The sequence below is a fragment of the Rattus norvegicus genome, chromosome 3 (assembly GCF_021556685.1).
Source record: "Rattus norvegicus strain SHRSP/BbbUtx chromosome 3, alternate assembly SHRSP_T2T, whole genome shotgun sequence".
Lineage (NCBI taxonomy): Eukaryota > Metazoa > Chordata > Mammalia > Rodentia > Muridae > Rattus > Rattus norvegicus.
The window spans coordinates 7,200,318-7,336,144 of NC_141536.1; the positions used below are offsets into that span (position 1 = coordinate 7,200,318).

Genomic DNA, 135,827 nt, shown 5'->3' on the forward strand with positions numbered 1-135,827 from the left:
TGCCGACTATTCAGGGGATACAGTGCCCCAGTACTTAGGCTTTCCAAGGCTGATCCTGGTCACTGATCCTGATCCTGGCTATGGGATGATGTCACAGGTGAGGCAGGTACAAGATAGAATGAGGCCTGTCTTTGGACGAGAAGGAAGGATGGGCGGGAGAAAAGTTTGAGGGAAGAGGAGGAGACTGGTGCCGGACCTAGATTGGGTTTTAGACTCTTTTATTGTTATAATTTTACAACAACAGATGGTGAACCAGCGTGATGGGCGAGAATCCACTAGTAATCCTAAGAGTTGAGAGAAAGTTTTCTTTTCTTTTTTTTTTTTTGGTTCTTTTTTCCGGAGCTGGGGACCGAACCCAGGGCCTTGCGCTTCCTAGGCAAGCGCTCTGCCACTGAGCTAAATCCCCAGCCCCGAAAGTTTTATTTTCTAAGTAAGACATCATGATGTCTCAAGTGCGGGAACGTTAAACACAGAAACACGAAGCAGCCTGGGCCGGCACGCTGTAGGTCCCCTGCTGTGTGAAAAAGCAATGGCAGCAGAGAGTTAGAGATAAAGCTGCTTTAGAAGTCCTTCAGGACACTCATATTCCTTCTAACGTGGGCTCCACGGGAATTTTGGGTTTAGATCCTAGTTAGACATGCTACTTCTTAATGACAGGTATTATTAAAAGGTGATTAAGTTTGTTTTTAGAAAGAAAAGAGTAAAGAGATTACCTGAATCAGGTGGGGATTTTCATCCATGGTTCGGAACTTAGGGAAAAATTAGTCACTAACTCCAAGTAGAGTATTGTGATATTTACAAGTTATTAAGTTTAAATAAATATCTGTGACTCCGGGTAGGGAGCTTAACAGATGGATATAGTGGGCTAAAGTCCTGGTTTGATATGTTGCTTATTGATATTGGAATTGATGGAAGGTATTTGGTTTGTTTTACGAATTACCCCCCTAAGGGCCATATGGCTCATTGATGCCGGCAAGTGAGGGTTTGTGGTTATTTTTGATATTTACCATAACAGGAAGCTCAGATTCTCTTAACATAGGCTCCACGGGAATTTCAGATTTATTTCCTGATATCACAGAGTACAAAAGCCTATCAGGCTTATTGTTTAATTGTTTAGCTTACTTCCTTTTTAAAAAATTGTTTAATCTTCAGAATGGGTGTGACTTTGAGTTTTATGGTTATATTATTCCTCTGGGAGAGAGAGCAAGATACAAGTTTTTCTGGTTACAGACTAAGGAACACAGTATTTTAAGAGAAAAATTTTGTCTTTGTATATTTAAAAAGTGTGATTAGGCTCTGGAAACCTCACAGAGTTGTACTGATCAGATTTGATAAAGGTAGACCGCCTGAAAAACTAGATTCAGGAGAATCAGACAAAAAGATATCTAGATTCTAAACTTTTGTCTTGAGAGTTGTATTTTGCAGAGTGTGCCTACTTGGATTCCTGGTCTCAAGGACTTTCAGCTGGGTCCAGTCAGGACACATCGGCTACAGCATTTGCTTCATTCTTCCTACCCCCTACCCCCAAGGATATCTCAACGCCCATGTACAGCTTGAAGAAGTTATGGAGGAGTCGTCGCCCCAATTCCCTGGACTTTGGGGGGGGGCTGAAAGTGGTTATTCTAAAGTTGTTTTTATGAGGAATTTAGAAATGGTTGTAATTTGACAGGGAAGAATTAGCTAGATTGAGTTATACAGTCATAATCTCATTTGGTAGATAGGCTGGGATCTTATCTTTGCTTTGGTATAGAATTTATTTGTCAAAAAAGTTTAAGTAAAAAAGTACAAAGTTTAGAGCCAGTCCTTCTATGGATGTCATAACAGACTTTCTGAGTTGATTACACATGTGAGTTAAGGGCCAAATAGCAAATTCAGGGCTCTGACTTTGTGAGGGAACTTTCAAGATAATATTAAGGTATAAAGACAACAGTCCAGATTACTTTATATAGATGGTTTTCAAAAACGTCAGAAATAAAATTTGAGATTTAAAGTTATTTATCTTTTGTTGAGACATATCTGCTCCTAACAGTTACCTTTGGTGGATTTAATGAAGAATTTGAACATCTCTACCTCCAGATGAGGCAATACTTTGTGGCTAGGCAGCCACTGGACAAAACTGCCTGTTTCATCTGCAGACTAATATGTCCAGAAAAGGACAAATTATGCAGAATAGTTGACTGATGAGCTCTGCCAAGACAGGGTGATCAGCCCTTCAAAATCTGCATTTCAAGAGTCTGTCAGTTGATTTTGGGCCAGAAGGCTGAAGACTTGTGCTCACATGTTGCTAACAGGGGACTGTGCTAGTGGAGATTTGTCTCTACAACCTCTCAGTTCTGGAAGCCATGTTAGGCTTCCTATGTGTATAGATATTTGGTCATTCAAAGATTTCTGATGGAGTTCAAGACAGATTATAATCTCATAGCCCATCAGGCTGTTTAACTCTGAAAATACATATTTTATTAGTTATCAGATAGTATACAAGCTAGCCAGGATATAATATAGATTTTAAGCCTTTCTTAAGCTGGAATGGATAACTAAATGTTCTGTTCAACTGATAGAGTGTTGGACTGGGTGTTAGATATATTTTATGCTCTTAATTACAAAATGATAATAGTTGTGCTCAGCTTATATTTGAGAAAAAAAGTTTCTTTTTAATTAGACTAAAAGGGCAAAATGTGGGATGATGTCACAGGTGAGGCAGGTACAAGATAGAATGAGGCCTGTCATTGGAGGAGGAGGAAGGATGGGCGGGAGAAAAGTTTGAGGGAAGGGAAGGAGACTGGGACTGAAAGGAGGGCAGAGGGAAGGCAGAGAAGCCGCCTCTGAGAGAGAACATGGAGGCTGACGTTAAGACTCCATGCTGTACTGTTTTTATGTACTTACAGGCTGTTATGAATGTTCCTAAGGGATGGATGGTACCGGGCTTTGTATGTTTAGGTGGGCAATTATATCTTATCAATTGGATCAAAGGTTACTGTGTTGAGTGTTCTTTCATGTGCAAATTTAAGGGGCGGCTGGGCTGGGCTGCCAGGGAGTTGGGATGTGTGTTTCTGGCACGGACACCTGCCTTGGTAACTAGATAGGTAGAGAGATTGCTGTCAGACTCAGAGAGTAGCCATCGGCAGTGTGATATGGGATGGAGCAAAGCGGGTGAGACGCTTTGCTGACTGAGATGAAGACATCTACCAGATATCTTGGGGCACTGAGGTGCCAGACCTAGTGGGGGGGGACAAAAGACAGCTTTTATTTTTTATATTGTTACAACAACAACAACTGGCTATCCACTTCACTCTCCCATTCATGGGCACCGTGTTTGCGTCCTCTCGCCAACTGGCAAATTCTGCCATCCCACCCCACCCCTAACTTCCAGCAGTATGCTCACTGATGGCCTGGTTCATTCTGACCAATGCAGGGATCTGTGGTACCAGGCTCAAGTTTGCCTCCCTAGCCCTTTACTCCGTCCCACAGAGCTTCCCTGACCCCAAAACTGTCACTTGCACAAAACAGAAAACAAATCCCAAGCAGCTACCATCACCAATACAAAATAAAGACAGAGAGGGAAGGCCCCGGGTGTTAGCTTCTGGTCTCCACATGCACAGGCACTGCATGTGCCTATACACACTTAAAACAAAACCCTCCCACTAACAAGTACATAAGAACACACAGTAGACCTCCATATCTCTAGCAGGCCTGAATGCCAGCAGCGCTGTGCTCAGGTGCTCACTAGGTAAAACAAGGTCACAGTAGAAGGCCTCTGCACACGTCCTCTGGTCCCTGAGATGGGCAAGAGGCCAAGCATGCAGGAGACCAAGTGGAAATGCTGGAAAGAATAGGTCAGGAGGGAAGCCGATGCCAGGACGGTATGAGATTTCATCAACACCAAGAACTTACAACTTATCAATCGCAGAGTTTAAAACTTACGAATTGCTTAGCTTTGGAAAACTTTCCATTTACTTACTTCAGGATCTCAGTTAAAGCAGGACACTGAAATGTAGAATTAATCCAAACCCTACACCTTGTGCAAACAAATAAGGAGCAACGTACCCAACTGTCACATGAGAAACACTGTAATGACTAGAGATCACAACAGAAAACTGTCATATTTGATGTTGGCAAAGAATTTTAGAGGCTTAGGGAGACAGTTCCACTGGTAAAGCATTTACAAGGCAAGCATGAGGACCTGAACTCAATCTCCAGAAGTTTTACACACACACACACACACACACACACACACACACACACACACACACACAGCTGGGAGTGACCTGGGTGGCAGTAGTGGTGCACACTCCGGAGGCAGGGGCAGTCAGATCTCGAAGTTCAAGGCCAGCCTGGTCTACAGAGTGAGTTCTAGGATAGCCAGGGCTACACAGAGAAACCCTGTCTTGATAAATAAAACAAAACAAAAGGAAACAAAACAAGTTGGGAGTGGTAGTGTGTGCTTATAATTAATTCTACCACCAGGGACACAGAGATGTGGTCCCTGGTGCTTAATGGCCAACCTAGTATTCCAGGCCAGCAAAAGGCTCGGGTCTCCGAAAAAGGTGACTGGTCCCTGAGGAATACCTGAGCACACCTCTCTCCAGAAGTGCACGTGCCATGCATGCTTGTGTGGCACATGGTATGTGGGCTCTTCCTTCCAGCATCTCCACTCTGCCTCCTGCACACGTGGCCTCCTGCCCATCTCAGGGAGCAGAGGACGCCTTCTACTGTGACCTTGTTGTACCTAGTGAGCACCCGAGCACACAATAGGCCTCCAGTGTCTCTTCGGCAGGCCTGAATGCCAACAGCGCTGTGCTTGTGTGACACATAAGTCTCAGACAGGATACTGAAAGCATAACCCACACCAAGCACTGCTCAACAGCTCATCAAAACCACACGCTTTCCTACAGAGCAGACACAAGATGAAAAGATGAAGCTAAAAAAAAATTCCAAATGTTATATATTCAACCAGGCTTGCGTCTAGAACAGGTCTCAAGCTCAACCCTAAGAAAATATGCAACTTAAAAGCAGGTAAAGCACATGGGAATTTAAACCATGGCGAGATGCGACGTGTTGGTTAGCGACTGCTCTGAAAGCAGTGTGAGGCCCAAGTGCTGCTGCGGCTGCAGAGCGACAAGAAGGCAGCTCGCATGGCACTTCACCGAGAACACAGCCACACCAGGGGTGGGTAACCTGTAGCCCCAGCTATTCTGGAGGTCGAGGGAGAGGAGCCGCTGAGTCTGAGATCGGACTGGGCAGCACAGGACGCCTATCTCAGTAAGGAAAAGAATGGGATGAAATGCATTTTCTATGGGGCATGGTACTCTAATCCCAGCACCTCGGAGTCTAAGGCAGGAGGATTATGAGCATGAGACCAACATGGACTAGACAGTAAGACCCTGCAGCAAAAAATGTATTTAGAGCTTGGAGATGCACATCAGCGAAGTGCTTGCCTCACAGGCCAGTGCTCTTATTCAGAATCCCAGCACTCTGCGGGACCTCTGTGAGCGTCGCCAGCCTGGTCTAGAGGGAGTTCCAGGACAGCCAACGGTACAAGGTGAGACCCTGTCCCCCAAATAGATGATTGATAGATAGATGGATGGATGGATGGATAGATAGATAGGCAGGTAGATGACAGATAGCAGACATAGACAGATGACAGACTGCATAGACCTACCTGGTCTGGTGCTGTGCCTATAACCCTGGCATTTGAGAGGTGTCTCAAAAATAAAACAAGCCTCACGAACTTAACACATGACCCAGCAGCTCCACTCTTCGGGTAAACAGCATGCAGCTTGCTTCATGACAATCCCAAAATACAGCCGTCACCCTGCAAAAACCTGAAAACCACCCCAGTAAGTTCCCACAGGTGAGCAAACAGACACATTCACACAGCGGGACACTAGCCTGGGAAGGAAACATTGGACAGATGGTTTTGGTTTTTTTTTTTCTTCATGTCTCATTATATAGCCCTGACTGGCCTGAACTTGCTATGCAAAGCAGCCTAGACTTGAACTCACAGAAATCCAGCCGTGTCTCTGCCTCCAAGTGCTAGGATTAACGGTGTGCGCCATCACACCGTTACATACAATGCTCTTTAAAAAGACAGCCTGAGTGTGCTTAATGGTTTTGTCAATGTGACACAAACTAAAGTCACCAGGAAGCAATACCCCTCATGGCTTCTGTATCAGCTCCTGCCTCCAGTTCTTGGCCTGACTTGCTTTGGTCATGGTGTTTCAGCACAGCAATGGGAACCCTAAGACAGGAGGTCAGACAAGTCCTTGCAGTGGTTGCCAAGCAGGAGGTCTGGGTGGATGGAGACTCATCTACACCACGTTTACCATGGGCTTACACCTCACCATGAAGAAAATCTGATTGTGTTAATGACGTTTACTCTACTGGCTATTTAAGCTATAAAAGGTGACAGACCAAGTGGTGGTGTTTCGACAGGTGACAGGACGCGCGGTCTGAAGTGCTAGAAAAGACTAATAAAAAGAAAAAAGAAAAGAAAAACCATCGGGTAGGAGGCTAGCCACATGCCTGCAATCTCGGCACTCAGGGGAGCTCCGTCAGTCTGAAGTCGTCCTGCTCTACTCTACAGCTTCAGGCCAGCCACGGTCACGGCTGAGACTGTTTCAAAGTGGGGGTGTGGGGGACAAGCAAGCAAAGGAAGAAAATGAAGGCAGGAGGCAGGGGTTGTAAAGCGCCCTCTTTGAATATTTAAAATGACTAAGTATTATAAAAACATGAGTGAACACAAGGGGCAAACAGGGCCCACATTGTTTTCCCTGGGGCTGGAGAGATGGCTCAGCTTTTAAGAGCACTTCTTGGGGGCTGGGGATTTAGCTCAGTGGTAGAGCGCTTGCCTAGCAAGCGCAAGGCCCTGGGTTCGGTCCCCAGCTCTGAAAAAAAAAAAAAAAAGAGCACTTCTTGGGGCTGGGGATTTAGCTCAGTGGTAGAGCACTTACCTAGGAAGCGCAAGGCCCTGGGTTCGGTCCCCAGCTCCGAAAAAAAGAACCAAAAAAAAAAAAAAGAAAAAAAAAAGCACTTCTTGCCATTGCAAAGGACAGACCCTGGTCCCCAGCACCCAAATTAGGTGGGTCATAATGGCCTGACTCCATCCTCCAGGAGTCCCATGCCCTCTTCTGGCCTTTCTAGGCACCTGCATACAGATGTGCACACATGTACACAGAAAAATAAAAGCTTTAGAGGCTGCACATAGTACACATACACACATACCAGGCATGTACATAGTACACATACATACACACCAGACATGCACAGAGTACATGTACATACATGAATGCAAGCACATAGTACACATACATTCCAGGCATGCACAGGGTACATGTACATACATGAATGCATGCACATAGTACACATCATACATACCAGACATGCACAGAGTACATGTACATACATGAATGCAAGCACATAGTACACATACATACATACCAGGCATGCACAGAGTACATGTACATACATGAATGCAAGCACATAGTACACATACATACATACCAGGCATGCACAGAGTACATGTACATACATGAATGCATGCATGCACTCACACACACACCTGGGTGTGTTGGTGCTCAGGAGGCAGAGGCAGGTGGATCTCTGAGTTGAAGGCCAACCTGGTCTACACAGTGAGTTATAGGATTACCAGAGCTCCACAGAGTGATCCTGCCACAGAAAAAAAAAGTCAAAAACAATTTCTTGGCAGATTATACAATGGTATAACCAGTGCTGGGCACTTTCGTTTTTCATTGTTCTGGGGTTTGTTTGCATGTTTGTTTAAGGCAGGGTTTTAAATGTAGCCAACACTGGCCTTGAACTTTCAATCCTTCTAGCTCTGTGCTGAGATTACAGAAATATAACACCATAACAGGTTATTTGACAGTTTCTAAAGAGCTGAACATACAACCTAGTAGTTTCACTAGACTTGCACACAAACACAAAAGCAAACCTTCCCCGCAGCATTTTATAGCAGTCAGGAAGTAAACAGCTCAAATGTCTAACTGAAATCAACCACAAGTGTATTCTGGGTACACAAGAAAACATCTGGCATCAAATGTCCTAACGGGCTGGGGAGATGGCTCGCAAGTATGCAGAGCAGAGTTCTGGCCCCCAGCAGCCGTGTATTTGTCAGACAAGTATGGTGGTGCCTGCAATGTCAGCACGCGGAAGGCAGAAGGGAGAGTGACGGCAGACGCTAGCCAACTGCAGGATTTCACACAGGTACCCACGTAGGTGTACACATGCACACCACAGAAAAATGACCTACACAAGTGGGGCAGTGGTGGCTCACACCTTTGGCACTCAGGAGGCAGAGGCAGGTAGTAGATCTGACCAGACTGGTCTAGAGTGAGTTCCAGGACAGTCAGGGCTACACAGAGAAACCCTGCCTCACAAACCAGAAAGATTCCTAGCATGTTCTAACATGGATGAACCTTGAAACATCATGCCAGAAGGCACTGATTCTATTAACATTATCCCAAATGTGGCACACGAGGACAGGAGGCAGTGGTGTGGTTAGAGGGCAATGACAGTGACTGTAAAATCTGTGGGCCTGTGAGGTGCAGGTAGCCGGTCCCCTCCTTGGGAGGGGATGCACAGCAGAGCACATCTGCTCGGGAGCTGTGTCCAGAGAGCTGGTTTGGCTGAATCCCCTTCCCTGTTGCTTACTAAGGCAGAGGGCAATTCCACATCGGCCTCATTCGACAGCAATCTGACTTACGAGGCTCTGCTCAGAAGCTCCCTACCCACAGGGAACTGATAGGCAGGAGGGCTGACCACCCTCTGACAGGTTCCGATTCTTTGTCACGACTCCTTTCCTCACACTGACCTATGGATTCTGTTCTTTTTGTTCTCGTGTGAAAGGATCTCACCCTGTAGTACTACTGGCCTTCAACACATTTCCACCTGCCTCTGTCTATTCGGTCCCAGGACTAAGGATGTGTGCCGCCATGCCGGGCCCTTTGTCGTTCCCTTCTCTTCCCAGTCCACCTCCAGCTCCTGTGTGCTGGATGCAACTCAGGGCCGTGAGCGTGGGATGCCCTCGGCCCCTTTCCTTCAGTGTGACTGTCAGTCCACCACTTTGGGACTGGACATACAGCTGAGTTGGGAGGGAGCTTGTAGGAGGCCTGGAGCCTGACAACCCCAGTACCAAATCACCCAGGCACTGGGGTCGGGGTGGGGGATACGCTTTTTATTTTGTTTTTCAAGACAGGGTTTTTCTCTGTGTAGCCCCGGCTGTCCTGGAACTCACTCTGCAGCCCAGGCTGGCCTCGGAAGTTAGAGACCTACCTGCCTTCTGGGATTAAAGACACGCACCACCACTGCCCCACTAGCTTTGAGTTTTTCCACATCAAAAAGTTCAAACACAACCAAGGATCAGTGTTAGAAAGATCAGAAACTTATACAAAGCAGGAAGAAACTAAGTAGAAAAAATAGACAGATATGGGCGATTTCTACGGAGAAATCCTAGAGCAATAATCCTGGTAAAATGTCCACCAGAGTCCTCAGAGAAGTGCCAGTTACTCCAGAACCCATGTAAAATGCTGGGGTACTGCCCAATGCTCTAAGGCCCTAGATGCAGAGCAGAGTGGAGCAGAGCAGGGCAACATGTCTAAGAGATAACCCTGTAATCAAGCCAGCTCTTCTGGGGTCACAAGGTGACAGGCAGGCCTAGAACTTACAGGACAGAGGAGAGAAAGAAACAAGATACATCCTCTACCAGCAAGTTACAGGACACAGCCAGAGCAAGGTCAGGGAGCCAGAGCAGGAGGCAGATGAACAGCACTCAGCAGACTGAGTGCTGCTTCTGTCCCCTTGAAAACCAGTGCATCCAGTGTGAAGTCAGTCCTCAGGGTCATGACGGCAGTGAACCCTCCCCTCTCCATCACGCCATGCTGCTCTTCACATTGGAGACTTGAAAACCGATTGAGGGAGACTGGCTATTCCCTCTGACTCTAATAAACATGCCCAGTGTCCAGGCCATGACGTCTCCACCCCAACCTCGACTAAAGAGCAAACCAGGCCAGGACCCCAAGACAAAGGCCCATACAGGGGCCAGGTCAAGGTCAGCCCTCCATCCCTACCCAGCAGACACACAAGGGAGTGAGTGGTCACTGAGCTCCACGGAGCTAAGGAACAGGTTGGCCGGTATGAGGAAGGCATTGGTGATGACACAGCAGGAGGCAGATGAACACCACTCAGCAGACATCTGAATAGTTTAATCACTTCTCCTCCATACAGGCCACCTGGCAGGGCTGTGCAGCCCAGGCAGGCCCTGCTCCAGTGCGTGCCTATGTCCCAGAGCGCTTCTCTCCTGGGCTGCACTCTGCAGGCGCATGCCTTTCCTGGGCAGCCCCTGCCTCTTTCCCAAAGGCTGGGCTGGGGAAGGCCAATCACTCTTGCTCCTGGTGCAGCTCTTGAGGCTCTCTCTTGAGAGGCCCTTTCTGAGTACCCCACCAAAGGGTGTCTCCCTTCCCCAGACAGAAAATACAGCAAGAGAAGATCCCCAGCTGGTTCCCCCAGGACCCTGAGCTCAGCTGACCCTCCAACTCAGTTTACCAGTTGAGGACCAACTGGAGGCTCCTTCCTGCCTGTCTGTGTGATGGTGATTGGCTTTAGGCTGAGGTCCTCCCCGGCATTCGGCATTCACACCAAACCTGCCCACCCTCGTGTGGGAAGGCCCTGGCTGGCCTAATGTGACAGCTCGTCACTGAGCTGCTGCTCTTAGTAGGGTGGCTAGAGTCCTGTCAGGTCCACAATAGCTTTGATGAAGATGGCGTCATCCCGCACGTAGGAATTCTTGGCCTCTATCTTGGACACCGGGCAGAAGAGGGGGCAGCCACTGGCGATATTCATGTCACTGACAGGCCTCTGGAAGGAGGACGAAGTTACATCAGGCCTGAATGCGTCGATCACATGCTCTCGGTTGTTATGGTCCAGCAACATCAAAGTCACCTGAGAGAAGTCAATCCAGGGAGGGAACAATGTATTCATGAGTCACCTGAAAACCCCACAGTAATCCTATCCTGCCTCTCCCAGCAGTGTGCCTCGATACACTGGCCAGTTTATCCAGCTTCTCATCCAGAAACAACACAGTCCACGCTGGCTCTGCATACTCACAGCACCTGGGAGCTTAGTGGTATACACGGCACTCCCATGTGCTATATCTCTGTAGTGGCCATCTACTGATGGGTTTTTCCTTTTCCTTTTGCTTTTTTTCTGAGATCTTGAAGCTTGCCCCAGAACGGGAGTCTGATCAGAGACTAGCCAGGATTTTGGGGCCTGCTAGTCTTCCTCACTTGCTCTGCTTCCTGTACTGGCTTCTGAGGAAAGAGCTGGGCCCTGACTGGTGAAGGGAAGAGAGCATGCTCAGTGTACTCGGTCTCTGGAGTTTCAATTCCTTACTTAAGGAAGGCCCTGGTTTTGAATACTGACAGAGGGGCTCTGGCTGTGGCCTTCCCTTAAGCATACTTCCCCCGGAGACTTTCAAACACACGCAAGTCATGAAGTCAATCGGGTGTCCTACTCAGCACTGAGAAGCCACTGCAGGACCACAGCCCAATATGCACGGGCACATACACTGTCTTGGAGAACCTGGCCACTTGAAAACTGTACCCAGTGCCACCCACAGAGACCCCCAGAATGCTGGGGCTGCCTTTTGTACCTTCTGATTAAAAGGCCACTGTAAGAGAGCATCATTGGGACCTTTCATCACCACGAAGAAGAGAGACAGATGAGTTCCCCGCCCAGTGCCGTCGCCATTCAAGTAGACCCGGAGACACATCTTGTAGCCATATCTGCTTGTGAAGAAGGCTGGAGGTGTGGAGATGCTCCAGTGAGGACAGGGCAGGACATAGTTGCTCCCCATACCCCCCCCCCCCCCCACCTCAGAAAGACGAAAGCATACACCATCACTCAGCTCTTGGGAAGTATCAAGAAAAGGTTTCTCCCAACCCCCTCCACCCCCCGGAGTTCTTGCCAATGAAGCTCAGGATGGCTCCAACCTCAGTCCTTCGGGCAAGTGGTTAGCATGTGCACTCAGGTGGACACTGCCAGGGTGTGTATGGGAGCCAAAGGGGAGACGACTCTGTAAGCTGCTTCTCTCCTCCCAGTTCTCTGTCCTGGTTTTGAGACAGGTGTCTATATAGTTCTGGAGCTCACTCTAGGCCAGGCTGGTTTCTGCCTTCTTTGTGCACCGCTGCCTGGTCTCTTCTACCATCTTCAATGTGGCTTCCAGAGACTGAGCTTATAAATCCAGTCAGGCATCTTGCTGCCCCTCCTTTAAACTAATAGCTAACCGGTAATTTCAATAACCTCACAGTGACAAAGTGTAAAACTATAAAACTATGGCGGCAAAAACCTAGTAGTTGGGGTCCTCATCAAAGCTATGGAAACCAGGCCACAGGAACCCTGCCTCAGCAGAAGCATCTGAGGGGCAGAAACTCAGAGCAGCACAGTCAACCTTCCTATAGCAGTGGCTCTCAACTTGTGAGACCTTGTGGCCCCTTAGGAAAGTGCATGTCAGATATGGACAGTAAGACTCACAACTGTAGTAAAGTTACAGTTACGAAGTAGCAACAAAATAACCGTATGGTTGGGGGTCAGCGTAACATGAGACACCGTAATGAAGAGTTGCAGCATTGGGAAGGTTGAAAGCCACTGTTTTACAGGTAACAGACAACAGCCAGGACACGATTAACACTGCATAAGACAAGAACTGGATGTGTTAACACAAGCTTCCCAACATGAGTTCAAGTTCAGCCTGGGCTTCATAATGAATCTGAGTCCACCTTGGGCTGCAATGAAACCCTGTTTCAAAAACTAACAAACAATACGATACGATACCTACTATTAAGTACAAACAAAGCGTAAATAGTTGGTTGTGAAGCTGTCTGGGTCAGGGAATACCGAAGGCTGGGGCGCACTATCCCTAAGCACCTTGAGGGCATGCTCTGAGCCACTGTGGATGGGTGGTAACCTCATGGGAGCAGCACCCTTGGTCAGGTACATCTAATGAAACTCAGGACACAAATACCAAAGAAAATCAAACTGCTCTCCTTGCCCTGGGGTAGGACCTGTCTCTAAAGTTAGACAGCAAGTTTTTCAGTATTTGGATTCCAAAATGTATACCAGCATCTCCACATAAAATTGGTCTATTGTCAGCCTCAGTAATCACATGTGTCAACCCCCAACATCCCTAGGTACCTGCCATTGCACACTCTGTAGTACTCGTCTGCAATGCCCACCCCATGCCCACTTGTTAAACATCTGATGCGGCTGGCAGGCAGTACAACTTTCTAGTGTGGGGCCTAAGAGGTGCCTGCATCATGGAAGGTGTGGCTTGAAGAAGGCAGTGATTCTCCACTCATCGCACCCCTCTTTCTCGCTTCCTAGTTGAGAAGTGGACAGCTCTGCACCACAGGCTGTGGGCCACGATGCGCAGCAGTAAGTGAAAAGCAGAGCAGTCAGTCTTGGACAGAACCTAAGCTGGGACAAGTGTGTCTGTCCTCTCAGTGGAAGCCAACAGTACAGCAGTCGGCTGGTTTTCCCAGCGGCTCTCAGCCATGCAGCAGGACTAACCCATGCTCCCACTCATGTTCCAGAGCTCTAAGCCTCTGCAGCAAGGCTGCAAACACAGTGTTAAAACCTGCCTTCCTGTTCCTCTACCTTTGCCTACCACAGAACCTGACTCACCAACAATATTAAAGCAGACCAGCTTTTGCCTGGCTATGGCCCCAGGAGACTGCTGCAAGGGACCTGGGCTCCTGATGCTGGACCCTTACCAGACTCACTGTGGAACTCAGTTAACTTGGGCCTGCACACCCCACAGGTTAACATCTACCAAATCACCTGTGGGGGTGGGGGTAGTGCCACATGGACTACCGAACTCTAGAAATGGTATCCGGCACCCAGGCCGCCCAAGAGTTCCCACCTAAGACACTGGTTCTCCTAGTCTCCAGGTTTGTTTACTGCTAGCCCTTGTTGAAGCCACTGTGAAGATACGCTACAGAGATGAGTGGAGTGCTCAGACTTCCCATACAAGGGCAGGGACCACCAGTGTCAAGGCAAGTGCAGTAGGAGAGGGTCTCCCAAGGGCTCAGGCTTGATCCAAGAAGCTCTACTATAGACACAGTTTTATAAAATAAGCCTAGAAATAAGTGATGTGCAGGTCACCTTCTGACACAAGATGTCTATGCTTATGAAGTTAAATACTGAGCAGGAAGAAGAGACTAACAAGGGACAAGGCCTGGGCCCTCACGTGATCTGTGGGCACCCCAGGGGAAAGAAAGGAAGCCAAAGTGGTGCAGTAAGAAGTGCAAAGCAGGCAGTACAAGAGAAGCAGTCGTTCCCGGCAACGGCACACACAACCTCTAGCACACAGCAGTCCCTCTTAGAGGAGCTCAAGGGACCCTGTAGGTAGACATTGAGGAGCATGAGGAGCATTCTCAGGACTCCTGCTTACAGTAAACACCAATGCTCAATCCAGTCGGCGGGAGTCAGACAAGCCCAAAGCTGTGGCCCTGTTTGCAAAGGTCTGTTTTCCAGTATCACTCCAAAGCACCGTGCTCTTCTGCAGGCAACGAGGAGCGGACACTGCACATCTAACCTGTACCCGTAGGTTAGTTAGCCTCCTGCCTAACTCCCCCTGGTGCCAGCTGAGCACATGCCCTGCCCCAGTTAGGGAGCTCCATGCCCTCCCTGCCCCAGCTAGGGCTCTGGAACAAATGGGAGGACCACAGACAGCACCTGGGGAGAAGATAGCAGGTGTCCGGCCAGCGATGGCTTCCTGACGTTTTCTGGCGAAGTCGGAGATCTTCCAGATGAAGACCCCATCATAGGTGGACACCTCCAACTCTGAGACCTTCTGCTCCAGGTCAGCCATGGCCAGGTCCTTGAGGCCGATGCTCCTCTCCAGCTGCTGCACCTGCAGAGCATAGACCACTTAACTCTGACGTCATATGCTGTGGGCCCTGAGCTCCCCTCCCCCACTGCTAGCCTCTGGAGTCTTTTCTGTCCCGTGTTAGGAAAATGTTCCAAGTACACATGGAAGGCTCTGGACATACATGTACCCGGGAGCTTCACAGCTCCAGCCTAGTGCCGTGACTGATGCTGTGCCCTCCTAGGCCAAAAAGAGCTTTCAGTTGCTAGCCCATCCAACGCTCTAACTGAACCTCACAGAGTAAAGTAGGAGAATCAGAAAACAGACGGCCAGAGCCCAAGACATCAGTGTAAGGGTTCGACATTGCCCAGACTCCAAAGACCTAGCTAAGTACAAACCTTGTTGCTTAGGGCCTCAATCTTGTCCTGGTCCAGACGGTGCTGCCGGCTACAAGCCTCTGCAGTCACTGCTACCCTCTCTACCTCCCGGTTCAAAACGCAGACAATGTTCTCAAAGGTGGCTATCTTCTGCTCCAAAATCTGGCACCGCTGTAACAGCTCTGGCCCCACCTGGTTCTGTGAGGCTTGGGACTCCAGGAACGAGCTCAGCAGTAGGGCCAGATGTTCCCGTAGACGCTGCAGCTCGTGGTCCTGCAGGTCCTCAGTCTCCACCTGTGGGGCAGGACAGGCAGCTGTTGGAATGGCGTTTGCACAGACCCAGCCTGGACAGCGCAGCACCGTGGGCCACACTGTGCTGAATGAAGGACAAAGGTCCAGTGGGACATGTGGTTGTCACCTCAGGATATGAGCTCTCAGCTACTGCTCCAGCACTACCTGCCTGCTGCCATGCTGTCCACCATGATGGTCACAGATTCTAACCTTCTAAAACCGTTAAATCCCAAGTAACTTCTGTCTTATAGAAGTTCTCTTGGTCATGGTGTCTTTACACAGCAACAGAAAGTAATTAAGACGCAGCTAAGTACTTTCAACCTTGCTTTTGTTTGTTTTGCTTTTTTTAAAAAATTTATTTATTTTATGTATATGAGTCCACTGTAGCTGTCTTCAGACACCAGAAGAGGGCGTCAGATCCCATTACAGATGGTTGTGAGCCACCATGTGGTTGCTGGAAATTGAACTCAGGACCTCTGGAAGAGCAGTCAGTGCTCTCAACCTCAGAGCCATCTCTCCAGCCCTGTTCTGCTTTTTAAGACAGGGTTTCTCTGTGAGGCCAGACTGTCCTAGACCAGGCTGACCTTGAACTAAGAAAATCAGCCTGCCTCTACCTGCCAAGTGAGTCACCACACGAGCATTTTAAGATATTATATTTCGGGGTTGGGGATTTAGCTCAGTGGTAAAGCGATTGCCTTGCAAGCACAAGGCCCTGGGTTCGGTCCTCAGCTCCAGAAAAAAAAAAAAAAAAAGAAAAGAAAAGAAATTAAAAAAAGAGATATTATATTTCAAAATTACTCTACCACCATTAGACTATATGCTAATTAAGAAAGATGGTACAATGGCAAATGCTTCTAATCCCAGCACTCAGAAGGCAGACAGATGAGTTTCTAGGAGTACAAGGGCAGCCTGGGCTACATAGTGAGAATCTGTCAATTACAAACCAAATCCAACCTAAAACAAAACTAGGGCTGGTGAGAAGGCTTGGCGTGTGAATGTGCTGCCTCCAGGTCTGATGGCTGAGTTTAGTCCCGGGGACCCGTAAGCTGGAAGGACAGAACCAACTCTCAAAGCTGTCTTCTGGTTTCATGTGCACGCTGCCATGGCTTACATATACAAACACCCAAAAATGTAATTAGAAAATTAAAAATCATAACAAAATAAACTAATTTTACAAAAACACACTCAAAATGTAAGTAACAAGAAAGCGTGGCATCTGTGTTCCCAGTGGGAGGCATAGTCGCCTGGGGGACGCCTGGGGCATGGGGAGGCATAAGCAGGCACCTGCACCTCCATGGGCAGGCCCTAGTTGGCTTAGTGGCTTCCCCAGCAAGGTTCCTACAAACGATGTCAGAGATGACCTGGAACTCCCCTGAGCTGACACAGATCCCAGGATCAAGGGGACAGCAGCCCAGTCCCTGGTAGCTTCTAAACTGCCTTCTGCAGGGAGCTCAGCTGCCCTGGAATGGAGGTTGTCACTATCCCCACCACGCGATACAAGGGAGCAGAGGCACCGCAGACAGCGCATCCTCAATCTGCCTCCTCCTCTTACCCTGAATGCTCACATCCTATAGGCCCTCTGTGGACCAGCACATGTTCACGTGTCATGAAGGGACATGGGGACTCCCACTGTACAAAGAAAGAGGGACAACAAACAAAGAAATAGCCTGTGACAGGGTGAAAATGAAGGGGCAAGACAGGCTAATACATAAAGCCTGTGTCCAGGCAGGAGATGATGAGGTGACAAGACAACAGTTGGAGGGACAGGATCCATCTGCCAACAGCTAAGGATTTGTCAGTATGCATGTGAAATAAGAGACAAGAGGGAGCTGCCAGACCTCTGGGTCTTTAGTTAGGGCAGCTGAGCAATCAGTGTGTTCCTTCCATGGGAAAGATGGGAGGAGGTAAACAGTAAGGAAAGAGAAGACCGAGGGACACTCCACTAGGTATCCCGGGAGGAAAGAGGTGCCAGGAGCACAGATATTTGCATGTTTTTAGCTTACAAGAGGGCACCTGGGCAGGCACCTGAGGGTAGGAAGAAGGGGTGCTAAGAGACAGCCAGGAGGGATAACAGAGAGGGAGAAGAACCTAGGAGGAGCCAGAGCCAGAGCCTATCACAAGGGAAAGACCCACAGCCGCCCAGTCCCCAAGAGCAGAGCCGTGCTTACCAGCTCCGAGCAGCCGATGGCGTGGAACCTGCAGAGGACCCGGCACTTACTGCACGTTCTGACATGGTCCTGAAGCTGGAGGGCAAGGAGGACGAGGTTACCAAGGGCTGCCATGCACCATGCGCGTGTGCACGAGCGCGCGCGCGCACACACGCGCACACAGAGAAACTCAGCTAATTTATTTTATTTGGGGCAACTAAATCTATGTCCTTGGGCCATGGTCATTTGTACTCAACTCAAAAGTAAACCCCCTTATTTCTTTGTGGTGAGAGATGTATTTCTGTCACTGTCTAGCTCAATGGGAGAAAGCTTTGAAGCCCTGAATTCCAACCCCACACTACACCTCCCCAAAAAGGAACTTGCCCAACAGTAGCAATATAAACCAGGATTATGGGTGTGCCTATAATCCTAGCACTCCGCAATTGGAGGCAGAAGGATCAGGAGTTCAAGGTTATCTATCCTTAGCTATACGTTGTTAAGTTCCAGGCCAGCCTGGTCTACATAGCAGGTTCTAGGCACTCAGGGCTTTTAAAAGTAGGACCCCATCTCAAAACAATTGAACAACAAAAAAATTCAAATGAATATTGGTGGATAAGCCACCGTGCCCAAGAACATGCCCATCCTAGCAATAGCACATAAACCTCACTTTGCTGCTTCTGGTCATAAACCAGTCCACCCAATGGAAGGAAAGGCTTTACCTTCTCCTGAGAGATCTTCTTGCCACAGCCATCACAGGTTAAGGGAAACTTGGGGCAGACCTCGTAGTGTAGCTTAAAGAGAAATGGGAGCATTAGCTGGGGATGCCAACACCAGGGCAGGGTAGTAGAGGAGGAGGGGAGACAGGAAATACTGAAGATAGCAGCCCGCACCTAGGAGAAGCCCCATGTGCTCATGGTTCCTCTAACTCTCTCTGAAAGTTGTGTTTAACCCCGAGTGAGAGCCTATAGGCACCCTACAAATTCAGACTTAGGAACTCCTTTCTCTGTAGCCTCCAGGAAACATGAAAAAGATAGGGAAAAGGGAACACCATCATCTTACACCAATGACTAGAACAAAGGGTTCATGTAGAGATCAAAATGGCTGTACAGGACTTTGTTAGCACTAGACTATCCTGTCTTACTCTGCCCTGCGGCACAGCCAAGCTTCCTTGAGGAGAGCCCTGATAAGCCACTACAGAGCATCCAACATCCAATATCATACAAGAGAAAAACACAGTGCCAATACCCAGGATGTGGAGAGCAAATTCAGTAGGCAGCTGAGAAAGAGATACTGATGTCCCCGACTCCAACAGTGAGCAAAGGCTACCTACCTCCTCACAGGGGGACTGTGGGCAAGCCAGAACATCAACACAATCAACAGTACATTTTAGATACGCTCTGGCTTGTGAGCATCCCCCAACGATCTACATGTTGAAGGCTTGGTCCCTAACACAGGACTATGGGTGGGCATGTGACATAATCTAAGGGGTGGGGTCAAATGACAATTCTTTAGGCCACTGGGCACATGCCCTCACAGGGGACAGAGAGCTCAGTCCCATCCTCTGTTGCTCCAAAGCCACAGTACGCCTTTCTTCGGGGGGAAGGTGACCATCTCAGGCCCCTGTTCAAGTGATGGCTGCTACTAATAATGCACCCTGAACTCCGTGGACGAAATGAGACCCTGTCTCACAATATCCAATCAGATCTGCTCATCAACAGTCTGGAGGAGCGACCCACAGCTACTCAACCACAACGCTGTTTTCTCTGCTTCTGTGCTCTTTTCTAAAAGAAGACATAGTTTTCTTGTCATTTGGAGAGAAGTGGAGACATGACAGGGTCTTACATAGTCCAGGCTGGCCGCAGTCTCTTGAGAACTGGGATTACGGGCACCAAGTCACCACATGCAGGTCTAAAACACCTGAAAATTCTTTTAGCCCTTTATGGTGGCACAAGCCATTAATCCCAGCATTTCTGAAGCAGAGCCACAGGATCTCTAAGTTTAAGGCCAGCCTGGTCTACATATCAAGTTCCAGTAAGAACCTGTCTCAAAATATACATGTATATACTTCTAGATGTATTTATCTTGTGTGTGTCAGAGTGTTTTGCCTGGTACACACAGAAGAGAGAAAAGGGCACTGGATCTCCTAGAACTGGTGCTATGGACTATTGTGAGCCGCCTTGTGGGTGCTATGACCTGAACCCAGGTCCTCTGAAAGAACAACAAGTATTCTCAACTGCTAGCCATTTGTACAGCTTCTTTAAAAACTCTTTTCCTGAATTTTTTGTATTTTATAAATCACTAAAGTCAGTACTAATCACCTACTGAAACCCAGTTCCACCAAGAACCTTCTAACCTCCATGGCATCATGGGGACAAATATGAAGTTAAGCAAACGCCAACCATGGCAGCAAATGCTAGCTGAATGCCTGTGTTGTAGACAATGCCCTGCCTCCTGGGCTGCCCCACACAGCGCACCTCCAGGTCTGCATGGCTACAGGGTGCCCTGCAGTGCTGGCAGCTCAGGCTCCTTTTGGGGCATTCCTGCTCAGTGTGGTGCTTCTTCTCGCTGAGGCGAACCAGGCCTTTACACGCAGGGCACTCAGTCAGCAGGAATGGGCACAGTCCTTCGTGGCAGCTCTGGCAACAAAGGGAAGTACATGAAGATACCCTGCAGGCTTGCTGTACCATGCGCCCAGCCCACCCACCAAGGAGATAGCCCTCCTCAAAGCCACTGTAGACACGCAGGTCACTGCATTCTCTCTCCATTTTCAGAAACCAAGACACTCAACTCTTACTGAGGTGCTCCATTTATAGCTGGCCTCTAGGTGAGCGATGCCCCCACCCCCAGGACACTCAACTCTTCAACTGTACACCCAGTGCACCCCAGCCAAACGCTTAGCCAGTAGGGAGGGGCACTATTGTGAGGTGTGGCCTTGTTGGAGGAAGGGTGTTACTTTGGGGGCAGGCTTTGAAGTCCCCTATGCTTAAGCTACGCCCAGGGTAACAGACTGTTCCCTTCTGCTACCTGTGAATCAAGATACAGATGTCTGCCTGCATGCTACAACGTTTCCCACAATGACAGCACCCAATTAAGAGCAAGCTCCCAAGTAGATGTTTTCCTTTCTAAGAGTTGCCTGGGTCGTGGTGTCTCTTCACAGCAATAGAGCACTAACACACAGGTCACCAGAGGAACATGGCATTAGCAATTTGTTGGCTATCTTTTTGTTTTCCTCCCTGTACTTTTTTTTTGGGGGGGGGTGTGGAAGGTGACAGGGTTTCTCTATGTAGCTCTGGCTGTTCTAGAACTCTCTATAGACCAGGCTGGCCTTGAACTCCGTGATCTGCCCACTGCCTCCTGAGTGCTAGGACTAAAGATGTGTACGGTGCACGCCTGGATGCCCTACAGTAGGCACAGGTCAGTACAGGAAGTGCACTTGGTGCTGTGCAGCCTCCACTCTGCATATCCGTCTCCTAAATGTCAACTCCATCTCCATGGAGAGACTCCTTAGCCCCCGGGAACCTTCCCCACTGTCTGTTTCTTGCTATGGACTCATGGGTATGAGAGAGAGAGAGCGAGAGAGAGCGAGCGCGCGCGCGTGCAAGCGTGTGTGCAGCACAGCACTAGTCCCTCTATACCCGGCTCATCTCACTGAGTTCACAGAGAGGCTCAGAAGCAGAAGACACAGATCGAGCTACAGAAGAGGAGAAACGTCTAGGAGGAGGTTAATAGGCGGGGCAAGCTCCTGAGGCTGAGACACAGTCTAGAGTAGTCCAGAGAAGACCCAACAGCAAGCCATAAAGATCAAAGTTTGCTGCTCAGAGTTTCCAAACAGCTCTGGAGGAAGGTTGTTCTGAGAAGACAGAGGGTGAGGAACCCTTCAGTCAGATCCTTAGGAGGAGGTGGGATTGCGGACAGGAAAAAGAGAAGCAGTACATGCAGCCTAAGTGCTTGGCAGCCCCTAAGCTAGGACGCCCAAGGACACAGACAGCCACACTAACACTCGAGCCAAGTGGCTCTGTGTGCCATGGGCCCATACCTCTCTGAGTGTGCAACAACTCGTTACTCACGAGCACAGAGGGGTTTCAAGCTACTATGCTGTAACAGTTTACAGACGCTAAGACTTGTGCACAAAAATAGTCACTACAATTTAATTAAAAGGCTGCTTATGACTTGGGGCTGAGAAGTGGCTCAGTTGACAACTGACACACAAACGTTCTGACCTGAGTTCTGACCCCAAACCTCATATTTTAAAAAGCCACATACAGCAGTGTACTCCTGTGATTCCAATCCTGGGAAAACAAAGATAGGAGGGGACCCCTCATGTAAGATAGCCAGGCGTCCTAGACTAACTGCTGGACTCTAGGCCAATAAGAAACTATCTTAATAAAGTAGATGGCTCCTGAGAAACGACACCCAAGGTTAACCTCCAGTCTCCAAATGCAGACACACATGTGCAGAAACACACACACACACACACACACACACACACACACACACACACTACACAAAGGTGTTAATACGGTAGAAGAAAGCCTAGAATGCACAAAACCCTGGATTTAATCCTCTATACTAAAAGTATAAATAAAACAAACAACAAAGCAGCTTCAGTTTGCTTTGAAGTATCCATAAGGCCAACATGGGCCCAGAGAAAGAAGTCTCGTAGGCACCAGGAGCCTGCACTGACTTCACTCGCGGTCCACTGCTCAAAGTTGCTGTGTATTTCTCATACTGTTTTTGAGACCAGATCTTATGCAACCCATCCTAAGAACGTGGATTCTGACAAATTTCAATAAAATGTCTCTATCCGGGGATAGGTGCGGCTCAGTGAGAGAGTATGTGCTTTGTGTGTTCATGGCCCTGGGTTCAATGATCTGCACTGCTGCTTCAAATTTCCAGCTAAGCTCAGAACCTGCAAAGGACTTGAGCCAGAGGTCACTGAATAGTCCATGTTGGAGGGCTACCAAATCCCAGAGATACCCATCTCTGCTTCTCCAACTTGGAGATTAGAGGAATATCTGGCTTTTTTAGATGGGTCCTGGGGGAAACCAGGGGATAGATGCTGGTCCCCGGGTCCTGACCATGAAGGGCTACAGAAGATACACTTGTAACAACACACTCAGGCAGCAAGGACAAAGCTCAAACTCCTCTAGCAGACACGATCCAAATATATCAGCATTTATTCAAGCAGAATTCAAATTTAACATCTTAAGAAATAGTTATCAAGGGGTTGGGGATTTAGCTCAGTGGTAGAGCACTTGCCTAGCAAGTGCAAGGCCCTGGGTTCGGTCCCCAGCTCCGGAAAAAAAAAAAAAAATCAAAAGAAATAGTTATCAAAACTGAAATTTGGGGAGTGGGAGATGGCTGGGTGAGGTTGAGAAAGGGTCTCACTATATAACTTTGGCTGGTCTAGAATTCACTCTGTAGACTAGACTGGCCTCAAACTCATAGAGTTGAGCCTACTTCTGCCTCCTAAGTCCTGGGATACAAGAGATCTGCTCAGATTTATTTATTTTTATTTTATTTTATATGTACAGTGTTTTGCCTACATTTGACTGTGTACCATGTGTGCACAGTGCCCAGGGAGGCAAGAAGATCCTTTGGAACTGAGCTGCAGACAGTTCTGAGTGCCACACCACTGATGGGAATTGAACTCAGATCCTCTGCAAGAGCAGTCAGTGCTCTTAACCACACAGCCAACTGTCTAGCACCATAACTGAATTTCTTACAAACACATAATGATGGGCTGGAGAGACAGCTCAGTGGTTAGAAGCACTTGTTGCTCTTGCAGCAGACTCAGGTTCAATCCCCAGCACCCACTTGACGGCTCACAGCCAACTCCAGTGCCCTCTTCTGGTTCCTCTTTGGGCACCAGGTATGCATGTGAAGCACAGATAAAACCCTAATACACATAAATAAATACAGTTAAAAAGCAAATCCACGGTGAGGCCATGCAGACTGGCACACCTGCCTTCCCCAGTGTCAGCTGCCTCCCAGAATTTGTAGCTAGGCTGGTCTCAAACTCACAGAGACCTGCCAGCCTTTGCTTTCCCTAATGCAGCCCCAGGCCTTGCCTTCAGGACAACAGACTTTAATACGGCTTTCAATCCATCTTCAGAATGAAAGACAGCATCATAAAGGAAAACAGCCAAAGGTTAAGCAGGGTTTCCCCTATCTTTCCAAACATTTTAAATAATTCAAACCGTAAAAAGGAATGTTTTAGTTACAATCTTAGTTTCCAGTTAAAGCTAAGAAATAGAGAGATGTGTTACAGGCAGGAGAGAGGATTATCTGTGGCAATGACTGCACACACAGGGAGTGATTTCTGCCCTGGCTTGTGACATTTGCCACCAGTGACAAGTTTTTATCAATAAAATCAGCTAAGGCTGAGCTGTGCCTACCCTCCCACGTGACCAAGCCCAACTCATCTCAGGGACTTTCCAGAGCTCTCAAAGGGCGCAGCCAGGGACTTTCCGCCCTGCATGCCTACAAAGCCACATGGCACCAAGCCCATGGCCTGGCTGCAGTCCCTGGCCATCAGTCAGAGGCCCACACAGTCACTGACTCCAGTACCACAGGACCGGAGGCACCAGAAATCTCAGAGGAATCTAAGCCTAACAAAGGCCTGGGAAGAATTATTCGCCTGCCCCAGGGGTCTCTCAAAACACCTTCAAGAGCAGACAGGTTATATAGGCCCCCATGCTCTACACCCACATTTCCTGCATCCACCCAATACCCTGAGCAGTTCACTTCCCTAGGAGCCATCTCTCTCACAGACAGCACTAAGCGTTTCACTTTAAAGACACAGTATGGCCTACAACTCTCGATCAGGTCCTAGAAAAACCCGAGTTTCTTGTTCACTCAAGTGAAGTCCAAACTGCTCAGCTAAAAAATGAAACCCAAGGCCTGAGATCACAAAGTATGACCAGTCACCACGTCATGGGACAGACATGTAGCTGGACACGAGTGGCAGGGCATAGGAAAGACAAGGCCTCATTAGCAGTCTGGGCCACCTTTGAACTCATGGTCCCCCTGTCTCAGCCTTCTAGGAATAGGGATTATAGGTGTGCATCACCATGTCCAACAGAAACAAAAACTTTGAAGGTTGTTGACTGGAGCAACAAGAGGAATGAGAAACTTGGTGGTCTGACATGGCGTCGCCTAACCATGTGGCCTCTGTAATGCAGGTTTAACTGAAGATGCCCAAAGGTGACATGAGGCTCACACTAATGACTGACATCACTAATGACAATGACGTCACCCACATACCATCTGTCTACTGGCCTTTTAGATGTCTTTCTGTGACCAAACAAACTTCCAGAGTCAACACAATTCACAAGAGAACTCTGTGAGGAAGGGTGGTGCATGCCTTTAATCCCAGAACTCAGGAGGCAGAGGCAGGCGGATCTCTGAATTCCAGGACAACCAGGGCTATAGAAAGAATGACTCAAAAGAAATAGAAAATAACAATAAAGAAATAACAATAAAGAAAGCCCTGGGGCTGGAGAGAAGGCTCAGCGGTTAGGAGCACCGACTGCTCTTCCAGAGGTCCTGAGTTCAAATCCCAGCAACCACATGGTGGCTCACAACCATCTGTAATGGGATCTGATGCCTTCTTCTGGTGTGTCTGAAGACAGCTACAGTGTATTCATCATATAAAAAAATAAATAGGGGGTTGGGGATTTAGCTCAGCGGTAGAGCACTTGCCTAGCAAGCGCAAGGCCCTGGGTTCGATCCCCAGCTCTGAAAAAAAGAAAAAAGGAAAAAAAAGAAAAAAAGAAATAAAATCTTTTTAAAAAAATTTTAAAAACCAGATAGCCCTGGTGGATATGATATACACCACAGAACCCTACTAAGCTTAAAAGCTGCAGTTTCTGGCAAAAAATTAAAAATCTGCAGAAGCAACATGTGTTCCCAAGGCCACCGTGGCACTAGCTTCTTACATAACGTACTCCAGTTTTACTGTGCCTCTGGGGCAGGGCAGGAAACTAAGACATGGAAAGAAGTGACAGGCCTATCTGCACTATTTAGGTTTCTGACAGAATACTCTTTAAACAAATAAAACAGAACAAAACAAAACCTAAACCAAGTTCCCTGGACTCCGCCTTCTCTGGTCTCACCTTCCCAAGTGTGGGGACCACAGGTATACTCAGATAGAGGGAAAGTTACTGTTTTCCTTTCTTTTCAAGACAGGGTTTCTCCGTGTAGCCCTGGCTGTCCTGGAACTCACTCTGTAGACCAGGCTGGCCCCAAACTCAGAGATTCACCTGCCTCTGGCTCCCAAGTGCTGGGGTTAAAGGCACACGCCACTATGCCCAGCTCTAAGGAGGAACTTTTCCCACATACATTAGCCAGGCCAGTTCTAGGAAGAGTGGAACATGGCGTCTATGAGAACTGTTTTGTAGGGTTGGAGAGATCATTCCAGAGGACCCAGCTCAATCCCCAGTAGGCAGCTCATAGCTGTAATTCGAGTTCCAGGGGTTCAACACCCTTGCACAGACATACATGCAAGCAAAACACGAATGCATATAAATAAACATAAAGAAATCATTTCTTAAGGCTGGTGACTCGGCCAAAACACAATGTCTACCTCGTATTCTTTCAAGGTCCCCTTCCAGGTGCATCCATCATTGGGACAGACGGCTGGCAGGCTCTCCACCTCTCTGCGGGCAGCGTTATCTGGAAAGGCCTGGAACAGGAACGCCCTCAGGTTACACCTGCTCCCAGTACCCTACTGTCTATGAAGCATCACCTAGACCAGAGATCCTACCCAAAACAACCTGGTCACCCTTCCCCGCCAGCAAGCACATGGGGCAGATGGGTCAACCCATGCCTCTCCACCTCTCCAACCGTAAAGAGTCATCAAGAGCCACTTTCAGCTCCCAATTCTCACTGTTACCAGGGTTACAGAACAAAACTGCCAAACATGTTCTATTCGTTTTGACATGTTTAGCTCAATACAGTGTACTCACCGAACTGCTCTCTAAAATAGAAATGCCTTCTTCATACAGGCCTTCGTGAACACAGGCAGCACAGTTCTGAGGCCCAGAGCTGATGGGAAGAGAGGAAACACAGAGTCCCTCTAAAATGCCTGTTCAGGGAACCCAAGCCCTGTCTACTCAGCCCACAGCCTGGTTCCACACTGCTCTTTCTTCCTTTGTCTCATCTTTGATCAAACAGTATGTAACTTCACAAATCATAAACATTCACAAATGAGAAGACTCAATGTGGAAAAGGGTGTCAGGGCCTAGACTTGCAAGGCCAACCATCTCCTCCTTTCTTGTTGAATTTGTGATGTCAGGGATCAAGCTAAGGTTTCATGAATGACAGGTAAGTGCTTTGTCACTGAACCTTGGCTGTAGGCCCCAGCCTCCAAAATACATGGCAGAAAAATGTGGATGTGTTTGCTTCTCCACACGCACTGCTGCTGCCCTTTCACACTGCGGCAGTGAAACGTTCAATCTACCCACCCAGAACAGCCTAAGGGAGCCATAATCCTCACACTAACACACTAGTGCCTATGAAACCAACAATGCTATATGTATCTCATATGTCCAAAAACAGTATTCCAATAGATAACCTCTGTGTGTGTGTGTGTGTGTGTGTGTGTGTGTGTGTGTGTGTGTGTGTGTGTGTCTAAGAGAGAAGGGGGTGGGGGAGAGAATATACAGGTACATATACCATGTATATGTGGGCGCTAGAGGCCACATGTAGGTATTCCTCCTCAGGTGCCATCCGCCTTTTGCAGATAGAACTCTTACCAGGACCTAGAATGTGCAGATTGGGCTAAACAATGAGCCCCAGGAACCCTTCTGCCTCTGTCTCTAGGCATATGATGTGATTCCAATTACACATTACCATGCCCAAGTTCCCAAGTTTTTACATGGCTGGAAAGGACCAAACTCAAGTCTTTTTTTTTTTTTTTTTTTTCTTTTCTTTTTTTCGGAGCTGGGGACCGAACCCAGGGCCTTGCGCTTGCTAGGCAAGCGCTCTACCACTGAGCTAATTCCCCAACCCCCAAACTCAAGTCTTGATTTCACAGGAAGCACTTTTATCTACCCTGCCCGTGTTTTGTTTTTAATTTTTTAGTTACATTTTAAAATTTTACTGTGTGTATAAATATGTATGAAGGTATGTTGGTGGAGATCAGAGGACAAGTCAGCTCTCTCCTTCACTAAGTGCGGAGCTCAGGGTTCAAACTCAGCCTGTGAGGCTTGCAGTGAGTGCCTTCACACAGAGTCAACTCTCTGATGGCTGTTGTTATTTTTTGAGACAGATCTGAGGTTGGCAAGGACAACTCTGAACTTCTGATCTTCCTGTCTCTATTTCACAAGAATTTGGGCGGGGGGGGGGGGGGGAACAGGGGAGAGGAGGAGAGGGAAAGGGGGAGAGGCAGAGACTACCATACCTTGCTATGATCAATTCTCCATTCTTTCTTTTTTAGTTAGCCCTAGAACTCAGTTGTAGACCAGGATGACCTTGAACTCAGAGTTCTCCTGCTTCTGCCTCCTAAGTGCTGAAATTAAAGGATGTCCACCTCACCCAGAAACAATCATTGTTTTTTAAACAATAAATTCTACATTTTTGATTTGGGCTACGCCTCCAGAATCCATGGAGAATTTATACTGGCAACCATTCTACTGCAACCTGACTTCAGAGCCCCACCTGTCCCTGCCCAGCTCAGTAGAGTGGCATGCACACCTGAGGATGCTGGTCAGGCAGAAGGAGCAGTAGCGGTGCCCACACTGGGCCTGGAATGGCCTCCGCAGGATGTTTCTGCAGGCTGAACACAGGTACTTGGCTTCTAACCTTGTCCCCAGAAGGGTCTTGGAGAAGCCAGGCTGCAGCAGTTCTAGGGAGCCAGGGGAAGTCACACTGGCTGCAGCCATGTGAGTTATAACCCACGCACCACAAAGCCCTAAAAAACAAAACAAAACAAAAAGACCACGTCACACAATCAGACCAGTCCTCTAGAGCAGTACACTCAACCTTCTTAACCTTTCCCTTTCATACAGTTCCTCATGTTATGGTGACCCCATACAATTCTTTCATTGCTATGTCACAACTGTAACTTTGCTGCTGCTGCTGTGTAACATCTATTTTCTGATGGTCTTAGGCAACCCCTGTGGAAGTGTTGTCTCACCCCCAAGGGTCTTGACCCACAGGCTGAGAACCAACCACTGCTCTGTAGGAAGAAGGCAGGCACCTGATGAGGTGCCTGGGTCGTTACACTACACTGATCTCGAAAGAGCATCTCAAGACAGGATTTTAGAGTTCTGGGACCCTTCAGAGATCAGATGTGGGGAGAGATGTCCACGAGGGTGACAGACCTGGTGGCATCTACAATAACTAATTCATGAGCTTCCTTCCTGCTGGTGCCAATCCTGGCTGGGGCACTTGCTGCTGACACCAACAGTTGGCGTCTTCCAGCCTACACTTGGTCTCCACAGTAAACATGGTTTAAGATGGTGGATGGTTTCTGAAGCATACTGTAGGCTAGCAGGGCAGGTCCTAGACAGCACCCTGGGGTGGCCTCGCCTGGGCATGAGACTCAACCAGTAGGGCACTGGTCACTGTGCTCCCTCTCTGGTACCCTCTCCACACACTACAGCCCACAGCCTGCGAGCCTCTCTGTCATCTAGATCCTGCACCTGCCATCCTCTCCAAGATGCTTCACTCAAAGCCAACTGGAGCCCACTCGTCCTGCATCCTCTCAACCTAACCTGCAAGCCAGAAGAGCCACCTCTGCCTGGTCCATCCTCTTTTCCTTTTCTACCAACTTAGGCTCTTCAATGCCAAGCTCCTCCTTCGTCCGCTAGCACAGAAACCTCTACTGGGCTCCCTCTCAACTCCCAGAGTAATTACACAGCAAGCGGGCTTTCCCCTTACCAATTTTCTCAAGTAGCTCTCAGGGAGCCCTCACACTCAGGACCCAGGAAGAGTCTATTTGAGCTGAGTCAGGTGTGGAGAGGCCTGGAGTACCTAAGGCAGCAGCATGGTACCTCTAGGCCTTCCAATGGCCGCTCCCATCTGGAGAATACCATTTCCCGGTGACAACCTTTTTGTACTTCCACCTCCAAGGCAGCCTAAAGGTGCTAACCGTACTTTCTGCCAACCAGGGTTCCTCAGAGCCTTTGAGGGCTGTGGGGATACAGCTGGTTCTCACAAAAGAGCAGGCTAGTCCCTGTGAGACAAGGAGGCATCTGGGGATGTGGGTTGGGGGATGGACATGACCTCCCAGGGTCGTAGCTGTGAAGCAGAGGTTCAGTCTCAGCCGAGCTTGAGGAAGAAGCGGGCTATGTGTCCTGAGCTTTACAGAATGTGAAGTATCTGGCATTTGACATGTGCTGAGGGCAAGGAAGCCATAAGCAGCAACATCCCCAGAGTCCTCTTCCCAGCAAAACACCAGTCACATTTCACTCAGTTAACAAATCACCTACCAGAACCCTAAGTTCCAGAGCAATTCCCTGGCTCCAGGAACATGCCTGCACAACTGCTGGACAGGGCCCTGCTGCCTCCTTTAAACCTCGTTGGCCCCACTGACCTGCCTGCTCTGCTGTCTTGATGTCCCTCAAAGCCTTAGGGCATTCACACCCTAGCAGAACAAGGCCCGGTCCAGCAAATCACTGGTGGAAAGCTAAGGTGTAGAAAAAGGCTGTGGGTCTGCTGCCAGTGAATCACTTGGCTCTAGGTACTGGCCTGCAAAAATGAGTGACTGGCCAGTCTGCCAAGGCTGGACCTCCCTCCTCCCTGCCCTAAGGACTCATCAAGCCCATAGGTTCTGAGTCCACTCTACACCCAACCCTTGGCCAACCCTGCCAATCCTGCTTCCTCTGACGGACACCCTGCCCTCTGTTGTGCACACCTAAACACCACTGCCCACAGTGTAGAGCCACACTCAGAAGAACAACACAACTCCTACACTGACTATGCCCTGACTCCTGCCCCTTGACCCGCGCCTTCCTTGTGCTCCCAAACACTGCAGCCCTACGTCTTCCATCATCTTGCCACACTCAGAAGAACAACACAACTCCTACACTGACTATGCCCTGACTCCTGCCCCTTGACCCGCGCCTTCCTTGTGCTCCCAAACACTGCAGCCCTACGTCTTCCATCATCTTAATCAGGTGCTCAGAGCCCCAAGAGATCAGAGCCCCAAGCACCAACAGCACATGACTGAATAAACAGCAATGTGGCCTTTCAGAGCAGCGTTTGGTTACCAAGACAACTGTTACTGACAAGCAGCTTACTTCCTTCAGGGCACTCTGACTCTGATTACACGTTAAACCAATCCCACACCGTTCATGATGTGCTGGGAACAGCTGTCACCTGCCACCTTCTTTTCATTTAACAAATGTTTTGCAGATGCTTGGAACTAGCGTCTGGTTTCTGCTGTTTGTGCTGGTTTCTGTGAACCACCCTTGGCCGAGGGTGTTGAATGTAAAAGCGAGAGTCAGTCCTACCTGGACGGAGCCCAGCAGCCTGCAGAGCTCACACGGAACTGCTGTGTGTCTCAAAGAAAAACTTCACCTGTTCCCTAAAATGGGGTAATCTACTGGAGAGCACAGCAGAAAGCATTTTAACTCCATACTCTTGAGAGCTAAGACAAGTACACATAACTTCTGCACCACAAACAGCATGGCCTCTCCTCCTGTTCACCCCTGGGAACCACTAAACAGCAGCACAGTGACCCCATACACTCATGGAGGTACCCTTTGCAGAAGGGGCTCATCCTTGTCTAAGGCTGACTCCTGAAAGGGGACCTGCACAGTGATGAAAGCACCAAGACAAGGCTGTGCTGGGTGTCTCACCTGCAGGACACGGGGGCACATCCCCACAGTCAGTCACTGTCCTCATATATAATTACATGGCCCTGCGTCCAAGCTCATGGAGCACATATATAGCTTGCATCTGCTCTAAGCGCCCAACAGGGTGAGTAGCCCTGGTCAGGAGGGCAGGCTCTGTCCTCATCTCTGGGGTGGATGGATGGATCCCCTGGCATCACATTTATGCTTTGTGGGGAGAGGGGGGTAATTCACCAGAGCCAAGGCGCTTATGGGCAGCCTGAGCAACTCAGTGAGGCGCCATGTCGAACCCCAGACGGCAAGAAACAACTCCAAGGAGACATGAATGCAGGCCAGGTCTTCTCAGGAATACTGACCTGCATAGGGGCACCAGTAATCAGAAGGCACTTATACACACAACTGCCAAAGAGCAAAGTAATCTAAGTAACAGAAAATGTAGGGCTGGAGAGATGGCGCAGCAGCCAGCACACACAATGGTGGTCAACAATCCAGCTGTAACTAGTTTCAGGGGATCCAATGTCCTCATGTAGCCTCTGCAGACACTGCACTCACATGGTGTACAGACATCATACAGACAAGCACAAAATATAAAAAATAACTGTAAGTAAACCTTTCATTTAAAAAGGGTCACACCCACAGCAGGACTTTAAACGCCACATCTATCCTCCCAGATATGTCCCTTAGCAATCTCTTCTGCTTCAATCTCACATGCCTGACAGGCTGGAATTTAAATCTCTCCTCTTCTTTTCTGTCCGTCCGTCCATCTGTCTGCCCGTTCCCCCCTCCCACGCCAGGGCTCTGTTAGAACCTCTACACTCCAGCACAGCCCTGACTGCATAGCTTCCTTGCTGTCACCGTGGCCTCCTGGGAGTCAGAAGGACCTACCACGGCATGAAGTCTGGGCCTACTCAGCAGCTCTAGTCATGGAAGCTAAAACTGCCCAGCTCCACCTGTCTTCCCTGTCCCTGCTCCCAGCCGTTCTTTACAGGTCTGTACGGTGCCCATCCTGCTAATGCCTTACTCCCAGGAACCGGCCATCAGAAGGCAAGGAGTACAGAGCTAGAAAGCGGAAGGAGGAATGTCAACTTCTGTAGCTCTCCACCCTGGGCCCTTCACTGGCGTCTGTGGCTACATCAATGACCAGCTGGCATGGGTGCACAGTAGTAAACAGCACAAAATTCCTTTGTGTAACACAACTGTCCAGCCTGTCACAAACTCACCTCTAAACCAAGCACCCCAACCCCGACACATGCCCAGGTCCCATCCTTTATTGCTCAAGTTTACCGTCCCCATGCGCTGAAATTACAACCTGCCGAAATACCGATCCTACCGCCCACCTGGGTCCCAGGTCCCGGGTGCAGCAGCCACTGGGTCTCCTCCTCCACGCACATGAACAGGGCAAGCACACCACAATTATGGGATGGATACCCAGTGTGGCATCCGGGTGGCCTCCACCCACTGTGTAAAGGGAGCAGCGCCAGTGCACAGGGAGGACAGATGCCCAGCATAAGCCTTGAGGTTGCATGGGGTCATCTTTGGCGTAATCTGAGAATCTATGGACAATTTTCTTTTCTTTTTCCAGGTCATCTTGTCCAAGCCTGTAAAAGCTCCCACCCCATGGAACCCACCTGCCAAGCTACACTGACAATTCATGTAGCAACCACATGGGAAGTGGGGGCCTGACATCCCACTGTCAAGAAGGAAACCCCAAACCAATGCTCAGAACAGTAGTGAGATGACAGGCAGGAAGCACTTCCTTCTTGGAAGTTTTCTCCAAGTTGACTGCTGCCATTTCCACTGTGCAGTCCAGTCTGCTGCTACTTCATGGGTGCTGGAGGAACCACAGCCCAGAGATTACCAGCAAGCTCTGACTGAAAGCGCTCAATGTGCTGCAGCCCAGTAAGACTAGGCTATGAAGGCACACGGCCCTCGCTCAGGTGTGTGGAGGTAGTGTAGATACTCCTAAGGACCCTGAGGACAAAGCCCTGCCCCATGGTGACTAGCAAATGGGAGAAGAGTAGCAGAGTTCCAGAGAGCCTGTATTGTCAGAGGATAGTCAGTCCAGGTAGACTAGGGGGTCCCAGGCAAAGAGCCAATAGATAAACACCTCACAGACCTGTTGGGTAGGGAAGGAGCCACCAGTTCAGACCAGAGACACTACTGCAGACAGCACTCAGACTTGTACACACAAGGCTTGATAAAGAACCCCCCTTCAGTTTTTGTTTAAAATTCAAGTACTTATAAATCTGTAAGTACGCAGTAATAAAGTAAATTTTAAAAAGTCTTAAACATCAATTTGGGATTGCTTGGGGCCTCCACCTGATAACAGTAACTTTGGGTCACTAAATACCACCTTTCTCTGTCAGTCACACAGGCAGTTGGCAAGCCAACTGTGACTTCTCCCGGGGAATGGTAGCCAGGACTTCCAAGATAAGTGAGTTGCAGGCAAGATAATAATGACCTTGCACTGTGTCCAAGGAGCTGAAAGTTTGTTTCTCCAGTTTTAGGGAGTATGCCTGTGAGTTCTAATCAATCTCATGTCCTTACCACCTACTTGGAGCTTCATATCAATCCCGAGAAATATACACTAGGTCCAACCTCCACTAGGCAGGCATCAAGAAGGAAAGGACCCGGGGATCAGACTCCACACCCAGACACAAGCCAATCAAGATAGCTTCCAGGGTGGTGGTGGCGCAGGCCTTTAATCCCAGCACTCGATAGGCAGGGGCAGGCAGATCTGTGTGAGTTTGGGCCCAGGCTGCTTTACAAAAACAAGATAGTTTCCCGAGAAACAGAGATTCTGAGGGGCAGAAAGATGAGATCTGAAAGAATAAATCAGGACAGGGAAGGTAAGCCCCCAACAGGGAAGATGCCTTATCGGGGAGGTGGTGTCCGTGGTTTGCGTAGCCAGGTGTCAGAATCAGAAAAGGCGACGCCTGAGTACTGGGGGGTGTCAGACCAAATTTAACTGCACAATCCAAAAAGCCTAAGTGAGTTATAAAAGTGGCCTGGGAGATCAGGTGTTCGCTCAAGACCAGAAAAGCACAAGTGGGGATCGTGCGCTCCACAGCCGCTATCCCGGACCGAGATCCGGGCATAGACCGTAATGCCGTGACCCCGAGCCACAGCGGTAGGCGCGCTGCCACGCACCGCTGCGGACGTCGCGAACTTTTCCGGCCCCCCCCCCTCCCGCGACTTTCAGTTTCCGGCTCCGCCGCTCCGAAAAGTCTACCCACCCACCTCACCCAGACGGCGGCGGCCCCGCATCTAACCCCAATCGCCACTCCCACCCGGTGCCTGACCCGGGCCCGGCCGCCGCTGAGAATCGACCCCCTCTTAGATCCGCGCCGCCTCACCCAACGGTCTTCGCGCGCCCGGAACTCAGTGCCGGCTGGGACCACCCCCGCTGTCGCGGCCCGCCCCGTCTGACGGACAGACGCCGGAGCCTACCAGGAGCTCACAGGGAGCAGCAGCGGGCGTCGATTTGTCAAATAGGCCGCCTTGAATCTTGCCCGCTGACAGACTGAAGCAGGAACCTATCAGAAGTGAGCAGAGAACCGCAGAGAGCGGTGATTGGTCAACGTGGCGCCGGCTTTCTAGCCTAGCTAGCTTGAGCCACTCCTGATTTGTATAGGCCCTCCTGGGACAGTTGCGGTCGCTCTGTTACTTGGTGCTCGTGGACGTCAGTGAGTATTTTTTGCCAACAAATGTAACTCGAGTTCGATCTCTGGGTCCACACAGTGGAAGGAAAGCAGTGACTTATACATTGTTTAATAACACACACAAATAGACGAATAAATGTAATTTTAAAACTTAAACAGAGGGCTGGAGAGATGGCTCAGAGGTTAAGAGCACTGGCTGCTCTTCCAGAGGTCCTGAGTTCAAATCCCAGCAACCACATGGTGGCTCACAACCATCTGTGGTGGGATCCGATGCCCTCTTCTGGTGTGTCTGAGGACAGCTACAGTGTACTCATTAAATAAATCTTTAAAAAAAAAAAAAAACTTAAACAGAAAAAAAAAACAAACAGTTGGGGTTGGGGATTTTAACTCAGTGGTAGAGTGCTTGCCTAGCAAGTGCAAGGCCCCGGGTTCGGTCCTCAGCTCCGAAAAAAAAAAAAAACTTTAAAGAATTAACATTGCTATGAATGTTTGCAAGCAAAGAAGTGTGGACAAAAGGGTATATATGGGACACACTGTGACATGACATACTACAGCTTCCGCGATGAGATTTTTTTCCCCTCTGTTGTGGGAGAGGTTGCAAGGATGAAAGGCAGGTACAAAGGGAGGGGGAGATTAGTGGGATTGGGGTGCATGATGTAAATGAAATGCACAAACAACCAATAGAAAGGGGTTTTTTTGGTTTGGTATTTTGAAGCAGGGTTTCTCTGTGTATCCCTGGCTATTCTGGATTCCCTTCATAGACCAGGCTGGCCTCAAACTCACAGAGGTCTACCTGCCTCTGGCTCCAGAGTTCTAGGCATGTGCTAGGCATAGTTAAAGGCATGTGCTACCACTGCCTGGCTAATAAAAAGGTTTTTAAACTAGCACCTTCAACCACTTGGACAGGCAAATGTCCTCCAGAAAAGCGTATGTTTGGAGACTTAAGTCTACCTAACCATGTAGATTGGCACACTTCTGACAATTGTCTAGTCTCATCCCTGCAGTCCTTTTAAAAATTATTTTTAAAAATATTTTATTGATGAGTAGGTATGTCTGTGCACGTGAGTAAAGTGTCCAGGGATTCCATACAAAGAGGCTATTGTATCTCTTAGAGCAAGAGTTATAGGCTCTTGTGAGCTGGGAACCAAACTTCAGATCTCTGCAAGAGCTCTTAACTCCTGGGCCATCTCTCCCTGCAAAAAGAAGCAGTGTGTGTGAGCATGTGTGTGTGTGTGTGTGTGTGTGTGTGTGTGTGTGTGTGTGTGTGTATGTGTGTGTGTAAAACTGCTGACATATTTCTAGACATCACATACACTACACACATGCCACAGTATTCACAACACCACACACACACACACACACACACACACACACACACAAAGTATTTTGACCTCATCATCTTCTGCATCAGGTGTATCCAACCCCAGCATGCAACTCAGGATAGCATCCCAATGTTTGTAGCTGTTAAGTTAGTGTCTAAGGATGAACACCTCTGCACTCTACCCACTGTGTCTTGCCTGCATTCATTCTGCACCTGACTTTAAGAGATACTTATGTTCTTCTCTGTGGCAAACAGACTCTTGAAACAATGTACCCCAGGAAACTGAATTATTCTCCAGGAGTCTCAGGAGAAAGAAGGCTGAAACCTTGGGCCAACCAAGGGAGAAACTTGTCTCCTGGGAAGAGATGTGTAACTTGGGGCCATCTTGCAGGCTAGTGTTGCTGAGACAATGATAGGTCAGTGATGGGCTGGACCACACCTTGACCCAACCTACTTAGTGATGCATTCCTTTGGCCTGTACTTGAAGTTAATGACATCATCCAGGACCCTGAAGGTAGATGTGGTGCAGGCTGTGTCATGGAATCTCCTTATTTTTCTTTTTAACGTGGACACATTGACTAGATCTTTTCTGCTTTACACTGGTAAATTTCCCCTCTAATTGGCTTATTGAGAACAAATGACGGAGTATGGCTTGTTAGGGACACCAAAACAGGCTCTGACCCTAATAACTCCGGTAGCAGTTTAATGAAGAATGCAAGGATTCAGGAGCTGAGGGAGTCCAAGCGAGATCCTGCAGCTATGAAAACTGTTCAGGGGACAAAAGCTGCTTACAGCAGGCGCTGCTGATCCAACTGCACTGACTGTGCCCCTGCTGCGGAAGGAGTTGGAATTCCCCTAACTGAATCAGGAATTCCACAGTGCGACAGCAAAGTTGTCCTCTTCTGCCAAAGCTCAGGCAGCTGCTGGGTCACGGCTTCCTGGAGCCTTTGCCTCCGAGCAGCGGTGGGGCTTATTCACACCAGTGCGTCCATAGCTGCACAGTCTTCTCTACCAGTGGGAGGAGGGATTTCCTGAGGGGCCTGAGGAGCTGGCAGCCTAGCCTGAAAGTAAGCTCTCTCATTCGCAGCAGAGCACTGTGCTCCATCCTCCAGACCTCCCCTCTCCCACAGCCACCAAAGATTTCATCAGCAACTCGGTCTCCACAGTCCTTAAAGGCAACAGAACCAGACACTGGCATTACCATAGCAACCTTAACCATAGCCTACCAGTGCAGTACCTGCTGCCACAAAAGTGTCACTTTAGACTTTTCTACTTGGAGACTTTATGTATACTCTCTGGAAGAGGGGAAGGGAGGGGACTGGTCTGCAGGATTACACCAGGTCGAGAGATGGGGGGTTGGGAGCAGTGTGCTCTCCCTGCCCCACCCACCAGTACAGAATTGGGTGACATCCTGGGGACTCACCTCACTCACTGGCTGGGAAATGGGTGAGTCACTGTGATTGTTGGACAACTCAGGGGATCCCCATGTGGGTTTCTTCCTGCTAAAAAGAAAGCAAAAGTTACTCAGCAAGACAGCCACTGAGGGCCAGGCAGAGGTTGGGGTGTCCCTTGGGCAGACTCAGGAGGACAGACACAGCACCTGCTCACTCCCTGAGAACTGGGATCAGCCAAGAACCACTGACAGCAGGACCTGGAGGCCTGTGGCTGTACCCAGGTGCCAGGATACTGAAGAGAAAGCTGCTGCTATGGGTCACAGCTGAGGGAACCATGGACTTGACACCAGCTGCCCTGACTTAGCCGAGTCTAGGACACTAGGTGACCTCCCACTCCAGTGCCCCAACTCTGCCTGAAGGCTTCTTAGAGCAAACAGTGGCCCAAGCAGTGTGAGTCCCTGCTATCTTTTGCTGTTCTTGCCTCTTGGGTGTGGCTCATGCATGGGTACCTGGTTCTGATCACTCACTCAGAACTCCAGGATGGGCTGCTCCTTGGGAATCCCTCACCTCATGTCAGATAGTCTGCCTCTTGGGACAGAGCCCAGTTTGTGCAAGGGACCAGGAGACAGAAAGACTGAGTTGTTTCCCTCACAGTATCCTGAAGAGTATGTTTCTCTGGTGTTGATGGTGGTCCCAGAGGTGTCATGTCTGCTCACCTCAAGAGTTTACTCCTGTGTTCCTTTTCCTTGGGCATCTAAAGGCCAGCCTTGTGCTTGCTTCTGAAAGAAGGCAGTTTCCACACTCTGCAGTCAGCCGACTATAGCTTTTCCAGAAAGGCCCATGCTAGTATTAAGCCACAAGTCACCTGCATCAATGCAGCTGCCCAGGGGATACAAGAGACTTGAGGACCTTCCTGGATAGTTCCTGGGGTCATTCTAGGGGTGCATGAGGCAGTGATTTTCACTTCACAGTGAGTATTTTAGACCAGTGTAGACTGCCTCCTGACAGCAGGAATGGGGTAGTAGTCTTTGGGGGCATCGAAATGCAGGGTAAATGATGAGTCCAGTATGGCTTAGTGAGTAAGATGTTTGCTGTACATGTGGGAGGACCTGAGTTCAGATACCCGGGACCCATGCAATGCCAGCTGTAATAGCTCACCTCTGTAGTCCCAGCATGCAGATAGGAGGTAGAGATGAGAAGTACTAGACGCTTACAAACCAGCTAGCCCAGCCTCAGCTAGCAGCGTCAAACACGAGACCCTGTCTCAAGGTGTAAGGTGAGGGAAGACACACAAGGTTGTGCTCTGACCTCCACGCGCATGTTCTGGCCCGTACTTGTCCTGTCCAATCACCACACCCACCCCAGCAAGTGAGGTTCCAACCTACTTCAGTGTGTCATCTCAACCCTCTTCAGCACACATGCCACCAACTCCAGGCAGAGATAAAGGCCCAGCCTGGCCTCAAACCTTTGCATCAAACACTACCACCCTCACTGTGTTTGCCGTGGCCCTTCTTCAGGGCTTAGAGCCTCAGGCTGAAGCTGCTGTCTTTTCTGGTGATCCTGAGTTCTCACGATCTGTACATGATGTAATGGAAGCATTTCTGACTGTGGCCCACGTGGTCCAGGGCCCGGTTCCATCCTTCAACCTGTCAGATGAAAGCATCAATCTTCCTACCTTCCCAGAAGACAGCAAGTATGCCACCTGCTGGCTGGAGAGGGAAGTGGAGTGGGAGCACTGAATGGGCTGTGGGCAGGATCTTGGCATCAGGTGACCGGGATGCCACAGGGCTTCGCTGTGACCCACCCATCTGCACCAGTTCTCCTCACACTCAGACCTAGCTACTGGAGTCGCCTGCCCAAGGCCAGACAGCCACAAGTCTGGAATGCTGCTGTGTCGTGATGCACAGCAGTAATCTCAACGCGTAAGAGGTCCCAGGGTCTCCTGTCTGCCTGTGGCTGGGTGTCCCTGCCCTCCATACCACATTCTCCACAGGAACTCCTATTACTGTGAGATGCTGTCCTCCAAGCATTTACCGCCAGCATCAGAAGTAGCCGTGACTATTCACAGTGCTCCTCAGAGAAGAAAGGGCCTGCGATCTCAGCCCCTCCTTCCTTCACCCCCTGCCAGATGTGTGCAGTTCTGTCCCAGATAGTCATAGTCTTTGTTCTCAGGAAGTGCTAGAGTATACAACTCGGAAGGCTCACTGAAAGGGAGACTCCATTTATACAGCCATAAGGAAGTCCACATCTGTGCGGGGGTGAGACTCTTACAGATGCTTTGGGATTTGTTCCTCTAAGTAACCACTCACCCGTGCTTTGTAAATACCCAATAAACTCATTGGTTTGCCAAGCTGGATTTTAGTAGCATTGTACTTCCAGCCATTGTTGGTGCCTTATTTGGGGAGAGTAGGCACCTCTATATGTCTCCCAGAAAAAGTTCACAGAGCACTAGCATCCACTCAGTCCTTATGCCCTGGGACAAACAACAGGCCAAAATGGAGCCTCTGGCTCTGGCCCTGAAACTTGAACAGTCTTCTGCTTCCTCAGATGTTAGGCCACCCTGACAAACTCTTTGAGCTAGCACAACGCTTACTGTGGCCATTCCTTCCCGTGAGCCTGCCTCTCCTTCTCACAGCACGTCCCGCAGCTGGCAGCGGTTCACAGGGTGTAGTGGAGAAGCACAGTAGCACTCGGCCAGCTCCACCCCCATCCTGGAACTTCATCTGCACCTTCATAAACTTTATGGTGGGTTAAACATTCATCCTGCCAGGCACGGCAGTGCATGCCATGTAGCCCAGAACTCAGGAGGAGGCAAGCTCGCCCAGGAGCGTCAGCTATACAGGAAGCAAGATAAGAGTGGAATTTAAACCAAACAGACCGGTACTTTGTTTTGTTTAGGTTTTTCCAAGGGGGTTTCTTTTCGTAGCTTTGCTGGTCCTGAAACTCATTCTGTAGACCAGGCTGGCTTCAAACTCACAAGAGATCCACCTCTTTCACTTCTTGGATGCTGGGATTAAAGGCTTATGCCACCACTGCCTGGCCCTTAACCGATTTTTGAAATAACAGTTTAGTCTGGTTTCTCTTTTCAGGTTTTGGGTGTTTTGTTTTGTTTTGTTTTGGTGGGTTGGTTTTGTCCCTTTGGTATGGTTTGAATAGGTATGGCCCCCATAGACTCATATGTTTGAAGGCTCGGCCCATAGGGAGTGGCACTATTAGGAGTGCACACCTTGGTGTGCAGGAAAACTTGCGAGTGTAAGGTTTTGTGGCTGGGTCGGCGATCCCATCCCTTCATCTGAAGTCTTGCCATTAGAAAAGATGGCCATTTCAGATCCATACCCCCTATTGCTAGGGGTCTTTGCTAGGCTCACCCTCATAGATTTCGGGGAGTCTCCACTGCCCTGGGCTTTTATCTTGTCCCAGAGAGGCTCCTTCTACTGACTACAGCTCTGTCATCCAGTTTTCTTTCCCTCGTCCTCCTCACACTTGATCCCTCCAGTTAGAAGGAGTCATTGAGGTGGAGGACACAAGAAAACCTACAGGATCAACTGACCCGAGCTCCTTTCTCGTTTCACTTCATGGGGTGAAGCCATTTGGAGTAACCGTTGTATATATGGTCCACAACTAATAGGGAATGGTTAAGGTGGTTTACAGTCAGGGATATTTTCTAAGGATGCCTCACGCTGCTTGGATTCTCGAGTTACCTGGAAGTGAAGGAGAAGAGTTGGCAGAGTTGAGTCTTTTTCTTTGTTGTTTTGTTTTTGTTTATTTTCATTTTACAGCTGAATTTTAATAGACTGTAAGTTGGAATTCTTACATTTAAAACAGAACCTTAAAATTATTGACTGGTTCATTAGTTCAAAGTGGCTCTATAAAAAATATCTGTAACAAAACCTCGGCATCACGTGCAAAGGTTCCGATGCTTTTGAACAAAGGGTACAAAGGTCCAGGGACAGGACCAAGAATGAGAGGCTCAACCATTTACAGCAACAGGCATTTGCAGTCAGATAACCGCTAGGATAGCTTCATCCAACACTGGCTTTGAGGCTTCGTCGTCGTGTGACTGATGAACACTCCGGGTATTTGACAGCATAGGTCTTTTATTTACCATGGCTAGCCCCTGCAGGTAGATGATAGGAGTCTGTTTCTTCTCCTTCAGCATCTCAGTTGTGTCTTTATCATCCCTAAGATCAAGCTTTGTCCCCACTGGGATGATGGGAGTATTGGGACAGTGGCGTCGCACTTCAGGACACCTCTTTGCAGAGACCTTTTCAAAAGATGCAGGACTCACAGGAAGTCTTTCCCAACCAATCATCCAAGGTGCAAAATTTAAAAAGAATTGATCCCTCCCCCGATCCCCACTTGAGTAGAATGAAACCTCTCAGGCTGGTGAGGCAGTTCTGAGAGCTAAGGTACTCGACGCCCAGCCCGATGACCTGAGGTCTATCTCTAAGGTCCCACATGGCGGAAGAGAACTGACTCTCAAAAGTTGTCCTCTGAAGCATGTCTCACTACTCCTGCGAAGCCGCCCACCCACACATGAATGCACCCACAAAATAAATGCAACATTTAAAAGAAAAGAAACACTCCCACCAGCCAGCCGCTCACCTGGGTTCCCACCACTCTGGAGGCTGAGAGAGGAGGACCTGAGTTCCAGGCCAGACTGAGCTACATAATGAGACCCTGTCCTCAAACCACAGAGCAGCCAAAAGATCTTTTACCATTCATGGACAGAATTGTATTTATTAGAATTCTTGTTTCGGGGCTGGGGATTTAGCTCAGTGGTAGAGTGCTTACCTAGGAAGCGCAAGGCCCTGGGTTTGGTCCCCAGCTCCGAAAAAAAGAACCACAAAAAAAAAAAAAAAAAAAAAAAAGAATTCTTGTTTCAGGGACCAATCCTGTAGTGTGTGTTACCAGTGAGCTCATCAGTGAGATGTTTTGAATTTTCTCAAGATGGAGAAACTTGGGTGAACCCTTGGGAAATGTCTGCATCATCCTCTTAGGGAGGAATTCTGCCAAACTAGTGAGAAGGCAGTCAAGAGAACGAAGCTAAAGACAGCAGACAAAACCGAGAGAGGCACACAGTTCATATGGTTTCATAAATGTTATATTTATAAAATATATAGACATAGTTATAATTTATATACATATAAATTATACACATATATGATTTATATGCACACATTAGGTATAGAATATATTTATATGCATATAATTTATATAAAGTTTTATATTATCACCACTTTTTTTGGAGACAGGATCTCGCTGTGAATCTGACTGATCTGGCACTCCTAGAGATCCACCTGCCTCTGTCTTCCAAGTGCAGGGCATGAAGGCATGCGCCACCGTGATCAGCCTCCAGGTGATCCGATGCCTCCTTCTGGTCTGCACAGGCACACGTGTGGTACACACATATGCAGGCATAACATCCCTACAGATAAACATAAAATCTAAAAGTTGTCCTCTGATTTCCATACATACCTTCCCTCCTCAAATTGAAAACAAATACACATCAATAGAAAAAAAAACATATTTCTGTAGCTTATAGTTAAATTTATTTTAAAAAAATTTTAGCTAGGAGTGGTGGTGATTCACCCTCTGTGATTTTTTTTTAGGCCAGCCTGGACTACATATCAAATTCATGCCAGCAAAAGTTGCATAGTGAGACCCTGTATCAAAAAAAAAACAAACCACCACACATTTTAAACCTTTCATGTTCTCTTTATGGATGTTTTGTCTGCATGTCAGTCTATGCATATCATGTATACCGTGTCAGATCTTTATGAGTTCCAGACTAGCCAGTCCAGAGAGTGACTTCCAGGTCTTTAAAAAAAAACAAAAAACAAAGAAACAAAAGCACCACTGCCGCGCGCGAGCGCACGTGTGTGTGTGTGTGTGTGTGTGTGTGTGTGTGTGTGTGTGTGTGTGCGCGTGCGCGCTCCATCTTGTTTTATGTGTATGGACATTTTGCCTCTGTACACCAACTGTGTGCCTAGTGCCTCAGAGACCAGAAGAGGGCGTCAGTCGCCCTGGAGCTGGAGTTACAACCTGCTGGTCTCAGGTCCTCTGTGAGAGCAGCAAATCAACCACTTATGCCCTTCTATAATTATTTTGTTTTCCTCCCCAAGAAGGGTTTCATGTGGCCCTAGATGGCCTCAGACTTGCTTTGTAGCTAAAGATAAACTTGAAGTTCTGATCCTCATATCTCCACCTGGCAAATACAGGTGTTGCAAAAGTAAGTTATTAATTAATTAGTGTATATGAGCACACTGTAGCTGTCTTCAGACACAGCAGAAGAAGGCATAGGATTCCTTACACAGATGGTTGTGAGCCACCATGTAGTTGCTGGGAATTGAACTCAGGACCTTTAGAAGAGCAGTCAGTGCTCTTAATCGTTGAGCCATGTCTCCAGGCCCTTTTTTTTTTTTTTTTTGAGTTGTTTATTTTCATTTTTATATTTATGGGGTGTTTGTGTTTACTTTTGGGACATGGTTTCTCTGTGTAGCCCTGGCTGTCCTGGAACTTGTTCGGTAGACTAAGCTGACCTCTGAGTTGTTGATTTTTAAAGATTTCTTTATTATATGTAAATACACTGTAACTGTCTTCAGACACACCAGAAGCGGGCATTGAATCTCATTACAGATGGTTGTCAGCTGGAATTTGAACTCAGGACCTCCGGAAGAGCGAGCAGTCAGTGCTCTTAACCACTAAGCCATCTCTCCAGCCCAAAGCTGTTTATTTTTAAAGTAATTTTGTTTCTATGTATTCCAAAGAAGCCATGTATAGTTCACACGTTTCTGGCCCCACAATATTTGCCAACTGCTGTTTCTCTCCTTGAGCGCACCTCCAAAGGAACAGAACTTCAAACTGCTGTTATAATGCAAAGCTACAGCACAACAGAACCTGGGAGAATTCTAACTTGGGGTCCCCTAAGGCGTGCCCTGGGAGACAGGTGTGTACCCACTGGTGTGGGGGACGCCGGCTCAGATTCTCCAGAAGTAAGGTGGTGGATACCGACTGCGATCAGTAGGATCTGTACTACCTTCTCTCCACCTGTACAGCACCTGAGCCAGCATGGCGTGTGTGTAGGTCTCCAGCGCCCCTCTCTCTGACCCCTACTCTCCTCGCAGATTCCCGTGCTCCCTCTCCACGCCAGCTCTCTTCCGGGTTCCCACTCTTATTTACTACGGTTCTGCTCTCTCCTGTCCTTTTCCTCGGGGTCCTCCACTCTCTTATGTCCTCCCGTCTGCTCTCCAGGCCCCCTCCGCTCTTCTCTCCTTTAGGATCCCTCACTCTCCGCTCCCTTCGGTCTCCACACTCCTCCCAGCCCTGGAGCCCCGCCTGGCGCAGCCACACCGACAGAAGACGAGATCCGTGGCGACGAACAGGCGTCGCCCTCCGCGCGCCGCCCGCGGGCAGCCCCCGTGGGTCTCTAGACTAGCCGGGAGCGGATTGGCTGCAGGGCTCGGGAAGTGCCGGCTCCCGGAACCACCGGCCAATGGGAACCAGGGGCGGGACCGCGGCTCAGGCGCCGGAAGCGGGGAGGCGACGAAGGGACCTCGCGTCGCCGCGCCGGGTCTCGAGCAGCTGCCAGAGCCGCCGGACAGACCGCCGCCCCCGCCGCGTCATGGCCGAGAGTGACTGGGACACCGTGACGGTGCTGCGCAAGAAGGGCCCCACGGCCGCACAGGCCAAGTCTAAGCAGGTGCCCAGCCAGCGGGGGGCGGCGGGAAGCTGCAGGGCCGCACGGCGCGCTGCGGTCGCTGGGCCGAGCCGGGGAATCCGGCAGTGGGTGGGGACACGAACGGATCGGATGAGGGTGGGAACCTTGGGGGACAACAGGTGGGGACCGAGGACGGGAAAAGACAGGTAGAGGGCAGCTGACCTGGGGAAGTTGGGGCAAAGGGCAGGGCAGGGGGATGGGAATGTGGCCTGGGCTCTGGACTGGGACAGGCCTGGGTGGGGACCTGGGTGGAGATGGAAACAGGGTTGAGAACAGGTGCAAGTGTAGGTCAGAGAACCTGGCTGATCACCATATGTGGGGTGGGGAGCATGGGCATCTGGCGCAGGAAACTTGGGAACCGGGGTAGGGGCAGTTCTGCTGAAGATTTTGTCCTTACCTCGTAAGTCCTTACCTGGTATCCTGTGCTGGTATCACCGGTGGCTTCCTGCCCATGATGCCCACCCAGGCGATGTCAGCCTATGAAGAGTGCTGTCTGATGCATTGGTGGTCTTCCATGGCCTGGTATCCTCTCCATGGGTGCACTCTGCTTCGTCCCCCTGGAAGCTGTGATGTGCTAATAAGTAGGACTGACCAGATCTGGGTTTTGCTGCATGGTCAAAGCCAAATCCACAATCCTCTTCTTTTCAGGAGCATTTGGAATCATCCTTATGTTTGTAGAAAGTCTGAACATAATACGTAGAGACTGGCTCACAAGCCACTTTTCTGAAGCAGTATGTTAATAGTCAGTGACTGTGGCCTGGGCATCACCATTAGTGGTCTTGCTTCCAGGGAGACTACAGGGTTCTGTGGGGTGTGTTTCTCTCATTTGGAACCATAAAGGCAGAGGAAGCCAGGCTAGTATTCCACACCTTTCTGTTTTGTAGCAGAGTTTAGAAGAGAACTTTATTGGAAGAGCTCGATTTCCAATAAAGAACCTGATAGCTTGTAGTGTGTGTTTTGTGTGTGTGTGTGTGTGTGGTGCTGATATTGAATCCTGGGTCCTGTGTATCTAGTACTAAGAATCTGAGCCTTCTAAGGGTCCTGGGTCACCACCCAGCTCACGCCTGTCTCGTGTAGAAGTGAGTTGGTTCTTTTATCCGTAGTTCAATGCACGCTATCTAGATATATGTGTACAGTGTACCCCTATTTCTCAGACGCATCCTGAGGCTGCTCAGTGGATGCCTGAAACTGTGAGTCGTGCTGGATGCTCTATGTAGTATGTGTTTTCCACTCATATCTACCCATGAAGAAGTTTATAAATTAGGCACAATAAGAAATAGTAACAAGGGTGAAGAGATGGCTCCATGGAGAAACGCACTTGCTGCTCTTGCAGATTCAAGGTCACGTGCCAGCATCGACATGGTGGTTCATACCTACCAGGAACTCCAGGCCTGGAGGAATCCAAAACCCTCTTCTGGACGCTGTATGGACGCTGTATGCATGGGATACATAGATATCTATGCAGGCAAACACTCATGTGTAAAATAAAAATAAATACATTAAAAAAAGTCACAAGTAATGGTTGAAAAGAACAGCTGTAAAAGGAGTCGTGCCAGTGTGGTTTCTTGGGGTCCTATATGCACCCTTCTTTTAGGGATGGTGTGAAGTGATACATTATCTCGATGATACTCTGAAGTGATGTGAATCACGGAGCTGTTAGGTAGCATCAGGCTCCTCCATCATGATTCCTTGAACATGAAGTCTGTTTTGGTGCCCTGGCCGTTATCAACGGGTGAATGAGTAAGAGGCAGGCAGCACACACACTGCGTGCACACGACTGCACAAAGGCGTGGTTTATGTCTCTGCTGAGGCAGTGGGACGATAGGAAACCGAATCACACTTGTCAAAAAATACAAAAATTTTAAAATTATGAATTGTTTATTATCTGGAAATTTCTAGGTATGTGTCTGAACTAAAGTTGACCTGAGCCAACCAAAAACACGAAAAGTAAAACTTGAGCCAGGCAGAGGACATTCTGGTACTGAGTTTGGGCGGTTCCACCTAGCACTGTGTAGCAGTCTTGTAGATTAGTTAGCACCACGTGCTTGGTAAACAGCTGCTTAAATTGTACTCCGTGCTCCCCCAAAGCTCTTTTTGATTGAAAACTGCTTTCTGGCTTTCTAGGCCATCTTAGCAGCTCAGCGACGAGGAGAAGATGTGGAGACATCCAAAAAATGTAGGTACTCAAGTTTCCACTTGCAAAGCAAGGGTGTGCTGTGGAATTGCTTGCCTGATGGTATGGTGTGGAGGTACCCCGGGGAACTGTCAGGAGCAGAGACTGGGCAGCCAGGAAATATTCTTGACTTGTCGGCACAGCTCTGGGTGGCATGAAATCAGTGGGATTGTTCCTTCCCACCTTCTTCCTGCCACTGTGGGAAGGTTCAGATTCAGGCCTAGGAAGATGCTGGGCCTGGCCTGTCAGTCTGGTGTCCATTTGAAATCTTTCCCCTGTGCTGACTGCAAACCCCACTCTGTTCCGCTCACATTGCCTGCAGGGGCTGCTGGCCAGAACAAGCAGCATTCCATCACTAAAAACACAGCCAAGCTAGACCGGGAGACAGAGGAGCTGCACCACGACAGGGTGACCCTGGAGGTGGGCAAAGTGATCCAGCGGGGCCGGCAGAGCAAAGGCCTGACGCAGAAGGACCTGGCCACGGTGAGGCTTCGGCAGCTCTGGTGCGGGCACAAGTGACAGGTGCCTAGACAGCATAGGGAAGGTGGGCTCACTGCATGGTGGCTTTGGGACCTTACCCTAACACTCCCCAAATCCTCTGGGAAAGCCAGGTCAGAGAAGCTCTCTCTTGCACAAGACCTGTGTGTATGGGGCTACCGGAGACCCCAGGCGGCTGCCTGTGGGCACCTCCCCTGGCTGGGCAGCTCCCCTGGCTGGGCAGCTCCCCTGCCTGTGGGCACCTCCCCTGGCTGGGCAGCCCCCCTGGCTGGGCAGCTCCCCCGGCTGGGCAGCTCCCCTGGCTGGGCAGCTCCCCTGGCTCTGCAGCACATCTCACTTGGTTGGCGTGGCTAAGGTGCGTCTTTTCTTCAGAAAATCAATGAAAAGCCGCAAGTCATCGCAGACTATGAAAGTGGACGGGCCATTCCGAATAACCAGGTTTTGGGCAAAATTGAGAGAGCCATCGGTGAGTGTCTTCCCCAGCAGCTTTGGGCAAGGCAGTGCCCTTCCTTCCATAAGGGGTGGTAAGGGCTGAGCTGGCAGGCCCTCGTCCCCTCGAGGCGGCCCTCATCCCCTCCAGGCCATACCACCTGAGTCCCTCCTGAGGGGTTGAGGATTGGCGGGACTCCAGAAGCCTAAGGACATGGTGTCTTGGGTTCTGTAGCTAGTGTCCTGCCACAGCACACTGCTCAGGATACCTGGGGGCACATGCTTGCTTCTACATGCACCTCCATGGAGGTCTAATGCAGTATTCCAGTCCTTCTGGGGCAAGATGTTTGTCTTCTCGTCTTTCTAGATTTACTATTGTTATTATATTTATTAACTTTTTTCTGGCTGTCTTGGAACTATGTAGACAGGCTGATCTTGAGCTCACGGAGATCTGCCTGCCTCTGTGTCCTATGTGCTGGGATTAAAGGCGTGTGCCACCACGTCTGGCTTAGATTTTATTTTCTATATAGACTCACTGTAGCTCAGGCTGGCTTCAGACTCACATCAGTCTTCCTACCTCAGTCTGCTGAGCTCTAGGATTGCTGGTATGAAGCACCACGCCCAGCCTGGCCCTCAACCCTTTCTGATAGGCTTGGCCCACACTGATGTCAGATGTGAAAGCAGCCTTCTGTGTATGTGGAGGCCCCGTGAGGCGAGTGGACAGGAGTGACGGAAAGCTCGAGTAGACCGGGGAGGTTGGGTGGGCGCAGGAAGTGGCAGAGTGGTCAGCATCTTGCTGGCTCGTTTCAGGCCTCAAGCTCCGGGGGAAGGACATCGGGAAGCCTATCGAGAAGGGGCCGAAGGCGAAATGAACACAAAGCCTCGAAGCCAGTGGTTCCGGCTGAGCTCTTCTGGCTGGTCCCCCAGGACCACCAGCACTGCCGTGGGTCTCCTCACATGGTCAAACGGAACATGGGGGTCAGGCCTGTGTGCCCCCTCAACCCATAACTGCTGTCAAACAAAGCAAAACCTTGGAAAGTGATAGCCTCCTGGATTTTTCCTCCCTGCCTTCTGACCCTCAGCAGGGGTGCAAACCTGTGCCTTCTGTCCAATGGACAGCTGGCTGCAGAGGGGAGGGAGTTCAGGCCTGGGAGGAGTCCATGTACTCAGACTTTGTCTCCTGTCCCTTCTAAGGGCCTGTGCTCTGTTGGAGAGCAGCAGCACCTGGCACTCTGATGTCTCCTCGCTGTTGACCACAGCTGCAGAGGGAGCTTCCCTCATGATACATACCCCAGAGGGACCTAGGGAGCTTGAAAGTTCTTTCCCTGTCTGCTCAGAGCCTTGTAATGCCTGAAGATGCAGGGTGGCACCTGGCCACGTCCCACCACCTCCTCCCATGCAGCTGACTTTGGGATAGACAAGAGCCTAGCTTGAAACACATGGTATCCATGGTGAGGACTAGTTTCCCTGGGTAGGAAGGGAGCATCTGGTAGTCCACTCTCACCCTGGAGGACAGCCCTTAAGGCCCCCAGTCCTCAGTGAAGCCACATCTGAGGCATCACGTGAAGGGAACCATTGTGGGACAGATGTGTCACCCTCACTTCATTAGGCCTCTGACTGGGTGTAGCAGCACCATGTCTGTCCAAAGGCTGAAGTGCAGTTTGCCTTCTGGTGCCTTGCTCTGAAGGGGGATGGGCATTCCCAGTGACCTCAGTTTCACCATCTGCAGCCCTGGGTTTGTTCAGGTTTTTATTGGAGCTGGTAGCATTTCTCCTTACCAGACCAGTTTCATGGTACCATGTCCAGTTGCTTTTATACTCCCAAGACCCTGCATTTTTGGGGTAGCTTTATCCTTACTGGGTACAGAACCACCTGGTAAGTTAGAAGCAGAGGCCATTCCTTGCTGGCAGGGGTGGTGGGTTCTTAGGGTCCAATAATTTCTGAGCTACACCAAAGACAATGAAAGGTCCTATACCCACTCTCTGAGTTCTGTCCTAGGTTAGGTTAAACCCTAGGAGGGCCACCCACCTGCTGGGCACAGAATATACAGAGTGCAGCCCAAACATCTGGGTTGCCCTCACTATGTAGAGCATTTATTCACAGTACAAAGACTCCTCTACCCTTCTCCATCACACCAGAGGGCAAAGACACCAGATAGAGGAAGACCTGGTGAGGTAATCATGACTCGGTCCCTACATCCAGGCCCACAGGCAGGTGGGCAGGCCAGTGCCTGTGAGGTTTGAATGCTGTGAGAGTTGCCATGTCAGGCCAGGCCTTGTCTGGAGTGCTCTATGGGTTACTGGTGATTGATTCTGGGAGGGTAACTTGATCCTAGAAAGAAGGAAGGGATATTGGACAACTGCTGTCGAAAGGCAGTGTGGATCTGGACAGGGTGGGGCGGGGTCCCTGCTTCCGAGTCCTGGTCCCCCACTGCTTTCCCCACATTTTGGGGTTCCTACCGCATTGAAGAGGATATTGTCAAAGCCAGAGGCTGCTGCATCTGTACTTTGGCAGGGGAGGTGCTGCTTCTGCAGCCAGTGCCAACCTCCAAGGCCCAGGAGCAACAGGAAGAGGAGGAGGGCTCCTCCGACTGCAACCGGCACAGACACGGGTGCTGCCACTCCACCTGAGGGCAGAGAGGCCATCTCAACCCTCCACAGATGAGCCTAGGGCTGCCTGACCTCTCCAGTGCTTGCAGGCCCCAGCCTCCTTGTTGACGTGTGTGCACAATGCTGCAAGCCTGTCCCCTTTTCCTCTGGGCATGACAGTAGCCACTGACTGCCAAACCCATTGTGGTCTCTGGCTTAACTTGGCAGTTCCTTCAAGAGAGTTCTTGCCCAGGAGGGGACAGTAAAAGCTGATACAGTCCCTATGCCCAGCCCATGAACACAGTCTTGGTTCAGCTGGTTTCCCAAGCAGGGCATTTACAGCTCACTGGACCACCAGCCTAAGCCTGGCAGGGTCAGGGCAAGTCCGGCCATCCGAGAAGCCAGTGCTTACCCTGGCTAGGTGTAGGTTGCTTGCAGTGTTGTCCAGCCAAGTACTCCACATCATCAAGGGCAATGGGCCCTAGAGCCGGCTGGCCACCCAGAGTGGCTTCAAAAACAATCTGATAGAGAAGGTTAAATCTGAGTATCTGAAGGTACAGAAGAGGGGAGGGAGGGCAGCTCACCTGGGACCTCACCTGGAACTCCTCAGAGCTGGACACTTCAATCTGGACTTGTAGCCACTGGTCCCGCAAGTGCCCACCCCGGTGCCACACAGCTAGCTGTCCTTGGGTACTGCTCAGGAGCACTCTCAACTCACCCTTGTCTGAGAGCAGGGAGCAGGCAGGTCAGGCCCCTGGGAGACACCTTTGTGCCCAACCTGGGCCCCTGGTCCCCTACACCCAGGGCCCAGTCACTCACAGAAATGCGCAGGAAAGCCCATGTAGTACCAGAAGTGGAGGCAGGAGACTGCAGTTGCTGGCAGTGGCTCACTGCGCAGCCAGGCTGCCTGGCCCCCAGGACCTAGCACGCTGGTTTCAAAGAAAGCGAAGTGGCCTGGAGATGAAAGGGTGGGGGTATCTCTAACAAGAGAAGCTGGGTGAGCACTGCCCAGTTTTGTGAGGTGGCACCAGCCCAGGCCCTGCTCCAGCCAGTATGTACCTGCTTCTGTGCCCACAGTGTGGTCCACTGAAGGCCGGGGGTACCGGGATGGAGTGGCTCCACTGCTCCAGTCCCAGCTGTACCCACCCAGACCAGGCCAAGGCAGGTGGCTCCACCCACACAGGCCAGATTCAAAGTCACAGGACCCTGCAAGGAATTGGAAGGTGACAGTAGCTGCCCCAGTGAGGAGCACTCGTGGGCAGGGCCAGGAGTCAGAGTTGTTTGGTAGAGAAATGGTGCTGCTCAGGCCACAGCAAGCTGCTCACCTGGCTGAGCACAGGGCCCATCTTGGAGGGAAATGTCATCCAGAGCCATGTAGGAATGTTCCACGCCAGAAGCCATAGCCTCAAACACTACCTACAGGGTACAGAGCCGGCCACACATCCTGCAGGCTGGTCCCGGCAAACCTTGAAGGTGAGGTGGCTTTCTTCTCTCCACTCAGGTACTTACCTTCCAGGCCTGCTCAGCCTGTACATTCACGCTGCCTAGGCGCCACGCAAATCCACCATGGCCACTGATGCTGAGCTCTTGGCGCCTTGTGCTCTCTTCCACGAAGACCCTCAAGGTGCCTAAACACCAGAACCCAACTAGATCCAATGCCTCGGTGGCTCCCAGTCCTGGCAGGGGCTCTCCTCTCCTGTAGGTTCCTCACCTGGATTGTGGAAGCTCAGGTGGTACCAGAAGGTCAGGCAGGCAGGCCGGGACAGGGGCGGGTGCTCCTCTGAAGTCAGAGAGGCCACATGACCCTTGGGCAGTAAATTTGGGCTGGTGTCCACCACCATGTAGTGCCCTTGGGGAAGGGAGACCAGCATCAGCTTCCTGTACCAGCCTTCTGTAAACCCACCCCCACCACACCCCCATCCCCACCAGACCAAGTACCCTGGGCTGTCCCTGTGGTATGGTCTATCCAAGGACCCCAAGGACCAAGGCCTGAGGCATTATTCTGGCGTGTCCACAGCCCCCAGCCCCCTGGGGAGAAGCCACAGTCAGAGTCTTCAAAGGAACATCTCTTGGCGGCCCAGCAGGGGCCAGGCCGCACAGCCATGTCATCCAGGCCCATTGTGCCATGGTACCCATCCCGGAGGCCTTCAAACAGCAACTGAGGGTAGAAAGTGACAATTGGCAGGGGGGCCAACCCTACACCACCTACCAAGTGCTGAGGCTACCCTCACCTGGTACTTGGTGCTGGGCTGCAGCTGGTGGTGAAGAGTGACCCAAGCCTGGTGCCAGCGGTTGCCGTGGGTGCCTGACCGGGACCACAGTAGTGTGTCTTCCTCCCCCTCCCTCCTCATGGCCAAGCACAGTGTCCCTGCAGAGAAGTGAAGTTTGAAGGGACCAGCCCCCAACTCCTAGTGCCTTGGGCTGCTGTAGTGGGTACCGGAATCACCCAGAGGCTCTGACAGCTCTGAGGCTCTCACCAATCTGGGGCCCATGCAGATGGTACCAGAAGCTGAGACATTCCTTGGGGACAACTGGCACCTGGGGTCTTGTGAGCAACAGGGCACCTTGGCCTCGAGCAGGTGGGTCCATGGGATCCAGGAACATGAAAAAACCTTCAGGGGATAAAAAACTGAGCTACAGGAAGGCTGTCAGTTTGACCCCTCCCAGGCCTCAGAGATTCCCTACCTTGGCCGGTGGTGTGGTCATACTGAGAGCCGTGGCTTTTTACACGGTGCCAGTGGGCATCTGTGAGGTGGCCTGTGTGCCAGCTGCAGGAGTCCCGTTCAAAGTTACAGGAGACCTCTGGGGGTGGGGTGGGGGTGGGTCAGCACTAGTGTCTGCCTCCTCCCCAGCTGTTATAAGACAGGATTAGAGGTGGGCTAGGTGGTAGCTCCTGGGTAGGGAAGGGAGATGGGCAGGAAGAACCTTGGTCACTCTCAGTGGTCACCATGGGGTTGCAGTCTCTCAGGGTCACATTATCCACCCCAGCCCCCTGTTGGCCAGGGCCATCCAAGTCCACCAGACTGACGAACTCCAGCTTTAGGCAGATAGGGGAGAAAGACTGTCAGTTAGGGGCTAGCCCGGTACCGATTCCCCATCTTGGACTGCCAGCCTCACCTGGAATGGCCGGCGCCGTGCCCCAAGAAGAATCTTCTGTAGTGTCCAGCCCCCACTGCTGCTGCTTGGAGCCTGCCACAGCAGCTCCCGGAAGCCATTCTCCACCACAGCCAGTGCCAAGAAGCCTGATCAAGGGAGTTAGTATGGGTGGGGGGTGGGTCATCCTCAGACCCTGTCTGCCATGCAGGGGGCTCCTAGGGATCCAGTCTTGGGCCAGGGGCAGGTAATACCTTGGGGATGACTGTGAAAATAGTAAGTCATGTGGAGTTCACAGTGAGGGCCAGAGGGGCCCAGAGCAGGTGTGAGAGCCCGGGCCTCAGATCGTAGCTGCCCCCAGGCCTTCCGCAGAGATAGGAAGTGCCCTATGGGAAGAGCAAGGTACCCCCTCACTGCTCAGGTAATTTACAGACTCTTCCTCCGAGGGGCTCTGTGGGGAAGTGTGGGCCTCACCAGGCGCATTCCGGTTGGTATCCCTGGCAGGCTTCCCGCTCTCCTGGGCTTCAGCCCGTTGCCACTGTAGCTTTCCTATACTGATGTCCTCCCAGCCCCCAGCAGAGGCAGACTCAAAGTCCGTGGTGCCTGCAACAACAGTCTTCTGCTCTGGAAGGCAGCGAAGCCTTCTCTGGCCTGCCTGTGCCCCATAACCGTGAAGAACCAACCCAGGCAGGCTCTGACTGGCCTCACCACACTTCTCTTCATCCTCGCCTTCGGCACAGTGCTGCTGGAAATCACACAGCTGCTCCGGGGGCACACACAGCTCGTCACAGGAGAGATGTCCTGGCTCACAGGTTCGCTTGATGGATGTCTGGGGATAGAGGGCCAATGGCACAGGTCCAGAAAGTGATGACTGCAGGGTGGACATACCTATAACGGAACTAAAGTCAGGGCAGAGCAGGTGACAGCCTTGCTCCTGCTGGGCAGGCCAGGGCAGGGCCTTGGGCAGATCACCTGGAACAAGTATGCAGTGGTTGGACATGATAAGGTCGTCTAGGCCCACGAAGCCTCCTGGACCAGTCTCCCCAGCAAGAAGGATCTGAGGGCAGGGAGGGTTAGGGAATGCCAAGCACTGTTCTGTCCTGTCTTTCCTCTGGCACCCTTCCCATCCCTATATTGTTAGACTTCATGAATTTCCCAACACTCTCAAGCTTTCCCACTGAGCAGTCTTCAGGAATGACTAAAGAATCCCAGAGTACGGGCTGGAGGAATGGCTCAGTGGTTAAGAGCACTGACTGCTCTTCCAGAGGTCCTGAGTTCAATTCCCAGCAACCACATGGTGGCTTACAACCATCCGTAATGAGATCTGATGCCCTCTTCTCATGTGTCTGAAGACAGCTACAGTGTACTTATATATAATAAATAAATAAATCTTTAAAAAAAAAAAAGAATCCCAGAGTACTCCTGTGCGTGCTCTAGGCAGGATTCCCTGGATTCTGCCCTCTAGCCCAGCCTCACCCGAAATGGATGGGCACTTTGAATGTTAACCCGGTCTCTGACCCAGGCTGTCCCCAACTCTCCATGGCGGCTTCGGAGTAGGACAGGAGGCTGGGTGGTGTTGAGCCCCTGTGCCTGCACAAAGAGCTGGAATTGGTTGGCCTCAGACCCATGCAGGTAGTAATAGAAGGTGAACTGGAACAGAAGAAAGGCTGTGAGGGGTCTCTGGCATCTACAGTCAGGAAGGACAACTCAGTGTTTCTCATTTTCTGACACCCATCTCACCGAGCAGTTGTAGGAGACTGAGCCTTGGAACTCAGGGCTGTAGAGGACAGCAGTGGTGCCAGGCTTGGCCACAGAGACGAGAAAGAAGCCTGTGAGAGAGGCCAAATATGGGCCAGAGTCATTGGAGGAACCTGGGTGGAAAAGGCCATGGCCGGGGTCCCTTGGAGGCCTCACCATATGCACTATTCCGGCTGTGATCTCGGTGGGGCCAGGCAGGGCTCACCATGCTGCCAGCACTGAAGTTCCGTGTCCAGCCCTCTAATTGGGTCCATGGTCCTAGGCCTGTCTCAAAGTCGGTGGCCATGTGGTGGCCTGAGGAGTGGGAGTGGGGGGCTATCAGGGCCACTGAACAGGGCTTTCTGCAGTCAGATGGCCCTGGTTCCAGAGAAACACTGGCTGTCCCACCCAGAGTGAAGGACTCAGAGGTCAAGGTCTAGTCTCCCCCTCTCATTCTGTAATCCCTCACCCTGCCCGGCCCTAGATGGCCCCAGCCTCACTGCAGATGAGCGGGTCTTCATCAGAACTGTCTCCACAGTTGTCTTCACCGTCACAGAGCTGGTGGGGCTCCACACAAGCTTTGTTCTGGCAGTGGTGGTGCCCCAGGGGACACCTGGCCTGAGGGACTGGAGTGGGAAATAGTTAACATTCTCTTTGGACCCAGGATTTGGGGTGGAGGTGTTCTGTTCAGGAAGGTGGACAATAAGGGGGTCTCCCAGGTTTGGACAGGATGATGTCCTTACTGGGCAGACCACAGTCCCAGAACTCCATGTCATCCAAGGCCACAGCGCCCCTGTGTGTAGCATTTCGAGTGGCAGAAAATGTCACCTGGAGAGAGAACAGTCCTTAGGATCAAGGTCCAGTACCCAGACCCTCCCCACAGTGCCCAGCCTGGCAGACCACCCTGCTTACTTTGAAGTCACCCTGGATTCGGCCAGTGTTCACTGCTAGTTCCTGCCAGCCAGGACCCCAAGGTCCCGAGCTCTGCCATAGAGTCAGTGTCTCCATACCATGGGTCAGATCCAGCCGCAGCTCAGCGACATCTGTAGTGTTTTGAATGGTCCTGAGGCGTGAGCCCCTTGGTGTCTCCCTCCAGTCTGGCTCTGACTTTGGATAAACCTCCTGTTTCTGCAGCCACCTCTTTCCTCACCCAGCCCTTTCCCAGAGCTACTCAGCTTTGGGCCGCAGGGATCCAGAGCGCGTACCTCTAGAGTCAGTGTGGTACCAGAGCCTCAGTTCACAGGTGGGGGCTGCCTCACGCATGACAGGAGAGCGCAAAGTCGCAGTAGATGGCTCCTTCCCACTATGGGTTCCCACAGCCATGTACCAGCCTGGCCCAGGGTGAGAGGTTAGGAGACCAGACAAAAAACCAAGACAGGAGGGAGGGGGTGAGTGTACGTGAATTCCCTAGGTCTTACCCAAGTCAGTGCCACGTGTATGGTCAGAATGGGGCCCAGAACTATCCAGCCCTGCCCCTGCCCGGTCTCGAAGCCATCGATAGCCCGAGGTGCTGATGTCCTGCCAGCCACAGGGATCCTGCTCAAAGTTGCAGGTGAAGGGGGTGTTTGGGGTAGTTGAGGCACCGTGGAAACCTATGAGAATGAGTGGTCAGGGGTCTGCCTTTATGCTACCACTCCCTACCACAACCCCCTGACCAGCTCACCACACTGAGCCTCATCTGAACAGTCTCCACAGTCACACACAAAGTTGCACGTAGCTTCGGTGGGGCTTCTGCAGTGGTCAGGGACCCAGGTCTTGCCTAGAGACTGTGCAGCTGGCAGAATAAGTGAGGTGAGTGCCTATTTTTTATTTTATTTTATTTTTTTTAAAGATTTATTCATTTGGGCTGGAGAGATGGCTCAGTGGTTAAGGGCACCGACTGCTCTTCCCGAGGTCCTGAGTTCAAATCCCAGCAACCACATGGTGGCTCACAACCATCTGTAATGAGATCTGATGCCCTCTTCTGGTGTGTCTGAAGACAGCTACAGTGTACTCATATATATAATAAATAAATAAAATATTAAAAAAAAGATTTATTCATTTATTATATATAAGTACACTGTAGCTGTCTTCAGATACACCAGAAGAGGGCATCGGATCTCTTTACAGATGGTTGTGAGCCACCATGTGGTTGCTGGGAATTGAACTCAGGACCTCTGGAAGAGTAGTCCGGGTGCTCTTAACCGCTGAGCCATCTCTCCTGCCCAAGTGCCTATTTTTTTAACATCTGTATATCTGCATTTGTGTACAAATATGTGCTATGCAACAGGGGTAAAGGTCAGAGGTCAACTGAATCGGGAATCATTGATTTCCTTCCATTGTGAGACCTAGGACTGAATAAATGCCACAGTGCTTGGCAGCAAATGCATTTCGCTTTTGAGCCATCTTGCCAGCCCTGACTGGCTATTTTGAGCAGTATAAATTCTATATCCAGAGAAGCCCCAGACCCGGACAGGCCAGAGGACTTGTCAATTGGAGTTCAGCTCTATAGGATCACATAGGGAGGAACCTGACATCTATCAGGAACTGCCACAGGGGATCTACACTGAAAGTCAACAGAACACCCTCCCACCTTGCTAGCCTCACAGAGCCCCTGCTTGCCAGGGACAGGAAAAAGGGTCTTACAAAGAAGGAGCCCACATGACTAGGAACTGGAAGATCTTCCGGTAGGGCTCCTCCTGCTCTATAAGCCGACCCATAGAGCTAGGTGATGTTGACACAGGTCTTTAATCTCAGCACTCGGGAGGCAAAAGCAGTCAGTTCTCTGTAAGTTCGAGGCCAACCTGGTCTGCAGAGCTAGTTCCAGGACAGCTAGGATTACACAGAGGAACCCTGTCTTGGAGAACCAAAAAAATTAAAACAAAAACAAAAACCAAAAACGGGGGAAAAAAGAAAAAAAGGAGGACACACTGAGGGATAGATGACCAAGGGACTTGTACCTGTTCTACAATGGGAGAGGCAGGCAAAGGCTCAGAAAGCCAGGGAGATGGTCACCTATGGCCTGTGGCCTCTCCTCTAGGACAAGGGGATACAATTTAGGTGGGCGACTCCAGCCCTGTTGGCTTGTTCTGAATGTTCCCATTGTTGACGGCCCACTTCTGACAGACTCCTCTGGCTGCCATCACACCAACCAGCATCCGGCAACAGTTTACTCACCCATAAATAGGACCCAGATTGAGAGGAGGCAGCTAGGCAGGCACATGGCCAGGCTAGAGGGTGTCCCAGTGCAAGCGAAGCTGTGCAGTCTAGAGACTTCTCAGTTCAGTCCGCCGTGGCCTCACCGGCAGGCTGTTCTCACCGGAAGGGCTCGGCTCCTTTATACTTGCATCTCCTTGCCGGGTCCCATCTGATGATGACAGCCTAAGCATCCAGCTGTAAAAGTAACCCTAGAAGGGGGCCTCTGCTTGGCTCATTCTGGTCAAAGGTCGGTTCTTGGCCATCCTGTGTGTCTACCCTGCCCTACCCTGCCCTTCCCCCTGAAAGTTTCTACTGGAATGTGGAAAGGCTGGGGACCCCACTTGCAAGGCTCTAAGATTTTTTTCATGAGGCCCACAGCCTACCCTGGTGTGGGCCAAGGATGTCAGGCCAGTCTGCTCAGTGGCTGCACATGGCCCTCTAGCAAATGCTCACAGCTTCCTCTGCTCTGTGCTCAGGGGACTAGATCAAGACAAATCCAGTATCACCAGCCTGCCTCTGTTGGACCTGAACAAGTCCCATGTCTAGGTATGGTGTCTTTGCTTTCACACCACCTGTAACTCAAGCTGGGCCACTCTGTAACTGATCTGGTGTGTGTATGTGTGTTGATACAGGGTCTCACATAGACCAGGCTGGCCTGATCTTGCTATATACTCCTTCTGCTTCCTCCTCCCAAGTGCTGGGATCATAGGTGTACACCGCTACACTTAGTTTGTGTGGTACTCTAGGCTGAACATGGGGATTTCCTGTTCTTGGTCAAGCTCTACCAAGCTGAGCTCCATCTTTAAAAACTGCTCTGCGTGGCCAGGTGTGGGGGTGCACACCTTTTATCCCAGCACTCAGGAGGCAGAAGCAGGTCCATCTCCGTGAGTCTGAGGCCAGTCTGGTCTATAAAGAGAGTTCTAGGACAGCCAGGGCTGTTACACAGAGAAACCCTGTCTCAAAAAACCAAACAAGGGGCCGGAGAGATGGCTCAACAGTTAAAAACACTGACTGCTCTTCTAGAAGCCCTGAGTTTAATTCCCAGTAACCGCATGGTGGGTCACAACCATCTGTAGTGGAATCCGATGTACGTAGACAGCTAAAGTGTGTTCATTTGCAAAAAATAAACAAACCTTTAAAAAATAAACAAAACAAAAACTTCTGAGATCATGTGGTGCATGGTTGGTGATCGGAAAAAGTCTTGATGAGTCCACAAACTCATTTTCCCAGGAAAAACCCAACAGCTATGGCAAGAGTAATGTCAGAGTTCTGAAAATCTTGTTGCATGGAGCTAGACTTTGCCTGTGTCTTACTGTAGTGAGACCTTGGGGCTTGTCTCACCTCACCTGTCTCCTGGCCTATACAGGGCCTCTCAGCAGTGTCTGCTGCCATCTGCAGAGCTGACAGAGGGTAGCATGAGTTTGATAAGGGATGCCCCAGCCCTGGCTTTCCCTAGGACCCACTCTAATGGCACACGGTTTGTGAGACTTCTTAGAGCAGGGGTTAAGCTGGTGCCTACCCACTGTCCTGTACAGTGACATGGGGTTAGTAGAGACTTACAGAGGGTGTGAATGGTCCAGGGACTAAGAGCCATCTGAGTTATAAGTCCCAAGCGAATGAGACCTATGCAGGACTATTTCCTGTGGTCAGTCAGAGATATCAGGCTTAGCCCGAGAAAAAAATGCAACCTGTCAGCTGGCGGACGGTGCTTGCCAGGATCCTTTCTTGCTGGGACTCCTGGATAAACTACAGAAGGGGGCATTTGTGGGCACCCCAGGTCTTGGGTGGCCAGGAACTGACTTCTTGTGCAAGGCCTGTTGGAGCCTCCTCCCAGATGTCCTTGAGGATAACAGCTTCATGGAGGAGCAATCAAGCCATAAATGGCAGCAATGTGGGGGCCCCCTTATCTGAACCTAAGGGGCTGAGTATGCACCACCAGTCCCCAGGGCCCCCTGAAGCTGAGTAGGTATATCCGGTGGCAATCCAAAGGTAGAAACCAAGACACAAGTCAGGGGCTAGTAGGCATATCAATACTTTAATTCCTATGGATCAGATTGCTCTGGCCTCTAAGGCCTGGCAGGTGGTGTGTTGCCCAAGGTACAAAAGGAGAACACAGGGCCAGCCCCTCAAGACAGAATACAGGGAGAGCAGAGTCCTGACTTAGATGCTGGTGGGGAGAGCTTCAGTAGCCATCATCAGCCCAGGTGACCTCATAATCAGGATACTTGGCTTTGATCTTCTCAGTTGAAACAGAGTGCTGGGCACGGCCGTAACCCTAGAGAGAAGATGACCACCAGTCTGCTATGGTTTTGCTTTGGGAGTCCACCCAGAAGCTACAGCAATAGTAGCCATGGGGAAAGTAAGCAAATCCTAACCACACTGGGAACATGATGGTGACTGAAAGGCTCTCTAGGTGATGCCTGAGGATCCAGGCTGGACTTTTATGAAGAAAGATGGAGGTGGTCAGGGCTGTGAATCTGACCCCAGCACTGGCTGCTCCAAGGGCCCCTGAAGAGCCAGGACACAGACTCATCAGGATCTGGGGCAAGGAGGGGGTGCAACCCAAGGCAGCCGGCTTCCAAACACCCTGGAGTCATATGGGAAATGTGGGGAAAGAAAAAGCCACATTGCCCTTAAGTAAGGGTTCTGTAGCTCCAACTTTCATAGTCTCAGAGGTGGCCTGAATGGCGGGGTGGGGGTGTGGAGGAGTGGTCAGGCTCACAAAGGTGAGCTTTGCAATCTGGAGACCCGGGGACTGAAGCTCACCATAGAATAGCCATACACGTGTATCTTCCTGTCCTGGCTCTGATGGGAGATGCGCCCGCCGCCTAGGCACTCGCAGTCATAGCCATTCTTTTGCAGTTCGCCTGACACTTTGTCATAGATGTCCGCTGAGGTGGGGAGAGTGGCCTCAGGATATGCCCTAGTCGCCCTTGTTGGCCCCACACTGAACTTTAGGGCTGGATATGGGGTCAGAAGCTCCAGCTCTTGGTGGTCTTTTTCCCAGTGGAGATGAGCCCTTCCCCCGCTGGCACAAAGACGAACGGGAGTAAGATACTTCGAAGTGAGAGACGGGATTAAAAAGGTTCCGGTCATGGCACTCCTTTCTGCCTAAACCCCGACGTTTCTAGGCCAGCCTGGCTATGTGTTAGTCAAGATATATTAGCATTCACAACCCCGCTCCCAGCCACTGCTAGGTTCAGGCCCCGCCCCCAACCGGGCAGAGGCCCCGCCCTCACCGTGGTATTCAGCCCATTTGTAGCCACGCACGATTTCCTTGCACTCCCTCGCCGGATCCCCGGAAGGCTCTGCTAAGTGGACTCGAATCAGCACGTACTTGAAGATACCATCTGAATCAATGTCCACATCAGGAATCTGACCGAGGTCCGCCGCCATGTTCGCCAAAGCACTGGGTCTCTGGGCCCACAATCCCTTACTCAACCCTGTGCGCGAAGGAGGCGGGTCCTTGGCAGCCGCGACCAATCCCGTGAGGGAATGCTTCTCGAGGCCCAGAGAGCCTCAGCCAGTTGTATCTCCAACCTGAGGGAGGAACTAGCCAATTGCAACCCAGTTCTTTGCAGCTTTGGCATCTTGAGTCCCAATTAAAGGAGTCGAGGTATAGGTTAATCTGTGGTGCTGTAAATCAAGCTGCTGTAGGTGGGCAGCGAAAGAGAATACAGGGACGCACCCTGGCTCCACTCCCGGGCCCTAGGGCTTCAATCTGTAAACCATAAATCCGAAATCCTCTCTTCCCCAATACCCGTAAACCCGAGGATCTCTCTCAGGTGTCTTTAAATTCAAGTACTCTCCTGCCCGAACCTTCACAACATCAGGCCTCCCCTTCCACAATACTCCCGGGTGCTAAGCTCCTACTCCCGAAAGCTCCCAACACACTCTCCCCCCTACCCCCCGCCTACGACGACGACGGCGACCACCACCACCACCACCACCACCACCACCACCACCACCACCACCACCACCACCACCACCACCACCACCACCACCACTTATTTGCAGCAGCTACATTCAAGTTCTATTTTACTTGGTTCGAAAGCACTCGCCCTTCTTGTCAGGGGCATTCTTACCAGCCTGCCACAGGAAGGAATGTGGAGCCCCTGGGGAGGGCGACAGGCAGCACGGCAGCAAGTGTTGCAAGAGCGGCATCGGGACATGTGCTAAAACAGGGGCCAAGGAGAGAGAGCTGGAGTGTCCCGGGGACATACAGTAGAGGGTAGCTGGCACGTGTACGCCCTCGCACAGCATAGGTGTGTGTCCCAGGTTCTCGCACTTGTAAGTTCGGAGCTCCTAAGGGGCTTGCGGCTTCTGGAGAGGGCTTGGAGAGACTGGTCTCAAGCCCTCTCTGGGTCACACCCTCCACGAAGTCCTGGGCTCAGATCCAGGTATATTTAGACTATAGGGGTCTGGCAAGGGGTTTAGGGAAGCCTAGACCTCTCCACAGCTCGTCAGGCTTTGGCTTCTCTCTCAGCTTGGAGCACAGCCAGGGCGAGTATGTGGCACTTTTTACACAGGATTGGAATCAGGGTAGGCCTCAGCACCGGCTCCCTAACCATTCTCACACTTGGTGGCTCACTACTCCGCACCTTTCCTAGTTCAGTCCGTAATTAGGGGCAGCCCTGTTCCTTACTCATGCCCAAGTCATTCAATGGTAGGTGCTGCTCTCTGTAGGGTCCCCTGCTAATCCATCAGCACACACTTCCCACCTCCCTGGAAGATTAAGGCCTGAGCTTCCATCTTCTCTGGAAGGTGGATTTTTTAGGCCATCTTGTTGGGTAAGCTGCTGTTGGGGAGCTCAAATCCTTACCCAGCCAGATCTTAACTCTGGCTTGCTCAAAACCCACACTGCTTCCCCTATTCAGGTTTCCATCTGGCTGGGTAGATTGTGCCTCGGCCTTGACCTGAAAATTCCCCAGTATTCCAACTTGTCCTACAAGAGCCCAGGCTACGGTGACCAGAGGTGAGAGCATTGACGGTCAGGCAACACTGATAGGACAGTGCTGGCCATGCCCATCGCCTCAACAGCATATGGGTGCACAGAGAGTAGGCCTCTGAGCCTGACACAACCCAAACAGGAGGGTGAGGGGAAGTGCTTAAAATAAGGACGTTGGGCTTTGGTTAACATGGATGTCTGGACTAGAAGGGTTGGAGAGCTATAGCAAGCACCCACAATGTACACCAAGGGAGTTTGTCCCAAAGGGATGAGTGTAGTAGAAGGCAGAGCCCAGCGGTCCTCAGTCCCACCCCACCTCCCAGTGGGGAGCACCGAGGGCGAGGACCAGGCCCTTGGGGAGCCCCCACTCCTTGACTGGCTTGGGTAGACCCCAGGATGTGGAATGTGGGTGGTACTGTTAGGAACAGAAAGGAAGAGAAGCTGCTGGTTGGAAACGGGACGGGGGTGGGGGCTCCTAGGCAAAGTTAGAGGTGTGGAGTGGGTGGAGCTCAGGGTAGAGAATTTGTAGAAGACTGAGGGAGGCCCAGGGGGGTTGGGAGGCGCTGAGCCAGGTGGTCTGGACTCTGGGGGCGGTCATGATGGATCAGGCAGGGCCTGAGTAGAGTAGGCAGGGCTCGGGGTCGGGGCCTGGGCCTAATGGTCTCATGGTTCACATGATGTCGTCCAGCAGGTTGGCACTGGCTACCCAATCTAGTGCACGCGGCTCGGAAGCAGCCATGATCATGCACATGAAGGGGCGGCCTGTGCGCCGATCCGTGGGATAGATGGTTGTGGGCGTGAAGCGCCGGTTAGCCTCCACAAACTCACAGAGCTGCTCGTAGACCCGTGGGAACTCGTGGCGGAGAAAGACGCCGCGCAGTCGCAGCTCACGTTGGATATGGATGAAGGCTACTTCACGCGCGCGCCGGCCGGCTTCACCCTCTTCGTCCAGGCCCGCAGTGCCGGGGGGTGGCGTCAGGATCAACGTTTCCATGTCTGGCTCTCCGCCACGCGCAGGAGGAGGCCGCGTCGGGCTGCCAGCGGCCAGGGCTACCTTGGCGAACTTGCGCACTGTGGGCCCAGGACTGCGTGGCGCGGGCCGGGCAGCGGCTCCCGGGGGTGCAGCGCCGGGGCCCACGGCCACGGACACGCTAAGCAGGAAGCACTCCGCCGGCTCATAGAGCCTCCCGGCGGCCGCCAGCTCTCGTGCATAGCTACCCAGGGGCGCCGCATGTGTAGCCAGCTCACGCAGCGACAGGTAGGTGGGCGATAGCAGCAGCCCTTCGAGGCCGAAGCGGAGAAAGTTGTCGGCAGAGCCCGGGCTCGGAAAGCCTAAGAACAGCACGCCACGGCCTCGCGACAGGAATCCGACGCGCGCTATGCGCGAGAAGGCGCGATGCACTGGGCTGCTGTCGCGGCAGAACTGCAACACGTGGCGGCACACGCTGCCCACGCGGCCGTACACGCAACGCGCCTTGTGCGCATCCCAGTCCTCTCGGCGGCACAAACGCGAGCAGTAGTAGGTATAGCAGCTGTGGCATGACTTGAAGTAGAGGCAGGCGTTGAACATGGTCTCTGTCCGCCGGCAGCGCGCGTTGGAGCAGGTCATCAAGTCATCCTCATCTGCGCTGGGCTCTGGGGAGGCCTCGGCTGCCTCCCCCGAGCCGGTGGGCTCTTCTGTGCTGCCAGCCGAGGCCGGAGGCGAGCGCGACGGCGCCAGCGCGGTGGCTCCTCCAGGGCCCGCAGGCCGTGAGTCCAGCAGGCGGCGTAGTTGGCGGCCTAAACCTTCGGCCGTAGGCTCTGGGGCCTGGGCTGGCGATCGTGAGTCGATGACCAGGTCGGTGATGAGCTCGTCCAGCTGCTCGAGGCTGCGCTGGCGGCTGGAAGCGGGACCCTCAGGGACCACGGGTACGGGCTGCCGTGGTCGGCCTCCAGGCAATTCCCAGCCCTTGGCAGTCGGGCGCTCTGCTGAGCGAAGGTCGTTGTCTGTGATGGTAATCTCTGGCGTGACATACCAGTTGCGGCCCAGGCACTCTCCCGTGCGGCCTTTCTCTGTCAGCGACGTCTCGGACAGCGAGAGTGCTGCATAGCGTCTGGGTGAGGTGGACAGATTCACTACGACTGGTGGACGCCTTCCTTCAGGGGATGAACCCCGCGTATCCCGAACTTCGCGTCCCAGGAGGTTCTCATAGCTGCGGCCACGTCCTAGAGGGTCTTCACGACGAGGACCAGGAGCTAGGATGTTGTCCCAGGATCGAGAGTAGTGGCGGCTATCGGTAACCAGCCGGGGTGGGCTTGTGCCAGTGCCACCGTGCCACGAGGCCAACAGTGGTCCAGGGGCAGGAGGCGGCATCACCTGAAGGGTGCGGTAAGGCCTCGGACCCCAGTCAGCCCAGGTTGGGCTGCTGCGTGGATGCGGGTAAGTCCGAGCCAGTGCATCGCGTTCGCGGTACCTCCCAAAGTCCTCTGTGTAGAAGGCGCGGGCTCCTGGGTGCACCCGGGGCTCTTCTGGAACATACCGGGGAACGAAAGGCAGACCATAGGCTCGAGTTGTCTCCCCGTAGTAGGAGCGGGAGGGGGGCTCCTGGATCGGGAAGGTGCGCACTTCGCCAGCATAGTAGCTGCCCCCACGCCTTGGACTGGGTCTAGGGGGTTCTTCGGACAAGTAGGGCCTAGAACAGTAGCCATCAAAGGGAAGGCCGGGGCTTGCAGTAAAACTGCCTGCGTAGCCTTCTGGCTCCTCGGTGTAGAAAAATTGGGTGGGACCTGGAGGAGTTGTGAAGGGTTGAGTGCGGTGCTCCAAGTAGTCCCGAGGCCCAGGCAGCGGCCCATCGCAGTACAGTGGTCTGGGGTCAGTACAGTACAAGTCACTGGGGGTGGGAGTGCGTGACAGGGCCACATGGCGAGGGCCGGGAACTGTGAGTCCATGGAACTGTGGGACGGTGCGAGCCCAGGACGACGTCTCTCTAGGTGCGCCAGATCGCGAGCTTCGGGCGGCGTGCTGCAGCACCGCCTCGTCCGGCTTTATGTCCAAACGGCAGCGGACATGGGGGACGGGTCCAGCAGATGATTCTGGTGGTGCGCAGCGGCCTGGGGTGGCGCATAGAGGCGCGATGCGTCCGGGGCCTCCCCGCTGTGGCTGGAGCTTGATAGGGTGCAGTTCATTAGCAAGAGCTCGCAGCGCAGGGTACGAGGGCTCCCGGCACGGCGACCCCTCCACCCGTACGGCACGCTGGGCTTCCCGGCCTCTGCGCTGCAGTACGGGCGGTGAAGCCGGAGCAGTCGTCAGGCTTTGGGGCACACGGGGCGCGCTCTTGGAACGGGTGCGACGCCGAGGCTCGCCGTCTCTGGGCCGGGCGCGCGGTGGCGCAGGTTCAGGAGGTGGCGGCTCTGGGTGTGTCTCCATGGTGGGCTCGTCCAGTGCTTCTAAGAAGTCAAAGCTACGGCAGTGGCGCTTGTTGAAAGGAGTGGACGCAGCAGGCCGGGCCACGGATCGCTCACATGGCTGGCGTTTGGACGTGAGCCCTGGGTCCACCACCTTGATGTCCTGGTACACGGTCGACACCAGCAAGTCCGGCGGGTCCGTGCGGGTCATCTTAAAAGACGTCCCCAGGCTGGCAGCTCCAGTCACTCAGCCTTTCGGGGATTTTGTCCTGGGAGGAGATACCGGTCAGGGCAGCCTCCTCTGCACCCCAAGCCCTTTACCCCCACCCCACCCCACGTGCTGGTCCGGCTTACCTGGGGCATAGGGGATGGAGCAGCCCTGGCTGCAGGTCTTGGTCAAGGCTCCTGGTGCTGGCTCCATGCCTATGTTGGAAGCACCTGCAGGAGAAACCTCAGAGTCCATGCGGCCTGTGGGGTAGATGAGCCAGGAGACTTTAATCTACTGTGGGTCTTCTTTGTCCCCGCAGAGGGAACTTCTGAGCTAAACCTGCCAGGCATTCTCTCCCTTTACTAGGGGTCCGTTGGGCAGGCTTGCATAGATCAAAGCGGGACGTGATCTCAGCACTACTGCCCTCTGGTGCCCACAGTTGGAACGATGCCGTTTTAGATTTCCTTACAGGTTAGACTAAGGGCCCCCTCCCAGCAGCCCTGCAGAACCATCCCTCTGATGATGTCCCAGGTGAGTCCATGAATGGTTCCTGCCTGCTGACCTGGCTGGGCCGAGAGTTCATCTCCTAGCACGCAAGTGCTTTGCTCCCGGGACAGTCCTTTTTAACCAAGCCCAAGTCCCCTCAATTCGATGGGGTCCTAGGCAGGGGAATGATCCCAGAGTCTTCTTGGGTCTCAAATCTCTCTTCCTTTTGCATAAATCTCGGACCCCAGTTCCTTGAATGAAACCCATCACCAAGCTTATTGGAACGGAGAAGGCTGCAGAACAAGATTCTCTTTTGCACATGGACGCCACCCCCACCCTCTAGCATTTCTAAAGCTAGGTTTAGGCTACAGAACCACGTGGGGCCATATGAGCCACAAGCTTGATGCCCTTACCCTAAGCTGCAAACTAGCACTAGTGTACCAAGCCAGGAGGCTGCCAGCTAGGAGAAGGCAGAGGAGAGGGCAGGAAAGCCCCTCCCCAGGACAGAGTCCTTCGCACTCTGGCTTTGGAGACGTTCCTCCCCGGAGCTATGGGCTGAAAAGGATCTAGGCTAGTGTTCAGATGTGGGCCACCAGTGTCTGGGGTCCCCAGGGCCTGGAGCTGGCTGGAGAAAGAGGGTTTCACACACACCCTCCCCCCCTTAAGGCACCTACTCCTAGGACATCTGCTCCAGAGGAAGCTGAGTGTGTTTTGTGGCCTGGCAGGACTTGTAAGTAGATAGGCCTTCCAGGGTCAAGCTAGTCCAGGTGTACGAGGGGGCTGTTACAGGGGCCGTTGTTTGAAGTCAGGGCTACTAAGTACCAAGGCTTGCTCCAAACCCAGGTTCATGCCGACCCTATTAAGACCCCTTTCATTCTAAACTCAAGGCCAGGTCAGAGTTTGGGCTAGACGACAGGGTCTGAGGCTCCGCCCAGGAAGGTGACAGCCAGCTTTGCCGGCTGCGGCTGTCAGGAGCAGGGCACTGGGACACATGCCCTCTTTGGGCTGGAGGTGGGGCTTGGTCTTGTTTCCTAGGTATTTTGAAGACCCTTCCCAAATAACATCCTTGCCCGGAGCAGCCATCAGCAAGAACCTAGTCTGCGTTGCTTGGGGGCGGGGACTCCGCATCCTTCCGTACGGCCCCCTCCCGTGCCAACAGCTCCACATGCTGGGCAGTTTGGCTTGGCCTCTTACCTGGTGATTACTCCACGAGCCGAACCCGAGTAGGCTGCATAACCCAAGTCGGTTTCAGTGTGTACCTGGCCCCGCTATATATGTATGTATATATATATATATATATACACACACACACACACCCGGTATCAGCAGAAGCTTGGAGACAGCAGCTATGATCCTGGCCTGGCGGCTCAGTGCTGCCCCTAGTGGCGACCAATAGAACGGCACTTAAAGGGGCCGCGTTGTAAGGAAGGTGTACAGTGGGACTACAGACGCCCTAGCTATCTTTTGGTGTGTATAGAGTGAAGGGTCGTGAATAGCATTCCCAAAGCACAAATCTTTCGGTCTGAACTGGGGGTCCCTTGTACCAAGAGAAGCCTGCCCGAAGGTTTCTAGGCAGGGTTCTGTAAGGAGCCAGAAGCCTTGGCTTGGCTGCAGAGAAACCAGGTTTGGGGAAGTTTCCAGAATACACGTCTGTGGTTGGACTCAGGTGGGAGCAGATGAGCAGTTCCCTGCCCCATTGGCCTCTCCTCAGGAACTGTCCTCTTTGGCTCCGAAGACGCCAAAAATCTCAGCAGGTACCTGGGAGCCAGATGGCTTGCTCAGCCTGTACTGTGTAGCTGCAATTTCCAGTCTCCAAGATAGCCTGGGTGGCCACCGCCTGCTTCCTTTGGGGAAGGTTTTCATGAGGTCCACTCGTAAGCCACCACTCATTCTGGCCCTGCGTGTCCCTTGCCAGAGGCGCTGGGCCTTCCAGTATCCTAGCTTGGTAGGCGGTGGGCCATAGATGTCAGAACTGAGGAGTAAGACCTGCCTAGTTAGGTATCATCAGACATCGCAAGATCCCAGTAATACTGCTTTTTGGGCAGTCATGGGGTAATTTACCTGTAGATCCTTTTTCTACATCAGGAGTGAAAAATCTGGGAGCTAAAGTAATGTTTGTCCCATAGTGCCTGCTCAGTTATCAGCTGTCCTGCGTACACAGCAGCTCCCTAGCATAAGAGTAAGGGAGCACCTCCCCCCACCCCCTCCCCCCGCCCCGAAAGTCCTAGCAAAGAACTCTTCATCCTTGGCCCACAGTAGGCGCAGCAGCACGCCCCGCCTCCAACGTCACTAGCAGTGATAAATGCCTGCCTGCCCCTGGAGGGTTCTCATGGCAACGTGTCCACAGTGGGCGAGAGTGGAGAGCTGCCAGCGGGGGCGAAATTCTCAATTGCAGGCACCCCCAGACTCCCAGCAGGCAGGGAGGCAGAGCAGAGCGGGACACAACTACCTTAGCAGGGCCTGAGATTCCCAGATAGTCTCCCTGCAGTAGTCTTGCATCAGCCCGTGGCGGTAAACCTGAACCATGGCCACCTTGGTTCTCTGGATGACATGTTATGGCTAGGTACTAAGTCCTCAGACCACCTTTTGGGCCAGCATTGTAGAATGTCCCTCTGCTCTTGGAACAGGTATTCTTGAAAACAGTTCTTTGGCTTAATGGCACCTGGCTCATTGGTCTCATCTCAGGCAGCTTAGGGACCCAAAAAACAGTCACACACCACAGTAAAATCAGAGAGCTTTATGGTATGGGCGGAGTGTCTAAGAAGGCGCCCTCTAGGCTCACCTGCGCAGGCGCTCAACAGGCAGAGGCGCAGCTGGCACACAGTGGCAGCCTGTTAGTGCCTCTCCCACAGGAGAGGTGGTACATTGTTTTCTCTTGCCAGTCTTACTCGGTGCGGGGCCTGGGTCACTTTGCAGTAGCAGATGCTGTCGTGCCCTCCCGAGTAACACATCTGTGCTCAGGGCAGGACCCTGTTCTACTCTGGATCCATGGGGAAGAAGGTCCACAACCCAAGCCATGCTGTGGCTCTGGGAGAGCTCAGGAAGGCAAGCAGGAGTGGGGCTGGGTGGTGGACATTAAAGAAGCCAAGCAGCCCCACACCCTGCCTCTGTAAACAGACCCTGGTGGGTCCCTTCTCGGCCCCAGGCACATCCCTGAGAAACACTGGGGACTGGTTGCAGCTTCTGGGAGGGCCAGATGGTCCACCAAGCCAGCTGCAACTTTATTCTGTCCCCTCCCTCCCTGCAGAGCAGGCTTCTGCTGGGTTGAGGCCCAGCACCTGCAGCTCCGGACCCAAGGGCCTGATTACCACCAAGGTCTCCAGCACAAAAATCAATGTAGAGTGGGCCAGACCACAGAGGGGCAGACATAATGGCTGAGGGTCGTAGGTGGCAGGGTGGTCCTGGGAATGTGGGAGCATAGACAGCAGCCCACCTCTTCTCAGACAGTCAACTGCCCGGGTATGTCTAGAGCTCCTCATAGTCCCCACCCGCAGGGTGGCGGCTGCCAGGGGCCCCGCCCCCCAGGAAGGCTTCCAGCTCATCCGCAGCCTTTTGCTCTTTGCTCCGAGGGGGCTTCCTCCTCTTCTTCCCATCCTCCTTGCCCTCTTCCTTATCCTTGCTCTTCTTATGTTTGCTTTTCTTTTTTGTAGCCTTTTCTTCCTCCTGAAGGTCAGAGAGCAGAACTGTAGTCAGTGGGCACCCCACAAGGTTAGCCCACCGTCCAGGGGTGGAAGCTGGGCTGACTGGAAGGTCAATGGTGGCAGGGTGTGTACCTCTTTGCTTTTCTTCTTCTTTTTCTTCTTCTCCTTGGAGGGAAGTTTGCTGTCTTTATCTGCACAAGAAAGACAGCTGAGTTCCTACTTGCTACCATTTTGTAGGCAGGCAGGGGCCCTCTGCAGAGACCCCATCCTCAACGGGGCCTGGTTCCACAGGCAAGCTATGTATTTTTGTGCTGGTGAGTCTTGATCAAGCCTGTGAGTAATTTCTTCCCCTCCCTCTGGGGCTGAGAACCTGACAGTAACAGTCCTAAGCTAAGCTGTCTGCTGGGGCTGAGTAGGCCCAAGTCCCTGGGCTGTAGCTCCAAGCACTTCTCCAGGAAGCCTGGGTCTGAGGTTCCCAGGAATTTTCCCTGTTGTAACCTTTATTAGCCTGTGGGTTTGTCTGTCTGTTTGTTTTTTTCTCCCTTTCTCCTAAAATCGTTCTGCCCCACAGGCTTGGGACACCTGAAAGCATGGAATGTTGGCAGAACATTTGGAGAGGTGAGGACCCATAGGGAACCATGGATAGAGTGTGACAGTCACAGTCTTAGGTGACTATTCAGGACCATATTTGGGTGCATGTTTGCCAGCTGGTGTGACAGTTTCACCTCTCACAGCTAATGACTATGACGAAAGAGAAACCATAGGCAGTGTAAATTCTAAACATAGGAGCACCACAGACAAGGCCTCCAAGTCCTAACAGGTTCCAAGGAGAGGGGCAAACCCAGGCCCTCCTACCTTCCTCACTGCTTTCCTTGGGTCCCAGCTCCTCCAGGCCCAGCCCAAAGAGATCTGAGTCATTCTTCAGCCTGAAAGCAGGGACTGGGAACTTGGAGGGTGGGGGTGGCTGAGCAGGGCCAGTATCCTCATCAGTTACATCAGAGAGGTCTTCTCTTACTGGGAACCTGCCCTGGAAAGAGAGCAGTTGGTAGGCCTATTGTCCCCTGACCACTACATGGGATCTGGGAAGAGAGGTTGGCAAGTCCACTTCGGACTCCAGGGGCTAGGGATGGGGCCAGATGGGAGGGGCTAAGCTGACCCAGATTCAGAAATACCAGCAGTGCCTTCATGTAGACAATGGGCCCCCTCCCATGAACTCTCATTCACTTTCTCCATCAGGCTTCAGACACACAGTAAATAAGAAAGGGCTGTGCAGTGGGGAACTGGAGCCCAGAACATTCTCCTGCATCTCCTCAGACCCTCCTCTGGGAAACAGACCTTGACTGTCCTCCATCTCTCGAAGGATGGAGCCCGAGCTGCCCACGCAGCAGCCTCTCCTTACCACTCTCTTCTGGGTGTCCGACTCATCGCTTTCAAAGTCAGGGTCATCCATGACAAATGACAGCATCTGGGCAGCAATGGGACCCTCAGGATCGCTCTCTGATGACACCTGTTTGTCCTTCCCTTCCTGGGGTCTTTGAGAACCATCAGTGGGTGGCTTGGTACTGCTGAGTTCGGGCCCCAAGCCAGTGCTAAGACCATCTGACCACGGTGTTATGCCTCGAGTGGGGGCTCCCTTCTTTTGTGGATGTGAGGCCTTGGTGGAGGACCTTCATATAAGAAGAAATGTCAGGAGCTCTGAGGCCACTCTGGGCTGCCACCACCTCAGCTGGCCACACTCTGGGAATCCCAGCCCATACCATTTAGTCTCAGGCTCTGAGCACTGCTGAGGAGACACTCTGGGGTGGCCAGCCAATCCTTCAGCTTCCTCCTCACTTGAGAGACTGATGTTCTTACTGGGAATGGGGTCTGAGGGCAGCAGGGATTGGCCATGTGGTTGGTCTTCTATGTCCACATCATCCTGGAAACCTGCCACCATTGGGTTCCCTCCTAGGGCCTCTCCATCATCACTGCAAAGAAGGATTGGCCATCAGAAGTTCTGAGGGGGCTGTGTGTTGCTGATCACCCACCCGACTCGCTGCCTCTAGAGCTGCCCTGTCTGTAGTACCACATTCCAGTGGCAAGAGCTTCTGGGCATTCTGCTGAGAACAGGTGGACTAAAGAGTGAGGAAGGTACTGCCTGTTGCTGGCCAATGAGGGAATCAGTGGGAGGAGTCCAGAAAGAAGCCTCTAATTTGTTTGTTTCTGGAAGGGAAGCTTGGTCCCATACAGAATGGTGATGCTGGAGACAGTAATAGTCTTTCAACATTTGATGTGTTAGAGGGAGTAGACGCAGGCTTAACTATAGACAGATGTTGTTTAGAGAGGGGGTTGTGAGAAGGGCTAGCTGCAGGAAGTCAGACCTGGCCAGGGCCTGTTTCTCAAGGTCTGGAGAACCAGGTGACTTTTGCTATACCTCAACATAGACTGGGGCCTCAAGAGGCCTATGTCCCTGGTAGGCCATCTGCCAAAGCTCCTGCTATCCTAGAAGACTCAGCTCAATGTTCAGCTGTAGTTTGCTGTGGTCATAAACTCTGTCCTACTCCTGGGTAAGCTGTTTGTCTGTATTCCCAGGGCGGCTGGCAGTGATCAGCCGGAGTGGGCTTTGAGATGATCTAAGCCCTTCCCTCATTTCTTCCAGCCATAGCTTTCGTCCTCAGAGCTGACTGCCAACCTTGCAAGCAGCAGAGAGCTGTGTCCACAACCCCAATGGTGTCTCTAAGGTCCAGGTATGAATGGGATGGGGAAGCTCTGTTGGCTGGTCCTTGAGCTGTTATCAATTTTTTACCCTTACCTGTCACTATCCTGCTGTGGCCCTTTGGCTCCAACTTTCTTGTCTTTAGGCACGGTTGTGTCTTCCAGGAAGCTTCGGTCAAGGCCATCTTCAGGGACAAAATCCTCAACATTCTGGACTCTCACTGGAGCCTCTAGGGCTGGAGCTGGCTCTACAGAGAAATGCTGCTTCCTTCTTATTTGGTCCTCCATGCTAGGCAAGCCCCAAAACTGTGCCTGAAGGATTGGGACTTGGCTATTTTAGAACCAGGCTAAGGAGTGGCTGGTCCATGTGGCTTTTCAGGGGCACAGGGACATTCAGGTGAGGAATAGGAGGCTCAAAATGTCAGAAGGTGGCCCCAATTCACACACAAGAGCTGCTCCCAGGCTTACCTGGAGGTGAAATGGTCGCTTCTGCAGCTGGTGAGGTCCCAAACAGCCGAGAGATGATACTGCGGCGCTGGGCTGGAGCTGGGGCTGGAGGGTGTACAGAGGAGGGCGTGGCCTCCAAAGAGGGTGCAGGAGATGGTGCTGAGGGACAGGTGGAGGAGACACCTAGAGACAGCTGAGGGGCAGGCTGGGGTGTGCTGGGGCTGGAACTCCCTGTGGATACAGCACTTGGAGGCACGACTGGCGACTGGGAGCCTGAGGATGGGCTCTGCCCGTTGGCTGCCAAAGGAGATGCATGGCCTCGACTTCGAGCCTCCATCATTTCAAGGAAGCTGGGAGGGTAAAAGGGCAGGGAGTGAGGAACCAGTTTTTTCTTGGCCCTCTCTCCATGGCTTTCAGGTCTCAGTGTGCCTTTTATATTGATACTATTAGGCAGAGGACATGGTCCTCTGCCAGTCCACTGTCCCAGCCTTTGGTACCCAGACCACTCCCTTGCCTATCTTGTCTCTTTAGCATGGCTGCTCCCAAGGACATGCTCTCCCTCTACTCGGGCACTTCTTCAGCCTGGGGACCCGAGTTGCTCAGCAGAGGTTCAGGACCACTCATGCCTATGGGATCCGGGCAGGCCAGTAGCACTCGGCAGTCCCCACATGGCCAATAGGGATGAAGAAGTGGGACTGGTTATGGTTAGCGAGGTGGTCAGAGCATGAGCCACTGGAGTTCTGTTTAGGAAATTTCCCCTGTGCCAATGAGTTCAAGGCTCTTTCCCACTTTCTCTTCTATTAGATTCAATGTATCTGGTTTTATGTTGAGGTCCTTGACCCTCCACTTAAGCTTTGTGCATGGTGACAGATATGGCAACCTGAGAAGAGGAGTGGCTCTCATCCAGGCACGTGCTGATCCACACATAGGAACAATACCACAGGTCTAAGCACTTTGTAGGTTCTGTAGGCTCCAAAGTACTTGGTGGTGGAGAGGGCCAGAGCTGACACAGCCCACCTTCAGGAGCATGTGCCCTTACTTTCTACAAGAACTGAAAGGGAAATGTAGGGAGATTGAGGCTGTTCCTCAGGTCAGCATAGCTCAGTTCAAAATATTAATCTACTTGTTCTAGACAAATGTTGATTTGACTAAATATTTTACTAGTTAGCTCATATTAATAACTAAACCCCAATAGATGAACAGGAAGAGCTTTGGGCAGCATGGACACGTCCTAGAAGGCTGAGAGGAGCTGCTGAGCCATGTTAGTCCGATGCGTCCCATACTGTTCTACACTGAGTAGTACCAAGGTCTTGGCTGAAGGACACTCAAGCTGACTGTATATGCTGCTTTTTCCACTGCCTCATAGGTACAGCCCAAAGCTTGGCCCCGGCTCCTATTTGTGGACATGAGGCAACAGGGTGTAGGACCCATCCTTCCCACTCCATGTAGTCAGGGCCTACATGGCATAGACGCTGGCTCACGTACATGCTGTAGTTCTGGTCCTCGGTCTCCTGCTGCACGGACAGCTCCTCTAGTGTTGCATCGATGTCTAGTTGGTTTGTCTCCAGCTGCCTCAGCAATGTCTCCCTCTGCAGAGGAAGCGGACATAGCTGAATATGCCTCTTCCCCATTCTACAGCCTGTCTCTGTCAGAGACCCGAGGTCTGGCTGCCTGCAAGGTCAGCTTCATGACTTGGAGGATATAAGCCACGTGGAGCTACACCAGGAAGTGCCGCCTGCTGTTCCGAATCTTTGGTCACTAGCACTTTTGTTGGCTACAATACGTATCAGGCCACAGAAGCATGGAAACAGGTGCTTACGGTGTCTGTGGAGCTTCAGGGGCAACTTTAGGTGAGAAACTCTACCAGGTACTAACTGGGTAAAACATGCATTTCTAGTTTGATGAACAAAGCTGATCCAGCTGCCATGGCTGTCAGTCAACATGGCTTATTGCATTAAAACTTAATCTTAAAATACAGCGGCTTCTAGGCTGTGTAAGGAGCACAGAACAGGACTGTGTTCCTAGAGAGGCCCTGGTGGACAAGAGGCACTGCCTGGCTTGTCCCAGGCTCACACTGGGGTCCTTTCAGCACAGAGCAAACAAACCAAATGAAAAAAGTGGGAGTTAACTGCAGACCAAGAGACCTGGGGTTTGTTTATACTTTGAAAAGTACACACAGACAAAAAAAAAAAAAAAAAAAAAAATGGGGTTGGGGATTTAGCTCAGCGGTAGAGCGCTTGCCTAGCGAGCAAGGCCCTGGGTTTGGTCCCCAACTCCGGAAAAAAAAAAAGTACAAAGAAATACACAAGAATGATGCAGTCGACACTCAGGACTAACAAGCAGGCATGCCTCAGACTCACGAGGGCTCTACTTTAAAACTGAACATGTGCTACACTAAGAAAAGCCCAGATGGCCACATCACATACATTGTATAGTCTATTTAGATCTTACCCTGAATACTGACCAGTAACTGGTGATTTAAATAATTGTAGGTGCTTTTCTCTGTGTAGCCCTGGCTGGCCTCCAACTCAGAGATCCACTAACTTCTGCCTCCTGAGTGCTGGGATCAGAGGCGTGCATCACCATACCCAAGACGTTCTGATATTTTCATGCCCACATATGTCTAAGTGAAGCCGCATGTTTAAATGACAATGTGTACTGGCTCTCTTGAAGCTATACACATTTCTGAGCTACCTAATGTGGATGCTGGGAACTAAACTCCGACCCCCTGGAAGGGCGGCAGGCTGTACTATTGAATCATCTCTCCAGCCTCATGGTTGTCTAGCCTTGAACTTGCTATATGGCTAAGGATGATGTTGAATTTCTTTTCCTCCTTGCCTCCACCTCCCCAGTGTTGCGATTATAGACCTGTGCCACACATGGTCATGCATAGTAGGCAAGTAATCTAACAGTTACATTCCCAAATCCAAAAAGTAATGTTTTTTTTCTTTTAAAATGTTTTGTCTGGGGTGGATGGGAGGGGCACCTGTATCGGGGAGGCGGAGCAGATAGGGGACTTATGAACAGCAAACTGGAAAAGGAAATAACATTTGAAATGTAAATAAAGAAATATATCTAATAAAAAAATGTTTTGTCTGCATGCTGTGTCTGTGTACCATGTACATGTCTGGTGCTCGCTCACAGAGCCAGAAGGGCATTTCAGATCCCTTGACAATTGACAGTTGTGAGCCACCATGTGGGTGCTGTGTATTGAACTGCCATTCTCTAGAAGAGCAGCCAGCCCCTCCAAGATGGAATGTTTCAATTCATGGTTACTTCCAGGTACCCAGCACCCTGACAGCGGACAGTGGCCATCATTCCCTGCAAGGAACCATGGAGGAAAGCTGTACTGGTTTGGATCTCAGCTCAGGCTTTTAGCACAAATGACTATTCTGGCACTACTTTGCATCCCTTGGTCTAAGTCAGTGGTAAAGCTTTCATAGAATAGAGCAATGTGAGGAGTTTGGTTAACAGTTTCCTCCTAGATTAAAACATCCACGCTGCAGAGTTCTTTAAATAAGAAGGCAAACAACTGAATATAGCTTCAGGAAGTCCCTGAAATTGACCAGATTCACTAGGCCCCCCGTCCCAGTTAGCAATAAAGGCTGACTCTCAGAGGAGAAAGGCTGCAAAAAAGATCCAGACCAGACCAGTTGCATGGGAAGGCTATGCAATGAACTCCAGGTTTTCAGCTTGTGTAAGCTGTCACCCATGCTGGGCGGGCTCTGGTGATGCAGTTATCTTTGAGTCATCTCTGCTCCTGTAAGTAACCCCAATGAAACTCATTGGGTCACCAGGTTAGACTGTGGCGGTAATCATACTTGCGTCTGTCATGGGATCCCTACCTAGATTTAGTAGACCAGCGTGATGTCTCCCAAGAAAAAGTTTGGTGACTCAACAGGAAAGGCCTCTGGTAGAGGTTCCTTATCATAGCCCCCATCTGCAGGAACCTCATGTTCCTCAAAAGAAGAGATGAAGAAAAGGAAGGCTTTACCTTTCTAAGTGAGATGGATGTCTTGCATAAAGTATGAAAGGCTACTAGATACAGGGGAGGCTACAGGTCTAGAAAGACAGCTAAGGGGCTGGAGAGATGGCTCAGTGGTTAAGAGCACTGACTGCTCTTCCAGAGGTTAGCAACCACATGGTGGCTCACAACCATCTATAATGAGATCTGATGCCCTGTTCTTGAGGTGTTTGGAGATAGCTACAGTGTACTCATATAAATAAAATAAATCTTTTAAAAAAAAAAAAAAAAAAGACAGCTAAGCCTGTTTAGCCTTTTCTTGTTCACCAGAGACCTTGTACCAAGCCGTTTGTTCCAAAAGGGATGTGGCTCAGGGATTGGTCCTTTTTTTTGTTTTGTTTTTTATTTATTTATTGTATATGAATACACTGTCACTGTCTTCAGACACACCAGAAGAGGGCATCTGATCCCATTGCAGGTGGTTGTGAGCCACCATGAGGTTGCTGGGAATTGAACTCATGACCTCTGGAAGAACAGTCAGTGCTCTTAACCACTGAGCCATCTCTCCAGCCCCTGGTCTTGTTATTACGCTTAGGATCGAGAGCCTTGTTCCACCGTCTACATAGTCTGTGGCTCTACTAGCTCTGAGAAGCTACAACACACATCGAGAGCAGAGACACTGACCAGAGCTTAGCAGGGCAGGATTCTGAAGAAACTGGACTAGATGGAGCCTTTAGTTTACACACATATCGATACTGGTTCCTTGGTTTAGACAAATGTAGAAACAAACTGCAGATAATGGGGACTGGGTGGGGATATGGTCATGTTTTACTACCTCTGCAACATTTTCTGTTCTTGAGGGAACCCAGGTTGGTCCTGAACCTGTGACATTGCAAAGGATGACCCTGAACCTCTGATCCTCTTGCTTCTATTTCCTAAGTACTGGAATTACCCTTTTAAGTTTTTTAGATGGGTCTCCCTCTTACTGAACCTGACGTGATCTTCCTGACTCAGCTTTCTGAATGCTGGATTACAGGCTTGTGTCTCCACGGACAGCCTTGGCCACTTCTGTACATCCAGAAGGTTCCACAGGAGCACTAGGGGAAAAGCAGGGTAGGCACAGCTCTTTACCCTGACAGGCACCCTACTTGCCTCCACTGCATCAGGACGGCTAGATGCTTCTGGCAAGGCTACAGGTTTTCTTTTCTTTATGAGATAGATGGCAGAGGGCATGGTTCACAGAGTACAGCCAGCCCAGCATTTGAATGTAGTCACAGAAGCTGCATATCCTGGAACCTGCCTCTTGTTGAAAGACACCTCAGTGTGACTGGGACCTCCTCCACAGCTATCTGTTTATCTGGGAAAGGGGGTGTGCACTTCAGTCAGCGCTTCAGAGACGCCATGCTGTCCTGACTTCCAAATGCCCTTAGAGAGCAGGACATGTTACCTGACTCTTGGCCAACTGCTCCGAGGCTACCTGTGCCACCTCCAGCCCACTACATACATGTGGTAGCACCCACTACATACATGTGGTAGCCGGTTCCCAAGAAGGTTGCCAAGGGTGGTATCAGGTTTAGGAAGAAGGGCAATTCTTGTGAGAGTCACAGAAGTGATGGCTTCTCACTTGTTTGCCCTACCTGGTACACACTTACCTGTAGCTGCAAAAATGGGATGTTGAAGAACTTATGCAGATACTTTAGGCCAAAGCTGTTCTTCATGGAAGACTCAGCATAGCGGAAATAGGAGGAACCTGGAGGTCTGTTTTCAAAGAAAGAAAAAGGAACTTGACAGGCAGTGTAGCTCAGCCCCATTGTCCAGGGCCACACCTAAGCCTAAGGCATCCTGCCTACCCAGCCTCCTTCCGGCAGCCAGTTCCTAAGGACATTCTGCTGCACACTTCCTGGGGTGGTCTGAAGAGCCAGACAAGAGCCAGGCGGGGCCCACAGTCCTGGCATATAAGGTCTTCCGGTCTTCTACAGCATTACCATCCCCCGGGGACCTGAACTCCTCACCCTGTCTGGCCAGGTGCTGTCATCCTATCTCCAACACAGGCTAAGACACGGCCTGTACTGTACTGCTCCAGTGTCTACGAGCTTCCCCGACACCACCAGAGTGCATCACAGGAGCAGAAGTGGTAGCACCCACCTGTCCAGGTGCTCAATGAAGTCACGCACGTCGTCTGGCAGAATGACTCGATGCTCACCCATGTCACGGTAGTTGCCCAGCACACACACAGGCACATGGGTTGGCACTTTGGGAAGCTCCCGGAGAACGTAATTGAAGGTCCTTTGAAAAGGGAGGGAGTGTTTTGCCTTAGCTGTGCGATCCTCAGAGAGCTGTGTGTAACTACCTTTTCGGTCTAACTCTGCAGAGCACTTGTCACCTCAGGCAGGGTTCAGAGATGAACAAACGCTACAACCTTCGGCCCAGAGAGCCCAACTCAAGGTACCTGTTCTCTCGCCTTTAATTGGTATGACACCTCTCTATGTCCCTATGAATCACCTTCAAGGGCTGGTGGGGTGGCTTACTGAGTGGGTAGAAGTGCTGGCCGCTGGGCTGGATGACCTGAGTTTGATCGCTGGGCCCACATGATAGAGTGAAAGAGCTGACTCAGCCTGTCCTCTGGTCTCCATCACACGACTCTCTCCCACTACCCCCAAGAAAGGCTTGGAGCCTCACCTGTTTGTAGCATTACAGGTGCTGGGGTTGCAGCTCATTCACTTCTCTCTGCTTGCTGTCTTGCCTCCTGGTTACCATCACTGAAGTGTCCTTAGTGATGTGTTTTTGTCTCTAGGACATTCCTTATTCTGCAGTGTAGACCATGCTGTTCACAAAGTCTACAGGTCTCTCCAAGACTGACTTAATGTGGGGGTGCCCCGTAGTTCTACTTTAAAGTCACCCAATGTCTTCAAATGGCTTGTAAAGCCCCAACCAGGACTGGGGATATAGTTCAGTGGTTGAGCACTTGCTTAGTAAATGCAAGGTCCTAGGTTCAATCTCCAGTATTCATGCCCTGCTCCCCTCCCCCTTTTCCCAAAACCCATGGAAGGCAGTACATACCAATAACCACAGTATTCAGAAAGCTAGGGTAAGAGGATTAGGAGTTTGTGGCCAGTTCAGCCTGTATAGTCGGTTCCAGGTTAGCCTAAGCTACACGGAGACCTAGTTTCTATAAAACCCACTAGCACCTCCCACAACCAGTGAAATGGGTCTGACCCAGCTTCCCAGCCAAGCAATTATGAATGCAGCACATTTTAACCGTGGCAGCTTCTCCTGTCCGTGGTGTATACACCTGAAGCATCTCCTGCACCTTTGATCCTACCCAACACCTGAAGAGCGCCTGCTGGCCTGAAACGGCAGCTGTGTGAACCTAGCTGTTTCCATCCATGACCAGTGTCGAGACTCTGAACAGTGTCTGCTGACTCCCAGGACTAGCTGAGCCAAACATGCTGGTGACTCGGGATCTCAAACACCAAGAAATGGCCCTGGTCCTGTGGTCTGACAAATGGTGCTTTGTGACAAGGACCTATGAAGCCTTATGGTCCCCACATATGCATCTGGACATTCTTCCCGAGCTGGCTTAGCCTCCTACCCACTCTGTAGAACTTGTGTCTTGATGCTAAGCCAAGCTTTTAGGTCCCTGCTGTGCTACCTGCCCCTCTATAATATCCCCTGACAGCTACAGGGTCTGTGAAGTTAGACTGCAAAGAAACACTTCATGAAGCACAGAGGCCTTCCATGTCCAAACGTAATGTCACATGGGGGAGGCCATGTCCCAAATAATAGGCAAACAGACTGCCCTCACTCACATGGGAAAACGCACTGTCCATGTATAAAAGAGCAGTGCACTCTGATCTGTGCATGAGAAGTACGGCTTTGCATGTGTGTCTATGGAACGTGTACTGCTGAACCGGAGCTTATAAACTGGAGCCTCTTATAGCCCCCAAAGGATTCTTGCATGTGACAACTGACAGCTTGTCAGGCAAGCATATAGATCCCGAAGGTTGGGAAGGTTGGAGCTGGGCCTGTGAATACGGTGCAGAGGCTATAGAAAGTATGTGATGTAGGCTGTGGCTACCAAGGATCTATGGGTTCAAGACCGTCAAACCAGAATCAGTGACATGCACAGTGCAAACTTGACTCTGAGGCTTAGCATGTATACATGCTGGAGGCTGGTGTAACCAAGTGTGTGACTATTCTTAAATAGCACGAGTGAAACCGAGGAAGATATGCTTCCATTGTATGCATATGATGCATGAAAATCTAGCTGGCCTGCTCAGCCGTCGGCAGTGACATGACATGACAGAATGCTTTTCTCTGTCTTTCCAACCTGAACACAGATTACACACTTAACACTAATAGAACTGTAAACGCAGAGTAAAATCAAGGTGAACCCAGGGCTGCGTCTACATGGGCTGCTGTCAGGACTTCTGTTCTTATACTGTAGTCGGTTTTCTTTAAGGCAGGTTTTCTTTAAGGTTTTCTCACTATGTAGCCATGGCTGGCCTAGAACTGTCTATGTAGACCAGACTGGCTTTGAACTCACAGAGATCCACCTGTCTCTGTCTCCCAAGTGTTGGGCTTATATGTGTGCACCACGTTTGGCTGCTACAGTGTTAAGAGACTGTTTTTCAGGGTACAGAGCAAGCGAGCCTCTGGGGCCCTTGGGTTTCCTCCTGTCAGTTAGAGAAGTTTCCCGTTTTCCAGTGGTATGCAATGCAGTCTCTGGAGCACGTTTCTCACAATGTCCCCTCAGTGCAGTATGGTGGATCTTAGGAAGCTTGCACCTGCTCACTGTACTGCCGGGCCCATTCTCACTTTGTTCTTTGACCTTTGTTGTCACAAATCTTAACTGTGCCTTCTTGGTGAGTTACTGAGTGTGTATGTGTGTATGGCTGATTCTGGGAGCCCCTCCAATACTACAGGCCACTTGATTCTGACAAATTTTATATGGTGTTTTCAGGACAGCAAGGTTGTAGAAAGTGACACCTAATCCTTACCACTGTTGGCTATAAACCTGAGCCAGCTCCTGCCTAAACTCTGCCCATCCTGTGATATCGATGCCTCAGTCCCCTAGGTCAGGGGGTTCTACTCACACCTGGCATAGCAGGAAGCTTCACACTAAGAGGAATTGCAGAGTACATGAAGGCATGCGGCCTCTGCCGGTCACCTGCCCCTCTTACCATTGCTTAGTGATATCAAACATCATGACCACTCCATTACAGTTCTTGTACACATCCAGGAACTCAGCATCCAGGGCCATTTCAGATTCTGCCTAGAAACAGAAGGAAGAAAGGCTAAGACTGTGTCCCTGGCCAATCCCACACTTGTGGACCTTCAAACACCTGAAAAACGCAGAGTGGGGCTTTTCTAATCTAAAAGTTACTTCATGTTAAGAAAAAAAAAATGAGGAAACACTTGTGGTGCACACAAGGTTAGCTGTGGGAGCTGGAGCAGCGAGTTCCATCTCTACAGGGAGGCCTGCCTTAGGACTCCCAGAAGCCAGTGCTGGAGCTGTCAGCTACCCCTTGAGATGGTCTCCAGCGGGAGAGCAAACACAACATTCGGTGCTATAACCCTGGGCAAGCGCCATGGCTGGGCAGTCCCAGGCAGTGGACGTGGTGAGTGGGTCACAGCTGTTCCTCAGCCAAACTGCATTTCACATTATGTTTTTGTTTGTACAGAAATGCTACTTTCATACTTAATCAAAAAAGTCTTTTCTTTTTGGTTGCTTGAGGTGTTAGGAATAAATGGACATTTAGTGCATAGCTCTAAACTAGACTCAGGGAACATGGCTGAATACAGAGCAGAAAGAAAGTGTGGTGGCCTGCATCTGCCAACAGCCAATCACAGGTTTGGGAGGCTAGGTCTCCTGGGGTCCTAACCCTGTACCCAACAGTGAGCATAACAAATGCCGATGGATAATTCCAAACATGTGGTCAGACAGAAGGTCCTAGTTTAAAATCACTTGGGTCCCCTGTCTCTGACACAGACACATACACACACACACACACAGAGGACAGGAGACTTGTAGGAAGAGGGAACAGATGACAGGGTAGGAAGGAGACAGAAAAGAGGTAAAGAGTAAACAGAATATATTATACATGTGTATGAAACTGTCAATAAATTTACAAAAAAACAAACAAAAACCCAAACAAACAGAAAGTTATGCAAAACAAAAACCCAAGCAATCAAGATAAGTCCCAAACACACAGCACATGGGACAGTACCGGGAAGGGGTTATGTATCACTTAAACTTCCAGCCTTGAAGAAGGAGAAGATAGGGCAGGGTTCTCTAAAACAACTGGAAGGAAGGACCACACAAATGTGCCCACTGTGTCACAGCTTCCAGGGAGCAAGCAGAGATCACCTGGTCTCACCTGTGGTGTTACGGCCACATCTCCAAAATATGCCAGCACTTTAAAGAACAAAGCCACCGTAACAGAGATGTAAAATATGGTCCCTAAGAGGCCATTCACACAACAGTTCACTGTGATGTCTGTGGAGTGAAGCAGAACACACACCACGCATATGGGGCAGGCACCCTAAGTAGGCAGGAACCCTAAAACAGCCCAGGCAGGAGAGAATCTCAGAAGTTCTTAAGGACAGTCAGTGACACTGCATCTATAGCATGAGATTGTTCAGGATCTCAGGAAGGGCAGGAGGCCCAGGGAGTGGCCACAGGCGCCTTGCTCAAGACACTGGCACAGACCCACCTGACAGTGTGGCTCACCTCCTGGGGGTCATTCTCCGTCTTCAAGCAGTCACCCCGTTTTTTACATTTTCCTTATTAAAAGACAGACAAAAAATTAGGAATGAAATTGTTGGGCCCAGGATTTGCATACGTGGGGAGTATCCTTCCTTAGACCTCCTCCTCCCTGCCACAATGCCTTAATGCCACATGGGACTGCACTGTACTCAGCCTCTGAATCTAAAAGAACCTCCTGGTAGGTCCAGATGCCCCTCGCTCATCTTGGAGAGATACAGAACTGTGTGAACTGCCTAGGCTGGTAGAGCTAGATAGGAAGTCAGTGCTCAGCGTCTGAGCAGACAGGCCAGGAAAGACTCCCTATCCAGGTCTGCCTTGAGCAAAGGGATCCCTCCTCATGACAGCCTGGCTCTCATTCTCATGGAGGCTAAGAGACAGCCTGAGATAAAGGGTTGTTATGGTCAAAGCTGAGAAAGAGACCCCAAATCTGAGTTACTCAAACAGTTCTCCTGTATCACTAAGTCAATGGCACACTGGGAAGAAAAGAAGAGGCTAGTCCAGCCTGACACTGCCTGTGACACTCAGGTCAGCCTGGGGAGTCAGCCTCTGTCCTTAGTGCAATTGATTCAGCCTGACCCTCAGAGGCTGAATGGCAAGTGGGGCATTTAGGGTGTGAGCCTCTAGCCCACCAGCGTCTTCCTATAAGTTGTTGTAAAGTGTTTGGGGGAACTATTCTTGGGGTGGAATAGAAAAGTGTTGAACAGTAGCTGGGAGGCCTGGGAAAGACTTGCCAGGCTACTTCCTTTCAACTTTCCCTTTTAAAGCTTCTGAACAACGACTAGAGTATACTGCCTCCACAAAGCTTATGCTTGCTAAGCTCAACTACCTGGCTAGTCCTCTGGAGAACTTACCAATGCCCTTGAGCCCTTAGTTGCTTTAACTTCTCTCACATCTGAAGGTCCTTTGCTTGCTGTGGACACTACTCAGACACTGGATCATGGGGATGGGGAGGGAGGAGAGGCAGAAGGTCCTTTCTCCCCAACCCTCTACAATGAAGAGGCAACAGCAGCCATGACCATGCAGGCACTCCCTGAGTTAGGAACTCTGTGCTGGGATCCGGCCTGACTGCAGCTGAGCAAGGACCTGAGCAGAGATCTGGGTGGTGTGGCAGAAGTTGTGTGAGTCTAGCATAGCAGGAAGCGAAGTCCTCCATGGCTCCTGGGCAGTGGAGGTGTCACTCTGCTGCACTGTTCCCGGGCCATCTAAGGGTGTAAAATGCTACTCTGAAGGGCCCTGAGTGAGAGACTGAGGCTACTGCATTATGGTCCCATCTGATATCCAGCCCCAAGTTCTGACCCCACTCTTCAAAACCCTTTCTATAGGACAGTGAATCCCACTGCACCAGATTGCAGATGTGCAGACCAGAGCTGAAGCAAGAGCTTAGGAAGGCAGTGAGGTTCCAAAGGGTGGTCCCTCTATGGAGCAGCAGCTCCACATCTTGACTTGATGGGGTCATGGCTTGTGGGGAACAGCTGGCCTAAGTTATTTGATGGCCTCAGAGGATTTGACTCTTGCCCTCAGTGTGTACAGTGATGGACTTCAGGTCATGTATCAACGCTCCAAAGATGCATACACAAACACTCAGAGGTATACAGACACATCAGGATCATCAGGGAGGCTCAATGGATAGGGTCCAACTAGGCTGTATTACTGCTGGAATCAGAGAAAAAACTGGCTTCAACTGTTCTTCAATACTTGGCCCAAAACCATACTCAAAAGGAACTTGGCTGAGGAAGGAGGAGAAAGCACACCCTGAGCCAAAAAAATAAGAGCCCTGAAGACACATCTTCCCGCAAAGTTCTGGACCTGGAGGTCATGCAGCACAACCATGCTGATGAGGCCAGTGATGTCTATATGGTCATGTTTATTACGCTGGTAAATAGGTGATGGTGTGCCTGTTTGGTCAGAGGTCTGCATGCACACACACAATGCCCATACCAGGGAGGACTATGAGCTCTCACCCCAGGATCAAAGAGGGACTTAAGACCTAACATAAGGAGAATGAGATCGGGGTTGGGGATTTAGCTCAGTGGTAGAGCGCTTGCCTAGCAAACGCAAGGCCCTGGGTTCGGTCCCCAACTCCGGAAAAAAAAGAGAGAGGTCCTGTCATTAAGGTACTCTGAGGAGTTGTTGTTGCCCTTTGCAGGTTTAGATGAGGAGAGGTCTCTGTGTGGCTGGGTCTATCTAGGTACTTTGACTTGGTGACCCATTCTGTAAGAAATGCTCTCTATATAGGCTGCTGACCTACAAAACATGAATGACAGAGATGGGCTGAAGTAACAAAAGCAACTCCAGCTTGCCTTCTCTCTAAATCCAGTTAAAAGTGTTTGTGGGAAATTGGTTTGAATGATGTCTTGGGCCCACCAAGGTACTGCCCCAAGATGTGTTCTCTCCATTTGACTTTGCCCCTGCCTTCCAGTCTTCTGGACTCGTGGTGCAGCCCCACATCAATCTACTGTGCTGCTGCACTTACACGTGGTGCAGCCCCGCATGTTTTCACTGTGCTGGTGCACTGTACTTACACTGTCTATCTCAATAATTAGGGCTGCCTCCAATGCCAGAGGGCCAAACAGGTAGCTATAAACTGGACCCAAATCAGACAACAGCCTTGTGGGCATCTGCCTGTGAAAGCAAGTTCTCATTAGAGAGACCACCGATCAGTTTCAAACAACAGACATCAAGCCATCACCTAGTAAAAGAATATTTGACAGAGGTACCCTTCTGTGTCTTTCAGAATAGGGCTGCCAAGTCACTGGGAGTCTAGGGCTGTGTGACTATGGGTACAGGGCTGACACAGGCAAACACACAGGCGGGTTTTGGGAACAGCTTATAAGGTCGGAGTTTTAAGCATACCCATCCCTCCCAAAATGCTCAAAAGAGCCATGTGTGTGTGATAGGTTCACGGGTGAACATTTACTCTGCCTACCGGACATGGGATAGAAGTGATTAGGACCCAGAATGTAGAGCAGGTAGGGAAGGGATCAGACAGGGACTCTGATGTAACCCAGACATTAACAGTTGGCAGGAATCTAAACTTTCTATATTCTTCAGGTGATAAAGCTGGTGCTTGTGACATGCCTCGAGTCACAAGTGATTCTGTGACAGGGCTAAGCAGGACATGGGACCCAAGGAAAACAACCAGACCTGGGGCAATGGATGGGCACAGTACATGCAAAGAGGGGTGTGGAGGGGAGGGGCCTTAGAGTCTATCATGCACTAAGGAGATAATGTACCTTACCTTTGTCAACTACATCCCAGACTTCAACTTTCACTACATCATCAGTGGCTGAAACAACAACAAGAACAACAAAAAACCTCTCAAATTAGTGCCCAGTATCACAGCCCCTTCTGGGCTCTCAAATGGGGTCAGGGGCGTTCTGGTGTCACTAGCTGCTTGGGGCCTCTGCAATGCATGCTATAGGGTTTGCAGGGAGGCTACTCCAGGGCCTGGCATGAGCTGCATCTACCGGCCCACAGACAAGGTCATCATAGAACAACCTATACTCAGTAGTAGCCTGTGGGTCCCTGGGCCCTTCAGGTACCCTAGTGGACGCTCACACCCTGGACAGATAAAAACCAAAATGGCTGTCTAGGTCACATCTCCCCAAGCCTACTTCTTTACCTGACTGGCCAGTTTTCAGTAAGAGCTGAGCAGAATGTAAAATGCAAAGTCAGTTACAGAGGCCAGAGCTGGGATGGGTCACCCAAGCAGGCTTAGGTGAGCTGTAACCCTGACACCCACATCACAGCCTTCAGCCTACCTGGCCCACAGTCTCCTAAGGCTTTCTCTGATGCTGTTAGATCTAAGTTGCATCAGAAAGGAATCATTTTCCAAGTTCCTGTTAGCTCTTCAACCCCTCCTCAGTAGCAATTCTCCATTCTGGGATGTCCTAAGGGCTAATGGGGCTGTAAGGATGGTGGAGACCCCAGAACACAGAAGGGGAATTCTGGCAAGGGTTGAAATAGCCATTGTTCTCTAGGGGCAAGCATTACCATGGTTCATAGCATGCATTCCTGAGGCAAAGCAGCCATGTGTGCTGTTGATGTGTACGGGTGGATCTGCTCCTAGAGGTGTCCAGGGAATTCTAGTCTTTGAAAGTGTGTCCTTGCTTCCTTACTTGTAACCCTGAGTATCCTGGGCCTGAGGCACCACAGAGAAGAAATGTCACAGATTCAAAACCCAAATGGGGTGAGTCACATGCAACATTAATTAGTGGGGTCTCCCACATGGGTAGTATTTTCTCATATTCAAAAGGACTTTCTAGCGCTTGCCTAGGAAGCGCAAGGCCCTGGGTTCGGTCCCCAGCTCCGAAAAAAAGAACAAAAAAAAAAAAAAAAAAAAAAAGGACTTTCTAGGAACCTGGAAGGCAGGATGATACTATACTGTATAGGGGGAAAACAGTTAACTATTATAGGCCTTGAACTCACTTTTGTAGTTCCAGTGGATGCTGGTGACCTGGATCTCCTGTGTGGGGATGTATTCTTCCACAAACTTCTTGCCCTGCAGTCGATGCCACAGAGCTGTCTTGCCCGTGTTCCTGTCACCCCGGATCACAATCTTCACTGGGGCAAGGATGAGCACGGAAAAGAGAAAGGAAGATCAATCAGTCACCCTTTAAAGACTGTAAAGTACCACCCTGTTCTATCTCCAGGTGAATCCCTATTTGCGCAGGGGACTGGAATGCAGGGGAGGGATGGGTGAGGATACCAGCAGCTCCCACAGGTCAATTCTGGCTCGGTAGACCTGGCAGTGGCCATAAATGTAGCACCGGAACAGAAGCCAGGCTGGTAGAGGAAGCAGCACTGGAGCACTGTGTCTGGGCCTGGCTCTCCTGAGGTCATACACTCCGAGGAATTGCCAGGGGTCCAGGATCAGAGCTGGGCTGCAGACTTGGGCTGACAATGCACAGGACCAGGACTGTGCCTAGGACATGGCTTCCTGCTAACCCTTCTCACAGTCATCATGCTTGTGATGCAGTTCTATACGTCTGTGTCCTATTTCACTCATCCATGAGTACCAGGCCTGAACTCAGCAGGCTCTCCTGGCTTTGGGCAGGGACAGGCATATTCTCAGGAATGGGGTGAATGGGATGGAGTATTGTTCTTAGGCAAGAGACCTTTTAGAGAGGCTCACCACTAGGTGTTTCGGAAATGTGATAAGGAGCAGTTTTGGAGCTGACAGTGTCACCAGGAGGAACAAAGGCAAAGCTGAGGACAGGCTGACAGCTCTGTTGGGTGAGATGAGGGCCATGAGTGACTGAGCATGATCAGATGGGAGGGAAGGCATGGGTGTCAGCCTAGTGCTTCCTGGGCAGCACTATGGGAGAGGCAGAGGCTGATAATGCCACCGAAAACACCCTCAAGACTTCCAGGAACCAGTTAGAAAAGGGTCTAAAGAAGATATGGGAGCTTCAGAGGCAGGAGCAAGGGGATGCTTGTGGGTTTCCTTACCCACCTGCTTCCTTCTCCTAAGCTGTCTGCTCTGCCTGCAGCCAAGCCTCCCCCCATTTCCAAACCCTTCTACTGTACCAGAAGCCAATGGCCACCTTGGCTCAGCTGGATTCCGGGCTGTGCTTGGCCCCATCTTGCTGCTATAGTCTGAATGAGAATGGCCCCCATAAGTGCACTCACATGGTCAAACAGCTGGCTTAGTTGACTGCTTAGGAAGATTAGGAGTATGTCACTGCGATTGGGCTATAAAATATAAGCTCTCGGAGCTCTGCCCACCTGCTGCCACTGGAAGCTCCAGTACACTTTCAGGCCCCGTTGAAAAGCAGCAAGCATTCCTAACTACTGAGCATCTCTACAGCCCTAGAGACAAAGTCTTTATGGTTTGCTTTTTAATATCTTTTATTTTTATGCATATATATGTATGGTTGTGTGAGTTCATGTGCCCTGTACCCCAAGTACATTCAGGATCCTGAAGGCATCAGATCCCCGAGAGAACTGGAGTTATATATAGACAATTGTGAGCTGCCATGTAGGTCCTGGGAACTGAACCTGGGTCCTATGGAAAAACGTTCAGCCCTCTTAACCTCTGAGATATCTCTGCACACCTCACCCCTTTCTTTTAAGACAGCCTCTCTATAAGCCTTGATTGGCCTGGAGACCTCTGCCTCTTAGGTGCTGGGACTAAAGGCATGTGCTACCGTACCTGGTTGTTTGTCTTTTAAATTAACATTCCAAGATTTATCTATTAGTCATCATATGGTCCTCTCAATATGTTCTGTTGAATGCCTCACCCAGTTCTTTTAAAAATCTGCTCTTGACACATGAAACGCAAGACGGATGATCAAAATGCAAATGCTTCACTCCTTCTTTAAAAGGGGAACAAGAATACCCTTGGCAGGGAATAGGGAGGCAAAGTTGAGAAGAGAGGCAGAAGGATCACCCATTCAGAGCCTGCCCCACATGTGGCCCATACATATACAACCACCCAATTAGACAAGATGGATGAAGCAAAGAAGTGCAGGCCGACAGAAACCAGATGTAGATCTCTCCTGAGAGACACAGCCAGAATACAGCAACTACAGAGGCGAATGCCAGCAGCAAACCACTGAACTGAGAATGGGACCCCCGTTGAAGGAATCAGAGAAAGGACTGGAAAAGCTTGAAGGGGCTCGAGACCCCATATGAACAACAATGCCAAACAACCAGAGCTTCCAGGGATTAAGCCACTATCCAAAGACTATACATGGACTGACCCTGGGCTCCAACCTCATAGGTAGCAATGCATAGCCTAGTAAGAGCACCAGTGGAAGGGGAAGCCCTGGGTCCTGCTAAGACTGAACCCCCAGTGAACCTGATTGTTGGGGGGAGGGTGGTAATGGGGGGAGGATGGGGAGGGGAAGCCCATAAAGAAGGGGAGGGGGAGGGGTTAGAGGGATGTTGGCCCGGAAACCGGGAAGGGGAATAACAAATGAAATGTAAATAAGAAATACTCAAGTTAATAAAGATAAAGAAAAAAAAAAAAGAATGCCTGCAAGGAAAAAAAATATCTGCTCTTGTCTTTTCATGTATTTCCTCCCTTCTACTTTCCCAAAATTAATTATTTTAGACTTCCAAATTATACTCTTACCTCAACAACTTATAAGAATATGGGTCTCTTGTGACCCATGAGTTCTAAGTACTTTCTTTTTTATTTATTTATTTTTCTAGATAAGGTTTCCTTGTGTAACTCTGGCTGTTCTGGAACTTGCTCAGTAGACCGCACTGGCCTCAGAGATCTGCCTGTCTCTGCGTCTTGAGTGCTGGGATCACTATCTGCAGAGAGAGCTTTCTAATTTTCAGGTAATTTTTTCACTGTATCATAAACTTCTTGGAAACTGTTGCCATCTGGATCTTTAATTTCTCCCACCTCCAACCAAAGTCCTAACAAATCCTGCCTCTGCTGCCTGACTGCTAAACTTTTACTTTTTACACATTGATCATCCCATAGCAATGGAGAACTAATAAAGAACTGCTTTTAAGCTTCAAAAAGATAGCTGAAGTAGATGCCTGTAGTCTCAGCTACTCAGAATATTGATAAAAGGTCAGTTTGGCATACAAGTTTAACAGTTTGAGCAGAACAGTGGGCACTATTTCAGAATAAAACCAAACCGGAATGCAGAGTCTCCCCACTGTCACTGTCACAGAATAGAGTCTCCCCATTGTCACTCACTGTCACAGAATACACTGTTTCCACATTGTCACTCACTGTCACAGAATACAGAGTCTCCCCATTGTCACTCACTGTCACAGAATACACTGTTTCCCCATTGTCACTCACTGTCACAGAATAGTCTCCCCATTGTCACTGTCACAGAATACAGTCTCCCCATTGTCACTCACTGTCACAGAATACAGAGTCTCCCCATTGTCACTCACTGTCACAGAATACACTGTTTCCCCATTGTCACTCACTGTCACAGAATAGAGTCTCCCCATTGTCACTGTCACAGAATACAGAGTCTCCCCATTGTCACTGTCACAGAATACAGTCTCCCCATTGTCACTCACTGTCACAGAATACAGAGTCTCCCCATTGTCACTCACTGTCACAGAATGTGGTCCTGTTACCATTCTCAGGGGTTTGCTGGGACTCTCAACTTTTATGGCTGTCCTTTGGTTGAGAGGGACAGAGGAAGTCATGTACAGGTAACCTGTTTCCGAATGGGTCTGTATTGTCCTTACCCCAAACCCACTCCTTCACCTCGAAGTGTGTGCCACAGGACATTACTACAGCTACAGGGGAGCAGGCCATAGTTCAGCAGTCTTCTTATGCCCAGACTTATCCACTATCCTTTCCCATTGTTTTACTCCCACCCTTTTCTTGTATATTATAGACGTACCCCTTAAAAAGCCATAGGGCCCAATTAGAGGGATTTCTTTTCAAATTTCTTGATTGCATTGTGTCTGCTAATAGAGATGGAATTATTCTTACCGCTTAATTTAATAATTTTTAGGAGCTGGGGATGTAGCTGAGCAGTAGTGCACGTGTTTAACAAGAACCTAGGTTCAATTTCCAATAAGAGAAAAACAAACAAACAAACAAATAAACAAACAAGTGAGATGGACCAACGAGATGGCTCAGCAGGTACAGGTTCTCACCATGAAGCCCAGCAACCGCAGTTTAATGCCTAGGAGCCATATAATAGGAGAAAACTAAAGAGCTGTCCTCCGTCACACATGTATCAAAAAATTAAATGGTTAAAAATGGCATTTAGAGTTACTATTAATAGGTTCTTCCTAGCCATCTTTGCCTTTTATTAAGTTGGGCAAACTTTCCCACATTTTGCCTGGCATAGTTGGAAGAGTTGTACATTTTAACATTCACACTTATTGTGATATGAAGTCAAAAAACTTCTAAATGTATCCCAGCTGTGGTGATGCACTTGGCAGGCGGGTTTCTGTGAGTTCAAGGCCAACCTCCTGGTCTACAAAGTGAGTTCCAGAGCCAGAGATACATAGTGAGATTGTGTCTCAGACGCCCCCGCCCCCAGTCTCAATGTCTTAGCAGCTCCATTCTGGACTAAGGGCTGGCTCCACCTACTTCAGTATTGTTAAAAAACAAAAACAAATACCCAACAGCCTATAAAAATCATTATCACCAGTGGCTAACAACCACTGCTTATCCAGGGCTTACTACATATGGACCCACCCACTCCTTTGCTTACTTTTGTTGTTTAAATCCCACTCCTATCCTTTCAGCTTCGGCTACTTTTTTCTATAGAACACCCTTTAGGATTTATTTCTGCAAGACCCTCTGCTCAGCACGCTGTCAATCACACACTGGCTGTGGGCACAGCAGCATTCTAGCCTGTGCAGGAGCGGGGTCATCAGTTCAGGGCTGCTCCTTCGCATGACCTCTTTACTCGGGTTGCACAGTTCCCTCTTTTTGCTTCTGAAATTCAGACAACTCCCAGTGATCTTTGGTTGTTAAAATTCTGGCTCTCTTTGAGTTTGTTCTTTTTCCATTGCTTTTTTGAAACAGGGTCTCACTATGTAGCTCACGCTGTCCTGGAACTCACTGGGCATACCAAAAAGGATCCAGCTGCCCCTGACTCCCAAGTGATGGAATTAAAGGCATGTACCACCTGCCCTGCCTTAGTTACTTTTTGACATATTGAAAAAAAGACTGTCATGCCCACCTCCCCGAGCCAGACAGGATTCTGTAATAAACAATTCAAAACCTGGAAACTCTTACAAGAATCCTGAATTTGTATTTATTATATTGCAGGTTTGCTCCTCTAAGGAAGACATCTTGGAAAATATGGAAGACTCTTAGATTCCCTCCTCTTTAGGACCACCAGGGCGTGTGGGGAGCAAGTTTAGAAAGTAAGAAGCTTCCAATTCAGGCCTAATTTCCAGAATTAGGTTGCAAATAATACTATATAAACTAAATAAAGAATGCAAAGATAGATCCCAAAGAACACAAACCACCGAATATTTGACTCAATATTCTCTTCCATAGACTCAAGAGAAATACAGACTTTTGTAAACACTGTTTGCTTCTAAATATGTACAAAGTCCTCTTACTAAGTTTCATAATGTCACATTATCACCCAAATATCAATGACCCTGTAAGACACCACTTAAAGTGAACTGTGTGTATGCGCCAGCACGTGTGCACACTTCAAAAATCTGGCAGAATAGAAATAGTTGAGAAGTAAACAATATCGGACCAAGAAACTGCCCAAGAATCTTTAGACTGTTCTAGAAAAGAACCTGCAAATGGAAAAACTCTAAAGAGGTCAAGAGAACGGTGTGCTTCTCGCTGCACAACATACATAATTTATAACGAAGGGCAGAGCTTTCTTCTTGTGGGGTCAGAGACGGAGAGTTAGGGCCTCTTGAATTTTTAAAAAACATACCCCTTACAAAAACAAAAACAAACACGGCTGAAGGCCCACACCCGACCCACTTTCGGGTGCCTCAAGTGAGAGCAGGCGCGGGGAGCGGAGAGAAGGCAGGCGGCACGCATCCTTCCACCAGCCACAGACCCGCGCGCGCACCCTCGGGTTATGTAATGGTCTCTCTCCGCAGGGTACCCGCGCCAATCAGGGTCCTCCACCGCCGCTCCACTACTGTAGATGCACAGCTCTTCTCTGGAGGTCTCCTGTCAGGTGATGGCTCTCAAGGAACGACCACTACTCAGAACTCAGGGACGGGGTCCACCCCTACCCTCTGGTTCTCCCAGACCCTCGTATGCTGAATGGACGCCCCGGGCCCCGCCAGCGCGACCCGCACTCACTGTTGTATTGGACCCCCTTAGCGAAGCGCCTCTGCAGTGCCTGGTTCATGGACTGCAGCCCGGCGGGGATGTTCTTGTCCCGGCCCGGGGCCTGCTCCGACCCCACCAGCTTCTTCAACGCGGAGAACATGTTCCTGCTGGACGTGCGAGCTGGGCTGGCCTGCGAGCTCAGCGGCGGCGGCAGCGCAGCGCGCCTCGCACCATGTCCGGCCGGCCCAGGCTTCCCCCAAGGCTGGAGCAGGCGCGGCTACAAGCCGGGGCCAGATGGCGGGTGCAGCCTCGAGCGAGGTTCTGGGGCCTCAGCTTCTATGGCTCCGCTCAGGCTTCCACGGCCCTCGGCGTAGCAGCCAGGTACCCGTCAGCGCCGCCATCTTGGCGCCGGCGCGGCTACGGGATACCAAAAGGGACACGTAGACGCCGCATGCGTAGAGAGCGAGCACTAGGTCCCGCCCCTTTCTAGCATCTCCCTGGTCCCCTCCGCCTCGCTGTCCCCCTCCGCCCTTCCCCCCACTTCCATTCCAACATCCGCTTCCCCATCCTCAGAGTCCCGAGGTTTCTCTCTTTCTTCTAGTGTAGTTCTGGAAAAATGTTTATTTCTGTACTACAGCCCGAGCAGGTTTACTTTTTCTTCTTTTTGGCTCCCTTGAGCTTCCCCTCGATCAGCCGCTGGCCCTGTTTCTTTATCTCCGCCCGCGAAGGGACGTAGCTATGGTCCACATCCGCAAACTGGAAGGTTTCTGAACCCGCAAGAAAAGGAGTGGCTGGCCCCCTCTTTCCAGAGACCTCCCACCTCTACCGGTTTGCGTTTGCTGCCATGGGCCATGTCCTGTGTCTGGGAGCTCATTTCAGAGATGTATCAACGACTGGAGACCCCTGCCCTAAGTCATCCAAGGCCAGGTGCCAAACAACTAGGATTTGCCAGGATTATCCACACTATTGTCCTTATCCTTTCACCCTACCCTGCCTCTGAGGCAGAAATTCTGATAAAAGTTTGGTCTGGGGGTTGGGGATTTGGCTCAGTGGTAGAGCGCTTGCCTAGGAAGCGCAAGGTCCTGGGTTCGGTCCCCAGCCCGGGGGGGGGGGGGGGGGGGCGGAGTTTGGTCTGGGCTCCCTTCTGGCCCATGCCATGGTATGCCCCTTTATCTCAGAAAAGGTAGCTTCTGACACATCTATCTTAAAACCTTTCCCTTTGGCACCCAGTTTGAATGTTCCAGTCAGGGTGTATCCATGCCATCTCTTGTATTGAGTTCAGACCCCATCTAGTTGCAGCTATGGTCCCTGTTCCCTTCTCCATCTTCCTATGGCTGGCATCTAGAACCTCACCTATCATGTCCTCCTCTTGGTCCTCAAAGGTAATTCTGGTATTATGTTTCTCCTTTAGAGTTGATGACTCCAAGGAATCCCTCACTTTTGTGTCAACCTGCAGGGCAGCACCCATTATCAGCTTGGAGAGCACATAGGCTTTGTGGGGACCCCTCCGTGGCCCAGGGTTACCTCCTCATTTCTGGACAGCGCTTGCGTGCGCTCAGCCAGGTACATGAGCTTGCCCTCACAATAATCCAGTTTGCCATACACATCAAGAGTGTCAGATACCGCGATTTCTTTCTGTAAGCCAGAGGAGCAGCTTGTTTGTCCTGTGGTCCCACACGGGAACCCAGTGCGCAGCAGCCCCTCCCCGGGGATGATACCTGGAAGGCTTGCGGGGCGATGCCGATAAGCCGGATGTAGAGGTTGTCAATACCTGTCTGGATGACCAGCAGCAGCTGCTGGCTCTTGTTCATGTTGTTCTGGACCTGACGGAGCCTTGCTTCTTCCTCCTCTAGCATGTTCTTCATCTTCTTCTGGAGAGAACTAAAGCTGTGGAGGAGGCAGGCACAGCAGTGAGGGCGGGCCCCCAGGGGGCGCGGGCCCACAGGGGTCCTGAACCAGGGACTCATTAATTCAGCTGCAAGCGGGTAGGTCTTCATGTCTTCTGCAGATGAACAGGCTTATTGGCAGTAGATATGTGCAGCTATTAGCTCGTTCCTGAGGGGCCATCCAGCAGCCCTGGAACATACCCAACAGAGCTGGGTGTCTGGTGGAACTTGAGCACAGCCTCCTCAAGTTCTAGCTTCTTCATCAGGGCCTCTAACTGTGTCCGCCGCTCCTCACAATCCTCCATCTGCAGCTCTAGGTTCTCCTCTGTAGTCTTCTGCGCCAGGAAGCGGCCAGCTATGTCCTAACCAGTCCAGGGCAGAGAGAAAAGGTGTGGGCTTGGAAGGCAGTAGGACTTTCTAGCTCTGGTTTCTCTGGGGCCCCTTGCAGTAGATAGCGCAGATTCTTGGTACTTGGGGCTCAGTCATGACACTGAGTACTTTTGGGCGCTAAGGTTTGTGAGGAGCTGGGCAGAATGGTAGCCTGTACATATCCTAGTTACTTAGCTTTCATGATAGGCAGAGGGTAAATAACCCCACCTACCACGAAGAGACCATGTATCACGTTCAGTCAAGATGCTGTGGATGGTGCTCAAGGCCTGAAAATGGTAACTCAGGTGGGTCTGTGACAAAAGGAGGCCATCAGAAGCAGCTGTTTGCTGTGGCTGCCAAGTTGGGAAGGGGCTAGAGCAGGTGAGAGGCCAGGTTCTTAGCATTTGGACTTTCCAATTCTAGTAGGCTCTGTCTGATCTCCACCTCAAAAACCCAGACTTTTTCCAGGCTTGGGACCATCATGTTTGGGGACCTCCACGGAGAGGTCTGATCTTTGTGAACATCTTGCAGAGCATCCCAGGCCCTGGCCTGGCTTAGCTACCCTCTGAGTGCCAGGGAGACTTACCCAGAGGTGGGAGCACTGTACAGCGGATTTGACCTTCTCTACCAAAGTAGTCACTTTTGTCTGGTATTGTATATCTGCTACGGAAGATTCTCTTTTCTTCACTGGGCAGAGCAGAGAAGGAGGGTCTAGTCAGTGTGCAAGAATGGCTACCTGGTAGTTCTGTAGACACTCAGGCTTCAGAGAAGTCACCGAGGATGCTGGGTGCCTTCATGTGACCTGTACCTGCTCTCCTCAGCCTGACCCTTCAGAGTACTTTGGAATTTTTTCTGAGATGTTACTGGGTGACTGAACTCTAGTTGTTAGAGATAACATCTTTGTAGCCACCCTGTGCCAAAGGTTGTCAGCTTCTTCAGGGACAGGTAGGGAGAGGCAGGGGCCTGTCAGCCTCACCCTTAGTGACCATAGGTTATACCTGACGTCATCGTGGCCTGCCTGGGAGGCCCCAGACATTGCTGGCTACTGGAGACCTGGGCTGGAAAGGCAAGGCTGAGGCTCACTCACCCTTCATGCTTTCCATACTCATTAGATTGGAGGGGAAATCCAAGTCCCTCCGGCCCTGAGAGGAGAAAGAACCAGGTGAGGAGAAGAAGGGAAGGCTCCTCCCAACTCTCCCCCATGGGCGAGGGAGCCATGGGGCATGGCTCAAGATGTACACGGCGGTACTTCTCGCTTGTCTCCTTGGTGTGGATCTTGTCAATAAGCTTCTTTTGCTGGTTCAGTCGGTTCTCCCGTGCTCTTCGCTCCTCGATAAAGGTTGCCTCCCCTTGCCTCATGTTCCTCTGAAGACACAAGAAGTTCAATGGGGATGGTGTCTCACCACGGATCCTCCCAGGGTCCTAAAACTAGCAACAAGTCTTCAGTCTTCATGTTACTGGGCTGTGGGAGAAAGCTGGCCATTATTCTGACTGGCTCCCACTATCCTCTTGGGTGCTCCTTTGCCTCCATGATGCCTTGAGACTCCTGACTGACACATGCTATGACTTTCCTTTCTAGCCCAGCTGCTCTATTTTCCTCAGGGCCCTTGGCTTTAGTTATCTCTCAACATGTTCCACTTAGAGCCCATTACATTAGATTTAACATATCTAAAAGTAACTCATCCCCTTGATTTCCAGTCCTGTCATCACCTACATTCTGCCTTTGCTTGGTTTTGCCCCATCTCATACAGACTCCTATCATTAAAGCTCATTGTGGTTACCCCTTAAGGATTTTCCTTTCTGCTTCTGGCCGCTCCACTCTTATACCAGCCTGGCCACCTGGGCTGTAGTTAATGTGTGCCGTTATAAAACACAATCTATTTTTGTTTTGTGTTTTGCTTTTGGCGTTTCAAGACAGGGTTTCTCCATGTAGCTCCTGGCTGTCCTTGAACTCACTCTGTAGACCAGGCTAGCCTTGAACTCCGAGATCTACCTCCTGAGTACTGGCAGTAAAGGCATGTGCCACCACACCTAGCATAAAGCACAGTCAAATCCTGTGCCCCCTTATCTGCTCTGATGCCGTAAACCCTAGAACACTAGAACCTCCACTGACAGGGAAACTATGTGGATTTCCGTGCTTTTACACGTGGCAAGAGCTTTGGCTCTTTTGTCCTTTCTCTTTCTGAGCTGTGATTACCCCTGACTTTGCTTGTCCTTCAGAGCTCATTCGATCATATTTCCATGGGAAGCCACCCTTGAGGCCTCTGTCTGCCATATTGACCTTGATGTGATGTGGTAGATTACTAGATGAATTACCCACTTCAGGAGGATAGGGCTTGCTGGCCTTCTAGTCCTGTCTCCCTAGAGATCTTGGCACTGTGACAGGATCAATAGATACACACTGTCCTAGCCGTATCTATCATGGCCTCTGTGCTCAAATGTCCCATGGGTGAGCAGATCAGCTGATAGGGCTGACAATGGATTTCTCCAGGGATGATAGGTAGTATAGCTGGGATCTAGATAGGTCCTGAACAAGACAGGATCAGGTGAGCCAGTTGTTGCTAGACCCCAATACTGGGACTCACCTTGACCTCATCAGTAATCATCATGGCATCTTGGGACATGACTGTCATATCTGATAGCTCTGAGTGGTAGTTGGCCACCAGGTTCTGGAGCTTGTCTAGCTCTGTGGGGTACTCTGCCAGCACCTATGAAGATAGGTCATAAAGCCATAGATTCATGTTATCATCCCATACGGCGGGCTCTCCTGAGCCCCTTGGTTCTCTTCCACCCTTCACGTCCAGACTGTGCGAGTCCTGGGACATGATAGGGGTTGCATCTGTGGCCCAGCATCTGGACAAGGCACAGAGCAAGAGAAAGAAATGTTCTAGCAAGGATATGCATTGGTGACCTGTGGACTCTCACCACCCAGGACAAGAGGATGTGATGGGGCCTGGAGAGATGGCTCAGTGGTTAAGAGCACTGACTGCTCTTCCAGAGGTCCTGAGTTCAAATCCCAGCAATCACATGGTGGCTCACAACCATCTGTAATGGGATCTGATGCCCTCTTCTGGTGTGTCTGAAGACAGCAACATTGTACTCACATATATAAAATAAATAAATCTTAAAAAAAAAAGAATATGATAAATCAATGTTCCACCCCATAGAAGGTCAACTCTAAAATCCAGGAGGGTTTGCTTGGGGGACAACTTTGGTCTGAAGTAGAAAAGAGCTGCTTGAAAGATGGGCATGGAACTGGATAGGGCTGTGAGTGAAGGCCACTTGTAACCAGCCAGCTATGTGACTTGGGGATCATACCTAACCTTTTAACAGTGACACTGTCTGTCAAAGATTGCTGTCAGGGTGGACGGAACGGAGAGTAAGGTAGCACACTTAGTACACGGCTAAGTGCATCAATGGTCCAGGCAGCCTAGGCATTGACAATACTTCACTTTGAAAACCTATATGTGCTGAATCTTTGCCAATTAAAAAAAAGTGTGGTTGAACTTGGGGATTTGTTTCAAGTGTGTTTGTTCTGGAAAGAAAGTTCTACAAAGAATACCACAGAGGGGGTGGGGTGGGGATTTAGCTCAGTGGTAGAGCCCTTGCCTAGCAAGCACAAGGCGCTGGGTTCGGTCCCCAGCTCCGGAAAAAAAGAAAAGAAAAAAAGAATACCACAGGGAAGGAGTGTGGGGAGGGGCAGACATAGGGAAGAAAGGTGGGAGGGCCTCCAGTTAAGCCTCCAGCACTAGGCTCAGGTCACGGGGACAGAGCAGAGCCTGACGCTGAGGTTCTGGCTCCGGGGTATGACCTCGGCAGGGAAAAGCTGTATTAATTGCTTACATACCAACCCTTTCTCCCAAACTAAGCCACCCACTTCCTTCCTGTTCCTAGGGTAGGGGTACTAGGAATCTTTCCCTGGCCACCTTTTCAGGCCTATGGACCACTCTGCTCTAGGTGGCCTGCTACCCTGAAGCACTTTCTCCACTACAGGTGCTCTGCTCTGCGAGTGCCACGCTGGGAGTGTGCTCATCGAGAATAATGACCGTGACTCCCTGGGACTTCCGTGGGTCAGAGTCTGCCTCCTCCTGGATTCACAGAAAGCAGGGGAGAGCCACATCCAAAGTGGACAGGATATTGTGTGCTAAGCATATTTTGGGAGAGGAGTCTTTCCTGAAGCATGTTAGGGGATTTCCTGGGAAGTGGGTATGACCCATCTTGGAACCTTAGGGACCCAAACTAAGCCATATGTGAAAGAAAGAATTCTGTGGTTTTGTGGTGTGTGTAATAATTCGCATCTGTTTTTGAAATAAGAGTCTCGCTGTGTAGCCCAGGCTGGCCTGGACTCTTCCCACCTTAGCCTCCTGAGTGCTAAGATTATATACACCCCTGATACCACGTGTAGCCCTTAAGACACTTGTGTGGAACAACGCAAGTGAAATTCTCAAAGGAACGTTTCCATATCCTCAGGGCAGCTTCGCTGGCTGCCTGGAGGAGATTCGAAGGCAAGGCTCTCTGGCTAAGGGGCTTTACCTTCTTCAGGTAATCCAGCAGCTGTTTGTACAGCGCGTGGATGTTCTGGCTGGTGGTGATCTTGATCATGGTCTTTTCAATGTTGTTCTCCAGTTGGCGGATAATCTGATGGTGGTGGGATTATGAAATCATTGAAAAAGCTTGGTGACAAGACCCACCTCCTCACAAGTTCTCATCTGTGTGAAGCGACTGAACCCTGCCCAGGAGGGTAAATGGGGTGGCGGGTGGGGACTGGGGCTAGGTTTTCACACAAGGATGCTGGGCTCCCCTAATCCTGCCCCTGCCTTCAGGCCCTGCAGATGAAGTAAATATTGTACATTTTATCCACCTCCCAGCCACCGTGCAGAAAATGGCTTTGATCCCCAACTTCATGTTTACAGCTGCGTGATAAAACATTACCTCAGGTCATCGGTTTCCCGCTCCTTGTTAATAAGTTTTCCTGTTTGTACACAGTCTTATAAGGGCACACACTAACCAAAGGGTCCAGCCCGCCCGCAGATCCCACCCTTCTGATGTTGCCTCACCCCTTCATTGGAGGCCAGTCCCACAGGCTACCAAGCTTTTACTCTTACACAGACAACACCACAGCGAAGACGAGGACGCTCTTCTCACCTAACACTGTCTAATCAGCGGCTCCGCCCTTATAGCAGTGCCTGTCTGAAGTGGCTTTTGTCCCCCTTACAGAATATCCACATCCTCCGACACAGACACAACCCTTGGAAGCCTCGCTGGCTGAGTCCTACTCCTTTCAAAAGCTCCCGCGCGCAATCGGAGCCCCGCCCCGCCCCGCCCCGCCGCGGGGCACCTGAAGCTGCCGCAGTTCCTCCTTAGTAGCTTCAGGCTGGTTTCGCAAGCTGGTCAGCTCCAGTTCCAAGCCCTCCAGCTTCTGTCCGCGTCTCCGAACCAGGTGGATCAGTACGTTGTGTGTATTAACGCGGTCGAAGACGTACTTGCGCAGCTTCTCCCGAGCTACCTGGGTCCGGGAGGGCGCCCGCGCGTGGGTGCGAGAGGGAGCGCTGCGGGGACCCCAGGAAGGTAGCAGGCTGGGGACCCGCGACTGCCCCACAGGGATGCAAGAGATGGGAACGCGCTTTGCCTTCCGCCAGCTTCGTAACCTTTACTGGGGACGGGCTTTGGGGACTGGGGCCGAGAGGGGCGAGGGATCCTCTCAGTCCTCGCCTGCCTCGTTACCTCCATAGTACTGCGGCAGTGTGCCAGCCTCATGGACGTATCCTTCCCGCAGGCCTTGGAGGTGGTCCATTGATCATGCTGTGGAGCGGCGTTGGCGGCTGAGCTTGGAGCCTGGCCCCAACGCCTCTTACTCGCTTGCTGGGCTCAGCAAGGAGACCTTTGGTCCTGGGACCCCTAAGCAGATCGCGCAGGACCCCTCCGGAGTCATCCCTGCTCTGATGTTATGGGGTCCGGAAAGGAGGTCAGAGTCCCCAAAGAGTCTGCTGTTGGCGCTAAGCACTCTGTGTGGGTGTTGGGGAACCTGCCCTGGGCACCAGTTACAGAGGAAACCACCCCTGCAGGCCTTCTGGTCCAGAGTGATGGGGAGGGTGTGTGCATGACCTAACACCAGACTCCGAAGGGGTTAGGGATTTGCACCTTCTTAGCCAAAGCCCATTCGTGGGCCCCTCGACGGAGGTTGCTGCGCAGGAGGCCCATGGTAGCTTTGTTCTGTGCTGTCTTTTCCTTCACACCCTGGATCTGGAGCCCCCGGCATTGTTCTGTCGGTGGTGGAGAAACAAGATTACCAGGTGAAAGGACTGGCTGAGAATCTCCGCGAAGCGCATCACCTCTGTGATCACTTTCTCTCCTCTCTCCCTGCTCTGGACTTCACAAGCATCCATGCTCAAAGTGGTAATCTGCAGGCCTCTCTAGGGATGGCTGCTGGCAAAAAAGAGGGTCCAAGACCAGGAATGGTGCAGAGAATCTCCTTGATTCCTCCAACTTTGGGCCAATATTGTGGGAAATGCACAGGTTCCCTGGACGCTCCCCTCGGATGGCAGGCCCTTCTGTGAGTTTTACCCACTGTGGGGGCCTGGGTGGGTAGCAGGACGGCAAGCAGCCCAGTAGCAGAGCGGAGAGGGAATCCCCAGTGTGAGGCTCACCCTGAAGCCGAGTGATGGTTCTGAGCTCCTGTATCTGTGCCTCCACAGCTGCTTCACTGTGTATCTTCATGGTGGCCCAAAGGCCCTCCCTTGCGGGGGTTCTGTGTGCCTCTCACCCTTCCTGTGCAGTTGCCTGCTCGGGCTGAGATTGTCTGTGGAATTTCAGCCCATTATGATGAGGACTGAGGTTCTCAATGCCCAGGGAACTCTGAAATTCCATCCTTCCAGGATTTCATTCTTAGGGTAATCTCTGGGCTCTCGCCCTAAGGGAAATGAGTCTTGAGGTGGCTGCTTCGAGAGCTCTGTTGGCCTCTAGAGCCCTCTTGGTGGTGGTGGTGAATCTGTGGTGGCTTACTGCTACACTCGCCTAGTACCTGCCCACATCCTTGTCCCCTCCTGGCCCCTAGGGCCACAAAACAGCTTGACTGAGCCTCCCACATGTAACCTCAAGTCAGTGCCTTGTGAGACCTCTCTTCAATCCATACTTGCTGTTCAAAGCCCAGGCGCTGGGTGACTTGGCACCCCACCCCAGCTTCTGCCCACCACTGCCCCATCTCTTCCAACTTTCCCAGTCCTGTGCTGGCCTGTCTGGTCCCACCCTGCCTGACTCTTACATCCCTCAATCCCCTGGATTTTAGGTCACAAATTATTGGCAGAGGCTAGTCCACACACCCACACTGTACTCCGTCCCTTAGAGCAGTGTGCCAGAAGCAATCAGTAGGGTAGAACACTATGGGGTATTCGAGATACTTAGTGCAGACTCCCAGTCTGCAGGTGTCTGCATCACTAAGTACATGGGGAGTTTACTCCTGGGCATTTCCTCTTCAGTCTGGGAGCAGGGCTGGGTCAGGGTATTGCATGGCTGGCTCTGCTGTTCTGTCTCCTTGGCTATGGAAGCTTTCAACTCCTTTGACTTCGTGTGGTTGTACCTCTGTGCCTATCTGTGTCTTAATTTCTTCTTACAAGGATGCCAGAAAGACGGATTAGTCTCCATCGCATCAGTAGCCCTAATCACTCCATGAAAGGGCTCATCTCCGATCACTGCCTTCTGAGTACCCTGAGTTATGACTTCACGTATGGAGTTTGGAGGTTATGTAGTCAGACCGCTGGACACACTAGTGCCTATCTTCCTATGACCTTTTAGCCACTTTTCTGTCCGGTCTAAACTCCATGCTCACCCCTTGCCTCCCTTCTGGTCTATGCTTCATCCTCAAGAGGACTGGAAGGACGTGCCATGGCCACAGCTGCGCACCTTACCTCCCTAATGTTTGGTGACCTGGCTTGGAATTCTGCTGATGCAGAGTCTGTTGTATCCCCTGGCATTGCCTCTTCCTTTCTCCTCAGACGCAGTGGGTCAAGTGACTGTTCAGAGCAGGGCTGCCTTCCTGAGTCTCCTCACAGCAGATGCACCATGTGGCTTTGTTCTGGCCAGCAGTGTGTATGCAGACATGGCGGATAGACCGCCCTCCTCTCCCTTTCTTTTTCCTGTTAAACGGGATGGAGCTGGTGGAGTGACCTGGCAGGATGAGCTAGACTGGTAAATGGGAACCATGACAACAGGAAGCAGATGGAAGGAAGCTGGGTCCCCAACCCCAGTGCAGCTCTTAAAGCACAGCCAGGGTGTCAAGATGACTGCCTTGCAAAGTTCATGCTGGGGTTAACCCCCGTTGTGTTCTAGGCAGGACCTTTGAGAGATGGCTGGAATTTAAGTTACCAGGGTACTAGGATGTTCCTGGAGTCTCCCAGAATGACAGCCACCACCAAGTGACTGCTGGGTCTTGATCCTCCAGAACCATGGGCTAAAATGAATGCTTGCTGTATGGCCACAAAGGCGCATGATTACATCATCTTACCCTCTACTTTCTTGTTTATTTATTTGGATTTTCTTTTTTTTTAAGATTTATTTATTCATTATATATAAGTACACTGTAGCTGTCTTCAGACACACAAGAAGAGGGCATCAGATCCCATTAAAGATGGTTGTGAGCCACCATGTGGTGGTTAAGATCCGAGCTCAGGACCTCTGGAAGAGCAGTCAGTGCTCCCAACCGCTGAGCCATCTCTCCAGCATCTTGGATTTTCAAAACAAGTTTTATGTCTGAAGTTCTGGCTACCCTAGAACTCACTCTGTAGACAAGGCTGGCCTTGAACTCAGAGCCTTCTGCCTCTGCCTCCCGAGTGCTGGGATTAAAGGTGTACACCACTATGCCTGGCCTTTCTTTTTTACTATTAGACCTGTATTTATTTATTTATTTCGTGTGTCTATACATGCATAATGGGGACCCATATGCCACAGTATGCATGTGGAGATCAGGGGACACTTTGGGGGAGTTGTTACTCCATCCACCATTCGGTTCCTGGTCAGTCACCAGACTTAGCCCCAGGTGCTATAACCACAGAACTACCTCAGCAGCTCGTGTTTAATTGCTTTAGATCTCACATAGGAAAAAGGACAAGCCATTTATTAGCTACAACTCTCCAACATTCTCCTTGGATTTTGGGGCCTACATGTCAGATAAGGGCCCCAAAGCACCACAGAAAGCGCCACACGCAGGCTGTTGCCCCAACAGTTGTGTGTGACAGGATCCAAAACGATACCCTGGCTCCTTGCTGCTCTGGAAGAGATCCCCCTCTCCCAAGTCCTTTTCTGAGCTGGCCTCCCTGGCAAATCCTGGATGGATCTTCACAGCAGCAGTGATCTTCACAGGTTTCTCAGGCAGCTCCCCCATGTGCGTGTAGGAGAGAGATGACACATGCTTGTTTGTGTATTTGGTGAGCTAGGAAGGACCAGCCTGGAGTTAGATGCTGTCCAAGTCTGTGCTCTAGGCTCTTCCCCACCTCACATCCTACACACTCCAGCAGCCAGAGCTCTTCTAGTTGTTGTGATCTGTAAGAGGCAAAGGGAGACAGGTGAACTCGTGTCTGTGGTTTCTGAGTTCCTGATCCTGCTCTATCAGGACAAAAGGTCCTGTCAGATGTGGTTACACGGACTTAGGATCCCAAGCCTAGGAGGAAGAAGCAGTAGAAGCAGGAACTCACGGCCAACCCGCGCTATAGACCCTTCCTCAGAAGAACAAAACAAAAAATCTGAGCCCAGTAACAAGGACAGGCAGGCCTGAGGTCCACCAACTTGGTATGAGTTTCATAGTCACAATCCTGGACACTTTTTCCCTAGGCTGTTTGTGTAGCTGCTATGTCCTGAAAAGGCCCTTCCCTCTGTCTCAGGGGCACTCTAATTTCCTGGATCTTCCTCCTGGGAATGCACTGCTCAATCTTTGTTATGCTTGCTTCTAGCCCGAGCCTCTCCGGGGGGAGGTAGAACTGGATGGAGTCCTGTGGGCTTGCCTTCCTGAAACTGCCTGCTGTCCCTCTGGGGGCCTCTCACCTGTGCTCATGCCTTTGGGGAGCTGCCCGGTCTCCAGGAAGAGCCACAGATTGCTGCATTTCTGACACTCCATTCTTGTCACTCTGTAGCTGGCCACAGATCCTACAACTGGAGTACAGGAGGGAGGTGTGTTGGGGACCTCAGCCTCTGTACATTTTGGAAGGGGACCTGGCATAAGCTATTTCTGGGCAAACAGGCTGGACCACAGTCTGGTTTTTTTTTTTTTTTTTTTGGTTCTTTTTTTCGGAGCTGGGGACCGAACCCAGGGCCTTGCGCTTCCTAGGTAAGCGCTCTACCACTGAGCTAAATCCCCAGTCCCACAGTCTGGTTTTTATTGGAAACACACCAACACTGTAGAGTCACTGGCCATGGATGCATTTCAGGGCTTAGGCACCCGACGTGGAGTACTCACCGGCAGACACCAGGAAGCCCCACTGCACAGGGTATGGAAACTTCCTCTTAATGAACATCTGCAGGCCAAAAGTCACACCAGTGCCTGCCAAGAGCCAAGCAAAGTGCTGGTCAGGGTACCTGCCACACCTGCCAACTTGGCGCCTCCTGCTGGACAGACAGGGTGGGACAGGAGGTTACATTTTTTTTCCTTTTAAGGGTTCTTTTGCTCCTCAAGACCCGTGGAACTAGCTTACCTGTGACAAAAGTGAAAACGCCTTTCATGAAGGCGTTCGACTGGCAGGCAGCATATTCCTCGAGTCCCTGGAATTGGAGGGTGGGGGACGTGTTTATGGCTCAGTTCTCTTTCCTCCAGCTTTTCCTTTAGGCATCACCTGGCCTCGGCGAGGGAGAATGGGGGCTGGATATATTCCACCCTCTCCTAAACCCATTTAGCGTGCCCTATCTCTAAGGCAGGAGGGTGCCTCCACTCCCTGACCGTGCTCCCCCTGCCTCAACTCTGCCTCAGGTCAGCTAGGCCAACCTTCTCACCGGGTGCTTGGCGGCGACGGCGTCATCTACACGGGACAGGCCCAGATTCACCATGGTTGGTCAGGTTCCGCCAAGGAGCACTTGGGGCGGGGCGGGGCGGGGCGGGGCGGGGCCTAAGACTCGGGCCTGCGCAGAACGTAGCAGAGGTCAGGCTCCGCCAGGTTTAGGGGGCGGAGACTATTACCGTGAGCTTCTGGTGGGCGGGGCGAAGCGGTATTGTTTATTGTCTTGCAGTTGAGCTTGGGAGTTTTGTGACCTTGAACCAGGCCTGGCTTCTCGCAAGCCCTCATTTTCATACTCCTAGAGCACAGTGATTGTTCTTACTACATGACATGGGACTTTCTTGTTTTAAGACTACAGTGACTACAAACAGTTAAGGGCTCTCTCTCAGAAAACCACAGCAGAGTAGAGACTTTGGATTCCAGAAGTTCAACTGAGCGCATTTTCGGTGTCAGGGCATGGGACTATGGAAGAGTTTATAGAGTTAGGCTGGTTGCCCACAGGAGGTCCAAAGGTACTGGCTGGACAGGGAGAGGCCAAGACATGGGACATCCAGAAGGTTCTCAGAGGGAAGCAGGTGCGCTGAGCATTCTGAAAAAGCTATGAGCCAGGGGTGGAAGAGGATTGAATGGTGTGCGGAAGAGAACCCTGTGGCTTGTCTTAGAGCTGGGGAGGGGCAAGGACTTTGCCATGCGTAGCAGAACACAAGGACTCAGGTTGAGTGGAGTACCTGATAGCATCTTTGCCACTCAAGCCATGAAAGGAGCTGGAGACAGAGAGGGCAGCAAAAACGTCCCAGGGAATGCAGTGGGTTGTGTTGAAAGACCCCCTCCCAGAAAGGGAATTGTACAAGCCCAAGGCCCTCAACTATAGAAGTAAAAAGTAAGTTTTTAGATATGTGGGACAAGCTGACCCATCATTTAGACGAAACAGACCAGAAAAGAAAACAAAATGCAGAAACCAGACTAAATTATGGGCACTGCTCCATGGGCCACCTGGCAGGAAAAAGAAAAAGTCCCTGACCCCCCGGAAGCCCTGACTACCATGTACTTTTTGCTAACTCACTGTTATGATTATAGCCAAAATAGGTAACATTCACGTATGCCTCATTTACTCCACCAATCACATCCCTGTAACCATGCATCTGCTTCTGTAAGCCTGCTTCTGCTCCCAATACACTATAAAAACCCATCCCTGGTTCTGCTAGGTGCGCCAGTCTTCCAAATTGACTGGGACGCCCACAGATACCTGTGTATCCTGATCAATAAAAATCCTCTTGCAGATTGCAGCCTGTGGACTCGGTCTGGTCATTGGGCTTGAGGATCTCCCTCTTGAGGGAAGATTCTCTCTGAGAGTCTTACAGTGTGATTGATTCACAGAATGTCTCTGCAGTCCTGTTCGTAGCATAGCCTGATTGACTGTCTGTGTCAGGATTCAGCTGTACGGCTTGGGCTTAGACGGTGGATAGCAGGTTTGCTTACAGTTAAGGGTTGCCGGTGATTATGCCTGGATGAAAAGTGTGTTGTGGCACCCTAGTCATCTTAGTACCAGGGAGGTGAAGGCAGGGTGATTTTGAGTCAGGGCTAAAGTTGAGCACCTGTTTCAGTGGGGGAGGGAGATGGGAGAGGGAGATGGGGGAGGGAGAGATTGAACTCGGGTCTTCATGGCTGCATGGGAAGAGCTTTAAAGGCAGAGCCATCTCCTCAGACCTCTGTTTTTCTTTTGTAGCCATGTGTATCTGTGTGTGGATAGGAGCACGTGGGTGTAGGTGCCTGCAGAGGCCAGAAGAGGGTATTGAATCCCCTGATTTGAGTTGCAGGAATCTTTGACAGAGCCCTGATCCAGGTGCTGGGAACTGAACTCCAGGCTTCTACAGGACTAAGAGGTTTTTTTTTTTTTTTTTTTTTTTTTTTTTTTGGTTCTTTTTTTCGGAGCTGGGGACTGAACCCAGGGCCTTGCGCTTCCTAGGTAAGCGCTCTACCACTGAGCTAAATCCCCAGCCCCCACTAAGAGGGTTCTTATCTGCTGAGGCATCTCTCCAGAATGATTCTCTCTCTCTCTCTCTCTCTCTCTCTCTCTCTTTCCTCCTCCTCCTCCTCCTCTTCCTCCTCCTCCTCCTCCTTCTTCTTCCCCCTCCCCTTTTTTTTCTTCAAGACAAGGGTTCTCTGCATAGCCCTGGCTGTTCAACTTGCTCTGTTGGGCAGGCTGGCTTCACACTCAGAGATCTGCCTTCCTTTGCCTTCCAAGTACTGGGCCTAAAGGCATGTCACCACACCCAGCTATACTTTTTTTTTCCTGTTTGTTTGTTTGTTTGTTTCTTTCTTTCAAGATTGATAATTGGGTGCTTAGAGAGATGGCTTGGCAGTTAAGAGCTCTGGCTGCTCTTACAGAGGACCTGGTTCTGTTCCCAGCACTCTCATGCAATTCACAACCATTTGTAGCTCCAGTCCCAGGGATCTACTCTCCTTGTTTGGCTCCCACAGGTAGTAGGTACATGTGCTACACAGACATATATGCAGGCAACATACATGCATACACACACGCGCGCGCACACACACACACATGAAATGAAAAGTTTTTTTAAAGGTTGATTATTTCTTTTTAGTTAAATAATATTTTATATAAACCCTAGAGTAACACAGATGCTTCTAAAAGTCAAAATGGAACCCTGGCGTTAGCTGGTACCGAACAGTGGAAGAGACATGGAAAAGGAACTCAGTAGTGGTTCCCAATGTCTGTTCCCTTCATGACTCTTGGGACCCCCGGTGTTGTTAAATATTGGCCTGAGCCCATCTGAATAAAATACACCAAACCAACACCAACATGGTTCTATGTGGAGAGATTTAATGGGAGAACAAGACAAGGGGAAGGGGCGAGAGAAAGAAGAGAAAAGAGCAGAGAAAGAAAGAGAAAGAAAGAAAGAGAGAGATAGAGAGAGAGAGAGAGGAGAGAGAGCACGAGAGCAGAAGCTGTCTGCTTTTTTATTTGGAATACGATGTAACTACTCCCAGGTGGGGTTGGGAATTGAGCCAAAAGGTCTTCTGGGAATGTATGGCCGTTGCCATAGCAACAGAGACCAAATAGTGTTACTGCTGAAGGCAATTCCTAATACCAACACCTGGGGTATCTAGGAAGAAGGCCCTGAGAGGGGACCCTCTTTCTTCAGATCCCCACTTCAGCCTCTGCTGTCTCCCTTCTCCCACCCAGCTTCTGACCCTTTCTCTTGTTCTTCCCACTGTTCTATGGAGAAGAGCAAGTTGGATTTGTGTTCCCAGGCTCTAAGATTCCAGCTTCCCTAACACAGGAACCGTGGTGTCTCTGGTGTCCCCCGACTTGCCTCAAAGAGTCACTTCAGTTTGTTGCTACAGCCCGTGTGTCCACATAGGGTACCATTTGCGTCCCCCTACTCCTGGTACCTATTCCACCCTTTCTCTTTCTTAGGGCCCCAGCCAGTAGGTCTCACCCAAGTTGCTGTCTCTACCTCCTGTACTTGCTGCCCGCTTTTCTCTGCCAGATGACCTTCAAGATGCGGAATGATTGACAAGGCTAGCCGTGCAGTCACCAAGCATCAGGGAGCTCCTGATCTGCCTGCTTACTTGTAGCATCTTTCCCATGGTGGGTCCTGGCTCTGTACTTCTGGGCCTAGCCTGGATATAGCACTGCCCTGTTATTATGGGGCTACAGTGTAGTCTCCTCTGAACCTTCCAGAAGATAGAAATTAGTTTTTTAAGAATGAGCCAAGGGGGCTGGAGAGATGGCTCAGTGGTTAAGAGCACCAACTACTCTTCCAGAGGTCCTGAGTTCAAATCCCAGCAACCACATGGTGGCTCACAACCATCTGTAATAAGATCTGATGCCCTCTTCCGGTGTGTCTGAAGACAACTACAGTGTACTCATATATAATAAATAAATCTTTAAAAAAAAAAAAAAAGAATGAGCCAAGGATGGTTCTCAGTAACACTCAGTCCTTTGGGCCTCAGTTTGCTCTTAGGTATGGTGTGACCATCTGCCCAATGTGAGCACCTGCCTAGGAGCCTCTGGGGCCTCTGGACTCCTGGCTGAGCCTCAGGCTCCCTAAGGCTTCCCTGTATCTGTCAACAGGACCCCTGTTCAGCCCACTGTCCTCCCAGAGTTCCTGAGGTCACCATCCTCCATCTATCTGCCTTTTGTTTTCTGGGACTAGACTATACTCAGCACTGGTCACTTAAATCTATGTCCCCTGTGCCCAGAGTGGCCATGGAGTTGCTGTGGTAGAAGAGATTCCAGGCCCTGTGAAACCCTTGCTGCACTTCTCTGTTCAGGGCTACAGCAGGCACTAAATCAGTGCCTTGTTGACCTTTCCTCTCACTAATGTGTTGCTGGAAGCAGGTTTTGTGAGGCTGTGCTGACCCCACCCCAACCCCCAGTGCTGCTGTACTGGTGGCTCCCTGCGCCTCAGCTTCAAGGTGGCCATGGATGTGAGCGCGTCCCTTGCCTGCTGCCCTTCCATGCTGCAGACCCTCTCAGCGAACAGGCTTTCACCTCTGCTTCTCTGACCTTTATTAGTGCATACTGGTCAGTGCTGGACAGTGTCCAGAGCACACGACATACAGCCACAGACCCCATCTTCTCGTGACCCCTTCCTTCAGTGTCCCCACATGGCCTGGGCATGGCTGCAGGGGTGGGTGGAGGCTGGGGCACCTTATGATGCCCGGATTTTCATCTCAGCAACCTTGTAGGAGTAGCGGTGGCCTCGGCCACTTAGCCAGTTGATGCCATCCGCATAACTTTCATGGGAGCCAGGCAAGTAGCGCCCGTTGAGGTTGGACTGGTGACAGTCGTGGTACCACCAGGCTCCGTGGAACAAAGCTGCACAGTTCTTCCCGCCATTCGTATCATTATCTTGGTCATGAGTTGAGAATGCCATGTTGTTGTGCTTTGTCAGGGAGTCTCCTGCAAAGACCTGTCAGCCCTCAGGACGAGGCAGAGCCCAGCCCTCAGGACGAGGCGGAGCCCAGCTCAGATGGGCAGGGACGGCTTGTGGGCCCCCTTTCACATCCCCACCAACAGCCTCAAGCTTTCTGTGTGATTTACCTGCAGTGCCCTCCAGAAACTGCCCCAAGGTCAGCTTGTATTTCTCCTGTTCTCCAGATACCTGGAATGAGCTGTATTTGGCAAAGGAGGTTTGACCTTGGAACTCTCTTAAGTCAACCCGGAGCTCTTGGTTCCCTAGCAGCATGGGTAGAAGGAAGGAAAAGGCTCAGGCCAGGCAGAGTAATGGAAGGCAGGTGATGGCCAAGAGGCTGCTTCCTCACCATTGGCTGTGAGCAGGTGAAGGTAGTCATTACCCAACCAGAACTCTGTGCCCAGGTTGCCAAAGCCTCTTTTATAGGAATCCCAGTCTCGGTAGAAGTTGATGGACCCATCCACTCGTCGTTGAAAAACCTGTGGGGTGGGCAGGGCAGTCTGTGGGTGTCACGATCCTAAGAGCGGGAACCCGAGGGGTACGTCCAGGTCTGGTTGTTTTTGTTTGGTTTTTGTTGGTTTGTTTTGTTTTTCCCACTCCTATAAAGAACTGAGTGAGAATGAGGTTTCAGGGGCGGGGGATACAGGGGATTGAGGGGCAATTGGCTGATGCTAGCGGCCCAGGGCTGACATGTTTCGATGCATCTGCTGTGACTGGGGTCCTGTCGCCCACTTAACTCACTTCATAGAGCTGTAGATCTGGCCTGTCAGTGCTTAGGGTGTCCTTGGAGGGCAAGGCACCACATTTTTCTTTTTTCTTTTTTTTCTGGCTACTCTGCCGCCTCTCTGCCTTTGGCTCTCCAGAGTGTAGCTGCTGTGTGCAAACTTCTTATGCCCCACACTGAGCCTCCTTACTCACGGTCCAGCCCCCACCATCCACATCCATGTCACAGAGCACAGTCAGTGGCCGGCAGTCAGGAAGATAGATGGTGTACCAGCCAGTCAGGAAGATCCCCCGTGTCAGCAAGTCTTTGCAGCTCCGGGGCCCTGTACCATGGGGAGGTGGGCAGGATTGGCCTGTACCTGGGGTATGCTCTGAGGTCAGACCTCCAAGCAGGGGATCCAGTAATGTGGGTGGGGTCCTGCTGTATTCTTGCTAGCAGGAAGTAGGAGGGGCCAGCTGGGAGGTCACTTACCTCTCCGGCACAGTGTGTCTCCCAGCTCCTTCTGACCTGGGCAGAGACTTGAATGTTATTTTCTTCCTTGGTCCCTTCCCAGCACATATAACTCCCCTAGACTCCATATTACACATGACATAGTCAGTGCTGTACCCCCCTGCTAGGGAGCCCAGCACACCCATCTGGGTTGGCCCCTGCTGGCTCAGGCTCCTTTGTGTGTTGGGCTGCTGCATATGCTTTGTCCGGTCTGTGACTGTATCCAGAGTTGGGATAGGTCAGGGTGCTGGCTGGGAGGCTAGCTGGGCCCACAGACTACTGACCATGCTACTCAGCCCCCAAAGCTCACTCTCCTTTACTAACAGCCAGAGGGAGAGAGATGCTGGAAAGTTTAGAAGAGGCTTTAGGGTGTACTCACCCAGTGGTGATGCAGTTCCTCTCTCTCCTTTCTCCCCTGGAGGAATACAGCATACCAACCTTGTCCCAGAGCTGGAATCCTGCCACATCCTCTCCTGTTCACCCCTCCCCCAGCTTTCAGCCTCTCCCCTGGTCTGTGAGCCCCCAACATTTTGCTATGCATAATGAGCCAGGGGGGCTTTGGGGATCATTGAAGCCATGCTTCTGGGAACATCCACCCTTCTTTGTATTCAAGGCTCCCCTTAAGCCAACAACACCCTAATCCCATATTGCTCCTGGTGGAGCAGCCCTTTCTGGTCCCTTCCTCAGAAGCCTTGATTACCAGGCTCACCTTTGACTCCTGGGGGCCCCATGGTTCCTGGCTCTCCTGTAGATAGAAGGGGCGTTCTCATAGTGCCGGCCTCCACAAGGGAGCAATTGGGCTCCCTTGTTAGACAATTCTTAACGTGTGTGTGTGTGTGTGTGTGTGTGTGTGTGTGTGTGTGTGTGTGTGTGTGTGTGTGTCTGGACCTCAAGCAGGTAAACCCATGGGAGAATTCCCTCTTACCTTTGCTGCCGGCGGGTCCCATCTTCCCTGGGCTGCCCTGTAAGCCCCGTTCCCCTGTAAACACAAGGATGAAACTGGATCCCATCTCCTAGGTAGGATTGGAGAAAGACTGACCAAGGGGAGGTGAAGGGGGATCCCTTTCCCATCCAGATTGCTACCTCTCCCAGCAGGACTTCCAGGCTCCCCTTTGGGTCCAGGTGGGCCAGGAAAGCTAGGGCAACTTTGGATGACAGCCACCTTGTCCTGGGCCCCCAGACCTACGATCTTAACATCTGCATAGACAAAAAAAAAAAAAAAAAGAGGGGTGGCTTTGAGTAGCATTAAAAAACCCACAGCTTTCTGTACCCACGAACACTCAAGCAGCCTCGGATGTGGCCTTAGGCTGCCCTCCTGAAGTGTCCTGTTCACTGCTGCCACATGTGCAGACACACACAGAATGTGTTTGTCCACCTTCCCGAGTGGACCCTCTCACCTGGACAGGCACCACTCTCCTGACCCAGGGCCTGGGAAGAACAGAGACAGAGCAGTACTGGAAAGGCCCACAGCATAGGCCACCACATTGCTCTGGACACAGCGGTCACTCCTTGGCGCCCTGGCTCTGGGCTGAGAGGCTGGTGAATGATGTATGAAGCAAAGACCCTCGCTGCCTGGACTCCTCACCAGCTCAGCTTTTCTCCTGAGAAGGAGCCCAAGTTATAAAACCAGGCGCACTTCCTGTGTGTCACCAGATGGCCAGCACCACACCCCGTAGTTCCCTGTAGCGCACGAACGCAATACTCACAAACTCAGCACACTTTCCCACCCCCATTTCTCAGCACGGGGGATCTGGGGGCACGAGGACGCCACCTCCTTCTCTTCCTTCTCCACCTTCCTCTTCCTCCTCTCCCTTCCTCTTTTGTTTCTCACCAAAGAAGTAGCTCAGAAAGCCAAAGCTTGACAAAGGGTCCTTGGAGAGTCACCTACTAAGCCCCCCAGAGCCACATGCTGGGCCTCCCAGCCCCCCAACCATGTGCATGGCAGACTTGCTGAGAGAATATGAGGCACTAGCTGGCCACTGGGCCATGAAAGAGCTGGGCCTGGCCCTCTGGGCCAGCAGAACCCTCGTTCTGACTGCCCTGCCTACCTTTTTTAAAGATTTATTTATTTCATGTATACAAGTGCTGTATCTGCATGCACACCTGGATGCCAGAAGAGGGCATCAGATTATTATAGATGCTAGAAGCCACCGCATGGTTGCTGGGGAACCGGGACGTCTGGAAGAGCAGATAGTGCTCTCAACCTCTGAGCCATCGCTCCAGCCCCGCCCTGTCAGCTTAATACCTACCTACTGCAAAGTCTGGCACTGGCCTGACTAGGGCTCAGTAGTGAGCAGGGTATCCATGGGGACCTGAGTGGCTGGCATGGTCAAGGAACTGGTGACAGGAGAAGGGTGTAGTCAGGTGATGGCTACAGCTGGGGTGTAGAGTCCAGGTGGAGGCTGCTCGAGGTATGGCACTGAGCTCTGGCTAGCAAAGCCCTCTCTGCCAGGATCGACTGCCTGGCTCCAGTGCCTGGCTTCACAGACTGGCAACTATTGTGTCTGAAGTTCCCCAGGAGCCCCTGTATTTACTTCTGGTGATTCTCAGAGTATCTCCTCCTGTTTCTGGCTTTGTGTCCCAGCCACTAGAGGAGTTTGTTTGCCATTATTAACCCAGGAAGGAGCCAGGAGATTACACCACCAATACCCTCAGTCATTGGAACCAGCCAGGCCAGGTCTTCTCCTCTGGTGGTCCCTTACTTGCTGTGTGATGTCCAGGAAGTGCCTTTGGCTCTCTGTGTCTTAGTTCTCCATCTACTAAAGAAAGCAATAGAAATGACTAACCCTGACCTGATGGCTCAGCCATCAAAGGCTAGGCTCACAACCAAAACTGGAAGCCATCACTGCCTGTGCTCAGTGTTTGTCTGTGCCTATCATCGGTGGGACAACCCAGGGTCCGGGGTAGAGTTCTCATTGCCAACACTGTCCCTTTATAAAAGAACTTATTTTCTTCAAGAGCAAGACAGACCTGTGTAGCTGAGTTAGAAGATGCAGCAACACACAACGGCTGTTCTTAACTGCAGAGGAAGGTGGGAGGCTGAGTCTCTTTTTTGCCTAAGGGCCCCTTTCTTCTCCATTCCTTGAGAGAGATCCTTTTGCAGCTTCCTGCCTGCAGGTCAGACCCCTCAGCTTCATTCCTCGCCCCAGCATGCCTCCAGGCCACTGACTTCCTTCTTCTCTGTCCTCACTGGCACCAGTTCCTGCAGAATGTGCTCTTTCCTGTCCCAGGCCTGACCCCTGAGGCCCATCAAAAAGCCAGCTCTCTAACAGAGCAGTACCTTTCCCCCCATCTCCAACTGCAGCAGGCTGAGGCTCAGGCTGAGCACAGCCCAGTCCGTGGGTCTTTCAAAAATAAAAAGTCTAGGATTGTAAGTAAATAAATACTTGCTTTAAAAGCCATTAAACCTAAAAAGTCTAATGTGGAGAACATTTTCCAGTCACCTCCTTTCAGCCAACTTTACACCTGGGTCTTTTTTTTTTTTTTAGATTTTATTTTTATTTCTGTTTAAAGATTACTATTTTATGCATGTGAGTGTTTTGCCTGCATGTATGTCTGTGCACCATATGCATGCCAAGTGTCCATGGAGGCCAGGAGAGGGTATTGCATCCCCTAGGACTGGAGTTTACAGATGGTTATGAGCCTTTACGGTCCTCCGGAAGAGCAGCCAGTGCTCAGCTGCTGGCTCCTGCCTCTGGATTTCTGTTTTTTGGTTCTTTTTTTTTTTTTTCCCCCGGAGCTGGGGACCGAACCCAGGGCCTTGCGCTTCCTAGGCAAGCGCTCTACCACTGAGCTAAATCCCCAACCCAGGATTTCTGTTTTTAATTGTGTGTGTGTGTGTGTGTGTGTGTGTGTGTGTGTGTGTATCCATCCGTCTGTCTGTGCATGTGTCTGTGTGCATGTACAGTGCCGGAGGAGGCCAGAATAGAGTGGCCCCCTGAAGCTGGGATTTCAGGCAGTCCTGAGTCACCTGACTTGAGCACTGGGACCTCTACAGAAGCAGTATTCACGAGCTGTCTCTTCAACCCTGCTAATCATTTTTCTTTCTCTCTCTTTTTTTTTTTTTTTTGGTTTTTGGAGACAGGGTTTTTCTGTGTAGCCTTGGCTGTCCTAGAACTCGGAGAGATCCACTTGCCTCTGACTCCTGAGCGGCGAGATTGAAGGTACGCATCAGTACCGCCCAGCTGCTAGTTGCTTTTCTACACTGTACAGTTGAATTTTAGTTTTTTAAATTTGGATAGGAATGGTGGCATATGCTTTTAATCCTGAAACTGGGGAAGCAGAGGTAGGAAGATATGTACAACTTTAAGGCTAGCCTGGTAGACATAGTGAGTTTCACGTCAGTCAGGGCTAAATAGTAAGACTCTATCTTAATTTTTTTAATTGGATTGGGAGTGTAGCTCAGGGGAAGGGCGTTCACTCAGGTACATGAGGCATTGGCTCTGCTCCACACTATTTCTAAAATAAGACAAAAACAAATTAAAAGCACCTCCGGAAACCTGTGAGAAGAAATTCCTTCCCGCTCGAGTTCTATCTACTTCATTTAGTGTTGGACGGTTCTAAGATCACCGTGGCATATTTTTCTGTAGTTGATGATTCTGTGTGTGCACGTAGGTGTGTGTGTATGCGCACATGTGTGTGGAGGACAACCTTGGGTGTTGTTTCTTCCCACATTATCAATTATTTGTTTGTTTTTTTTTTTTTGTTTTTCTGCGGCAGGGCTTCACTATGTAGCCTGCCTGTCCTGGAACTTGCTCTGTAGACCTTGAACTCAGAGTTCCGCTTGCCTCTGCCACCCGAGTGCTGCGATTAAAGGTGTGTGTCACCAGGCTCGACATCTGTCTACCTTTAAGATAAAGCTTACCGTCGTCTGTTTGTCTGTTTTAGTGTATATCTCTGTGTGGGGTGTGCTAAGGGATGCACATGTCATTATTCATGTATGGTCAGACAGCAGCTTTTGGGACTCTCGAGGTCACTCGTTTCTGCAGTGCTGTGTGCTGCAGGTGGCCTTACACTGCAGCAGCTTCCGGCTGATGCTCCAGCTCCCGGCTCCTTGCAGAGGCACTGGGACTGCAGACACATGCACAACTGCTTCTGGTTTTCTATGTGTGGGGCTCTGGGAGTTGAACTCAGGTCATCAGGTCTGCTGAATTGACTGGTTTTTGTTTTGTTTTGTCTTATTTTTATTTTTGAGAGAGGTGGGTGGATGGTGGGGTAGAGGGGCTCTAGAACCTGCCGAGTAGGCTACACTGGCTGGCCATTGAATCCAGGGACCTACCTGTCTCTGCTCCTCCAGTGCTGGGGTTGCAAGCACACATTACTTTTCTGGTGTGTGAGTGTGTAGGCCTGAGCCCGATATCCACATCTTATTTAATTACCCACTATCTTATTTTGGGGTGGGTTCTTATGTATTTTCCTCACATGTATATTAAGATCTCAGAATATAAACCTGTTGTTATACAAGAATACTTATCTTACCTTATATTTTGAGACAGGTCCAGCGACTTTGAAGATTTGGCGACAGACCCAGGCCTGTTTGCCACCTCAAGGTCAGGGTGGCAGGTGCTACTACAAAGAACCAATGTGTGATGGAGACCTGGGCATTGAGGCCCAGCCCCTGGCATAGCTGTAGCCATTTTGTTCCGTGCCCCCAGCTATTTCATATTGTTGCTGTAACATGCCTGCCAGTCACTGACACAGAAGTGACTTGACTCAGAGCAGGGTCATGCTGACCACATGCCCTGATATGTTCTTTATGTTCTGAGGTTTGTTAATCTTAAGAAATTCCAGAACCACAGGCTTCACTTAGGACCCATCAAAGTAAAGGTCAATATGAATTTTATGTCTAAAATGGCTTGAGCCAGGCCCGACCACTGGGTAGCACTTCCAGCACCTGCATATGAGCTCACTGTGCGTTTCAGTTGTAGCCTTTTTAAGCCCTGAGAAATGTCCAGTGCTCAGCTTTTGTCTCTCCAGTCTGCGCTCTCATCCTGGTTGATCAGTCTTGAAGTGTGCATTCAGTAAACCATCCCTGGTTAGCTGAGACCTGTGTTCTGTGGTTTGTGGGGCGACTCCTGGACCTCAACAGTGGGAAAGAGAAAAACATAGCTGTGCCTGCACTACAGAGAAAGGAGGGACTGGAGACGTGAAGGCAGGGACAGTGACAGTGACAGGAGGATGGTGACAGTGACACACAGAGAGAGATAGTGACACAGAGAGAGAGATGGTGACACAGAGAGAGAGAGATAGTGACACACAGAGATGGTGACAGAGAGATGGTGATAGAGAGAGAGAGATGGTGACAGAGAGAGATGATGACAGAGAGGTATGTGTGTGTGTGTGTGTGTGTGTGTGTGTGTGTGTGTGTGTGTGAGAGAGAGAGAGAGAGAGAGAGAGAGAGAGAGAGAGAGGTGGGGGAGGCGGCTGACGTCACTCATTGCCCAGCAGGATGGGTAGGATGTAGTGTAATAATTTATGAAGATGCCTTTGCTCTGCCCCAACAGGCTGCATGGCCATGGGATCCCCCTGGCAACAGAGCACCACTGTGGTCCAGGAGGCCTTGTTGGCATCTGTGGTCCACACTGCTGCCCCAGCAGTGATGAAGCCTGACCTCCATGTGGACAGCCCCTGCCACTGAGTGATGCCTTCATGATGTCCTTGGGAGACCACAGTGGAATCTGTCTGTTAGGCACCTCTGGCAGCAGGCCTCTGTGTTTTGTGGTTCTAGAGGAGGCAGGGGAAAGCTCAGAGGTTGAGCGGGTTGACTTCTAGAGTTGACCACCTCCCAGTGTGTCCTCACACGGCCTTCCTTGGTGGAGCCTATCTTGTGCCTGTCTGTTGTGGACTCTGGGTCTGCTGGCCTACTCTCATGTCATCTCCTGATGGTCAGCTCCCTGCAGACCGTCCCCACATGCGGCAGGGTGCTGTGGCCTCATCCAAGGACCTGGGAGAGCGCGGTTTGTAACACTGTCCTTCAGCCAGCCTAGCTCTGGCCCTGGGCAGGGAGGCCTTAGATGGTAGATGGTGTATAGTCCAGCAGTGCTGTTGAGTGGCGAGAGCTGACTGTGAGTTAAGCTGGCCCTGGACAGGGAGAAGGACTGTAGTGCTTTCTTGTTTTCAAGATTCCTGGCTACCAATAAATGGCGGCCAGACCCCTTATGACCTGGTCTTGGGGGTTTTCCCCCTGTTGGGGGGCTATCACAGGACACTCCAGAAGTATCTAGACCTACCTCTAGGGTGGGCCTCACAGAATTCCCATTGCAGCTCAAACAATCACAATTATGGCATGTCCCAAAGGTCCAAGGCACACAGTTCATACTTAGTTCTTTCTTCCTGTGAGTGATGGGAGGCAGGGAGAGTCAGGAGGTGGGAGGAATGGGGATCCCAGAAAGAGAGGCAGGCCAGAGAGCTAGAGGCCTGGAGCAGGCACTGCCTTTTTTCTCCATGCCAGAAGAGGGCACTCGTGGCTGGAGGAGTGAGGTGTCCTTTAGGCTGAATAGCTACCCGCCCCTCTGCAGAGCCTTTGGTCCGGCCCTGGCTGGCAGAAAGTAACGCCCTGGCACTTGTTGCACCTCATGAAGAGCCATACTGCATGGCTCACAGAGACCCATGGCGTGTGCTCCATCCAGTCTGTTCCTGTACTCAGCTTCCTGTCAGCAGGACTCCACCGGGACGCCCAGGACAGAATCCAGGGAGGTCTTTCTCCATCCTCCCAGAGATGGCCTCCTCTCTCACTACAACCACAGTGTCAATATTGTTTCGGTTCAACATCTCCCTTGGTGAGAAGGGAGTTCTTTTTTTTTTTTTTTTTTGGTTCTTTTTTTCAGAGCTGGGGACCGAACCCAGGGCCTTGCGCTTCCTAGGTAAGCGCTCTACCACTGAGCTAAATCCCCAGCCCCGAGAAGGGAGTTCTTATCGTTCGGGTTACTGCCTGTTCCCACATGAACCCCTTCCCAGTGGATCTGGGGGCAGGACTTTGTGCGCCCCTAAAATCACTGTCAGTCTGTTGTCTCCGCCTTTGTACATACAGCCCTTGGCTGCCAGCACAGAGGCTGTTTACAGAAAACACCCACTGAGGCTCTTCAGGTCCAAGTGTCTCCCACTCTGGCCCTGAGCCCTGCCTGCTGACCTGAGGAGAAAGCTGGCTTGTATCACTCTTCACTGCGGAGATGTGGCCATAGAATATATTGGAGGCCCTGTCTGTACCTCATGACCTGTGCTGGACACCAAGGAGAGGGTGCAGGGCTGACTGGCAGGGCTGGTGCTGGGGTCTGTAACATCATCTGCTCCGAAGGACAAGGAAGATGCTGCCACATCTGTCCGGTCCACTGCAAGTGCTACTGTGCTATAGAGACCCTAGACTTCAGCAACAGCAGGCAGCATCGCTATCCATCTACTGTCTGTCTGTCTGTCTGTCATCTGCCTGTCTGTCACCTGCCTCTCTGTCTGTCATCTGCCTGTCTGTTTATCTATCTGTCTGTCTGTCTGTCATCTGTCTACCTGTCATCTGTCTGTCTATCTGTCTGTCTGTCTCATCTGTCTATCTATCTGTCTGTCATCTGTCTATCTATCATCTGTCTGTCTGTTTATCTGTCTGTCTGTCTGTCATCTGTCTATCTATCTGTCTGTCATCTGTCTGTCTGTCTGTCATCTGCCTGTCTATCTGTCACCTGTCTGTCTATCTGTCAGTCTGTCATCTGTCTGTCTGTCAGTCTGTCATCTGTCTGTCAGTCTGTCATCTGTTTATCTATCTATCATCTGTCTGTCTGTTTATCTATCTGTCTGTCTGTCAGTCTGTCATCTATCTATCTGTCATCTGTCTGTCTATCTATCTATCGATCGATCGATCTATCATTTGTCTTCTTCACCTGTCAGATTAGTGACTGGGGTCATGAAAATTCATTTTCAGGTCTATGGTGTGTGTGTGTGTGTGTGTGTGTGTGTGTGTGTGTGTTGAGAGAGAGAGAGAGAGAGGGAGAGAGAGAGAGAGAATGAATACAGAGTGCATCCAGAGTGAATTTATCACTCAACTTCCAGATGCTTTAAGCTCCTGCAGCCCTGACTCATGTGACTTCCGTGCCTCGATAGGCCTAACCCTTACGCTGTGAGTCAGATAAGCCCTTTCTTCTTCCTTAAGTTGTTCTTTTCAGGTTGCAGCTGTGGGAAACTTCCAGGGTGAAATGGCACACAAGAAAATGATCTCACTTGCTTTATAAACATCGAGACATAATTTACAGACAGCAGGACTTGCCTACCTGCATGATCCAGAGATATAGACAGAATCATGGAAGCATTGTTCTCAGGCTTGCAACAGCTCCCGCCCTTCCAGAGCTTCCTCACCCTTCTTTTCTCTCCAACCGTCAACGTCAGCAAGCCATGTCCCATAGTCCCTGTGGCTTAGCCTATTCTAGAGTGCCATATAAAAGGAGAAGGGCGATTGCAGACTTCTCAAAGTGGCTCATTTCCCCCAGAAGAATCATTTAAGATGCTGTACTGGCTGTTTTTTTCTGTCAACTTGACATAAGCTGGAGTTATCACAGAGAAAGAAGCCTCCTTTGAGGAAATGCTTCCATGAGACCCAGCTGTAAGGCATTTTCTCAGTCAGTGATCAAGGGGGAGGGACCCAGCCCACTGTGGGTGGTGCCTTCCCTGGGCTGGTGGTCCTGGGTTCATAAGAAAGCAAAGCTGAGCAAGCCAGGGAAAGCAAGTCAGTAAGAAACATCCCTCCATGGCCTCTGCATCAGCTCCTGCTTCCTGACCTGCTTGAGTTCCTGTTCTGACTTCCTTTGGTGATGAACAGCAATGTGGAAGTGTAAGCTGAATAAACCCTTTCCTCCCCAACTTGCTTCTTGGTCATGCTGTTTGTACAGGAATAGAAACCCTGACTAAGATGGCCATGCTGCCATGCTGCCGTGCTTGCCAGACCGCCATGCTGCCCTGTTGTAGGGACTCCCTTGAGCAGCCTCTGCCACAGGGATGAACACAGTGCGGTCACTGTGAGGGCATCCAGCTGCTCTAGTTAAAGTGACTGTTAATCGGCAGTGTGCGATGGTTTGTTGTAAACTCTAATTCTCGTTTCGTTTTGGTAAACTCGCTGGAATTGCTGCTTTAGGGCTTAGGGGTTTCTCACGGCAAGTTTTCTGAATGTGACCATCTTGCTTCCCTCCGCAGCATGGGAGAGGTCCCATTGGTCCTCATCGTCACCAGCACCAGGCATGTCTTAGAAAGCATTCTGAGGTGTGCATCTGGCTCTCCCACTAGTGTCCACTTCCATGTCTCTGATGATGGACAGTGGGCATCTTGCCATTTGATCATTTCTCATCCAGATGTTTTCCTCGGTGGAAGGTCTTTGCAAATCTTTGGCACATATGCATGTGAATGTATTGACATTATATGTGTGTAGATATCTATGTATGTACCTATGCATTTGTATGTGTGTGCATGCAGAGACCAGAGGTTAATGTTGGGTCTCACCACCTTGCTTTTGGAGGTGGAGTCTTTCATTGAACCTGGAACTCACTAATGTGCCTTGGTCGGCTAGCCATGGAGTTCCACAACCCAGCTGCTTCTGCCTTTCTGGTGCTAGGACTATATGGCCCCTTACTGCTGTGACCAGTTTTTCATGCAGACCCTGGGGATCCAAATCAGGTCCTCATGCTTGTGTGGCAAGCACTTTACTGACTGAGCCATCTCCCCAGCCCTCAAATCTTTGACTTTTTTCGGTGACGTGCTTTCGGCTTGCTTTTTATTATTGAATCTCATGAGTTCATCATAGCGTCTGATCCGACTTCAGTCCCTTGGTTATCCTTTCCTGGAAGGCTTTCTCTGCTCTATCCTGTGACATTGGTGATCTCGTACCTCATGAGATGTCTCAGAAGTGTCAAGCCCTTGTCCCTCTCCCTCCATCTCTTAGGGTCACTGAGGGTCTTTCTCTGATCCAATGCTTTGTCTGCAGTGCCCTGGATGACTTACGGCTCTGGTCTCTCTAATGGACCCTGAATCCTGATTAGAGGGTTCTGGGTGGTGTGCTTGGAGGCCAGTGTCCATAGGTACTCTGTGGTGACAAAGGTCACTTAGAGAGACCTTTCCTGGTTGCGGCCTTCACCAGCCCCGTGCCTCCCTGATGTTCATTTCCACATGCACACTTCTGAAACTAGTGATAAGGTAGCCATGGATACCACAGTCCACTTTAAGTGCTGCCTAGCCCCGCCTGCTTGCAGGAGGTCCAGCAGGAGGTATCTGGAGGGAGGCTGTCCAAGGCTATCTCAGGGCTGTGCTTGTACAAGCTCTGCCCCAGAAGCAAGCCCAGAAGTGACCCCAGATATGAGAGAGAGAGGGGGGGGAGGGGGAGGGGGAGAGGGAGAGGGAGAGGGAGAGGGAGAGGGAGAGGGAGAGGGAGAGGGAGAGGGAGAGGGAGAGGGAGAGGGAGAGGGAGAGGGAGGGAGGGGAGAGAGAGAGAGAGAGAGAGAGAGAGAGAGAGAGAGAGAGAGGCAGGGAGGATCCGATGGTACCCAACATCCTAGTGGTAAGCACTGGAGCACTGCCAGGGCAGACCCACGCCTGATTGTTTCCCAGCAGCACCCTGAACCTAAACAGGCTAGAGGATGGACAGAGGTGTGTGGGATATATGTCCTGACAATATGAGAGAGCCTTTGCCATCTCTGTGACCTCAGCTTCCAAGGTGCCTTCTGCTCATTCCCCAAACCCAAATCCAAACCCAGGGTTGTGCTGGTCTAGAAAGCTGGTGCCGGGGTTGGGGATTTAGCTCAGTGGTAGAGCACTTGCCTAGCAAGCGCAAGGCCCTGGGTTCGGTCCCCAGCTCCGAAAAAAAGAAAAAAGAAAAAAGAAAAAAAAAGAAAAAAGAAAGCTGGTGCCACTGGGGCTGGGCGACTTGGGTGCCAGGGCTGGAGAGCAGGTGTCAGGATGGGGGTAGTCCTGATGAGCTGTATACCGTTGTTTTTCTGAGGCTCAAGCTGAGGTCTTACTGCAACCTAAAAGGTACTAAGCCTCCAGCTGTGCCCAGGTTGGGAGGGACCCAGCTTCAGCTGAAGCTAGTCAAAGAAAGCGTTAGACCTGGACACAGGCCATCTGTGGGCCACTCTACAGTGAGAAATAGAGGCTCAAAGTGATCAGTGGTACCACCCTGGCAGAGACTCTCACTGTGCGACCTCACACAGGCCCCTGCTTCTCTGGTCTTCTGTTTGTCCCTGGGGTTTCTGGGCAAAGAGGTCTACGTGCAGTTACTGGCCTGTAGTCACAGAACCACCCTGAGCTCCGCAGGCCTTCAGTATGTCATTGCCTTGCTATTCTACTACAACGTCTTCCAGGACCCAAGGCTATGTGCTCATGGGGTTCCCAGCTTGTGGGCTGGCTGGCTGGGAAGGGGCCAAATACTCCAGCAGGAAGTGTGCCTCTATGTCCTTCTAGGGTAATGGCTATAACTAGGTTGAGGTTAATACCTGAGGATTAACCAGAGACAACTTCTGAGATTCAGATAGGTCTTGTTGGGGATCAGGAAGCCTTCTGGGAGTGTAGTAGGTTGGCCTAACACTGCTTGTATTCTAATGCTGAGTGCTGGCTTCCAAGATTTGGAGTCAGCAGTAGCTTTGGGAACCTGCCTCCAGTTCATTCTGATTGGTAAATAGAGACGCCAGCAGCCAATGGCTGGGAAGGAGAGACACATCAGGGGTTTAGGGCTCCCAGGCTTGGGACCAGGAAGAGGAGGAAGGAGGGAGACTCAGAGGTTGCCATGGAAGGGTAATAAGGTATAGGAAGGAGAAGCAGAGCCTTTCTGTAAAGGGACCAAGAGAATGTGGCTCAGAGGGGTCAAGGGCAGCCAAGATGAAACATAGAAATTAGAATGTAGTAACTTGGATTTATTGGTGGGAGGTAGATTCCAACAGCATTGAGGTTAGGCAGTTGCCCAGCTGTTGTGTTGCTTAAGGCATATTAAATATGAAGGCTGTGTGTGTGTGTGTGTGTGTGTGTGTGTGTGTGTGTGTGTGTTTCATTCATGAATGTAAACCATGGAGGTGGGTAGTAACCCTGTACTGGGCTTTATTTAAACTGTTAATACTACATGGGAACATCTGCTGGGCTTATATCAGGGACCCCTCTCCAGGGTCTCACTTGTGCGGTACAGCAGGGGTGGATCCAACTCCTGTCCACATCTTAGCTACCTATGCCACACCTATGCAGCCCTGGACTACCTGGATGTGTGCGTCTCTGATACTGACTGTAGCTCCTTTGCAGTGCTCTATATAATGAGGGGCTGGAAGGCATGCTTAGAACCATGGTACAGCTTTACAGCGAGAGGCCTGCATTTCCCCTGGGCCCACCTCACCTCTCTGTGTTCCCACCCCCATTGAACCCACTGTTTTCCCAGAATCCCCCTCCCCTCTGGCCGAGTTCAGCTTCTCCTCACTCCTTCCTTGCCCCCTGTTTAGGTCATGCTTGGGATTGTCCCACATCTCATCCATCTGGGACAGGCTGGCTAGGACAGGCATGGTGGGTGGTAGGTGGAGATGGGTGATACAGAATGCCAGGGGAAACTCCCCTCAGCTGTTTTCCAGGAAGGGTTTACTGCCAGGGGTCCCTGAGGACCAACCACACAGATACCTCTTTAGACTGGGAATCCTTCCTTCCTTCCCTAACACTGAGGCTGATTCTACTTTAATTTTCCCCACTTCCCAAACTGGAGAGAGGAGAGCTGGGGGCTGGAGGGTGTGTGGAACACTGCAGGGAAAGATATTTGAGGAGACAGGGCTTGGTGTAAACTGAGAGACTCTGGCCTCCATTAGGACCTTGTGCAAAATGAGAAAAGGCTGTGCAACATGAGTGTGTGTGTGTGTGTGTGTGTGTGTGTGTGTACACGTGCATATGTATGTTGACATAAGCCTAACCTGGAAAGGTTTTGGAAAGGGACAGTACACAGTCAACAGCCTTGTTGTCAGGGCTCCAGGAAGTGATATGAGGCTAGTAGACTCTTTTTTTCTTCATTTTTAAAGTTTACTTTACATCCTGATCATCTCCCCATCCCTCCTTTCGTCCCAGTCCCACCCTTACAGGTCCCTCCTCCATTATCTCCTCCCCTTCTCCTCAGAGAAGGGTATGTCCCTCTTAGGTCCCCCACCCCACCCCACATCCAGTTGCAGCAGAACTAAGGGCATCCTGTCTCGATGAGGCCAAACCAGAAAGTACAGCTCGGGGAAGGAGATCCGATGGCAGACAACAGAGTCAGAGACAGCCTCTGCTCCAATTGTTAAGGAACCCACATGAAGACCAAGCTGCACATCTGCTACAAATGCGTAGGGGCCTAGGTCCAGCCCTGCGTGCTCTCTGGTTGGTGGTTCAGGCTCTGGGAGCCCCATGGGTCAGTTGACTGTAGTTATGCTTGTGGTGTTCTTGACCCCTCTGCCTCACTTAACTCTACCCCCAAGCTTTCCACAAGACTCCCCTAATTCTGGCTGATGTTGGATGAAGCCTCTCAAGAGACAGTTATGCTAGGCTCCTGTCTGCACAGTGGAGTATCATGAATAATGTCAGGACTGGTTCTGTCACATGGGGTGGGTCTCAGGTTGTGCCAGCCGTTGGTTGGCTGGTCACGCAGTCTCTGCTCTGTCTTTATCACTGCACATCTTGTAGGCAGGACAGATTCTGGGTTGAAGGTTTTGTGGGTGGGTTGATGTCCCCCTCCCTCCACTGGAAGTCCCTCCTTGCTACAGGAGGTGGCCACTTCAGTCTCTATATGCCCTGCTGGTAGGAGTATCAGCTAGGTTCACCCCCATAGACTCCTTGGAGCTTTCCCCTCCTCCCCTGCCCCAAGTTCCAGGTCTTCAGCTCATCCCAGAGATGCCACTCCCGACCCACCTCTCCCCACAGCTGATAGCTGTACCCATTACTCTCCTGTTCTCCTCTCCCACCCAGTTCCCTCTCTCCATCCACCTCCGATGAATATTTTGTTTCCCTTTCTGAGTGAGATTCACACATCTTCCCTTCGACCCTCCTTGTTACCTAGTGTCTTTGGGCCTGTGGATTGTGGCGAGGTTATCCTTCCCTCACTTTATCACGTATGAGTGAGTGTATAGCACACGTGTCTTTCTGGGACTGGGTTTCCTCACTCAGGATGATATTATCGAGTTCCATTCATTTGCCTCCAAAATTCATGATTTCCTTGTTTTTGATGGCCGTGTAGTGTTCCATTGTGTAAATGAACCACATTTAAAACAATCCACTCCAGTGGAGGGATATCTAGTGTGTTTCTAGTCTGGCTATTACGAATAAAGCTGCTGTGACTGTAGTTGAACCAGCATCCTTGTGGGATGGTGGAGCGTCTTTTGGGTATATGTCTAGGAGTGGTATAGCTGGGTCTTGGGGTTGGAATATTCAGTTTTTTTTTGGGAAACCACCACATTGATTTCCAGAGTGGTTGTACTAGTTTTTACTTCCACCAGCAATGGAGGAGTGTTTCCTTGATCCACATCCTGATCACTTGAGGTGTTTTTAAGATTTTGTGTGAGTACATGGTCATTGTCCTCAGACACACCAGAAGAGGGCATCGGATCTCATTACAGATGGTTGTGAGCCACCATGTGGTTGCTGGGAATTGAACTCAGGGATTCTGGAAGAGCAGTCGGGTGCTCTTAACCGCTGAGCCACCTCTCCAGCCCAGCACTTGAGCTTTTTGATCTTGGTCATTCTGACAGTTGTAAGATAGTTGTTTTATTTTTTAGTGCACTAATTAGTTTAATGAACAAAGTAGACCAATATGCAATAGCAGCAGAGCAATGCAAGGAGAAAGATGGAAATACAATTAAAAGATCCCAGAGTCCCTTTGACTTGCATTTCCCTGATGACTAAGGATGCTGAGCACTTCTTTAAGGGTTTCTTGGCCATTTGCAACTCTCTTTAGCTCCGTACCCATGGCTAGGAGACTCTTTACTCACTCCTCTCTTGCCTCTGCCACAGTCACTGTGAAGGGTGCACACATAATCACTTCTCTGCAGCAGGCAGGTCTAAGACCTCAGTCCCCAGGTCTGGAAGGCCCTTTGAGACTTCTACCCAACAGTGGGGCTCTTGGGTAGCATGATGGTAACGCTACCCAAATCGGGTACTAGTTGAGCTGGCCCTCCAGACCACGTGCCTGGGCCAGCCCTTCAGTTCTGGAGAGTGTAGGTCTACATCGTCTAGGCCCCCTTCTACCTCCAGTGCAGGGAAGGGGCTCCTTATCCTTTAACCAGCTCTGTGGGGATTATAGGGGTGAATAGAACCCAAGCACCCAGGGGGTGTGGCTGAGGGGAAGGAGGAAAATCAATGACCTTCTCCTGTGTGCTCCCATGGGCAAGGAGGTACTCAGACATCCCAAGTGACCAATGCCAACACATTCAGGCTAGGTGCAGGGTGAGTTCTCTTCTGAGCTTGGGACAGCAAGATCCTTGCTGCTTTTATCCTATCCCCGAAATCTGCTGTCGCTACTACCTCTCATGCTGTACACTTATGACTTTAGCTTGGATACGTCTGGTAGAAGAAGCCATCCTGGTTTCCTGGGACCGTCACAGTAAGCCAGGGCAAAGAGACAGAAAGAATTCTCTTCTGCTCTAGGAGGGTGAAGTCGGGAATCCAGGTGTGTGGAGTCTGGAAGAGGGCTCTTGCCAGTCCTCATCTTGCAGCTTCTGATGCGTCTTCTGTTCTGGGTAACCTTAGTCTTGGCTGCATCACTAATTTCTGCCTCTTTCTTCTGCTTGAATTCTTCCATCCGTAAGGATGCTTGTCTTTGGGTTAGGGCCACCTGAACCTAAGGATCATCTGAGATCCTTAACCAAGGTTTTTGTAGACAGTAAGATATTGTTTGGAGGTTCTGGGTGGGGGATACTGTTCAATCCAGTGTACCCCATGTTTTCCTAGCCTTTGGGTCTCCCCTTCCCAGGGCTTGTACCATATCTTAATTGTATCATCCTTTTCCCACAGACCCTGAGAGGGCAGAGCTGCTTCTCATCTACTGCCCCACTACAGGGTTGGGGTAGAAGTCCTTGGGGTCTTGATACAGGCAGGTTTGTGGGGAGACCTACCCAACCAAACCATGGCAGAAAGCTGCCCAGTTCTACCCAAGCTCATTGCTAACAATTTTGGCATTCACAAAGTCACACTAGTAGATGGCATGTGAATGTATAAATGTCCTGGATAGTGGGGGTAGGGGAGTCACCTCTATGGTTTATCCCGGGATGGGGAGGGTTTGTAGTGTTTCTTCAAATCGGTAGCCCTGTCTTGTTCTCTTCCTAGTCTCCTAGTTCTCTGCATGTTGGTACTTTGCTGGTCATGATGGGCTCTTCTCTCTTCTTACCCTCTCCTCTTGCCTGCTCACTCTGATGCCTGCTGCTTTGACTGTCCATGGATGTAAACATCTGTGCTGAACTTGTGTATTCTCTGCCATCAGGTAGTTTTAAAACTGTAAAAGGATGGATCAATGCCAAATCACCCTGTCATTTTTCCTATTACTACGGTCTCGGTCTCTCTGCCCAGGGCCTGACAGGGCCTAGGGGTTACTAGTCCTGTAAGAGCTAGGGATTCAGAAGTGCAGCTGGGGTCTCCAGGAAGCGCCTTAGAGAGGCATCTCTATTCAGGGGTTAGGGGCAGTGTAGGAGGGTTTTACTGGTTTGCAGAAGCTTTGGTGACAGAATTATCTTTACTTGCCTTTGTGGGTTGGCAGCCTTGGAGGCAGTGTCTAGCTTGTGGGGAGTATGGAGGATGTTTGACAAGGGAGTGGCGATGGAGTGATTGCGTCCTTTTAGTGTAGGAAGAACTTGGGGCTGCCAACCTCAAGAGTATTGATCTCACTGTGATCTTTAGGAGCTGAGAGAGGCCCTCTTGGGCCCTACCTCCTTCCTTCCTGTGTCCCTACTCTTGTCCTGTTCCTTCTACCCAATAAACAGATTCAGCATCCACATGGCTCCTTGACTCTTTGGAGATGCCCTTGGGCGGAGCATAGTGGACCCTTTCTTCATCCCAGCCCTCTGGCCACTTAGGGTTCTTCTGGGAGAGTGGGCAGGATGTTTGATTCAAATTTAATGAAGGAAAGTCGCTGAATCCACGAGGAGAATTGAACACAGCACATGTGGCATCCATGGCTTCACAGTGTCTTTGGTGGAACTGAGATGCCTTGTAAGGGATGGTTTTAGGCTCTAGGCTCCCTTGGGTCTCCCTGGTTGGCTGTAGGAGCTGGAACAGCAGGAGGGCCATAATGCTGATCTTGTCTGGGTTTCAATTCCCATTCCGCCTATGATCTCAGGCGAGCGGGTTGGATCTCTGAGAGCCTGAGAAATAGGTTAGGGTAATGGCCGCTGTGCTCAAGAGACCTTGTTAGGTTAGCTGTCATGTGATTTCCATGACAGACCTCCTGGATACATATACACTCCATCCATTATTTTTTCTGAGATTGAGACACCGAGGCACAGAGGCTGGGCAGGTATTCCAGGTCACATGATGGGCACGGTGTAGTCTCTGTGCTGCTCTTGAACAAGATGTGGGGTACAGGGGTTCCTCTCCAGGAACCGCTCTTGCCTTCATGTCACAGAACTCCCATTCTTCTAGTGGGTCTTGTTCTACTTCAAAGCGGGCGTGGGGATCAGGAAGGGGCTGGTTTTGCTCCATTGCTTCTCTGTCTGTGGTCCTCAGACAACAAGAACCGAAAGCAATTAGCCCTCACAGCTGCTGCCCGCATCCTGTCCCAGCCACCCAGAGAGCCAGGTGCTACCCACGCCATTTCCCTTTCCTTTACTCTAGCCAAACCTGTCTCTGTATCCCCAAGGACCCCAACTTGTCAGCTTGTTGTTGGGGCCAGTGGGTCCTCAGCTTCCCTCCTGATGCCCTGATGCCCTGAGGTCTTTGGATAGTTCCTACTGGCACCCAGTGTGCTTCTTCTCCTAACTCATCCCTTACACCTTCCTTGCTGCCTACCCTGTTGTCTTCTGTAGTCTGGTTCCCTCTGGAGGGTGGGCTTCAGAGGCCACAACTTTCCTGTGAGCTGTCCAAGGCTTAGGCAGCTCCAGGTGGGTCCCAAAGATTGGAGACCATTTCTGCAGGAGGAGGGATGCTGACCTGGGTAGAGCTGTTTTGGGATACCCCAGGGCCCCGTCCCAGGCAGTCGGAGCATGCCTCTCTGCTGTACAAGCCGGGAATTAGAGATTTGGGTTGAAAGGTGACTAAGCACGCTTGGGAGTGTCAGTCAGGGAGGGCTTTGCATCCAGGGTGTTTCATGGTCCCAGTTTATCCTGTTGCTTTCCTTTTTATTTGGAAGAAATAGATAGTTGTGAGAAAAATTAATATTTTTAGCTTTTTTCCTAGAGAGTGAGAGACTTTGTTTTAGTATTAATCACAAATAAAGTTGATTTTAAAGATAAAAGTTGTCTGCCTTAAAAAAAATTCTCTGGGGCTAGAGAGATGGCTCAGTGGTTAAGAGCACTGACTGCTCTTCCAGAGGACCTGAGTTCAATTCCCAGCAACCACATGGTGACTCGCAACCATCTGTAATGAGATCTGATGCCCTCTTCTGGTGTTTCTGAAGACAGCAACAGTGTACTTATATATAATAAATCTTAAAAAAAATTCTCTGAGGTATTTGTTTCATATACTGAAAAACTGTATCATTGGGGATGGGAAGATGGTTCAGTTGGTAAAGTGCTTTCTTCAGAACGCATGTAAAAAGCCAGGCATGGTGGTGTGTATTTGAAATCACATGGTGCAGTGCTGGGCAGACAGAGGTAGGGGGATCTCTGGGGTTCACTGGTTGGTCAGCCTAGACTACTCAGAATGCTCCAGGTTAGTGAGAAACTCTGTCTCAAAAAATAAGTAACCAGCCAACCAACCAATGAACTAACTAACTAACTAACTAACTAACTAACTAACTAACCAAGGAA

The 135,827-nt window shown here is 50.8% G+C and overlaps 9 protein-coding genes and 1 long non-coding RNA gene across 32 annotated transcripts; 1 reads left to right on the top strand and 9 right to left on the bottom strand.

The window, feature by feature from the left end:
• Window positions 1–10,196: 10,196 nt before the first annotated feature.
• Traf2 (Tnf receptor-associated factor 2) lies at window positions 10,197–34,878 on the bottom strand. Of its 11 annotated transcripts, none has more exons than XM_087652518.1 (11): window positions 34,798–34,878; window positions 28,392–28,608; window positions 26,663–26,741; window positions 26,281–26,379; window positions 20,168–20,329; window positions 18,413–18,484; window positions 17,715–17,789; window positions 15,277–15,549; window positions 14,746–14,923; window positions 11,663–11,811; window positions 10,197–10,953 (listed from the first exon to the last, which is right to left on the bottom strand). In XM_087652518.1, exons 2-11 carry the CDS (start codon window positions 28,577–28,579, stop codon window positions 10,735–10,737), a joined length of 1,494 nt encoding a protein of 497 aa, XP_087508644.1. In that variant the 5' UTR covers window positions 28,580–28,608; window positions 34,798–34,878; the 3' UTR covers window positions 10,197–10,734.
• A 2,278-nt stretch (window positions 34,879–37,156) lies between these two features.
• On the bottom strand, window positions 37,157–40,683 carry LOC147995382 (uncharacterized). Its single transcript, XR_015684189.1, has 4 exons — window positions 40,466–40,683; window positions 38,589–39,518; window positions 37,902–37,980; window positions 37,157–37,539 (listed from the first exon to the last, which is right to left on the bottom strand). It is a non-coding gene; the product is annotated as an uncharacterized LOC147995382 (long non-coding RNA).
• Window positions 40,684–45,428: 4,745 nt separating this feature from the next.
• Edf1 (endothelial differentiation-related factor 1) lies at window positions 45,429–49,734 on the top strand. The gene is made up of 5 exons (NM_001106557.1): window positions 45,429–45,574; window positions 47,717–47,768; window positions 48,088–48,248; window positions 48,636–48,729; window positions 49,503–49,734. Exons 1-5 carry the CDS (start codon window positions 45,497–45,499, stop codon window positions 49,562–49,564), a joined length of 447 nt encoding a protein of 148 aa, NP_001100027.1. The 5' UTR covers window positions 45,429–45,496; the 3' UTR covers window positions 49,565–49,734.
• A 1,023-nt stretch (window positions 49,735–50,757) lies between these two features.
• Window positions 50,758–59,373, bottom strand: Mamdc4 (MAM domain containing 4). The gene is given in 29 exon segments (NM_145768.2): window positions 50,758–51,023; window positions 51,152–51,318; window positions 51,693–51,801; window positions 51,877–52,004; window positions 52,100–52,234; window positions 52,340–52,486; window positions 52,606–52,696; window positions 52,790–52,908; window positions 52,992–53,129; window positions 53,219–53,438; window positions 53,512–53,648; window positions 53,758–53,892; window positions 53,966–54,082; window positions 54,206–54,317; window positions 54,398–54,522; window positions 54,628–54,759; window positions 54,848–54,976; window positions 55,082–55,261; window positions 55,346–55,430; window positions 55,850–56,023; window positions 56,114–56,202; window positions 56,288–56,425; window positions 56,611–56,736; window positions 56,854–56,938; window positions 57,023–57,153; window positions 57,316–57,441; window positions 57,529–57,702; window positions 57,774–57,884; window positions 59,267–59,373. Coding segments are annotated over 29 exon segments (3,648 nt in total). The 5' UTR covers window positions 59,313–59,373; the 3' UTR covers window positions 50,758–50,981.
• Window positions 59,374–61,295: 1,922 nt separating this feature from the next.
• On the bottom strand, window positions 61,296–62,706 carry Phpt1 (phosphohistidine phosphatase 1). Of its 2 annotated transcripts, none has more exons than NM_001106558.2 (3): window positions 62,527–62,695; window positions 62,054–62,178; window positions 61,296–61,562 (listed from the first exon to the last, which is right to left on the bottom strand). In NM_001106558.2, the coding sequence occupies exons 1-3, from the start codon at window positions 62,681–62,683 to the stop codon at window positions 61,470–61,472; spliced, it is 375 nt and encodes a 124-aa protein (NP_001100028.2). In that variant the 5' UTR covers window positions 62,684–62,695; the 3' UTR covers window positions 61,296–61,469. The 2 variants fall into 2 exon arrangements, with proteins under 2 accessions (NP_001100028.2, XP_087507396.1); XM_087651270.1 differs by having other exon boundaries at window positions 61,304–61,562; window positions 62,054–62,247; window positions 62,527–62,706.
• On the bottom strand, window positions 62,574–69,688 carry Ajm1 (apical junction component 1 homolog). Of its 5 annotated transcripts, XM_087652946.1 has the most exons (5): window positions 69,508–69,669; window positions 67,974–68,087; window positions 65,064–67,888; window positions 63,373–63,462; window positions 62,574–62,827 (listed from the first exon to the last, which is right to left on the bottom strand). In XM_087652946.1, the coding sequence occupies exons 3-5, from the start codon at window positions 67,828–67,830 to the stop codon at window positions 62,721–62,723; spliced, it is 2,964 nt and encodes a 987-aa protein (XP_087509072.1). In that variant the 5' UTR covers window positions 67,831–67,888; window positions 67,974–68,087; window positions 69,508–69,669; the 3' UTR covers window positions 62,574–62,720.
• A 1,342-nt stretch (window positions 69,689–71,030) lies between these two features.
• Rabl6 (RAB, member RAS oncogene family-like 6) lies at window positions 71,031–96,959 on the bottom strand. 3 transcript variants are annotated; one of them, NM_001108573.1, is made up of 15 exons: window positions 96,561–96,936; window positions 90,257–90,391; window positions 89,067–89,114; window positions 85,793–85,845; window positions 84,243–84,334; window positions 81,205–81,345; window positions 80,712–80,817; window positions 76,581–76,684; window positions 75,117–75,445; window positions 74,746–74,896; window positions 73,712–73,921; window positions 73,354–73,621; window positions 72,810–72,981; window positions 72,087–72,145; window positions 71,031–71,976 (listed from the first exon to the last, which is right to left on the bottom strand). In NM_001108573.1, the coding sequence occupies exons 1-15, from the start codon at window positions 96,688–96,690 to the stop codon at window positions 71,779–71,781; spliced, it is 2,196 nt and encodes a 731-aa protein (NP_001102043.1). In that variant the 5' UTR covers window positions 96,691–96,936; the 3' UTR covers window positions 71,031–71,778. The 3 variants fall into 3 exon arrangements, with proteins under 3 accessions (NP_001102043.1, XP_087509074.1, XP_087509075.1); XM_087652948.1 differs by having other exon boundaries at window positions 71,036–71,976; window positions 85,776–85,845; window positions 96,561–96,959; XM_087652949.1 differs by having other exon boundaries at window positions 71,036–71,976; window positions 85,793–88,450; window positions 96,561–96,959.
• A 172-nt stretch (window positions 96,960–97,131) lies between these two features.
• Window positions 97,132–106,922, bottom strand: Ccdc183 (coiled-coil domain containing 183). 5 transcript variants are annotated; one of them, XR_015683282.1, is made up of 15 exons: window positions 106,690–106,922; window positions 105,433–105,584; window positions 104,927–105,048; window positions 104,510–104,587; window positions 104,124–104,291; window positions 103,319–103,423; window positions 101,371–101,493; window positions 100,025–100,150; window positions 99,873–99,927; window positions 99,372–99,472; window positions 98,618–98,778; window positions 98,302–98,417; window positions 98,055–98,165; window positions 97,884–97,980; window positions 97,132–97,297 (listed from the first exon to the last, which is right to left on the bottom strand). XR_015683282.1 is itself a non-coding variant. In XM_087653761.1 (15 exons), exons 2-15 carry the CDS (start codon window positions 105,500–105,502, stop codon window positions 97,179–97,181), a joined length of 1,605 nt encoding a protein of 534 aa, XP_087509887.1. In that variant the 5' UTR covers window positions 105,503–105,584; window positions 106,690–106,917; the 3' UTR covers window positions 97,132–97,178. The 5 variants fall into 5 exon arrangements, 3 of the variants coding, with proteins under 3 accessions (XP_087509887.1, XP_087509888.1, NP_001020211.2); XR_015683283.1 differs by having other exon boundaries at window positions 106,611–106,702; XM_087653761.1 differs by having other exon boundaries at window positions 98,249–98,417; window positions 106,690–106,917.
• A 952-nt stretch (window positions 106,923–107,874) lies between these two features.
• Window positions 107,875–109,835, bottom strand: Tmem141 (transmembrane protein 141). The gene is made up of 5 exons (NM_001109197.1): window positions 109,760–109,835; window positions 109,465–109,531; window positions 109,230–109,313; window positions 108,818–108,925; window positions 107,875–108,319 (listed from the first exon to the last, which is right to left on the bottom strand). The coding sequence occupies exons 1-5, from the start codon at window positions 109,811–109,813 to the stop codon at window positions 108,306–108,308; spliced, it is 327 nt and encodes a 108-aa protein (NP_001102667.1). The 5' UTR covers window positions 109,814–109,835; the 3' UTR covers window positions 107,875–108,305.
• Window positions 109,836–114,281: 4,446 nt separating this feature from the next.
• Fcna (ficolin A) lies at window positions 114,282–117,508 on the bottom strand. 2 transcript variants are annotated; one of them, XM_087654661.1, is made up of 10 exons: window positions 117,315–117,508; window positions 117,001–117,114; window positions 116,843–116,896; window positions 116,627–116,662; window positions 116,297–116,332; window positions 115,900–115,935; window positions 115,623–115,750; window positions 115,054–115,183; window positions 114,833–114,967; window positions 114,282–114,701 (listed from the first exon to the last, which is right to left on the bottom strand). In XM_087654661.1, exons 1-10 carry the CDS (start codon window positions 117,400–117,402, stop codon window positions 114,646–114,648), a joined length of 813 nt encoding a protein of 270 aa, XP_087510787.1. In that variant the 5' UTR covers window positions 117,403–117,508; the 3' UTR covers window positions 114,282–114,645.
• Between the last annotated feature and the right edge of the window lie 18,319 nt (window positions 117,509–135,827).

What these genes read in the sequence shown, in the direction of transcription:
- Tmem141 (NM_001109197.1), bottom strand. Translation starts at nt 109,813, where the DNA reads ATGGTGAATCTGGGCCTGTCCCGTGTAGATGACGCCGTCGCCGCCAAG. An exon ending in CGTTTTCACTTTTGTCACAG is followed by an intron (nt 109,314 to 109,464) that starts GTAAGCTAGTTC and finishes GGCTCTTGGCAG; the next exon opens with GCACTGGTGTGACTTTTGGC. An exon ending in GGGCTTCCTGGTGTCTGCCG is followed by an intron (nt 108,926 to 109,229) that starts GTGAGTACTCCA and finishes CCTGTACTCCAG; the next exon opens with TTGTAGGATCTGTGGCCAGC.
- Ccdc183 (XM_087653761.1), bottom strand. Translation starts at nt 105,502, where the DNA reads ATGAAGATACACAGTGAAGCAGCTGTGGAGGCACAGATACAGGAGCTC. An exon ending in TGATTACTGATGAGGTCAAG is followed by an intron (nt 100,151 to 101,370) that starts GTGAGTCCCAGT and finishes TTGTGTCTTCAG; the next exon opens with AGGAACATGAGGCAAGGGGA. An exon ending in CGCTGTCCAGAAATGAGGAG is followed by an intron (nt 97,981 to 98,054) that starts GTAACCCTGGGC and finishes GCTGCCCTGCAG; the next exon opens with GTTGACACAAAAGTGAGGGA.
- Fcna (XM_087654661.1), bottom strand. Translation starts at nt 117,402, where the DNA reads ATGTGGTGGCCTATGCTGTGGGCCTTTCCAGTACTGCTCTGTCTCTGT. An exon ending in TGGAAGTCCTGCTGGGAGAG is followed by an intron (nt 116,897 to 117,000) that starts GTAGCAATCTGG and finishes TTGTGTTTACAG; the next exon opens with GGGAACGGGGCTTACAGGGC. An exon ending in TCACCTGCTCACAGCCAATG is followed by an intron (nt 114,968 to 115,053) that starts GTGAGGAAGCAG and finishes CCATGCTGCTAG; the next exon opens with GGAACCAAGAGCTCCGGGTT.
- Traf2 (XM_087652518.1), bottom strand. Translation starts at nt 28,579, where the DNA reads ATGGCTGCAGCCAGTGTGACTTCCCCTGGCTCCCTAGAACTGCTGCAG. An exon ending in TGCCTGACCAGCATCCTCAG is followed by an intron (nt 26,742 to 28,391) that starts GTGTGCATGCCA and finishes TCTTCCCATCAG; the next exon opens with CTCTGGGCCTCAGAACTGTG. An exon ending in AGTGGCCTTTTAATCAGAAG is followed by an intron (nt 10,954 to 11,662) that starts GTACAAAAGGCA and finishes GACTTCTCTCAG; the next exon opens with GTGACTTTGATGTTGCTGGA.
- Rabl6 (NM_001108573.1), bottom strand. Translation starts at nt 96,690, where the DNA reads ATGTTCTCCGCGTTGAAGAAGCTGGTGGGGTCGGAGCAGGCCCCGGGC. An exon ending in CATCCACTGGAACTACAAAA is followed by an intron (nt 89,115 to 90,256) that starts GTGAGTTCAAGG and finishes TTGTTGTTTCAG; the next exon opens with CCACTGATGATGTAGTGAAA. An exon ending in AGAAGAAGAAAAGCAAAGAG is followed by an intron (nt 71,977 to 72,086) that starts GTACACACCCTG and finishes TCTGACCTTCAG; the next exon opens with GAGGAAGAAAAGGCTACAAA.
- Ajm1 (XM_087652946.1), bottom strand. Translation starts at nt 67,830, where the DNA reads ATGACCCGCACGGACCCGCCGGACTTGCTGGTGTCGACCGTGTACCAG. An exon ending in ACGGGTCTACGAGCAGCTCT is followed by an intron (nt 63,463 to 65,063) that starts GTGAGTTTGTGG and finishes CCCCTGTTTTAG; the next exon opens with CACATGTCCCGATGCCGCTC. An exon ending in TTCCTTCCTGTGGCAGGCTG is followed by an intron (nt 62,828 to 63,372) that starts GTAAGAATGCCC and finishes TTCCTCCCTCAG; the next exon opens with GTTGGAGATACAACTGGCTG.
- Edf1 (NM_001106557.1), top strand. Translation starts at nt 45,497, where the DNA reads ATGGCCGAGAGTGACTGGGACACCGTGACGGTGCTGCGCAAGAAGGGC. An exon ending in TGTGGAGACATCCAAAAAAT is followed by an intron (nt 47,769 to 48,087) that starts GTAGGTACTCAA and finishes CATTGCCTGCAG; the next exon opens with GGGCTGCTGGCCAGAACAAG. An exon ending in CAAAATTGAGAGAGCCATCG is followed by an intron (nt 48,730 to 49,502) that starts GTGAGTGTCTTC and finishes GGCTCGTTTCAG; the next exon opens with GCCTCAAGCTCCGGGGGAAG.
- Phpt1 (XM_087651270.1), bottom strand. Translation starts at nt 62,683, where the DNA reads ATGGCGGCGGACCTCGGTCAGATTCCTGATGTGGACATTGATTCAGAT. An exon ending in CAAATGGGCTGAATACCACG is followed by an intron (nt 62,248 to 62,526) that starts GTGAGGGCGGGG and finishes CCCCATATCCAG; the next exon opens with CCCTAAAGTTCAGTGTGGGG. An exon ending in ACGTGTATGGCTATTCTATG is followed by an intron (nt 61,563 to 62,053) that starts GTGAGCTTCAGT and finishes TCTTCTCTCTAG; the next exon opens with GGTTACGGCCGTGCCCAGCA.